This window comes from Anomaloglossus baeobatrachus, chromosome 5, assembly GCF_048569485.1.
Source record: "Anomaloglossus baeobatrachus isolate aAnoBae1 chromosome 5, aAnoBae1.hap1, whole genome shotgun sequence".
Lineage (NCBI taxonomy): Eukaryota > Metazoa > Chordata > Amphibia > Anura > Aromobatidae > Anomaloglossus > Anomaloglossus baeobatrachus.
In genome coordinates, this window is record NC_134357.1 from 90142045 (window position 1) to 90270860 (window position 128816).

The 128816-nt window shown below is 49.1% G+C and overlaps 1 protein-coding gene across 1 annotated transcript; it reads left to right on the forward strand.

Moving 5' to 3' along the window:
- Window positions 1-8601: 8601 nt before the first annotated feature.
- CCDC6 (coiled-coil domain containing 6) lies at window positions 8602-120175 on the forward strand. The gene is made up of 9 exons (XM_075352343.1): window positions 8602-8955; window positions 54424-54573; window positions 57935-58063; window positions 74353-74456; window positions 87554-87714; window positions 96394-96550; window positions 98499-98599; window positions 115448-115572; window positions 118632-120175. Exons 1-9 carry the CDS (start codon window positions 8701-8703, stop codon window positions 118818-118820), a joined length of 1371 nt encoding a protein of 456 aa, XP_075208458.1. The 5' UTR covers window positions 8602-8700; the 3' UTR covers window positions 118821-120175.
- Window positions 120176-128816: the final 8641 nt, after the last annotated feature.

Genomic DNA, 128816 nt, shown 5'->3' on the forward strand with positions numbered 1-128816 from the left:
AGTGCCCCAGATTTTCGTTGCGGGCTCTGTGAGGCAAGAGGAACTTCAGGAAACTGTCAACGGTGCAGGCTTCAAAGAAATGGAGCTCTGAGTTGGAGCATGCACAGATTGAGCTATCGGCTCAATGACAAGCCGAAATCTCATCTGCGCACATGCCACCTCTGGGTGCCATTTTCCTTAAGTCCGCTGCAGGGAGATCAATGGGCTGGAGGCAGCGAGTGCACGGGTGAGATCGTGAGCCGAGAGCTCCATCTGCACAGGCGCCGACTCCGGGTTATTTGAAGCCCGTACCGCCGACATTTCAAGATGGCAGCCCCTGCCTCACCACCCACAGGACAAGACAGCTCACAGCATGGTGCATCGCTTGTAGCATCGCCCCTACCTCCTGTGACCCCTCTCCAGCATGCCCTGGTAAGCTACATTCGGATTATAAAACGCACCCCCTCATTTTCTTCCCAAATTTTTGGGACGAAAAGTGCTTCTTATAATCTGAAAAATGCAGTATTTGGTTATTCATATGTGAAAATCACTGATGAAACACTGATGGTAAAAATGGACACATGGACCCTGATGAAGCGTGTACCATTTTTTTGAGGTCATAAACAAACCTGGATGTCTGAATAAAACTGTAGGTTAGGGTATATGCACACAACATCCTACACGGATTTCGCCTGGTACCTGTCTGAAAAAGCGGTAAATAAATGCCAAAAACAAGGAACATACATAATACAGGATTAGCAGCGTTTTGGACGCAGCATAAACTCTGCATTGTGCGGTACAAGCACAGTGGATGGGATTTATAGAAATCCCATGCTCATTGTGCTTCTATTGAACGCAGCGTAAACTCACCTTCGGCGCAGCAATGTGAGCCGCAGCATGTCAATTTATGCATGCGGAGATGCGAGTATTGTCAGTGAGAGAACACAACGAAAGTCTGCAGCACCCAGGACCCTGATAGTGGGCATGGATGCTGCGTTCCCCTGCGAAGAACACTCGCATCTACTCAGGAGGGATGACACTGCGTCTAAAAAGCAGTGTCATCCGGTTTGTGTAGCTGTACCCTTATAAAAAAAGACCAATATCGTAGAGGCCATATAGTGGTAGATACCAGTTCTACAGTAGTTATGTATAAAACCAAAGAAATGAGCTAGTGCATGGGCAAAGTGTAAGAGCATGTTCACACTGTGGCCATTTCAGACAAAACCCAAGGAAATAAAAAAATAAATAAATATGACCATATACTCTACAGCAAGTAAATATGTAAATAGTAATGGTACATGTAAATAACATGGGGTACTTAGGACCGACCCGGTGTGAACACTTTGTCGCGGTAGTATGGCTTTTTTTAATCAAAATAGCGTTAACTAAGTACAATGTGCTATTTACATGTGCTATTAATAGTTAGTTATTCACTTGCTGTAGGGCAGGGGTCTCAAACACGCAGCCCGTCAGGCTGCTTCATGCGGCCCCCAGGCCCGTGCCCCTGGTCACTATCGCGGCCGGTGCAGGGGCCGCAGCCACTGTCTGCACTTTAGATGAGTGTTTTGATGAGTGTTTTGCCGGCGCTGCGTTCTCAGAGGCAAGGACTGTCCGCGAACAGCGCCGGCAAAACAACCATCTGATCTGACATAAATCGCTGCCAGGGGCAGTCACTGGGGCACGGCCTGCAGACAGCAAGAAGCAGAGATGAGGAGCCGAGGGAACGCGGGACAGGTGAGAAGAATGGTGTTTTTTTATTTTTTGTGTATGTGAAGAACGGCACATTAACCCCTTAGCGACCTATGACATACTGGGTACATCATGGCTCCCTGGTACTTAAGGACCCATGACATACCCAGTATGTCATGGCGAGATCGTGGCCCCAGTGGCTGCGATCGCTGTTTGCATTGCAAATAGCAAATACCTTAGATTCGGGGAGGAGGGGACCTCAGGAGGGGTGGCGTCTCCTCCCCGGACCTACGGAGGCTGTGATTGGCTGTGCGGCGTTCATCAGCCAATCACAGCCACTGTAATGTTTCAGCCATTGAAAATGGCTGTAACATTGAAATCCAGCCCTGATCAGTGCAGCTGTGGCACCGATCATTGGCTGGAGCTGGGTGACCTCTGTTTCACCCGCCCCCAGCTCTGATTGGAGAGACCGGCCTTGTGACCGATCTGTCCAATCACTGTGGATCTGGGGCCAGAGACCGCCCCTTCAGCTTCACTCAGAAATCTGTGGGTGGAAGCCGAGAGCGATCGGTAAATTATCACCTTTCACCCGCCGCCACTGCCCCCCCCATTACTACAGGATGGGGACATTACTATAGAATAGGGACAAGGTGGGCACATGACTATAGAATAGGGACAAGGTGGGCACATGACTATAGGATGGGGACAAGTTGGGCACATGTCTATAGAATAGGGACAAGGTGGGCACATGTCTATAGAATAGGGACAAGGTGGGCACATGTCTATAGGATGGGAACAAGGTGGGCACATGACTATAGGATGGGGACAAGGTGGGAACATGTCTATAGGATGGGGACAAGGTGGGCACATGTCTATAGGATGGGGACAAGGTGGGCACACGTCTATAGGATGGGGACAAGGTGGGCACATTACTATAGGATGGGGACAAGGTGAACACATGACTATAGAATAGGGACAAGGTGGGCACATGTCTATAGAATAGGGACCAGGTGGGCACATGTCTATAGGATGGGGACAAGGTGGGCACATGTCTACAGAATAGGGACAAGGTGGGCACATGTCTATAGGATGTGGACAAGGTGGGCACATGTCTATAGGATGGAGACAAGGTGGGCACATGACTATAGGATGGGGGACAAGGTGGGCACATGACTATAGAATAGACACGGTGGATACATGACTATAGGATGGGGACATTACTAAAAGATGGGGACATTACAAGGATGGGCATAATACTATTGGATGGGGACATTACTATAGAATAGGGACAAGGCTGGGGTCATTACTATAGGATGGGGACAAGGTGGGCACATTACTATAGGATAGGGAACATTACTAAAAGATGTTGGTCAAAATTTCTATATAGTGATAATTGTAACACTATTAGTTACAAGAAAGGGATAAAATGTAAAAAAAAAAAAAATGCATGACTTTTTTTTAACATCAATTTTTTTTTTTTTAGATGTAACCAAAGAATGTGCACATTTGTTATAATAAACAAGTGAAAAATGTTGAAAATCAGTCATCCAAAGGTGTGTGAAAAATATATATATGGTACCAATAAAAATGTCACTTTGTCCTGCAAAGAATGCGGCCCCCCAAATTATTTTTTTCCTCTGTGCGGCCCATACACCCAGCCGAGTTTGAGACCCCTGCTGTATGGTATATGCTCACTTTGTTTTGCTTTTCTTGAGTAGTCATGTATAGTGACTTACTGTTGAAGTTCTTACTAATTGGAGTCATTCGCTTTTCCTGTATTTTCCTTGTGACCCAGATGACAAAGGCGACTTTTTGACGACTTGTATTTGCAGAATGTGGAAGGCAGTCACATTTTACTTTTCACATTTTCAGCTTTGTCCCCATCTATTCTCAACACAAACTCCCCCATTCTGCTGCCACCAGTAATTCTGTGGAAAATCAAAGCAGAAAGAAAAAATATGCTAGACACAAATATAATAAAAAGGTCTATACCGTACTTTAATAAGAACCATAATAAGTTAAAAATTGGAAAAAGAGACAGAGACATGATTATACAACAATACAAATGAGGAGGGGCTATAACTTTATGGAAGTTGTATCTTGACTGTGTGGTTTCAATAATGGAATGAAAAAATAGCTCAATCGCCATAGAAAAGGAAACACACAGGAAGAATATATATAACGGTCAAAAGTAAAGCCAGTCTACATAGAGTATCTATACCCATCTGCATGGGAGCACACACCCAACGCACGTTTCGCTGAGGCTTCACCTGGGGTGGGGGTACTGGAAGATAAGTATGCCTCTGTTGTTTTATTTCAGCATCACACAACCCCATTTAGAGGTTCACTGATGCAACGACTAACCTAAATATCTCAGAAAGGCCTATGATTGGCTGTAGTGGGTATGTGGACTTCCAAACGAAGCAAACATGATGTAACGCCAGCCTGGATCCACAGACTCAGACGGCTGTAATGGACAGACTAGAGGGAAACCACTTCACCAAGCAGGACCCCCAGAACCCTGAAACCCTTTAACCCCTATACAGGGATTTGGAATTACACAGGGCCCTGGAGATCACTACCTGTAGAAGGCTGCAGTCCGAGAGAGTAGTAGGCAGGGTCAAACCAGGTATTGCAGAATAGGGACAGAATCGGTAGGCAAGGACGTAATGAGAAACAAGCAGGGGTCAAAACCGGATCGGGCAGCGAGGTACAAAAATAGCAGGCAGAAGGGTAGTCAGGAAACAAGCAGAAGTCAGAACACCAGAATCACTAAACAGAACAGGGCGGAAAAGGAACCAGAATATCAGAACTCTCTCTGGCTGTGTTTAGCAGACAGGAGGGGGAATAAGAAGGGTGTGGTGTCTTCCCATTGGCTGTAGCTGAATGATGGTAACTTCAGCTGGAAGATACACGCCACCTACAGTCAGCCAATGGTACTGCAGATCCCAAGGAAACCCAGCCCAGTGGATGAGCGGAGCCTGCGCCCACCAGCGCCGCTGGCATCGACCCCTCTCCCATCACCAGCACCATCCACGGCAGGAACACGACGTCGCCTGGCGATCGGAGCAGAAGTCGCTGGAGCTGGCTTCGGTAGTGACGTAACACATTGCTTCCAAAGCTGGCAAAGACTTTTAGAGCAGCCTGCGCTGGGATGTTTAAGTGTGAGTGTCCTTCCAGGTATTATTTTAAAGCGACACGATGGACAGCCCCTTTAATAAATAACCCTCTTGCCACAAGTTGTGAAGACTTGCCCAGGTTGGCTTTTTCCACAGCCACCAAAACAATAGCTCCAAAATGGCAGAACAAGACAAATATATAAAATTACCAAGAGCAGCAATCAACCCCAACATTACGGTAACCTGCTTGATAAGAGGGTGACTGGAGCCCCTCACCCCTCTTACATCAATATAGATGTGTGTATCCTGCCATTGTAATCCTACCTATGATGATAATGAAGACAGAGATCTGTAAGGAATAGCAAATGTTGGCGTAATATGAGGCTCCGTGAGAAAGGTGTAAACTGCAAGATTTCAGGATTTATCTTAACCTCTGCTTAATACCTCCTGAAGGTGTAGATCTGTCACAGAGATGGTCTGGGTGTACAGAGAAGACTCACAAGATGGACCCAATCCACACAGGGCAGGTACTGGTTGTGTTCTTCTGCCATCACACGCATCTATCAGCAGTGATCGGAGCCAGCTCTAATCACTGTGGTGTAACCACCTAAATGCCGCTGTCAGTATCTGACAGCAGAATGTAAGCGCTGTGATCCTGTTCCATGGTGTCTGTTCTGGTGGCACCGATAGGCTGACATAGCAGGCATCGAGCCTGGTGAAGGCCTCGCCACTGCCATCTTTATGCTGCTGTGAACCCCAGCCACAGGCTGACCTTCATAGGAGACTGTGATTTTTACTGTATACTGTAATACTATCACACTGTAGTATAAAAAAAACCTAAAAAACAATTCAATAACCCCTTTTTCCCTAAAGCCTAATCTATCAAAATGGAGTAAAATAAAAGCCAGAATTGTCATTTACCAGTCACTGCACCGACCTCAAAAATGCAATAAAAAGCATTTGTATGAACCTCAATGTGGAACTGGTAAGAGCTCAAGCTCAGGGCTCGCTTACACTCAGGACTCACTCACACTTGGGTTCGCTGACACTCAGGGATCACTCACTCAAGGCTCGCTCACACTCAGGACTCACTCAGGGCTCGCTCACACCTAGGACTCACTCACACTTAGGGTTCGCTCACACTCAGGAATCACTTACTCAGAGATCACTCACAACACAGAGTTAGAGTGTGCCCACACTTCGGGTTCGTCCACCGTCAGGGCTCACTCACATTAAGTGATCACTCACACTAAGGGGTCGCTCACAATCAGGGCTTGCTCACAATCAGAGCTCATTCACACTTAGGGCTTGCTCACACTTAGAGCTTGCTCACACTCAGAGCGTGCCCATAGTTAGGTTTCGCTCAAACTTACATATAAATCAGACAAGTGCAATCTGATTAAAAAAAAAATAAAGGATTGCATTTGGATTTTCTCTCAGCTGTTATTCAGCATCACAAAAAAAAATCACAGTGTGGCGCCAAAATAGCAGGCGAGATGGCGTCAAAATGGCGGCAAATCAAAAGGACAGCCACAGCATAGTTTTGAACAGTTCTGAAAGGTGCACGTCACCCGGTTTAATGGGTCCAGTTCTTATCCTGTTCGTGACACCAGAAAGAATTAGAGGTGTGCCGCCCCAGCACAGACCGGGGTGCTCGGATCATGGCTCGAGGGGTCCGGACGCGGAATCGGCAGACACTCAGATCCTTGAAAGGGAATTATTTACAGGTTAGAAGTTTGTGACGCCACCTGCGGGTTGCGGTAATGGGAATACCACCGCTGCTGGAAGGAGTACCGGGGCAGATGGTGGGGAGCAGCAAGGTGTCAGTCCCTCCGCAGGTAGGGAAGGCCACGGCCTCTGGGGTTTTGGTCGGATATTTGGGAGCGCAGGGTGCAGGGGAGCCAGGTTACTCACTGGGGGTAGTCATGGTGCTGGATGAGGATTATAAAACAGACACTCACACTGAAGATAAACCAAAGACTCTGTGCATCACATTCTCTACAGGGGAGCCCGTCCAGGTGTCTGCTCCCACCGGTGTCACTGGGTAATCCGGAGCCGCCTCCATGCACGAGTTAATTCTCTGTGTGGCCCCTCGGCTTGAAGCTGTTAGGGCCCCACTCACTATGTTTTTAGTGTAGCTGTGCTCTTGATGGCTGGCACTGGGGATTTTAGTGGGACTCTTTACTGGAAAACCCTATCCCCCATGGTGTGCTGTTGCCTTCAATTACTGAGCTCCCAGAGAAGTTCATAAAGAGACTCTCCCTCCCAGGTTAATTATCAGGACGATGAACTGACTCCTGACCTAGGGTCCTGTACCCCGTCGTACTCGGTACTGGTCAGTTCTTTTGGATGTCAGATACCGACAGTCCTCCTAGACTATGTCCGTCGCACCCTTCCAATGTCCCTGCCACCGGTCCCCGACTCCTCTGGTCCCAGACTACCGTCTGCGACCCAACCTCGGTCTAGCTCCCCGGGAGTTACCACTCCCCAGCTCCTCACTCTTTGAGGGCTCTCACTCAATTCTGACTTCCTTCCCTCCCACCAATCTGCCTGACCCCTAGGTGGGTGGCCTTATTCCGCTTTACCAACCCACTGGTGTATCTGACAGGACATTATGTCAGGTGTGATTGGGATTTGTGCTGATGTTAGTGACACTGGTTTGTTAAGAACCTGGAACCATGGGGGATAGGTCCTGCACCCTGGGGGATGCAGTACCCTGTGGCACCCCGATATACTCAGGGGCGCCACAACAGCATGCTGCGATGACTCTGAAATCTGTACAGTGCGAGAAAAAAGTCAGATGCCATACAGACTATTAGTATCACATGTGATGTATACGGATACATTACAATTTGGTAAGATGGGAAACTGTAGAAAACGGATTTTGGATTTTATACAGACAGCACACGGATGACAAGAAAAAAATCATCCAACTTTTCTGGATGAGAATGGGAATGATTTTTTACACTCTCGTGTGGCCAAGGCCTCACAATGCTCCGCCCACCGAAAAATGAGTTATTTTTTACAAAATTAATTTTTTTTTTAAACCCTTTCATAACCAATGATATACCTATACGTCATTAGTCAGGCATGTCCCATTAATAAGGGCTCATGCTGCATTATTCCCCACACATGGGCTGATCTCATCAGCCGTCATGTGCAGCTAACAGGCGAGGGTGGATCAGAGATCCACCGGTGCCTGTTAACTACTTAGATTGCATTGTTAAACTCTGGCAGCGCGATCTAGTGCGCTATGGCGAGGATCGCTCCATTTTCAACAGCCATTAGTGGCCCTGTGACATAATCACGGAGCGCCGATGAGTTGTCATGACAGCCAGGTGTCAGCTGATGACGAAAAGTGACAAATGGAAAATTGCCTGGGGTGAAGGGGTTAATCATCAGTTTTTATCACACAGTGAACCCAATACCACACAATGGCAGCAGTGTGATCTTTCTTTCACCATTTCCATGCACCTGGATTTTCTCTCTCCTGTACATTTTATATGGTAGAGTAAATGCTGCTGCCAAAAACAGCCCTCAAATGGCTATTGAAAAAAGTTATGGCTCTTGGAAGGGGAGAGAAAGTGAGAACAGAAGAATAAGCACTGGTGCCGGCCTGAACGAGAGAAAAACTTACTAGAAATGGACAAAAATGGAGGAAACAACAGAATTTACAAGAGAGACAGCAGCAGACCCGGGCAGCTCGGCGCACGCGTCATACTCAGCCTGACCGGACGGTGGCGCTGTGGGGACGGCGCTCAGTCTGCGGCTCGCGGCCGCTCCGCCCGGCCCCGCGCTCTGTGGTGAGGCAGAGTGTGCGCAGTGCAGTGTGCGCTCATAGTGGGCGAGTGTCTGCTCCCCGCCGCCGCCACCACCTGTCCTGTGTCATCCCTCCTCCCAGAGATAAGCGGTGATGGCGGACAGCGCCAGCGAGAGTGACACAGACGGAGCGGGCAACAGCTCTGCCGCCATGCAGACGTCCTCAGCCTCATCCTCCGGGAAGTCGGGCATCGTCATCTCCCCATTCCGCCTTGAGGAGCTGACTAACCGCCTGGCCTCCCTGCAGCAGGAGAACAAAGTGCTGAAAATCGAGCTGGAGACCTACAAGCTGAAGTGCAAGGCCCTGCAGGAGGAGAACCGGGACCTGCGGAAAGCCAGCGTCACCATAGTGAGTAACAGCCCAGGGCGGCACCTGCCCTCACTGCCAGCACTGCACCCCCAGGCGGGGGACTACCCCCTCCCAGCACTGCACCCCCAGGCGGGGGACTACCCCCTCCCAGCACTGCACCCCCAGGCGGGGGTCTACCCCTCCCCAGCACTGCACCCCCAGGCGGGGGTCTACCCCTCCCAGCACTGCACCCCCAGGCGGGGGTCTACCCCTCCCAAGCACTGCACCCCCAGGCGGGGGTCTACCCCATCCCGAGCACTGCACCCCCAGGCGGGGGTCTACCCCTCCCCAGCACTGCACCCCCAGGCGGGGGTCTACCCCTCCCCAGCACTGCACCCCCAGGCGGGGGGCTGCCCCTCCCCAGCACTGCACCCCCAGGCGGGGGTCTACCCCTCCCCAGCACTGCACCCCCAGGCGGGGGTCTACCCCTCCCCAGCACTGCACCCCCAGGCGGGGGTCTACCCCTCCCAAGCACTGCACCCCCAGGCGGGGGTCTACCCCTCCCAGCTTGTATCTCCCTGCTGCACATCAGCTGGGGGACTACACCGAGCATGCATCCCCCCCCCCCCAGCCCCCTATCAGTCGTGGGACTACACCTCCTAGCATGCATGATCCTCTCATCTGGGGGACTACACTCTCCAGCATGCATCACCCCCTCCTCCTCAACCAGGGGCACTATGCCTCCCAGCATGCATTGATGTCCCCCCACCCTGATAAATCATTCTGGGGATTATGCCTCCCAGCATTCATCACCCCCTCCCCCTTATCAACCAGGGGACTACACCTCCAAGCATGTATCGCCCCCCCCACCTTAAGTTTGGGACTATACCTGCCAGTATGCACCACCCCCTCAGCAGCTGGGGGACTACACCACCTAATGTGCATATCCCCCCCCCCCCCCCCTTATGCATCCCACATTATATCAACCGGGGTACTACACCTCCCAGCATGCATTCCTCCCCCTGCTCTTCCCACATCCTCTTTATCAGCTGGGGGACTGCACCTCCTTGCATGCATCACCCCTCAGCCGGTAGACAACACCCTCCAGCATATATGGCCCCCCTCAGGCAGGACTACACCTTGCAGCCTGCCCCGCATAGGCATTACACATCCCACCGTGTCTCATATCCCCAGCTGGTGAACTATACCTGCCAGCCTTCTCCGACTTAATTTACTTTTAAACATTTAGTGGAATGCTGGTACATGTAGTGCCGCCAACACTGATACTCAAGGTGTTCTTACCCACTGATCCAGTCTGTAGTGTACAGCCCTTAGTCATATAAATAAGCAATTACTGCACTGACATGTCAATAATCCATGCCCTCTCCCCAGCGCCCCATGCCTTCCTTATGCCATAAATTGAGGGCACATGCAGCGCTTTATATTCATATGCAGTAGTGTATCCCCATGTGGCGGGAGGGGGCACCCCTTTTTGCAGCAATGTTTAGTGATGCCTAAGGAGGGACCCCATATTTCTAGAATAAGGACATATGGACAGTGTATGGGGGACTCTTCACTCTAATTGTGGAGAGCTGCTATAAACAGCAGCTCTTTTTCTAGTGGTCCTGGCCCGCCATTACATGGGTACAATGTAGGAATCAGTGGCTGGCTTTAAAGGGGTTGTCCATATTTATGATTTTACTGGTGGACATTCCAGGTATCGGACCCTCACCAATCAGATTGTATCTGCTCTGGTGCTGGCCGGGTGTAAACAGTGGATGGGGCTGCACAGCTGTGTAGACTAGTCACCGCTGCCCAGTACTGCACCTAGTCTCACACTCACTTGGATAGGAACTTATATGTAGTTCCTCGAGCGGACGCTGCTCTGTGCACAGATGTGCCAGCTCCGTAAACTGTTTACACTCTGCCCGCTCCAGAGAAGATATATTAAGGGGCTATGCTGTGGACAAATTATCGTTTAGTCCCAAACAACCCTGTTTAGGTGGCCGTTTAATATTAAAAATGCTGATCTGAAGTGTTTGGGGGGCTCTTTACTATACAGCTGTTAGGAATAGGATGGGATATCCATGGTTTGCAGGCTCTGTACAAGAAGAGGCTCCCACCCCTCAGCACAGCATGCATGTTTATGATGAAACCATGTAAGGGGTTATCAACCTAAAATTGATGAGTGATCTTTCAAAATGGATTTGTTTTGCACTAAGAGAAAAATATCACCATGGAGAATCAGCCTGTGATTACAATGTATTATTTTTAAGGCATCATTACTTGCATGGTGCTCTACAGAAGCTCAGCTGCAATTGTGTATTTGTAGCTAATAAATCACACTTAACACTCACTGCTACTTCAGGGTTTTTTGTGCTGAAACTGTTCCCGTTCTGGCAGGACGAATGTGGATTTTTCTAAAAAGATTAGGAATAATTTCTGGTCTAAAATCTCAGGGGCAGGTTTATGTATAATATCTCAGGGGCAGGTTTCTACAGTGTCACATCATTAATGCATCAAAATGTTGTTGCCTTGAGATGTAAACAGTTGCACACCTCATGGTAAACAGCTGGGATAAATCGGTCGCCACCTCAGTCTGTACATGAATTATACTACGGCTGGTATAAATGGAGCACAAGCTCTGTACATGCATTATACTACGGCTGGTATAAATGGAGCACAAGCTCTGTACATGCATTATCCTACGGCTGGTATAAATGGAGCACAAGCTCTGTACATGCATGATACTACGGCTGGTATAAATGGAGCACAAGCTCTGTACATGCATTATACTACGGCTGGTATAAATGGAGCACAAGCCCTGTACATGCTCTTATCCTACGGCTGGTATAAATGGAGCACAAGCTCTGTACATGCATTATCCTACGGCTGGTATAAATGGAGCACAAGCTCTGTACATGCATTATACTACGGCTGGTATAAATGGAGCACAAGCCCTGTACATGCATTATACTACGGCTGGTATAAATGGAGCACAAGCCCTGTACATGCATTATACTACGGCTGGTATAAATGGAGCACAAGCCCTGTACATGCATTATCCTACGGCTGGTATAAATGGAGCACAAGCTCTGTACATGCATTATCCTACGGCTGGTATAAATGGAGCACAAGCTCTGTACATGCTCTTATCCTACGGCTGGTATAAATGGAGCACAAGCTCTGTACATGCATTATACTACGGCTGGTATAAATGGAGCACAAGCTCTGTACATGCATTATCCTACGGCTGGTATAAATGGAGCACAAGCTCTGTACATGCATTATACTACGGCTGGTATAAATGGAGCACAAGCTCTGTACATGCATTATACTACGGCTGGTATAAATGGAGCACAAGCTCTGTACATGCATTATACTACGGCTGGTATAAATGGAGCACAAGCCCTGTACATGCATTATACTACGGCTGGTATAAATGGAGCACAAGCTCTGTACATGCATTATACTACGGCTGGTATAAATGGAGCACAAGCTCTGTACATGCATTATACTACGGCTGGTATAAATGGAGCACAAGCTCTGTACATGCATTATCCTACGGCTGGTATAAATGGAGCACAAGCTCTGTACATGCATTATCCTACGGCTGGTATAAATGGAGCACAAGCTCTGTACATGCATTATACTACGGCTGGTATAAATGGAGCACAAGCTCTGTACATGCATTATACTACGGCTGGTATAAATGGAGCACAAGCTCTGTACATGCATTATACTACGGCTGGTATAAATGGAGCACAAGCCCTGTACATGCTCTTATCCTACGGCTGGTATAAATGGAGCACAAGCTCTGTACATGCATTATACTACGGCTGATATAAATGGAGCACAAGCTCTGTACATGCATTATCCTACGGCTGGTATAAATGGAGCCCAAGCTCTGTACATGCATTATACTACGGCTGGTATAAATGGAGCACAAGCTCTGTACATGCATTATCCTACGGCTGGTATAAATGGAGCACAAGCTCTGTACATGCATTATACTACGGCTGGTATAAATGGAGCACAAGCTCTGTACATGCATTATACTACGGCTGGTATAAATGGAGCACAAGCCCTGTACATGCATTATCCTACGGCTGGTATAAATGGAGCACAAGCCCTGTACATGCTCTTATCCTACGGCTGGTATAAATGGAGCACAAGCCCTGTACATGCTCTTATCCTACGGCTGGTATCAATGGAGCACAAGCCCTGTACATGCTCTTATCCTACGGCTGGTATAAATGGAGCACAAGCTCTGTACATGCATTATACTACGGCTGGTATAAATGGAGCACAAGCCCTGTACATGCTCTTATCCTACGGCTGGTATAAATGGAGCACAAGCCCTGTACATGCTCTTATCCTACGGCTGGTATCAATGGAGCACAAGCCCTGTACATGCTCTTATCCTACGGCTGGTATAAATGGAGCACAAGCCCTGTACATGCATTATCCTACGGCTGGTATAAATGGAGCACAAGCTCTGTACATGCATTATACTACGGCTGATATAAATGGAGCACAAGCTCTGTACATGCATTATCCTACGGCTGGTATAAATGGAGCACAAGCTCTGTACATGCATTATACTACGGCTGGTATAAATGGAGCACAAGCTCTGTACATGCATTATACTACGGCTGGTATAAATGGAGCACAAGCTCTGTACATGCATTATACTACGGCTGGTATAAATGGAGCACAAGCTCTGTACATGCATTATCCTACGGCTGGTATAAATGGAGCACAAGCTCTGTACATGCATTATACTACGGCTGGTATAAATGGAGCACAAGCTCTGTACATGCATTATACTACGGCTGGTATAAATGGAGCACAAGCCCTGTACATGCATTATCCTACGGCTGGTATAAATGGAGCACAAGCCCTGTACATGCTCTTATCCTACGGCTGGTATAAATGGAGCACAAGCCCTGTACATGCTCTTATCCTACGGCTGGTATAAATGGAGCACAAGCCCTGTACATGCTCTTATCCTACGGCTGGTATAAATGGAGCACAAGCCCTGTACATGCTCTTATCCTACGGCTGGTGTAGATAGAGCACCAGTATTCTGCAGGTGGACGCTATTATACTTAATATGGCCTTTCGGGTGCCGTTTGCATCGTTTTGCAATGGTTCTGTTCTCTGCCTTTATTTTCTAGAACGGAGAACAGTGTTACTAAGCGCGTGTGTGAACAGAGTCTAGACTGCTTTGGAATCTGGAAAAAGCAGCAACCGTTGCCGCTGTAGTGACTCTATTGACTTTCAGCCACGTTTTCCTGAATGACAATAGCTGACACAGGCCGATCATGATCAATTCCTCCCAAACACATGTCCTGTACGGGGTGTATTGAGTGAACTGTGCGTTTTCTTTACCTTGTGAGAGGGATTGTTAAAGTCCAGAAAACCCCTTTTCTAACTGTAGAATGGAGGGGTTTAGTATGATGAGGGGGTTTGTTGAGGCTGTAAATGTTTAATCTGCACTTTGTATAAGTGACTTGTCTTCTGTGTCCCATCCTATACCATTACTCCAGTCCTGTGCATATGTTTTTCATTACGCTAAGTGGTATAATACATGTGCGTTCAGCAGCCAGCGGGGCTCTGCATTATTGAGAACTGCATTTAATTCATGAATCATTCCTACAAATCTACTATTAGCAGTAGGACTAGTATAACTAAACGAGGCAGAGACCGTGGATGCCACTTATTGCTTTCTTATAGACGGTCTTCACCTAAAAGGATTGGTTACATCACAACACGAATGTTAATGTAGCGCGCTCTGCATCAGCCGCCTCGTCTTCAGGAACTTTACTATGTTCTCTCTAAATGATTTACAGCGAGTTTAATGTCCTTGCCTCCGCTCCCACTTTTGGTGTTTCCTGCTCCTTGAGCTCTCGAAGTAGTTGAGTAAAGTTGGCTATAATGTTTCTATTATATGATGATTCTCTTTGCAACATTTCTTCTCTACTTGAGTTGAGCTGTTATTTAGAAGATAAAGATACAATGATCAGGTGCCACATTATGAGGTCCCGTATTCTTCAGACTTGAAGACGCACCGGATTATAAGACGCACCCTGGTTTTAGAGGAGGAAAACAAAATTTTAAGCAAAAAAATGTGGTCATGACAGTTATGGGGCGAGGATCTGCGGCTGACACTGTTATGGGGGGTAATGTCCCAAAACTCTCTAAGGTACCCCATCCTGGTAATGATCCTACTGCCTTGTATATTATCCCCATCCTTGTATTTATGTCCCCCCCCCATCCTGCTAAATGCCCTGCATCCTGTGGCACACAAAACAATAAATGTTTATACTCTCCTTTCCTCACTCCAGCAGCATCGCTCGTCTTCCTGTCTGTGCCAGCAGCAGCTCCGCTGACCTGTGTGGAGCCAGCCGGTCACCGGTTCCTGCAGCATCGCAATGTCCTTGTGTGTGTGTGTGTGTGTGTGTGTACAGCAGTGCACACAGGGATGACGTCTTCCCTGTGCACACCGCTCTCCACTGTGCACACCGCTCTCCACACACATCAGTTGGCCGGCAGACAGGAGGACATCGCGATGCTGCAAGGACCGGTGAGTATACCCTACTTATCCACTGCCCCCCGCACTGATGATGATGGGTAGTGAATATAGCCGCACATGATCACTCCAGGCTGTAGTTGCCAGGGGTGATCACGTGGGCCGGCTCCCCCGCCCACCTGTCAGCACCGGCTTCAGGGCTGAGAGATGATGTGCGGGATGATGGGTGTGCATATCAAATGAACGGGCCCACATGGTCACGGCAGGCGCTGCTACAACCTGTGCATGCTGCCTATGACCTGCTCCACCGCAGCACCCTCATTCCCCGCAGCCATGCCCTACATTCAGACTATAAGACGCACCCCGCACTTTCCCCCAACATTTGGGGGGGAAAAGTGCGTCTTATAGTCCGAAAAATACGGTATATTTATCAATGCGGTCTAATTCTTAGACATTGCAAACTTGGGGCTCATCTTTTAGGCTGATAAATGGGGGGGAACCGTTCTGAGGAACTGGTGTTACCGATTTGACCTGTCTAAAGTGGACAGCAATCACCCAGTGAAAAAGCTAAGAAAAAAAATCATTGTTCTCAGCACATCGACCTGTTTAATCGAGAGATGTTTGAGAACAATCTTATGGGCCCTTGGACTGGAAAGCGATCAAACGCACCAGAATTCCCCGTGATTCATACTGTTGGAGGCGTCTGGTGTACTGTAAGGCATACAGGTTTGGTGAGTTTCTCGGTATTTGTAAGACAAATCCAGAAGTGGGTAATAAATACAGAAGTATTGCTCATGTTTCTACTATGCGTGTTCTGTGATTTTTTTTTTTTTTTTTATTTATTTATTTATTTTTTTCCTTCCTTCCCACTCCTGGTTTTGGCTTCAAATACTGAAGGAGAAAACTCTGCAAGTACTCCGCGTGTCTTTAGGCTATGTGCGCACGTTGCGTACAGTTACTGCAGAAATTTCTTCAGCGATCTGAAGAGCACATGTGCGCTTTAAATCGCTGCAGAAATGTCCGTAGTGGAAAAAAAAAAAGCCGATTCCATGCGCTCTGCCTGCAGCTCCTCCCATAGACAGAGCAGGAGCTGCCGGCAAAGCGCACGGAAGAAGTGACATGTCACTTCTTTTTACGCAGCGCTTCGGCAGCAGCCGAAGCGCTGCGCTCTAAAACGCCACGTGCACACGGCCCCTGCACAATCTCCATAGACTGTGCAGGGGACGCAGGACACATGCAGCTACGCTGCGCTACAAAGCGCAGCGTAACTGCATGTATTTACGCAACGTGCGCACATAGCCTAAGCTTGCACCATTTTTTTTTTTGTTGCCTTACTTTGTGACAAAAATGTGCGGTAATTCTGGTTATTTTTGTATCGCATATTATATCATGTATTTCTTTGTCGCTCCATTGGGAGACCCAGACAATTGGGTGAATAGGCTATGCCTCCGGAGGCCGCACAAAGTATTACACTAAAAGTGTAAAGCCCCTCCCCTTCTGCCTATACACCCCCCGTGCTCCCACGGGCTCCTCAGTTTTTATGCTTTGTGCGAAGGAGGCAGACATGCACGCACAGCTCCACAGATTAGTCAGCAGCAGCTGCTGACTATGTCGGATGGAAGAAAAGTGGGCCCATATAGGGCCCCCAGCATGCTCCCTTCTCACCCCACTCTTGTCGGCGGTGTTGTTAAGGTTGAGGTATCCATTGCGGGTACGAAGGCTGGAGCCCACATGCTGTTTTCCTTCCCCATCCCCCTTAGGGCTCTGGGTGAAGTGGGATCCCATCGGTCTCCAGGCACTGAGACCGTGCTTCATCCACAACTCCTGAGGAGCCTGCTGGATAGGAGCCGGGTATCGTTCAGGGACATGGCCCTGCTACTTTAAGGTACTCTGTGTCCCCGTGGGGACCGCGCACAGCAACACTCCAGCATTGCTGGGTGTGCTAGTGCACCGGGGACCGCGGCGCTGACCGCGTTTGTGCCATTATACACTGCAGCGTCGCTGAGTGTGTTTGTGTATGGGGACTACCGCGCTGACCGCCGCTGCCATTGTTTTTACTGAAGCGCGGCTGGGACTGTTAGTGCGCCGGGGACTCTGCGCCGGCCGCGCTTATACGGCGGCCGCGCTTATAACCAGGGCTGTGGAGTCGGTAAGCCAAACCTTCGACTCCGACTCCGACTCCGACTCCTCAAATTCTCTTGCACCGACTCCGACTCCGACTCCGGCTCCGACTCCGACTCCTACATATATTGCTTATAGTTAGGTGAAAAATTTATTGTAGTACATGAATATGTGTATGTGAACATCAGACATTTAATAATTTTTATGATACAATAATCAAGATATTTGGATAGAACATAAAATATATTTATTGGAATACAACTTTAGAACACAAACTGTAATAAATTGTAAATATGTAATACACTATGTAATATACAGTAGATTACATATATATCTTGTGTGTGTATATACACTGTATATATATATATATATATATATATATATATATATATATTATATATATATATAATTTTACATATTTACAATTTATTAGTTTTTTGTGTTCTAAAGTTGTATTCCAATAAATATTTTATGTTCTATCCAAATATCTTGATTATTGTATCATAAAAACAATTAAATGTCTGATGTTCACATTGTACTACAATAAATTTTTCACTTAAATATAAGCATTATACTAAATGTTATTATTTAGTAAAATATTCAGCACATTCTGCATTGCACTCCTGTCCCCAATTTATTATATATTTTAGGAGTCTGAGTCGGTGCATTTTATACCGACTCCGACTCCGACTCCACCAAAATGAGCTCCGACTCCGACTCCGACTCCACGACTCCGACTCCGACTCCACAGCCCTGCTTATAACTCGAGTCCCCGGCTTTTGGGCCTAGTCTCCGTTTCTTCCCGCCCTCAGCCCTGCCAGTCAGGGGAAGGGCGGGACGCTGTACAGCACGGCAGCACTGAGGGCTGGAGCATGCTTTGCATACTCCACCCCCCTCACTGTGCACAGTGAGGCACCAGCTCCCGCACTTTCTGGGTCACGCCCACGGCTCCCTCCTCTCCTCAGGACGCCGGCAGCCATTCCTGTCAGCTCCTAGGACGCTGCAGAGGGGAGACAAACTCTGGGGGACCCAGGCAGGGATTCTGGTGGCCACACAACCGCTTTAAGCGGGCGGTAAGCAGCACCTGAGGTGCTGACCCCACTTGTGTAGAAGTGTGATTATAGTTTATATGTTTGCAGGCTATACTTTACACTGTATGGTGCACAGTTGATTTCTGGTTATATACCCTGTTGTGTTGCTCAAAGGACAAGGGTGCCAAAACACAGGCTTACTATGCTGCCTGCGCCGCATGTACAACCTCGCTACCGGCAGGTTCCACTGACCCTCATTGTGTGCACTGCTCGGCCCCTGTGGCACTTACTCAGCCGGAGCCTCTGCTAAGGGGGGCCCAGGGGGAACAACCAGCTAACACTGTCCAGGTGACAGGGACGGAGTTTGCAGTTTTTACTGACAGACTTTCTGAGACTATGGCTAAAATACTAGAAGCTTTGCAGTCCAGACCGGTATCTCAGATCATGGGCACTGTGGAATCACTGCCCCCTAGTTCCCCTCAGTTGGAACAACAATGTTCCCCCGGGGTGTCTCATAGATCCCAGGGTGAGGTCTCTGACACGGACCGCAGTCCCAGACCGCCTAAGCGAGCTCGCTTGGAAATCCCCTCGATCTCATCACATTGTTCAGGGTCTCAGAGAGATGACTCTCTGTATGATGATGCGGAGGTAGCTGATCAGGATTCTGATCCTGAGGCCGCTCTCAACCTTGATACCCCTGATGGGGACGCCATAGTGAATGATCTTATTGCGTCCATAAATATGATGCTGGATATTTCTCCCTCAGCTCCTCCAGCGGAGGAGTCAACCTCTCAGCAGGAGAAGTTCCGTTTCAGGTTCCCCAAGCGTACAGCGAGTATGTTTCTGGATCACTCCGACTTCAGAGAGGCAGTCCAGAAACACCGAGTTTGTCCAGATAAGCGTTTTTTCCAAGCGCCTTAAGGATACACGTTATCCCTTCCCCCCCTGACGTGGTCAAGGGCTGGACTCAGTGTCCCAAGGTGGACCCTCCAATCTCCAGACTGGCGGCTAGATCCATAGTTGCAGTTGAAGATGGGGCTTCACTCAAGGATGCCACTGACAGACAGATGGAGCTCTGGTTCAAATCCATCTATGAGGCTATCGGCGCGTCTTTCGCTCCAGCATTCGCAGCAGTATGGGCACTCCAAGCTATCTCAGCGGGTCAAGCCCAAATTGACGCACTCACACGTACGTCTGCGCCGCTAGTGGCTTCCATAACCTCTCAAACGTCGGCATTTGCGTCCTACGCTATTAATGCTATCCTGGACTCTGCGAGCCGTACGGCGGTTGCAGCCGACAATTCGGTGGCATTACGCAGGGCCTTGTGGCTACGGGAACCGCCGGAGGTGCCGCTACCAAGGCGGCTTCCTCATGACATACGGCAGCCTCACACCGCATCCTCGGTCGGTGGCAGGCTTTCCCTCTTCTGCGACACCTGGCTGCCACAGGTAAAAGACCGATGGGTGAGAGACATTCTGTATCACGGTTACAGGATAGAGTTCAGCTCTCGTCCTCTGACTCGATTCTTCAGAACATCTCCGCCCCCCGAAAGAGCCGATGCTCTTCTGCAGGCGGTGGGCACTCTGAAGGCAGAAGGAGTGGTGATCCCTGTTCCTCTTCAGCAACAGGGTCACGGTTTTTACTCCAACCTGTTTGTGGTTCCAAAGAATGACGGGTCTTTCCGTCCTGTCCTGGACCTACAACTGCTCAACAAACACGTAAAGACCAGGCGGTTCCGGATGGAATCCCTCCGCTCCGTCATCGCCTCAATGTCCCAAGGAGATTTCCTTGCATCGAGCGATATCAAAGATGCTTATCTTCACGTTCCGATTGCTCCAGAGCATCAGCGCTTCCTGCGCTTCGCCATAGGAGACGAACACCTCCAGTTCGTGGCACTGCCGTTCGGCCTGGCGACAGCCCCCCGGGTTTTCACCAAGGTCATGGCTACAGTAGTCGCGGTCCTCCACTGCCAGGGTCACTCGGTGATCCCTTACTTAGACGATCCGCTAGTCAAGGCTTCCAAGAGGCATGCCAGCACAGCCTCAACGCTACTCTGGAGACTCTCCAGAGTTTCGGGTGGATCATCAATTTTCCAAAGTCAAATCTGACACCGGCCCAATCGCTGACATATCTTGGCATGGAGTTTCATACCCTCTCAGCGATAGTGAAGCTTCCGCTGAACAAGCAGCGTTCACTACAGACGGGGGTGCAATCTCTCCTTCAAGGTCAGTCACTCCCCTTGAGGCGCCTCATGCACTTCCTCGGGAAGATGGTGGCAGCAATGGAGGCAGTCCCTTTCGCGCAGTTTCACCTGCGTCCTCTTCAATGGGACATCCTACGCAGGAAACCGACGTCCCTCGACAGGAACGTCTCCCTCTCTCAGGCAACCAAAGCTTCCCTTCGGTGGTGGCTTCTTCCCACTTCATTATCGAGGGGGAATTCCTTCCTACCCCCATCCTGGGCGGTGGTCACGACGGACGCGAGTCTGTCAGGGTGGGGAGCAGTTTTTCTCCACCACAGGGCTCAGGGTACGTGGACTCAGCAAGAGTCCTCGCTTCAGATCAATGTTCTGGAGATCAGGGCAGTGTATCTGGCCCTAAAAGCAGTGGCTGGAAGGCAAGCGGATCCGAATTCAGTCGGACAACTCCACAGCGGTGGCATACATCAACCACCAAGGCGGGACACGCAGTCGGCAAGCCTTCCAGGAAGTCCGGCGGATTCTACTGTGGGTGGAAGCCACAGCCTCCACCATATCCGCAGTTCACATCCCAGGCGTAGAAAACTGGGGAGCAGACTTTCTCAGTCGCCAGGGCATGGACGCAGGGGAATGGTCCCTTCACCAGGACGGGTTTCAGGAGATATGTTGCCGCTGGGGCATGCCGGACGTCGACCTAATGGCGTCCCGGCACAACAACAAGGTACCGACGTTCATGGCACGGTCTCAAGATCCCAGAGCTATGGCGGCAGACGCCTTAGTTCAGGACTGGTCGCAGTTTCAGCTCACTTACGTGTTCCCTCCGTTGGCACTGTTGCCCAGAGTGTTACGCAAGATCAGGGCCGACTGCCGCCGCGTCATCCTCGTCGCTCCAGACTGGCCGAGGAGGTCGTGGTACCCGGATCTGTGGCATCTCACGGTCGGCCAACCGTGGGCACTACCAGACCGACCAGACTTGCCGTCTCAAGGGCCGTTTTTCCCATCTGAATTCTGCGGCACTCAACCTGACTGTGTGGCCATTGAGTCCTGGATCCTAGCGTCTTCAGGATTATCTCAAGAGGTCATTGCCACTATGAGACAGGCTAGGAAACCAACGTCCGCCAAGATCTACCACAGGACGTGAAAAATTTTCCTGTCGTGGTGCTCTGCTCAGGGTTTTTTCTCCCTGGCCATTTGCCTTGCCCCCTTTTCTGTCCCTCCTTCAATTTGGACTGGAAAAGGGTTTGTCGCTCGGCTCCCTTAAGGGACAAGTCTCTGCGCTCTGTGTTTTTTCAGAAGCGCTTGGCCAGACTTCCACAGGTACGCACGTTCCTGCAGGGGGTTTGTCACATCGTTCCTCCTTACAAACGGCTGTTAGAACCCTGGGATCTGAACAGGGTGCTGCTGGTTCTTCAGAAACCACCATTCGAGCCTATGAGGGATATTTCTCTCTCACGCCTTTCGCAGAAAGTGGTTTTCCTAGTAGCAGTCACTTCAATTCGGAGAGTGTCTGAGCTAGCAGCGTTGTCGTGCAAAGCCCCTTTCCTGGTGTCTCACCAGGACAAGGTGGTTCTGCGTCCGGTTCCGGAATTTCTCCCTAAGGTGGTATCCCCCTTTCATCTCAATCAGGGTATCTCCTTACCCTCTTTTTGTCCTCATCCAGTTCACCAATGTGAAAAGGATTTGCACTTGATTAGATCTGGTGAGAGCACTCAGACTCTACATTTCTCGTACGGCGCCCCTGCGCCGCTCGGATGCACTCTTTGTCCTTGTCGCTGGCCAGCGTAAAGGGTCACAGGCTTCCAAATCAAGCCTGGCTCGGTGGATCAAGGAACCAATTCTCGAAGCTTACCGTTCTGCTGGGCTTCCGGTTCCCTCAGGGCTGAAGGCCCATTCTACCAGAGCCGTGGGTGCGTCCTGGGCTTTGAGGCACCAGGCTACGGCTCAGCAGGTGTGTCAGGCGGCTACCTGGTCGAGCCTGCACACTTTCACGAAACACTATCAGGTGCATACCTATGCTTCGGCGGATGCCAGCATAGGCAGACGAGTCCTTCAGGCGGCGGTTGCCCACCTGTAGGAAGGGGCCGTTTTACGGCTCTATTACGAGGTATTATTTTACCCACCCAGGGACTGCTTTTGGACGTCCCAATTGTCTGGGTCTCCCAATAGAGCGACAAAGAAAAAGGGAATTTTGTTTACTTACCGTAAATTCCTTTTCTTCTAGCTCCAATTGGGAGACCCAGCACCCGCCCCTGTTTTTTTGTGACACATGTTGTTCATGTTGAATGGTTTCAGTTCTCCGATATTCCTTCGGATTGAATTTACTTTAAACCAGTTTATAATTTTTTCCTCCTTCTTGCTTTTGCACCAAAACTGAGGAGCCCGTGGGAGCACGGGGGGTGTAAAGGCAGAAGGGGAGGGGCTTTACACTTTTAGTGTAATACTTTGTGCGGCCTCCGGAGGCATAGCCTATACACCCAATTGTCTGGGTCTCCCAATTGGAGCTAGAAGAAAAGGAATTTACGGTAAGTAAACAAAATTCCCTTCTTTCCTGATCCACACCTGTTCTCAGAACGATCATGTCTACAACTCATTGTAAATACTGTGCAAGAAATGAAAGACTGTTTTGCATTTAGCATAATAATAAATTTCCCCCATTATTTGCAGATGATCATGAGAACATAAATCCCAGAATTCGGATAGGTTGTTCTTAGAAATTTCCTTCTGGCACCGGCTTATTTTAGGTAACTTAGATTCCATTTAGACATGAGCAGATGATGATGATAATAATAATAATAATAATAAATTCATTTATATAGCGCTATTAATTCCACAGCACTTTACATACATTGGCAACACTGTCCCCATTGGGGCTCACAATCTAGAGTCCCTAACTGTATGTATGTCTTTGGAGTATGGGAGGAAACCCACGCAAACACGGGTAGAACGTACAAACTCCTTGCAGATGGTGTCCTTGGTAGGATTTGAACCCAGGACCCCAGCGCTGCAAGGCTGCAGTGCTAACCACTGAGTCACCGTGCCGATCAGGTCTTGTAATCAGGTCAATGCTTTCTGTCTTTGGCAAGGAGTGGGATCAATTTCCTAACTTTCCGGGATCCCTGTGCTGATGAGTTTTCACCTGTGTGCTGGCCGGAAAATCAGATGATGCACTGAGGAACCCGGAAGGTTAGAAAATTCGCAGAGCCCCTGTCCACGGTTAAAGAGCACTGACCTGGGCTGGGGTTGTGTGGAGTGATCCGGTCATCTTCCATTACTAGGCTCTGAGCAGAGTACAGTCGGCTTCCTCAGAGCTTCACAGCCTATGGGACATTTAGGTGTGAAAATACTTTGTCCAATGCATTACACTTGTGGAAAGAAATTCCCAATAGTGGATCTTAATGTAAAAATAGTAATGTAATTTTATATTTATATACCCCTTTTTCTGGATCTAGTCTTACAGTTGCTATTCTCTGGTTGCTTCAAGGAAAATGTACAGTAATTGTCCAGGAATTGTGTATTATCTGAACTTTTCTCATCTCCCTCATTAGTTTACAAAGTCTGAAAATCGGTGTGTGTGCGGTGCTGTGCCCTTCTGGCTCCTTACACATGAACGCCAAACAGCCGTGCTCTGTGTCCGACTAGGGCTTTGCTCACATGAGCGTATAAAAAAAATCGTTCCTTTTTTTTTTTTTTTTTTTGTTGGTCCTCAGCCACTCTTAAAGGGAACCTGTCACCACTTTTTTGGCCTATAAGCTGTGGCCAGCACCAGTGAGCTCTTATATACAGTATTCTAACATGCTGTATATATAAGAGCCCAGGCTGCTGTATAGAACATAAAAAAAACACTTTATAATACTCACCTAAACCGGTCGCTCCCGTGGATGTGGCTCAAATGGGCGTCTTCGTCCTCCGGTGCCGGCGCCTCCTCGTTCGGCCATCTTTGCCCTCCTTCTGAAGCCTGTGTGCATGACATGTCTACATCATACACACTTGCTGGTCCCACGCAGGTGCACTACAATACTTTAGATCAAAGTGCGCCCGCTCAAGACCTGAATGCCGGCGAGTGTGTATGACGTCGGACGCGTCATGCACCACGGCTTCAGAAGATGGAGGACAAAGATGGCCTAAAGAGGATGCGCTGGAACCAGAGGACGAAGATGCCCATTTGAGCCACATCCACCACAGCGACCGGTTTATGTAAGTGTTACAAGGGTTTTTTTTTGTGTGCTACACAGCGGCCTGAGCTCTTATATACAGCATTCTAACATGCTGTATATAAGAGATGGTGGCCGCAGCTTATACGACAAAAAGACAGATTCCCTTTAATCAATCATTTACAGGACCATTTACTGTGTCTTATCATCCATAATGGTAAAGTATCCATAAAAAAAAACTGCCACTAGGATGGTCCCTCTGTCGTCCGTTTCTTTCCGTCACCCATAGACTTAAATTGGCAAGTTTTGACTGATATATGCAGCCATACACCGCATGCTGCGATTTTAGTCAGGCCGGTTACAGCTGAGAAAAAAATCACATATCTCCACTGTCTCATAGAATAACATGGGTCCAATCCCCTATATACCAAACCCATGCAATCACAAGTCCCAGACAGCCCACTTTCTTGATTCTTTGGTATATATTCCAACAGTCAGGATTAGCAGTGTTTTCGACGCAGCATATTTCTGTTGCGTCCAAAACGCTGTGTTCTATAGTACAAGCACAGTGGATGGGATTTATAGAAATCTCATGCCCGCTATGCTTCTTTTCTGCACAGTGTAAACTGAGCCGCGGCGTGCTTTCCTGAACCGCGGCGTGTCAACTTATTGCGGCGTAGACACAATTGTTATCAGTGGGAGAACACAGCAAAAATAATCTGCTTCAAGGATCCTGATTGTGGGCTCGGACCGCTGCGTTATCTTGTGGAGAACATTTGCGTCTCCACTGGAGGGGAAGACATTGTGACTAGAACGTAGTGTCATCCTGATCGTGGAAGGAGCACTCTGACTCCTTCGGTCATAGCTAATATGGAATGTAAATAGTTCGAAACGTATATTCATATCATCGCTTTTCTGGAGAGCTACCCGCCTTCTCACTTAGTGTGATTGTGGCTCCAGTGCTGCCCCATTCTATGCCCTCTGATACTGCCAGCAGAGGCAGCTTTCCCTGGGGGATACAGAGGCACTGCGGCTGGTGTGATCCAGCAGCACTCGCAGATACTATAATCGAGCCTATAAATGGTGCACTCCTTGCCTAGGATACTGGCGTCTACTGATAAACTGCCGAGGTGGACAGTAACCAGGCCAAGTGCTGTAAACTATAGAAATAAAAATCCCTTCAGTATGGAGAAATGATAGGATTTTACGAATAAGTAAATTGCAAGATTTCTTGCTTTTAAGCGCTGCAGGTTTAGCCAATTAAAATGCTCAGAAAAGCCTTTAACGACTCTTTATCTCTGGGCATGGCCGCCAGAAGCTGGGAAGTTATCAGAGGAGTGGACTCTATCCCGGGGTTGTGTATCAGTAATTGCTTTGCTGCAGACCAGATCTTCATCATTTTCACCGTCAGAAGGGTGGACTTTAATCCGATTTGCTTACAGTTTCCATGTCGGCAGTGCGGGCCGATAGAATTAATGGTTAATCAGGTGCCATAACAATAAGTTGTATCTTTACTGGCCTCTGCTGCAGAGGCTGATCACAAACATGTGCTCTGTATACAGGAGTCTCTCCTAGTTGGCACAGTTTACCTTATTTTGCGCAAGGTCTTATTTAGGCAGCCACATGTGCTCCAGGGAAAGGCAGGACCTGTATGACCTCCTTTTTTTTGTGTTTCTACTGTTCTTTATAGTACATACTGCCAGCTATTATGTTGATTGGCAGGGTAAGGTAGATAACCTTTTACTGCTGTTTTAGAAATGTAATTAAAGGGCGTTGCTGAGGAAATCAGTGAGAAATGTCAGTAAAGGAATGCATAGCGTCCAGTCCACACGAAAGATGCTGTGTAATCTGGGTAGTCAAAGTGGAGGCCAACAGTTTTCTCGTGACTCCTCCACAGACAGGAATGCTCGGCTCAGCCCCTGTTAGACTTATTGTATGGCCGGTGTCCCACTTGCCGCGCGAGTTCCATCACCCATCACCCATCACCCATCACCCATCACCCATCACCCATCACCCATCACCCATCACCCATCACCCATCACCCATCACCCATCACCCATCACCCATCACCCATCACCCATCACCCATCACCCATCACCCATCACCCATCACCCATCACCCATCACCCAGGAGCGAGCCATTTGCATGTATCTCTATGCAGCCGACCCGCTCCTGTGAGCAGAGTGTGAGTCCGTGCCGGGTGATGTGCCGAGAGACTCGCGCGAGGCAATCACAAGTGGCGACATCAGCCGAACGGTTTGACTCAATGGAGAATGAAAAGATTGGGCTGCTGAAATTAAACAGGCCGGATCCTTCTCTCCCACTACGTCATGTGTTAGGGAAGAGCCAGGAGGCCACCATACGTGCAAAACTAGTGGATGATCCTGCCGATATCAGCAGGTGGGGATTACTTTTGTCTAATATGTATGAGGCCATTAAAGGGAACCTGTCACCAGATTTGGCGATTATAAGCTGCGGCTACCACCAGTGAGCTCTTATATACAGTATTCTAACGTGCTGTATATAAGAGCCCAGGCCGCTCTGTAGAACATAAAAATGACTTTATAATACTTAAACGGTCGGTGCAGTGCAGATGGGTGTCTCCGTTCTCTGGATGCGGCACCTCCTCTTTCGACCATCTTTGTCCTCCTTCTTCTGAAGCCGGGGTGCATGACACGTCCTACGTCATCCACACAGGTCGGCATTGAAGTCCTACACAGGTGCACTTTGATCTGTCCTGAGCAGGGCAGATCAAAGTATTGTAGTGCGCATGCGCAGGACCTCAGTGCCGGCCTGTGTGGATGGCGTAGGATGCGTCATGCACCCAGGCTTCAGAAGAAAGAGGCGGCGCCGCACCCGGACAATGAAGTCACCTATCTGACCCATCCGCACCGACTGTTAAGGTGAGTATTATAAAGTCATTTTGATGTTTTACACAGCGGCCTGCGCTCTTTTATACAGCATGTTAGAATACTGTAGATAAGAGCCCAGTGGTGGTGGCCGCAGCTTGTAGGCCTCAAATCTGGTGACAGGTTCCCTTTAACCCCTTCACCCCCGGCCACTAAAACACCCTAATGACCGGGCCATTTTTTGCAATTCTGACCAGTGTCACTTTGACAGGTTATAACTCTGGAACGCTTCAACAGATCCTGGCGATTCTGAGATTGTTTTTTCGTGACATATTGTACTTCATGTCAGTGGTAAATTTAGGCCGATATTTTTTGCGCTTATTTGTGAAAATTTTGGAAATTTCGCAATTTTCAAACTTTGAAAATTTATGCCCATAAATCTAAGATGTCACACAAAATAGTTACTAAATAAACTTTCCTACTTGTCTACTTTACATCAGCACAATTTTCGAAACAATTTTTTTTTCGTTAGGAAGTTAGAAGGGGTCAAAGTTCATCAGCAATTTCTCATTTTTCCAACAAAATAATTTTTTTAGTGATCACATTTGAAGTGACTTTGAGAGGCCGAGGTGACAGAAAATACCCAAGTGACCCCATTCTAAAAACTGCACCCCTCACACTGCTCAAAACCACATTCAAGAAGTTTATTAACCCTTTTAGGTGCTTCACAGGAACGAAAGCAATGTGGAAGGAAAAAATGAAAATTTTACTTAACACAAAAATGTTACTTTAGCCAAACAATTTTCATTTTTACAAGGGAGAAAGTGCACCATAAAATTTATTGTGCATTTTCTCCTGAGTACGCGGATACCCCATATGTGGTAAAAATCAATCGTTTGGGCGCACGGCAGAGCTCGGAAGGGAAGGAGCGCCATTTGAATTTTTGAACGCAAAATTAGCTGGACTCATTAGCGGACGCCATGTAGGGTTTGAAGACCCCCTGAGGTGCCTAAACAATGGAGCTCCCCCACAAGTGACCCCATTTTGGAAACTAAAGCCCTCAAATAATTTTTCTAGATGTTTGGTGAGCACTTTGAACCCCTGGGGGCTCCACAGAAGTTGATAATGTTGAGCCATGAATACACTTTTTTTTTTTTTTTTTTTTTTTAACCACAAACCTGTTACTTGAACCAGGTAGCTTTTTTTTTTTTCCACAAGGGTATCAGGGAAAAAATGCACCATAAAACGTATTGTGCAATTTCTCCTGAGTACGCAGATACCTCATATGTGCCAGAAGAACTGCAGGAGGAACAGAAGGCAAGTGAGATGGACAGCTTTACAGGAGCAGCAGGCAGGACGTTGGACAGCTCTGCAGAATACCCAGGAAGGACCCAGCGATGGAGGCAGATGTGATCGGGCCAGTGGAGACCTCGGAGGACCCGGTGAAGACAGGTAAGTGGACGTCGGGTGGGGAGAGCAGAGGGGGAGTGGGGAGAGCAGAGGGGGAGTGGGGAGAGGGATACCGGAGAAGGAGCTGCAGAAGCAGAATAGAGATCCTGCGGGGGGAGCAGATCGGGATGTCGGGGGGCAGAGGGGAGCGGGCAGGGGGCGTCACGGGAGCGCGCAGGGGCTGCAAGGTGAGCACAGTACTCACGTGGAGCAGGAGCAGAAGCGGTGACATCAGCGGCGGCAGCAGCGGTGGGGTGCTACCACAAGTACCAGCCAGTCCACGCTGCAGACATGTTGGGGGAGGGCTTCCCAGACCAGCACAGGCCTGTGGAGGGTGGCCACCTGCAGATCAGACCGCCCCACTGCACACTGATTGGAGCGATTGCGCGTCATTGCACGATCGCTCCAATCAGTGCTGCAGGGGCTGGGGGCGACATGTTTGAGATCCATCTATGATCAGCTGTAGCTGCTACGGCATCTCATAGCCGGATCTCACTGTATCGCACTAATTCAGGCATTATTTTTGCCGAATTTAGTGCGAACGATGTGGTTGGCGGTTCAGATTTGAACAGCCAATCACATCAATCGTCGATGGGGGGTGGCGATGCCACCCCCCCTGGGCTCAAGCAAAGGTCCCCTGCTCTAAGAAACAGCAGGGGACATCATTTGAAAGCCGTTGCTATGGCCACGGCAATCAAATGAACTTTAGGCAGTAAAGTTACGTCCCTGGTCGTTAAGTCACGTTAAAATAGGACGTAATTTTACTGCCCGCGGTCGTGAAGGGGTTAAGGGTGCACTCTATTAACTGAATAAAGGCTCCGAAATTAAGAATAGAAGATTCAGGGCCTACTATTCTTGGATGTTTCTTTCTATTAGACCCAAATTTTAGAAAACCAATCCCCGAGTACTACGTTTAAGTGCATCTGTCACCACATATAAGCCGCTTAAATTATTATTATATAGCTCTCTTGGACCTGATAAGCATGCTGTATTTACTTTGGCTGTCAACCTGTATAGTCATTTATGAAAGATCAACTAATTTATGCCCACCTAGCCTGATGAGCAACTTCACTACCGCTGAGCTCTTACACAGCCATTCTAATATTTGTTTTCAAAGAAAGTACACCAGCCAAATCCCTGCTAAGATCTATTTAATAATGTCTACAGTTTTTGATTCTGAAATCTGTTGACAAATCCACTTTAAGGCTATGTGCGCACTAGAAAAGTGATTTTTCTCAAGAAAATTTCTTGAGAAACTCTGGGAGTTGAAGATTACCGCTCCTGCGGTAAAAAAACGCAACAAAACGCATGCGTTTTTGCCGCGGTTTTTCCGCAGGTTGGTCCCTGCAGTTTTTTTATGCTGAACTGCAATAAATAATATAGATAATAGATAGATAATCGATAGACAGATAATGGATAGAGGGAAAGATGGATAGATGAAAAGATAGATAGATAATAGATGAGAAAGACCTATATAATGTTTCACCCCCCCCCCTGCATATTCTAAGCTGGCACCCTTTAGGGACTTTCATGTGGCACTAAAGGGTGCCTAGCCTTGTATTTAGCCAAAAAATTAAATAATTTTAAAAAAAAATGACGTGAGGTCCCCCCATCTTTTGTAGCCAGCTAGGGTAAAGCAGACGGCTGCAGCCTGCAGACCACAGCTGGCAGCTTCACCTTGGTTGGTAATCCAAAACAGAGGGAACCCCACACTGTTATTTTACATTAAATAATTTAAAACAAAAAACGTGGGGTCCCCCCATATTGGATCAGCAGCCAAGGTAAAGCGGACAGCTGGGGTCTGATATTCAGACTAGGGAGGTTATTGGACACTCCCCAGCCTAAAAATAGCAGGCCGCAGCCGCCCCAGAAGTGGCGCATCCATTAGACGTGCCAATCCTGGCGCTTCGCCCCAACTCATCCCGTTGCCCTGGTGCGGTGGCAAACGGGGTAATATATGGGGTTGATGCCAGATGTGTAATGTCACCTGGCATCAAGCCCTGGGGTTCGTGATGTCACGCGCCTAACAGATACCTGACATCACCAACCCTGTCAGTAAGAAATAAAAAATGGACAACAAAAAAAGTTTTATTTGAAAAAACACTCCCCACATTCCCTCTTTCACCAATTTATTGACAAGAACAATCAAATCCGGGTCCGGCGTAATCCAATAAGGGGGAAGGGGGTCCCACAGCGATCCATACCATAGTCACTGTCCCAGTCCATGAAGAACAGAATGTTCCCCATTGGCTGGGAGAGCAATGCAGTGACCTGAGCTAACATAAATAGGTCAGCCCAGGTCACTGCAGGGGATGCCGAGCGCTGCCATCAGGAGGTTAGATGAGATCATTACCTGCTATGATGATCTCCTGCAGTCCTGCCATCAGCGCTGTCATTGACTTCTATGCCCGCCGCGTTGTCAGCAGTATCGCGAGAGCCCGTGACGTCACCGCTAGTGACAGTCTCGGGCCGCGGGCATAGGCGGCAGTGACAGCGGTGACTTCAGGAGGCAGGAGATAGTCACCGCTGGTAATGATCTCATCTCACCTTCTGACAGCAGCGCTCGGCATCCCCGTGGCTGCACGCACTGCTGTGTGTCAGTGTCTGCCTGCGCTGCAGCGTGACAAGCTGCTGACACTGCAGGCAGACACTGCAGGGCAGGCAGCCGTGGAGCTGGAGCGGGACACTGCACGGGCACCTGGAGGTCACACGGAAGCGCTTCTGTGCGGCGTCCAGGGAGTGTGATATTTGTTTACTCTGCTCCGCTTCCTCTTCCTGGCATAATGACATCACTCCCTGCAAAACCGCAGGCAGCGATGAACATTACCGCAGGTAAATCGCGGCTATACCGAGGGTATTCCGCACATCATTTGCTGCCTGCGGTATACCCCCGGAATTTCGCGATTACATTAGTGAATGGAGTGAAATGCCGGGGTATACCGCAGGTACCTGTGGAAAAGAAGTGACATGCACATTTTCTCAAGAAAATCTTCACAAAGAATTTGAGGGGAAAAAAAACGCAGCGTGCGCACAGATATTTTTTTTTCCCCATAGGTTTTGCTGGGAAATGTCTGCAGAAAGACTTCAAATATTTCTCAAGAAATTTCTGCAGCAAAACCGCGGGTAAATCCGCTGGTAAAACGGCCTAGTGCGCACATAGCCTAATTCTTTGAGTCCATTGACTGCTCCCACAAATTTAATTTCTCACAGCTTTCCTAGGTCTTAAAGCCCCCATACACGTTAGTCTAATATTGCCTGAACCCGCCAATATCGACAAGTTCATCTGATACTCTGTATGAGGTCGCTGGCTAACTGGGTGAGATGTCATTTGGGCGTGCCCAATTTTGGATCACTGAGTGCATTGTTCTCCCAGAGATAAGCCGCCGGCAGAGGCATCAGTCAGAAACTTTCATAGAGAACCTGGGAGCACTCCTGTGTATGGAAGACACTGCACAATAGCTGCCAGCTAAACGATCAGCTATGTTTATGGCCGGCTTCAGGCTGGCATCCCATGGGCATGTGCTATTTGCAGCAAACAGCATCTCCTACTCATGATTGCTTAATTTTGCAGTTAGGCTTCATTCACACATCCTATGATGAACTATCCAGCTGCGGATCTCCTGACTTCAAGTTGACCGCTTCATAGGCTAATATGAGGCTGCTGTGTTCAGGCCAGGACACCCTTGGAGAGTCTGTACGTCACGGACTGTGCTCGGACTGCAACACACAGATGTGTGACTGTAGCCAATCACTGATGTGGTACCTACATATTAGTTTGCACCTGCAGGTGGTCAGCTTTTCTAAAGACCCCGTTACACATAACGAGATCGCTAGCGAGATCGCAGCTGAGTCACGGTTTCTGTGACGCAGTAGCGATCCCGTTAACGATCTTGTTATGTGTGACACCTACCAGCGATCAGGCCCCTGCTGTGAGATCTCTAGTCGTTGCAGAGTGGTCCGGACCATTTTCTTCAAAGGCGATGTCCTGCTGGGCAGGACCCATCGCTGTATTTGACGCTGTGTGACAGGGTCACAGTGACTGCTGAGATCGTTATACAGGTCGCTACTGTGACCTGTATCTTTACTGCGTAGTTGGTAAGGCCTGACTGTGTGACATCTCACCAGCGACCTCCCAGCGACTTACCTGCGATCCTTATCAGGACAAATCGTTGTTGGGATCACTGGTAAGTCGTTGTGTGTGACTGGGCCTTAATTGTTTAAAGGGGTTTTCCCCCTCCATCCCCCTTCTCTTTGAGGATAAGCAGTTATCAGTGAGTAGTTGCTAACTACCTACTTGTGCTACCCCGCATCAATCTCTTCCGGCTCAGTGTGGTCATGGATTGCTGCTCCTAGTGTGATGTCAGGCACTCCTCCTTTTTTTGCTCTGATCTGTTGATGGGCATCGCTGCTGATGTCATGCTGACTGACGGCTGGATCAGACCAACACAGCGGAGAACTGTCAGTCAGTCATATTAGAAGTCAACTGAGCAGAGCGAAAGCGGAGGCGTGCCCTGTTGATTTCATGTTACAGGAGTCGGGAGAATCACTGGCATTCGGCAGAGATCGTCACAGGGACCTTGGTAGTTAATAAGTGGTCAATCCCAATAAAGAAAATGAGTTTAAAATTTTTTTTTATATATAATATATATTTTTTTTTCATTCATAATCTTGTTTAAATCCTATTAATTCTGGGGGGGAAACTCCTACCTAAAACCTGCAGTGTTATTTAAAAAATAAAATAAATAAGCCAAAACGTGTTTAGGGTGTGATTGTCAGTGCAGATCTGTGCGTAGATCTGGTGTTTCTTGAAAGCAGAAGACTGACAGACATCAAATCAGAGACTTCTCTGACTCCTAAACTGAAGTGGTAGGTTTTATTTTGTTGCTATTTGCCTGGCGTTTTCTACAGTAAACTTCTATCACTTTCTAGGACTGGCTTGTAAATGTGAATTTCTGATCATTCTGTTCATCCGTGTTAGAGCCAGATAGCTGGAATTGTACTGCACTGCTGAAAATGCCTGTATAGGCACCCCCTACAGTGTTATGTGCTGTCCTCTGCAGGCTGCCACTTCCCACACCCCAGGGAGTAGTAATGAAACAATGCAGAAAGTTGCAGCTCCAGCATTTGTCAGTGTCTAGATGAGTAGTTGTTTCATTGTTTGTAAAGCTATGCTATTGTAATAGTGGATCAACCCCAAATATGTACATGGGGCTTCTGGGATTAAGAAGTTGCATCTACCTTAAATTTCCACTAAAATATTTTTGATTTATATGATTTAAAGAGAAATTGCCGGCACATTTTTACATATGGAACTACTGTAGTCTTATGTCTGAGTAGGTGCTTGTTTTCCAGTAAGAATGGTGCCATTATTGTAGAGATCAGATATGCCAGGCATGAGAAAACTAGCATAGAAGCAATATGCAGATCTGGCAGGAAGTGCACTGGGGGCGTGTCCATTCTTTTGAAGAAGCTAAGTGCATTGACACCCCCCCCCCAATGCACTTTCAGCTTGATTTGCATATGGTCTATACACTCAATTTTTCATGACTAGCACATCAGATAGCTATATAAAAAAAAAAATCAGGCTGATTCATGCTGCCCATGCTCTGTAGTATGTGAACCTGCTTTCAGAGATGACCGTACTATAGCAGCACCTGGAATATCACAAGGTTGGACTTTTCTAACACTAGTCAAAGCCTGACATATGAAAGAGTTAACTATTTTAGGAAGAAACACAAATCTGTGCGTGATTTATTCAGATCATTTCATAATCACAAAACACTAAAGTAAACACTGTCTTAATCTGTGGACCGGATGTCACCGCTGTTTACAGGCTGCGTCTGCCCGGGGCACCAGACTTTACAGCAGCGTGGTGCCAGGACTGTGCAGGGAGGGGGCTGTTAATCATTCACCGTTTAGCAGGTGTAGGCTGTTTGGATTCCTGTGTCCAGGATACATGAGGATAAAGGCGCCTTATATTGTACCTGCCATCAGTCAGGGAGGTGTCTTCTGGTAAATATAGACTGGCTCATCCACTGTACTATGGTGGGCACGGTAAGGCTATGTTCACACACTGCGTTTTTTACCTGCGTTTTTGGTCCGTTTTTGCTGCAGAAATTTCTTGAGAAATTCTTGTAACCTTTCTACAGACATTCCCCAGCAAAACCTATGGCAAAAAAATTAGCTGTGCGCACACTGCGTTTTTTTCTTAAGAAAATTCTTTCAGCAGATTTTCTTAAGAAAAAGAATGAGCATGTCACTTCTTTTCTGCAGCTAACTGCGTTATTTGCCATAGATAATTGGCACAATAACGCAGGGAACAACCAGCGGTAAAAACGCACCGAAAACGCGGCAAAAACGCAGGTGCGTTTTTGGTGCGTTTTTTAACGCAGGTGCACTAATCCTTCACTCTTAAGAAATTTCTTAAGAAAAATCATTTTTCTAGTGTGAACGTAGCCTAAATGAGTGCTCAAAAAGGTGGACAACTAAATGTGAAATGGTCAAAGGAGAAGCAAAAAGGTGCACCAGTGTAAGACGCTTCCAAAATATTCCTGAAAGATATGTCAATGACTTGTTCATCTTTCATCTACATGGTAAAAGTGACTATTAGTACAAGTACACTATCACTGTACACCTTTCACAGGTTCTTTTGAAATAGGCGCAAGATCAGATTGCAAGATCCTCGGACGAGGTGCTTACCTGGTCTGTGTATGGACCACGTGGGGTGAGCTGGCAACATGATGTATATATTTTGTTACTACTTTTAACCATTTCAGTGTTCGGAAACCATGAAGTGATTAAAAGAAATGACCTGTTCACGTTTGACTTGGCTTTGTTTGGAAGCTGTGCAAAGGACGCAGTTGGCGGCGAGATTGCTGAAAATGACCGCAGAGCTGACAGAATCCACATCGGGAATAAGTCAGTGTGTGAGAATCAAAATATATTTATTTAAATGAAAATTTTGTGGATCCATATTGAAATCTAATCCTGAAATCTTGCAGTCTTCATGTGGCCTCAGAACCTCACCATAGTATGAATGCTGTTCTGTAGAAATCACTTCTCGGCAGTCCTCACAGGCGGGATTGACCTGGACACTCTTCATAATCAATGGAGACTTTGCTCACTCCTGTGACATCTGCAATGGTCACAGAACATACCCACAATAATATCCTGTAAAGAGTCTTTCCATGTGCTAAAATATATATATATATATATATATATATTATATTATATTATATTATATTATATTATATTATATTATATTATATTATATTATATTATATTATATTATATTATATTATATTATATTATATTATATTTTTCTGCAGCCAAAATCTGCTCTTGGCAGTAAAAACACAGTTCAAATTAAAACTTGTTTTGCGGCTTGTTGGTTTTCTACAGTACAGGTCTAAAGTTTCAGTCCCCAAAACCATAATGAAAAATGCTGATTTTTTTTTTTTTTTTTTTTTTTTTCTCCAGCATTTTCTCACTTATTTTTACAGGTGAAAAAATGCTAAAAGAACTGATAAGTGACAGATTTAATTGCTGCAGTTTCAGGAAAAAAACAAACCTGTGCGTTACATTTCTGGAATCTCATAGCTTTTGCTGGCACCATAAAATGCAGCTTTTAATTTGCAGAAAAAGAAACAAACCCCACTACATGTGAGTATAGCCCAAGTCTCTCCTCTGCTGCGTACAGAGCAGTGCACTGTTTAATGGTTGAGTTGGGACAGTCGGCAGCCATATGCTAGGCACAGAAAACGAGGCTACGGCACGGCTGCTTTAGGGTGTTTCCATATCTTCCAGACTTAATTATTGCACTGCTACTGAGGCTATGTGCGCACGTTGCGTATTTGCATGCAGTTACGCTGCGATCTGCACCGCAGCGTAATTGCCTGCGTCCCCAGCATAATCTATGAAGATTGTGCAGGAGACGTGCGCACGTGGCGTATTAGAGCGCATCACTTCAGCTGGTGCCCGAAGCGCACGTTCTAAGAAGTGACATGTCACTTCTTCCGTGCGCTCTGCATGCAGTCCCCGCTCTGTCTATGGGAGGGGCTGCACTTAGAGCGCATGGAATCGGCTTTTTTTTTTCATTACGGACTTTCTGCAGTGATTTGAAGCGCACGTGTGCTGTTCAAATCGCTGCAGAAATTTCTACAGGGACAGAACGCTATGTGTGCACATAGCCTGATAGTGTTTCGCACTTTGGTAGATCACCAGGAAGTTTGGTAACATTTGCAAATTGTTTGACATGTAAACCATTTCCTCGTATCTAGTGTCGTCAGCTGTCCAGAGCTAATGGTTGGGGTCTTGATGAATGAGAATCTATGACACGCTTCCATCAACAGAAATGTGCCATTGAGTTGCATGGAACTGAATACAATAGGGTAACAGAAGCACAGTAGGCTCTTGATTAGATAAAACCCAATTAAGAACCAAATACCCCCCCCCTCCCCCCGCCCCTCCTGCAAAACAGGTTTCGGACACATGCTCCGTCGGGCCCCTTGACTATAATAGATCAGTCAGTGTGTGCTCTGTCTTGCACCATTTTCAGGTCTATACATTTTCTGCAGGCGGACATCCACGTTCGGGTGTCCGCCTGCAGAAAACCTGAAAATGGTGCAAGACAACGCACACGCCGACTCTGTCTGCTCCATTATGGTCAATGGCTCTGTCGGCGCATGCCTCTGAAACCCGTTTAGCAGGGAGGGGGGCAGTTCGGACGGATGCCCCGACAGGTCCAGTGAACGTAGGTAAAAATGCAATGTGAAAGTGGCCATAGGGTTGTACATGGAGATTAAGAGTTAAACCAGAAAACTTTGCTAAATCTGCGCTGCTGATGATCCGTGGAGCATTTCTCTCTGCACCATAGATTTAGCACACTTTTTCAGGTTTAATTGTCGCATAAATGTGTTGTATTAGATAAAGCTTTGGTCCCGCAGATACTGGGACACTAGAAGGTTAGATTGTTTTATGTTTTTGCCTTGATTGTATTCCATTAATGTCAGTGTGCGCCATTTATCTCCCAAAGCATTTACTGTGTTTTCTGCTGAAACCTATTGAGGCTTCATCTGGCAGCTCGATCCTGTATAATTACAAGGGATTATAATGAGGACTCATTATTCTAGTGATGATTGGATAAACACAAGTGTAGTCTAGAGATCTGTATCTGGGTATACAGGTGACTGATTCGGTACCGGACGGCTGGTGCGTGAATTGTTGTTGGCTTGCTTATCTTGGAATCAGTCTGCAAATGGCTCTGCCCAGCTGGAACTGAAAATAGACCTCCCTGTGCTATAGGACTAGACCTGATCCAGGCTAGAAGACCTCTGGAGCATTCAACGCAGAGACCTGGGCGCTGCAAGAAGAGGGGCTGCCTCCCGGGCATTGAAAATTAGTGCCTCGGGCATTAAAATATGGATTCTTCATACCTGCACCAATGAGATTGTAGTCCACCCCTTCTCTGATAAATATTCTGTATTACACCCTTATAATTGTGCTTTTACGCAACCGCATGTCACCGCATCTTGCCGTGATTCCATTGTAAATGGAATGGAACTGAAACTCATTTATGACGGATCCGGTTTTGTGGTAAAATACCGCTGATTTGAGCACTGCCTCAGTAGAGAGTTGCAGTATTCCAGACGAGAACTAATTAGAGTGACTAAGGGTTTTTGTAGAATAAAAGTGAGAAACTAATGAATTTTGATACATTTTTGAGGTACAGGTGACTAGGTTTCAAATATAACCCCAAGATGGTGTGCGTTCTTGGGAGTTATGGTGGAGCCACATACAGAAATGTCAATTTTGTGTTTTGGGTAGGCTAGTAGAGAGGGAAAACACAAGAAATTCAGTTTTTTTGAAAGATCCAGATTTAGATGAGGAGGACAAGTTACAATCACAGCTATTTTGTAGTAATGCCATTGTAATGTCAGGTGAAGAAATAACTGGGTGTCATCAGCGTAATGATGGTACTGGAAACCAAGTCTGCTGATGGTTTGTCAAGTATGAGTGGAGTATGGAGAAACTAGGACGGGATCTAAGACTCTTGGATCTAGGAGTCTTGAAAGAGGAAGATGAGACAGTAAATGATATAGTGAAGGAGAGGTCTGAGGATAACCAAGAGCGCGGTGTCCTTGAGCCCGATAGATATACAAAATTAGTTTGTGTCACCATACAATTTTGGGACGCTTGATTGCCTTTATTGCACTCTTGGAGGTGGTTGTATGACAGCTAAAAAGCCGTAATTTTGGCTACAGGTTTTATTTATTATTATTATTATTATTATTATTATTATTATTATTATTATTATTATTATTATTATTATTATTTTACATTTTAAATACTTTTTACATTTTTTTTTTTTTCTGTGACCTTCACCATGTGTGTTCATTTTATTTATGCCTTATACTTGGGCAACTGGTATAGGACATACCAGTGCCAAGAGGTTTTCCATTGAAAAATATTGTTGAAAAGGAACTTTTGAAAAGAAATGTTTGTCTGTAATATTTGTCCATCTTCAGTGGCAGATGCCCATACTAAGTAGCTATCTGCACTGTCTTGAGATGTGATCTTTAAGTCTGGGGGAGCAGATGAGAAGATAGCAGCTCGGAATACACTGCCCTCCTTCTGGGAGCAGATTCTGCTGCTTCTGGGTCACTGGGCAGCCCACCCACAGCCCACACAAAGTGAAGAGACCACAACTGCAGAGGATTGAGTGAAGAGGCTAAATGGGGCCACAATTACACTGGAGAGGGACATGTCTGCATTGATTTGGTTACAACATACAGACTTCTCTTTTTATTTGTGAACGTAAATATTGAAACCTTTCATAATAAACAGATTAAATAAGCGACCTTAGTGTGATCTTCTGCATTTATAGCTTCTCTTGTATTGTGCAAGTCACTGCTCAAACCAGAAGGCTATGTGCCCACGTGTGTGCGTTCTGCACCGCAGCGTAAAGTCACTGCATGTCCGCTTCAGGGCGCAGCTGAAAAGCTCCGTTCTTAAACTTTGGTGCCTGCAGAATTCGTGCGCTCTGGATGCTGCCTCTCCCTATAGACAGAATGGAGACAGCATGCAGAGCGCATCAAAGAAGTCACATGTTGCTTTTTAGAACGCAGTGATTTGGCAGCATGCAAATCACTGCATACTAAAACGCCACGTGCGCACGGATTATGCACAATCTTCATAGATTGTGCAGGGGACGCAGGACGCATGCAGTTACGCTGCATGCAATACGCACACGTGGGCACACAGCCTGCGAGCTGCCGCTGTTCTGTAATAAGTCTGTAATCCGAATACTATGGGGTCATGGAAGCTGATTGCCGCAGCAGCTCTCCTTTTTAAGGGTAATCTTTGCTGTGACAATATAGAATACAATCCAGCCCATCATCAATGTTCAAAGGAGGACTCCTTTTATTTGCTCACTCTACTGAAATGTATCCATTGCCTGAACTCCAAGATGTTGACGTATATGTTGGATGATTTCTTAAGCAGTTGCTATATAAATTATAAAGGTAGATGGCTGAAGACCAGGCGAGCTTTGGCTCCCTCCCCTCAAACATGAATCATTTCTCCTGGCAGAGGACGATGTTGGACGCATCAGGTCCATTAGTGCTACTCATCAAATTATACTGGGATTGGAATAGATGAAGCGCAGGCCTCAGTCTTTGCATAAAATGTGCACTTAATTGACAGATCACAGCTCTGCAAGGTACCAGAGCCACTGGATCCAAAGCTCTGCAAATTAAAGGCAACCTGACGGGTGATTAATGCTGCCCGAACCATGGGCTGTATAGGTCAGTCTATGTGCCTTCGGGGAAAGTGTACAGCAGATATATCCGCAGGAGCTCCCAAAAACCGGAGCACAACTTTGTTTCCATGCTTCCATGTGGTTTTATTGCGGATTGTCCTGTGGATATGCTGCGGTCATTCTGCATTGAGGATACAGTACCATGGCTTCGGCACTGCATCCTCAATGCAGAACAAGTGCTGCAGTGATCGGGGCGTTCATACTCCATCACACAGCACTGAACTCTCCGGCCGTGTCTCAGTGTCTGCACTTTGCAGGAGGTGGGCGGGCCTGAACTAGCTTTGGCTGTCACATGACCGGAGCTTGTGCAGGCCCCGCCCACTTCCTGCTTCCCGCTCTTGGCTCCACCGCGCTTCTCTGCACCGGAGGAAGTGACTCCGGTGTCTTCAGTCAAGGCATGTAAGTATGGGACCCTGTGGAGAAATATGCAGGAATAATTGACATGCTGCAGATTTTTCCGCAGGCAAATCTGCATTATTTTTGCTGCAGAAAAAAACGCATCATGGGCACAGCACTTCCCAAAAGCCATAGAAATGGCTGGGGACTCGCTGTACCACAGATTTTTGAAAAATCTGCGGAATTTCTTCGAAAAATTCGCAGCAAATTCCGCAAAGTTTCCGCAGCGTTGGCACAGCCTAACCGTACTGTTGTCTTGTGTGTTTTTTATGCTTTCTGTTAAGAAAGAGACTAGAGCGCTCCTGTGTAAAATCGTAAAGAATACAGCGATCAGGCAAGCAGAGACCGCAGCCACCTTAGGCAGTTGTGCACAACCCCGGTAATAGCGTGGAGGGGATATTGGGTCCAGGCTGGGGCTTACGATGTCCGCTCAGCGGTGAGAGGATTGAAGTGTCCTGAAAGCTGCTGCAGCTCCAACCTCTCCCTCAGCACAGGGAGTTGTGCCCAATAAATTTTGATATTTTTTATACATCTTGGCTCTGTTACTTGCGGCGCCCGTTATACCTCTAAAATATTTTTCCATGGATTACTCTGTGGCATTTTAGAAAAAGCATACATTAAAAAGCTTGTTGTAGACTATGCAGGTGACTAGAGGCAGGTCCCTGACTACGTTACACCCCATTTCCAAAAATACAGGACTCTACGTACGGGTGTATACAGGCAGAGATCTTTCAGCCTAGGGCAGCGTGGCAGAGAGACGTCGCTGGGGCCCTCCTTCATGCATAGTCCCTGCCACAACGTTTCAGAGTAAAGCAATAAGGCAATCAGTCTGATTCTGCTGACTTTAAATCTGATTAATGGTTCGGGCACTATTAATCTCTGGTCCGGGACTAGATTAACAGGACTAATACATGGTGCCACTGATCTGCCAATATGATGCCCACTGTTCTTTCCCTAAACCATGGCTGCTGCTTTCCCAGACTAGCCTGAGACACCTGTCCTCTTCTCGGACTGGATTGTGCTGCTTATGTTAACAATGTGCTTGGGTATACTATTGCTGGTCCTTGGCTTTTTGGATGGTTCACTGCTCTTGGCTGTAGACTTGTTTGTATGATCACTAAAAGCGACTTCTGCAGTGGTCAAACAGGCCCAAAATTGTATAGTGTTTAGTTCACTCCCTACTTATATGCTATATTACTAAATTACCTTAACTATGGTCTGTGTGCTGATTAATGTAATTAGTACAGCCCTTGACATGTATTTGTTAGCACCTTGCTATGGTTACATCTTATGATTGTTCTTCCTGCAGCTCTTTGCTTATGGCGGGGACTACAATTCCCTACGTGCCATTTGCTGATGTGTTTAGGTAGCAGAGATGTTGGCTTGTGTTCTGCTCGCACCTCTGCCCTGGCCCCGCTCTGGTCTCTGCCCTGGCCCCGCTCTGGTCTCTGCCCTGGCCCCGCTCTGGTCTCTGCCCTGGCCCCGCTCTGGTCTCTGCCCTGGCCCCTACTGCAGCCTGTGCCGACTGTATTGTTAGTCTAGCAAACTGTAATTTGCTGCCAGCTCCTGGCCTACTGTTTCTGAAGTAATGAAATTATGGATTTTAAGTTTTTTTTTTTTTTTTTTTTATCTTTGTTCTGTTATCTGGAAGGAATACTAAACCAAAGAAAATCTACTAATAAAATTAGATCTGGCTCACACTTAGTCTGCAGCATTTTGTGTCATTCTGAAATACCGTCAGGGCTAATATCTTGCTGATTGCTGATGAAGAGCAGGGTTTGGTCAGATAAAGGGGGTTAAGGCTACATGCGCACGCTGCTTCTTTTTCGTGTTCACAAACTGCAGCCAAAACTGCAGCCAAAACTGCACCTTGTCAGAGAGAGCCTGGAAATGTCACAAAAAATGTAGGTGCTTTTTTGGTGCGTTTTTGGCTGCAGTTTTGTCAACAATTGTTTCATGTATTTTTCAGTTTAAACAAGCCCATAAAGCTTGTTGAATTGAAAATAAAAAATTAGATATAAATAAATAATTAAAAAAAAACTGGCGTGCTGTCCACCCCCAATTTTAATGCCAGCCAGATAAAGCCATACGGCTGAAGGCTGGTATTCTCAGGATGGGGAGCTCCAGGTTATGGGGAGCCCCCCAGCCTAACAATATCAGCCAACAGCCGCCCAGAATTGTCGCATACATTATATGCGACATTTCTGGGACTGTACCCGGCTCTTCCCGATTTACCCTGGTGCATTGGCAAATCGGGGTAATAAGGAGTTATTGGCAGCCCATAGCTGCCAATAAGTCCTAGATTAATCATGTCAGGTGTCTCCCCGAGACACCCTCCATGATTAATCTTTAAATTACAGTAAATAAACACACACACCCGAAAAATCCTTTATTAGAAATAAAAAACACAAACACATTCCCTCATTACCAATTTATTAACCCCGACAAAGCCCTCCATGTCCGGCGTAATCCAGGATGGTCCAGCGCCGCATCCAGCTCTGCTGCATGGAGGTGACCGGAGCTGCAGCAGACACTGCCGCTCCTGTCACCTCCATGCAGCAAATGAAGACAGCCGTGCGATCAGCTGAGCTGTCACCGAGGTTACCTGCGGCCACCGCTGAATCCAGCGGTGGCCGCGAGTAACCTCAGTGACAGCTCAGCTGATCGCGCTACTGCGTGGAGGACGGGACTTGTGGCGGTGAGAGGGGTCCATCATCTCCCCTGTGCGGGGCCAGCGGTACTTCGGGGAACACGTGGAGGACGGGACTATCAGCGGCGGCAGCGAGAGGGGGATGGACATTGGCAGCTGAAAACATTGATTTTTCCCTCTCGCTGCCGCCGCTGCTGATAGTCCCGTCCTTCACATCATCTCCCCTGGGGACAGCGGTACTTCGGGGAACACATGGAGGACGGGACGGGACCACTTGCCTGTTACCTCACTTCCTGACAAATCACCTGCGTTTTTGGTACCAAAAACGCAGGTAAAAGGCAGGTAAAATGCACCACTTTTGATTAGCATGCATTTTTCCTGCGTTTTTGATGCCCTCATTGATTTCAATGGGTGACAAATATTGACAAAAACGCAGGAAGAATGAACATGCTGCATTTTTTTTGTCACAAACTTTTGACAAAAAAAACGCTGACAAATAAACTGCAATGTGCGCATGACAAATCTAACTTCTCATAGACTTTGCTGGGAAGTCAGATGTCAGAAAGTTCTGCTGACAAAACTGCAGCCAAAAAAGCAGCAAAAAAAAGCAGCGTGCGCATGTAGCCTAAGGGGAATCTGTCACAAGGTTTTACCTAATTTGAGAGAAATGTCAAGGGCAGAGATCCTGATTCCAGTGATTGTCTCTTAATGATGTAGTTTTTATAAAATTGCTGTTTTATCATCAGGATATTATCACTAGAGAACTAGTAAACCTTCTGACAGATAATACAGCCAACCCACCACCACCGATTGGCAGTTCTCTGCCTATGCACAGTGTACACCGAAAGCTGCCAATCAGTGTTGTGGGCAGGCTTATACAGGGCTCAGCATTTAGAAAACTGCTAGATCTGCCACAGAACTGATTTTATCAAAACTAGCAAGCAGCCCAGTAAGTGACACATCACTGGAATCGGGGTCCCCCCCCCCCCCCCACTATGCTGCTCTTACGTGGGGCTGCAAACACCTACTGACAATTTCCTATTAAAAGGGTGGTTCAATGCAAACCTATTCTCATCTGTCCTTAGAATAGATGAAAACTGGCTGATCTGTGGGACCAACTATAAAAGATGAGATCCACTGTGCTGTTCCATATTCTCGCACTACCTGTAATTGTGTGATTCAGGAACTGCTCTTGCTGTCCGTCCCCCCCTCACACCCTCTCTGGGAGGTTATATCACACATCAGGGGGCTTTACCTGTGGGTCCCGCTGATAATGTCTGCTTCCTCACTGTAGAACAGGGGACATGGTCAGGACCCCCCCCCCCCCTGCTTGGACTGAACAGAAGCAATTATCAGGGGGGCTGGCAGCTACTAACAGCACGGAGCAGGCCCCCCGATGTGTGATGTAACGTCCCAGAGAGGGGGAGCAGCAAAGAGCAGCTCCAGCGTCAAGCTAATTACAGGTAGTGTGAGGATATGGAACAGCACTATTGATCTCATCCTTTTAACTACTTTCACATCCTTAGGACTTGGTGTACAACTTATAGAGTGGTCAATGGCAAACCAGTCCTGCCCATCTGATGGCGTACCCACTGAGGCCTGGCTGAGACCCCTGATCTGGCCTCTCTACTCCTGAACTTTATATCTCGCTGCTGATTGTGAACTCTGTAACTTTGACCATCAGGAACTATTAAAACCACAAAGAACTTATAATAAAGATATTTAGAAACCTGTCAAGATCCTATCAATGTTTTTACTAAAGTTATAAAATCCCGAATATAAACAGTACTTTGTGCTTGCTAAAATTTGCATTCTCCTTTTATTAATATGAAAAGTGAAAGTCAGTTAAAAGTCAAACTGTCTGGTGTCTACTTGGTTTCATCATAGATGAATATCAATAAGCCGCTGCCGTCCTGTATTTTCTTGTAGCTGGAAGTGTCCTGTATATTGCCATTAGAATGCAGTCTGCTCCGCACCCTGCCGGTCTGCTCCGCACCCTGCCGGTCTGCTCCGCACCCTGCCGGTCTGCTCCGCACCCTGCCGGTCTGCTCCGCACCCTGCCGGTCTGCTCCGCACCCTGCCGGTCTGCTCCGCACCCTGCCGGTCTGCTCCGCACCCTGCCGGTCCTCTGTACGCATATGCGGTCATCCATGCTAATGTTACCGGAAGGCCATCGTCAATGGCAAAGCTGTGGAGTAAGGCCAAGATCACAAGATCACACAATAAGGACTAAGATGATGAAACAACCCCACAACACACACACACGCACACACACACACGCACACACACGTACACACACGTACACACACACACACACACGTACACACGTACACACGTTCAGGCTGGGTTTTTCTGACCTATATTCGGCACAGTTGTGTGAGCACCAATAGGCTTCATATGAAAGCTCCAGTAAGCATTGATGTGAGCTGTAGACCCAAAAGCACTTTTGATAGTAATCGATAATTGCTGTACATAAGACTCTTGATAGTGAAATGATGTGTTCCTTGTATAGACTAACACATGCCAGGACTGTACAGACATGTTCTCTGTAGTGGTGAACAGGGCTGTGGAGTCGGAGTCGGTATAAAATGCTCTGACTCCTAAAATATATAATAAATTGGGGACAGTAGTGCAATGCAGAATGTGCTGAATATTTTACTAAATAATATTTAGTATAATGCTTATATCTAAGTGAAAAATGTATTGTAGTACAATGTGAACATCAGACATTTACGGTAATTATTTTTATGATACAATAATCAAGATATTTGGATAGAACAAAATATATTTATTGGAATACAACTTTAGAACACAAACTGTAATAAATTGGAAATATGTAATACACTATGTAATACAGTAGATATATATATATATATATATATATATATATATCTACTGTATTACATAGTGTATTACATATTTCCAATTTATTACAGTTTGTGTTCTAAAGTTGTATTCCAATAAATATATTTTGTTCTATCCAAATATCTTGATTATTGTATCATAAAATTATTAAATGTCTGATGTTCACATACACGTTTATGTATTACAATACATTTTTCACCTAACTATAAGCAATATATGTCGGAGTCGGTGCAAGAGAAATTGAGGAGTGGAAGGTTTGGTTTACCGACTTCACAGCCCTGGTGGTGAATGTCCCCTCTTCCTCTCCTCCTTCCACTCCTGTTGATTCGGAGCTGAGCTCCTCTGGAGAGATCCTGTCCCTACAGATTTTCTGCAGTGTTTTGACTTTGTTTTTCCACACTAGCTTGTTCCAGATAATTAACCAGGTCACATGCGTTTACTTATATTACAAACCAACAAAACTGTGCTTTGGGAAGCAAAGTGTGTGACTCTGGGTGCTGGCTGGCCCCACCGGATTATAGATTTATTGCATCAACTCCACCCTCCTGGCACCTTCTCATGTGATCACAGTATCAAAACTGTTCCGCATCCGCAGAGGCAGCGGGTCCAGTGATGTGAGGTCTGGCTTGCAGTCTTGTTTTAGAAGCCAAGCCAGTCCACTTCTACCATCATGCCTAAAACCAGCCCTGCTCATACACCGCACTGGTCAGATGCCGAAGCAGGGAGGAAATTCTCTGTGCACGGATCAAGGCAGACGTAGACTGCTATTACTAGTGGGCCGACAGGTGCAGCCATTGGTGCTTTCACAAATAAAGGTTGTTTGATTAATTATATAAAAAGTGGGTTAAAATTATATCTGGAACACCCCTTTAATTTCCATAAAGCACAATATATCCTAGTTTGTGTCTGATGTAACAGCAGCTTTATACCTTGATGTTGCAGCTCGTTCTCTACACCTTTCCACTCCTATATCGGGTGAGCTCATGAATTGATATGGCAGACGCTCCACACCCTTCTGCTAAACAAAACTTGTGCTAACCATGTGTCTTAGAAACCCTCATGGCATTATGCAAGATGCCGGAGAAGGGTAGAAGGCTGGGCAGTCAGCTGTAAAGCCCGATAGGTGCCACCCGAACAATGGTTCAGCCAGCAACTCTCCCATACACAGGAGTGCTCCCTGAGAGCCGCTGACATCTCTGGCGGTGGCCTATCTCCTGGGGAACAAAAGGGTCTGCACTCTAAAATAATACATTCTGCATCCACAGGGCCCCTATACACAGTAGACCGATGGCTGAACCTGTCATTGGGTTCAACTGACATTATTTTACGGTGTATGGGGGGGGGGTTATGCCACATGACTGTGCGCAGCGGCCTCCAGGGCTCTTATCTGTGCACAAGTGTAATACTCTGCAGCCCTCTACCCTCATGTATGATGTGCCGCTGTTTATTAGTATACGACACTTGCGCAATCACTCTACTTTACTTTTTTTTTTTTTGCTGAGAATTGTGTTACAACTTGCCGCTATGTCTGTGAGACTTGCTTCAAACCTCTGTGAAACACAGGCCATGCTTTCATAGCAAGTCTCGCCACTGCCTGGTCTACTGATCCGAGCTACTGATCCCATATTTGCCTATGAGGTGGTAAGCTCAGGTCAGGAGACCCGGCAGTTGGACCAGGTAAAACCGGATGGCGTATAGCCTTTGTTTGTGGGTATTAAAATGGTTTTCACTATATATATATATATATATATATATATATATATATATATATATATATATATATATATATATATATATATATATATATATATATATATATATATATATATATATATATATATATATATATATATATATATTATATATATAATATATATATATATATTATATATTTTTTTTTTATATTCTAACCTGGATACATCATGATAGTGGGATAATGTTTTTTATCTGATGAGGTGATTTTTAGCTTGCAAGGTTTGTACGCTAATCTTCCCTAAAACCATAGGGTGTTAGCAGAGATTCTTTTCTGGAGGGTGTACTTTCCCTTTATGACGTTGCCCAATAATTAGCAAGCAGCATCATGCAGGGAAAAATTGCTCTACAGAAACTTAGGGCTGGCTTTCTCTGTCATATGGTAAGACTAAGGCTGCTTTCACACTACGTTTTTTTTTTAACATGCGTCATGAACGTTTTTTTTTTTTTTTTTTGCTGTAAAAGTGGATCCTGTTATTACAAAGAAAAACGCATGTGTTATTTTGCAGGATCCTGCCACTTGAAGTTTATGGGCGGGCATTGAAGTCATGTGATTGGGAGTGAGGGGAACTGAATGTGGTAGACTGGGAGCCAGCATCTGACAGCTGCAGACGCTGGTAACCAAGGTAAACATCGGGTAACTAAGCGAAGTGCTTTGCTTGAATACCCAATACTTACCTTGGTTACGAGCATCCTCCGCTCTCAGGCGGGGGAGAGAGGGTGGAGAGAGAGAGGGAGGGAGGGGGAGAGAGACTGATCGCACCAGGCTGGTTTCTGGGCATGCTCAGTAGAGCAACCAGGATCTTGTCTATCAGCATGCCAGTGTTCACATGCGTTTTTCGTGCAGTATAGTCAGGATCCAGTGAAAAACAGTATTTGGACGCAGCTCAAAAACGCTACAAGTAGCCTTTTTGAAAAAAGTTAAAAAACTGCAAGTCACTGGATCCTCACTATAACGCATGCAAACGCATGTTGACGCGAGTCCATTGCAAATGCATTGAAATGAAAATGCATTTGCAATGGATCCGTTTTTGCGTTAAAAAAAAAACGTTCATGACGCATGTTAAAAAATGTGTGAAAGCAGCCTACCAGATCACAGATCTCATGTCTGGCATCTACTGTTTTCATGTGCAGGGGGAGAGCAGAGCTGTTAGGCCTAAGCCACACGGCGAGAAAAACAGTGCGAGTGGAGTGCGATAAAACATCACATTCCCCTCGGACCAATTCTAGCCTGTGTCAGCACACGAGCGATTATTTTCTCAGCCCTAATCGGACTGAGAAAACAATCGCAGCATGCTGCGATTGTAATCCGAGACTCTTTCTCTCGCACCCATTCAAGTGACTGGGGCGAGAGAAAAATCGCACTGCACTCGCGGTACACCGGTATACTGCGAGTGCAGTGCGAGAAAGGCAATAGCCGGCTACACAGGAGAGAGGGAGAGAAATCCCTCCCTCCCCTCCTGAGAGCCGTCCCCGCCCCCCGCAGCTGAGGTCTGCTGGCACGAACGGACCTCAGTTGCAAGGACACACGCATGACTCTCTGCTCTGCTGTACTGCCAGCACGAGCCGAGTGTCATGCAAGTTGATCGCAGTAGTCCCCGTGTGGCCCCGGCCTTATATCGTGCACTTTTCTGCATGTCCTGTACTTGTAATCACAGATGATGCTGAGTGGTGTATGTAATAACGCACAGCTCTGCTCTCCTGCCTAGATCACACAAATCGCACTCCCAGCATCTACTGTGATTTACAAGTTCAGGAGAGGAGAGCAGTGTTGACAGTGCTGTGAGATGAGAGCTGCAGCGTGGTATAGGCAATGCTTGCATCACTCACAGGTGCTGGGGCGTTATACCCTGATGGTGGTAGATGTAGAGCAGTGTACATAATGACACAGCTCTGCTCTCCACCTCCTGCAAGTGTAAGAACAGTGCAGTAGATGCCGGCAGCGAGTTGAGACCTGGTTAATCACAGCAGTCTAAATCTGCCACTAACATCTGGTGGCGTCCTTTCTTGTGGAGAACGATGCAATCTGCATGCCGAAATGTTGTGTTTGAGGGCCTTTACCATATCACACAAAGAAAGCAAAGTATTAAGCTTCTCTGCTGGCATTAGGATTATTAGTATTCAATATTCTACAGGGGAAAAAGTAACCTCCCCCAGAGAAAAATCTTATACCTCCTTGGTTCAAAATAAATGAGCATATAAAGTTTACAAGATAATATCTCTGCAATGGAAAAATAAAAAAATGAAAAATGTAGTTATATTCAGATCTTCAGCCACTTTATCATTTTGTGACCAGTTTAACATGTAAAAAATGGTAAAAGATCCTCTTTAGCGCACCACTCCAGTGTGCGTTCATATTGCACTGCAAATCAATACAAGTCTGAGCTCCGCGTTCTGGCTCTTATAGACTTGGTTTGGGAGCTCGTGACGTAAGCTCTGACTACTGGCCAGCGAGACGTTTCGGGCACATTATGGCGCTGCGGACCGGAGCAGCATCACTAAGTGGTGAAGGCGGTGAAAGGAGAGTATGGAGAAGGGGACTTGGCTTAAAAACAGTGCTCCTGCCCAAAAAAAATGTATGCTTGAATGGTGCTTTTTAAGCTAATTTGATCCAGTTATTTTGTGATAAGTTTGTAGTCCTGAAGTATTTGCTGGTTGCCATTTGGAGAACTTTAAAGGGGTTATCCGGCTTCTTTTGACTTTTTTTTTTTTTTATTACCCTATTGGGCTACATTGGGGCAGGTAAGTAGATAGTGACCACTTACCTGCCCTTCTGCCAGCCCCTCTCCCCCGGCTCAGAGTGGTCATGTGACCGCTCCTGCCGCGATTTTGCTGCTTCCGGTCATTTCATGTCAACATGGGCGGGACCATGTTGACATGCAAATCTGGAACAGCATGTCTCCTCCCTGCTGGGCGGCTACAGTGCAATCAGCCCCGCCCCCTTCTCTGCACCCTTCCACACATTCCCCCGCACCCTTTACTCTCCCCGCAACCTCCCCCTGCATTGCTGTGGGGTCCGTGACCTGGGGGAGGGGCCTGGCGGCGGCTGCAGCAGTGTCAGCATCAGCATCGGGCCCCCTGCTCAGGATCACACATTCAAATGTACCGGCATCACAGATGTCGATATATTTGAAAGCGCTGATGAGAGGGAGCTCGGCGCTGCTTCTCGTCACTGTCCCGCTGTCTGTGCTCTCTTAAGCATAGCGGTGACGTCACTACTGTGCTGATCTGTCCAGAGCACAGACAGCGTGCGAACGTGCAGGAGTGGTGGGGACCGAGGACGGGTGAGTATGTACTCCCTACATGTGTTCCCTATGGTGGTAGGGGGGGGGGGGGCGTCGGTACAGAGCTGTGTGTGTGTGTGTGTGTGTGTGGCGCAGAGCCCTGTGTGTGTGTGGGGCTATTTGCAATGCTGTAGTGATAACAGGTCAGTGCTGGGGAAGAATACTGACAGGGAATGTGTGTGCAGGGGGCGAGGCTGGACACTGGGGAGGGGCTGGACACTGAGGTCGGGCGATGCCAGCTCTGACTGAGGTTTTGCACAGAAAGTGGTCAGTTTGCTTGTGCTGAATGTAAACAAAGAGCTGCAGAGAATAAAGGGTGAATTCAAGAGGAACAAAAGTTAGAAAACAAAAAATAACAATGTAGGGGTGTTTTATGACAATACAGCACAGATTAGCTTAACAAAAATTTTTGAGTTTGTCGGACAACCCCTTTAAGACCTCTTCCAACAAGCCTACAACCTACAATAGCCCTCAGTCCAGTACACCACTGCGCAACCAGTGCTCTGTCTGTCTAGCTCTGTCCTCACCTATTGTACCCATTTCCTGTAGACTGTGAGCCCTCACGGGCAGGGTCCTCTATCCTCCTGTATCCTCTCCTATCCCCTGTAGACTGTGAGCCCTCGCGGGCAGGGTCCTCTCTCCTCCTATACCAGTCTGTTTTGTATTGATGCTGATTGTTGTACGTATACCCTCTTTCACTTGAAAAGCGCCATGGAATAAATGGCGCTATAATAATAAATATATTAATGACCCACCTTTAGGCAGTGGCTACACAGGGACGCAGGTTGTGCAGCAGCAATTCGCAGACAGGTCTCGTGATGAAAAGCTTCTGTGCAACGTATTTCAGACCTGCTCTCAGACGACGATTTGTGATTTTTGCCTTAAATAAGAAGCAAAATCGCAGATAAGCGGAGTGCGAGTATAGTCGCATGCAACTTGTGATCTGCAATAGAAAGTCAAACACATGAGAGCATTTGCCACATTTTGTCTCAGGAGGTCAGAAGTCAAAATGCGACATCAAAGGAAATCCTAAAATGTGGTGCCTCACTGCAAAAAGGCAATATCTATGTTCCACAACTCGCGGCCGTGTTGCCCATGACCTTATATACTACCTATTCATTTTAGTGAAATGTCACTTTGCATCTCACTTAGGCTGCTTTCACACATCCGGTTTTTGCTGTCGGGCACAATCCGGCAAAATGCGGATAAAACTGATCCGGCGCTGGATCAGTTTTATTCCCCATTGACTTGTATTAGCGCTGGATGGCCTTGCGTTGCATGCAGCGTCCGGCGGATCCGGTGAAATTTCTTCGTCCTTTTCAGCAGCCAGATGCAGCATGCAGCGTTTTGTCTCCGGCAAAAAACCGCACCACGCCGTTCCGGCATGTTGTGTAATGGAGGCCTATGAGCGCGGGATCCGGCATATGACGGAATCCAATGACGGATCTGGTTTTTTTTAACTGAGCATGCTCAGTATCACAATAGATGTCAAAAAACAGAAGGAACGTATGGAAAAAACTGATGCGGCGACCCGTTTTTTTTTTTCGCCGGATCCATCGCATCAGTTTTTTAGCCGGATCGTGCCTGATGGCGAAAAAACAGATGTGTGAAACCAGCCTTATGTAGTCATGTGCAGAGACTTCCAGCACATATATAGGTAATCAGAGGTGGTGAATATGTAATGGTAGTAATACGTGTAGGCTACAAGTCGCTCCTACTGTTCATTCTCTGCATAGTAGTATTTGAAATGACTCTGATCGGATGCTTAGGTCATATGGTTAAAACAAGCTCCATTTGATTGTACTACTGCACCATGTCACCACTAACCTGAAAAACTGATTGTGGTGCCATACAACCAACACTCCTGTCCATAGTCCTCATCAACAAGACTGATATTGCCAATAAAGCCAAAGTTATCCCATTGTCCTTGAAGGGTTTTCCCACTGAATTCTGCTATCACCTATCCACATGATGGGCGATAGATGAGTGAATCACTTCTCATGACCCTGGGTAAGTGGCCACGTCAGTAGTCTGCAGACATCGGGTGCTCGTCCTCTGAACCTCCTCCTACCGGTTTGGATCCCCAGCACCTCTTGATGAGTAGTTGTGACATCATGTGTGCATCACAGTCAGTAAAATTAGTTTTTCATCTTCCCAGAGCTTTGCACGTCTTCTCCTGGCAGGTCTCTCCTAAGATGCGCCTGTCTCAATAGCTGTAATTGGGATATATCTCTGGGAACATTGCTGTTTATAAATTTAACACTTCGCTTTCTCACATCAAAGCTTTCCTGCAATCAATATTCAGTAGGTTTAGCGATGAAAGCACTTCGGAGGTACAATTCAGAATCGCACCTCGTGGATGTATATTGCAGTATGCTGTTATGTGCCGATAGCGTGCCCTTATTTCTCATATCTCTCTCCTCTTTACAGCAAGCGAGGGCTGAGCAAGAAGAAGAATTCATCAGCAACACATTGTTTAAGAAGATCCAAGCCTTGCAGAAGGAGAAGGAGACGCTCGCGGTGAACTACGAGAAAGAAGAGGAGTTCCTCACTAATGAACTGTCACGGAAGCTCATGCAGGTGATTAGAGCCTCAGACATCGCAGCAGCTTTCCCGGGATCAGGCGTTTTATGGCACAGTATTTTATATTTAACGATGCCCACTGGCTCCAGATGTTCACTTAATGCTATAATTGCTCATAGAGATGCATGCGAGTGCCATGGACTTTGCCATTTTGTGTGTGATTCTGAAAGAAGTAACCCTAAGGTGAAGGGTTTATTTGGCCCCTCTCATTGCGGAATACGGTGAATTAGTGGTCCCCAGCCTAAGTATAGACCGCTCTCGTACATGACCGGAAGGTATTGTACGCCTCACACTTTTAATCAAATTATGGCGATACTTGGCGAGCGGCTGTCGACACTTTGGTATAAATCTGCAGAATAGAAACTTATCGGAACACTTTTAGTATAGTTTAATGTCTTTCTGATTTTAATAACTTATTGGTAGGCCTTGTATTCTTTACAGTGACTAATACTAGCAGAGGATATCGCCCTGGGGAGCACACAGCTGGTCCCAGTATGGCAAGGCTGACCCATTCATTTCAGTGGCCGCTGTCAAATGCTGCTTTGGGGAATTTAATTTCTCATAGGTTTTCTTCTGCCACCATATACCGTATATACTCGAGTATAAGCCGAGGCCCCTAATTTCACCACAAAAAAACTGGGAAAACTTATTGACTCAAGTAGAAGTCTAGGGTGGGAAGTGCAGGACCTACTGGAAAATTTCAAAAATAAATAGATACCAATTCACCAATGCCCCATTCATGTCTCCTGTAGTAATGTGCCCCATTCATGTCTCCTGTAGGAATGTGCCCCATCCTTGTCTCCTGTAAGAATGTGCCCCATCCTTGTCTCCTGTAAGAATGTGCCCCATCCTTGTCTCCTGTAAGAATGTGCCCCATCCTTGTCTCCTGTAGGAATGTGCCCCATCCTTGTCTCCTGTAAGAATGTGCCCCATCCATGTCTCCTGTAAGAATGTGCCCCATCCATGTCTCCTGTAAGAATGTGCCCCATCCTTGTCTCCTGTAAGAATGTGCCCCATCCTTGTCTCCTGTAGGAATGTGCCCCATCCTTGTCTCCTGTAAGAATGTGCCCCATCCATGTCTCCTGTAAGAATGTGCCCCATCCATGTCTCCTGTAAGAATGTGCCCCATCCTTGTCTCCTGTAAGAATGTGCCCCATCCTTGTCTCCTGTAAGAATGTGCCCCATCCTTGTCTCCTGTAAGAATGTGCCCCACCCTTGTCTCCTGTAAGAATGTGCCCCATCCTTGTCTCCTGTAAGAATGTGCCCCATCCTTGTCTCCTGTAAGAATGTGCCCCATCCTTGTCTCCTGTAAGAATGTGCCCCATCCTTGTCTCCTGTAAGAATGTGCCCCATCCATGTCTCCTGTAAGAATGTGCCCCATCCATGTCTCCTGTAAGAATGTGCCCCATCCATGTCTCCTGTAAGAATGTGCCCCATCCTTGTCTCCTGTAAGAATGTGCCCCATCCTTGTCTCCTGTAAGAATGTGCCCCATCCTTGTCTCCTGTAAGAATGTGCCCCATCCTTGTCTCCTGTAGGAATGTGCCCCATCCTTTAGTAATAGAAGAAAGCAGTGGAAAAATCCAGCTGAACTCCAAAGGGATAAATAAAAATGCTTCTTTATTTATATCAACTCGATTAAAAATATATATCCATTTCTCAAGTAAAGACACCGGCTTGTTCACACTGATGCATGGCAGATGTATACTACTACGCGTTTCGGCGGAACGCCTTCCTCAGATCATAGTCAGTACAAGATTAAGAGGGTGTAATTTAAGGTTAGATAAATACTTCATGGTCTTTTTGTACTTTTCTCTTGTGAATTTGTGATTTTACCTGAGCAGCGTAAACTCCCCTATATAATTTGAGAATATGTGAGTTACTTCGCTGCTCAGGAAAAACATTTATAAATATCCTCTTAATCTTGTACTGACTATGACCTGAGGAAGGCGTTCCGCCGAAACGCGTAGTAGTATACATCTGCCATGCATCAGTGTGAACAAGCCGGTGTCTTTACTTGAGAAATGGATATATATTTTTAATCGAGTTGATATAAATAAAGAAGCATTTTTATTTATCCCTTTGGAGTCCAGCTGGATTTTTCCACTGCTTTCTTCTATTATCTTCTCGGCTTGCTGCCGTAATCCGTGCCGGACCAAAGGGGACTAACAGGAGGATATATTCAGGCTTGTCTCTGCAGTGGTGAGCGGTTTTGTTTCTTTTTTGTACTTATCCTTTAGTAATGTCCTCATTCTGGTCCCATTCTTGTACCCTCTTTTGCCATTGTTCACATACACACAAAAATATTCTCACCTGTCCTCCATTCTTGCGGTGTCCTCTTACCTGCTTCTTGCAGACCACAGGCACATAGACCCCTTGATGATCACGGCCGATGCACGGGGCCACCGCTGCTTTCATTGCTTTCCTTCAGTTGAATGCTTTGTGGCACCGTAAAGCATTTAACTGAAGTAAAGCGCTGACTGCAGACGGGGCTGCCGCAAAGCATTCAACTAAACTAAAGTGCTGACGGCAGTGGTGGCCCCATGCACCGGCCGCCATCCTCGAGGGGTCTATGTGCCTGCGGTCCGCAAGAAGTAGGTAAGAGGACACCGCAGGAATGGAGGACAGATAAGAATATTATTTTGTGGGAACCTCACTTGAGTATAAGCTGAGTGGGGATGTTTTCATCATGAAATAATGGGCTGAAAAACTCTGCCTATACTCCAGTATATACAGTAAGCTGATTTTGTGAGCTCCGAGCAGCAGAATTCCCTGCGATCAGCTCTTCGTTGGGAGACGTTTTCCACTAATGGGTTTGTCTGAACCAAGAAACCTTAGTAAGCATCCAGTGTGAAAACTGAGGTGTTGCCTACATGTAAGAGCGGAGCCTGGAAATGCAGAGTGATTTCCTCACTAGTTAATTGTATAATTGCATCCAAACAGAATAATGAAGTCTCATCCGTTCCATCGTCTTTTCTCTCATTCTGCTTCTTGCTGCAATCACTTCTGTAGATCTAGACTGTTTTTGTTCCATTTACCCCTGTACAGTAATCCTGTTCATGGCAGGATTGTAGAGGATCAGTCTGTTATGTAGACTGAATATGTCATGTCCTGACAGTCTTTCTATATGGTGTCATAGGTCATATAAATATCATATAGGCTCTAGCCCCGGCTGAATGTCTTATATGCTCTGGCTGAATCTTATAGGCTCTAGCGCCGGCTGAATGTCTTATAGGCTCTAGCACGGCCTGTGCCTGCATTATATACATGGCTATTTGCATGGTCTGCATATAATGATAGATGGACAGTAGATTTACAGTAATGACTATTTAACCCTTTCCCTCTTTGCCTTCTGTCTAGTTGCAGCACGAGAAGGCAGAGCTTGAACAGCACCTGGAACAAGAACAAGAGTTTCAAGTTAATAAATTAATGAAGAAAATAAAGAAACTGGAAAATGACACCATCTCCAAACAGCTAACACTAGAGCAGGTAATGCACGGTGCTGGCAGGGGCTAGAGCTGCAATACCGCACACATCCTGGGCAGCAGAGTGGCGCTGTGCTGGGGGAAAACAGCCGCTACAGTTACAATTAAAATCTGTCCTCATTACAAATTCAGTTTATTAGCAAAAATGTACAAACTTTCTTCTGTTTGCAATAAAACAAAAATTATGTAGATATCTCAACACGACAAGTATAACAAGTGATGTCTCCAAATTCAACACCCCTTACTGACTGCAGCAGTCTCCGAATTATTCACCTCCTTCATGACCATTGTCTTTAGTACTTAGTAGAGCCTCTCTAATGTTACAACCTGCGGCAAATGTAATTCATAACCATATACTTTTGGCAGCGTTCCTGAAGAATCTTTGCCCAATTCTCTTGGTCACTTTCCTCCAGTTCATTAATTTTCTTAGGTTTGTGTACAGTAATGGCCTTCTGTAAATGTCAGCAAAGATTTTCTATGAGGTTCAAATTTGGTAACTGTGACTGACTCTCCAGCATCTTTCATGACTTCTGAAACCAAGCCTTGTACTAAAGAGGTAAGCCTTGGATCATTTTTATGTTGGAAGGTCGAATGACGTCCAACCTCCACCTTCCTCACACACGTCTTGACATGTTCTTAGTATTTCCTTATACTTGATTGACTTCATATTTCCCTGTACATGCTGCAGGTTTTCCAGTTCCAGAGGAAGCAAAGCAGGCCTAAGGGATCACCGAGCCGCCGCCAGGCTTCGCTGGTGGCATCACCGAGCCGCCGCCAGGCTTCGCTGGCGGCATCACCGAGCCGCCGCCAGGCTTCGCTGGCGGCATCACCGAGCCGCCGCCAGGCTTCGCTGGCGGCATCACCGAGCCGCCGCCAGGCTTCGCTGGCGGCATCACCGAGCCGCCGCCAGGCTTCGCTGGCGGCATCACCGAGCCGCCGCCAGGCTTCGCTGGCGGCATCACCGAGCCGCCGCCAGGCTTCGCTGGCGGCATCACCGAGCCGCCGCCAGGCTTCGCTGGCGGCATCACCGAGCCGCCGCCAGGCTTCGCTGGCGGCATCACCGAGCCGCCGCCAGGCTTCGCTGGCGGCATCACCGAGCCGCCGCCAGGCTTCGCTGGCGGCATCACCGAGCCGCCGCCAGGCTTCGCTGGCGGCATCACCGAGCCGCCGCCAGGCTTCGCTGGCGGCATCACCGAGCCGCCGCCAGGCTTCGCTGGCGGCATCACCGAGCCGCCGCCAGGCTTCGCTGGCGGCATCACCGAGCCGCCGCCAGGCTTCGCTGGCGGCATCACCGAGCCGCCGCCAGGCTTCGCTGGCGGCATCACCGAGCCGCCGCCAGGCTTCGCTGGCGGCATCACCGAGCCGCCGCCAGGCTTCGCTGGCGGCATCACCGAGCCGCCGCCAGGCTTCGCTGGCGGCATCACCGAGCCGCCGCCAGGCTTCGCTGGCGGCATCACCGAGCCGCCGCCAGGCTTCGCTGGCGGCATCACCGAGCCGCCGCCAGGCTTCGCTGGCGGCATCACCGAGCCGCCGCCAGGCTTCACTGATTTGAGCATGTTGGAGAAGACTCTTCTTAGACTTTTAAGTCAGTAGTGGTGTGCCTCTTACGGACATGGAGACCTTCAACGCTTCATTATGTTCCTTACTGTACCTGCTGATGCCAAATTTTCCTGCAGGTCTCTTGCAGTCATTCAGATTTTTTTTTTTTTTTTTGTCCAGTCTCCCCTGGAATCTGATGGCAGCCGAAGAAAGCGTCCTCTTTTTGCATCGTCCAGGGAGTGTATACAGGGGTTCTTTAACTTAAGGGTGCGCTCAGACGAGTGTATTTCTCGCACTATTATCGGGTTGCATCACCCGACGCAGCCGCACACTCTCCGGATAGAAGTGGGTCGGCTGCATGTATTTCTATGCAGGTGACCTACTCCTGTCCGAAGAGTGTGCGGCCGCGCCGGGTGATGCAATCCGATAATCGTGAGAGTCATACACTCGTCTGAGCGCACCCTTAAAGTCATAATCTCTACTTCCAGTTGTTATCTCTAAAAATATTCAATGCGATTGATATCTTTAGTACTATTTTCATTATTTGTGTAAGACAAGGCCCTCTTCTCTTAACTTTTTTTTTTTATCCACTCTCTTCGCAACACAAGTATATTGAACTGTCATCGAGCCGCCAGAAGCTGGTATGTTTTTAAGCATTATATTTGCAGCAGGTCATAACAGCCAGAGACGCTCTACTAATGTTATAGACCCTTATAAAGGGGTGAATGATTCTTAAACTGCAGTACTCATTAAAAGTGGCATTTCTTTGTCGCTCCATTGGGAGACCCAGACAATTGGGTGTATAGCTTCTGCCTCCGGAGGCCACACAAAGTATTACACTTTAAAAAGTGTAACCCCTCCCCTCTGCTATACACCCTCCCGTGCATCACGGGCTCATCAGTTTTATGCTTTGTGTTGAAGGAGGCACACATGCACTCATGCTCCCATTTTAGTCAGCAGCAGCTGCTGATTTTATCGGATGGAAGAAAAGAGGGCCCCTCACAGGGCCCCCGGCATGCTCCCTTCTCACCCCACTGAGTCGGCGGTGTTGTTAAGGTTGAGGTACCCATTGCGGGTACACAGGCAGGAGCCACATGCCGTTTTCCTTCCCCATCCCTTAGGGGCTCTGGGAGAAGTGGGATCCTATCCGGTCATCCAGGCACTGGGACCGGGCTCCCTCCGCAGCCCCTGTGGGATTCTGACGGACAGGAGACTGAGTATCATCAGGGACAGGGCCCTGCATCTACAGGTACTCTGTGTCCCCTTGGGGACGGTGCATAGAGCACCTGGACCTCAGACGCTGTAGCGACTGCAGTGATTGGTATGACGCCGGGACTACCGCGCCGACCGCGCCTGCTTGTCGGCCGCGTTTTTAACTTTAGTCCCCGGCTTTTGCGGCCTAGTGCCTTAAACTCCCGCCCCCGGCCCTGCCAGTCAGGGGGTAGGGCGGGACGGTTGGTCTGACGCCGACAGTGAGGGCTGGAGCACACTTGGCTGTCCTCCGCCCCCCTCACTAATCACTCTATGGCACAGATCCCCGCACAGGTACTCAGTGTCCCCTTGGGGACGGTGCATGGAGCACCTTGGACTTAGACTTGGCAGCGATTGCGGGCGGGGTTGGTAGGGGACTACCGCGCCGACCGTGCCTACTGGCCGGCCGCGGTTTTTAACTTTAGCCCCCGGCTTTTGCGACCTAGTGCCTTAAACTCCCGCCCCCGGACCTGCCAGTCAGGGGGAAGGGCGGGACGGTCGGGCTGACGCCGACAGTGAGGGCTGGAGCAGACTGGGCTGTCCTCCGCCCCCCTCACTAATCACTCTACGGCACAGATCCCCGCACAGGTACTCAGTGTCCCCTTGGGGACGGTGCATGGAGCACCTTGGCCTCAGACTTGGCAGCGATTGCGGGGTTGGTACGGGACTACCGCGCCGACCGTGCCTGCTGGCCGGCCGCGGTTTTTAACTTTAGCCCCCGGCTTTTGCGGCCTAGTGCCTTAAACTCCCGCCCCCGGACCTGCCAGTCAGGGGGAAGGGCGGGACGGTCGGGCTGATGCCGACAGTGAGGGCTGGAGCACACTTGGCTGTCCTCCGCCCCCCTCACTTTTCACTCCGGGACTCCAGATTCCCACACTTTTGGGGTTACGCCCACGGCCCCCTCTTCCCCTGTAAACGCCGACAGCCATGTTTTTAAGCAGCACACCCTGCTTGAGCGGTCGGTAAGCCAGGTGGCTTCTTCCCATCGGGCTGGGCCACCTAGAGTGCTGAACTGTGTGTGTGTGTATATGTGTATATATGTATATATATATATATATATATATATATATATATATATATATATATATATATATATATATATATATATATATATTGTATGCATTTTCACAGTTCGGCGGTACATACTCAGTGATCACTGTGAGCATTGCTCGGACACTCGCTCAGCCGGAGCCTGGGGCACTGGTTGGACTCGGCCCGGGTAGAACCGCCGGCGTCCCCTGTCCAGACGGCAGGGACAGAGTTTGCAGCTTTTGCTGAAAAACTCGCTGAGTCACTTTCACAATCCAGGGCTCACTCTATGGACTTATGGTCTGCTAAGATACTAGAAGCTTGCAGCCCAGACCGGCCCCTTACACATGCCCCGAGCACTGCGGGATCGCTCACAGGCCCCGCTCGGTCCGCGACGCAGCGTGCTCCTGGGGGGGCCTCTAGTTATTACGTGGGGGACTCCGGCACGGACTGCAGTCCCAGATCGGCTAAGCGGGCTTGCTTCATCAAGGGTCTCAGCTTGAGGACTCTCTAGAGGATGAGGCGGAGGTCGCAGCCCAGGACTCTGTCCGGACGTGGCTCTCAATGCTTCAGAGATGCTGTCCAGAAGCACAGGGCTTTCCCGGACAAGCGTTTTACTAAACGCCTTAATAACACACGTTATCCCTTCCCCTCTGACGTGGTTAAGGGTTGGGCTTAGTGTTCCAAGGTGGCCCTCCAGTCTCTAGACGGGCGGCTAGATCCGTAGTAGCAGTGGCTGACGGTTCAACGCTCAAGAATGCCACGGACAGGCAGATAGAGCTCCTAATGAAATCCATCTATGAAGCCATAGGCGTGTCCGTTGCCCCAGCCTTTGCAGCAGTGTGGGCACTCCAGGCTATCTCAGCTGCTCTGTCTGAGATTAATGCGGTCATACTCTGCTCCGCAATTAGCGTCTTTGACGTCCCAGGCGTCGGTATTTTCATCCTACGCCATGAATGCTGTCCTGGACTCGGCTTGCCGTACAGCGGTAGCATCCGCCAATCCGGTGGCAGTCCGCAGGGCCATGTGGCTATGAGAATGGAAGGCAGTCTCTGCTTCCAAGAAGCTCTTGTCCGGTTTGCCATTTTATGGCGACCGATTGTTTGGCGCACAATTGGATGAATCGATTGAGCATTCCAAAGGAACGGACTCGTGCTTACCCAGCTCATACCAAAGAGACCTTGGCACCCTCAGCTAGGTCCCCATCCTCATCGTCCAACAGGCCACAGAAGAGCCAGTGAAACTCTTCTGCATGGCGGTCCAGGTCAGGGGAGCGGTCTCCACATGTCCAAGACCGTTGGATGAGAGACATTCTGTCTCACGGTTACAGGATAGAGCTCAGTTCTCGTCCTCCGACTCGTTTCTTCACAACATCTCTGCCCTCCGAGCGAGCTGATGCACGTTTTCAGGCGGTGAACACTCTGAAGGCAGGAGGAGTTGCGTTACCCGTTCCCCTTCAAGAACGTAGTCGCGGTTTTTACTCCAACTTGTTCGTGGTACCAAGAAAGGACGGATCATTCCGCCCCGTTCTGGACTACACACTGCTCAACAGACATGCGAGAACCTGACGGTTCCGGATGGAATCTCTCCGCTTTGTCATCGCCTCGATGGCACAAGGAGACTTCCTAGCATCAATCGACATCAGGGATGCTTATCTCCATGTGCCGATTGCACCAGAGCATCAACGCTTCCTGCGTTTCGCCATCGGGGACGAACACCTTCAGTTCGGGGCACTGCCTTCGGCCTGGAAACAGCCCCACGGGTCTTCACCAAGGTCATGGCAGCAGTGGTGGCGGTCCTACACTCTCAGGGCCACTCGGTGATCACTTACCTAGACGATCTTCTAGTCAAGACACCCTCCTGGGTGGCATGTCAACACAACCTGACCATTGCTCTGGAGACTCTCCAGGGGTTCGGGTGGATCATCAAATTTCCAAGGTCAAAACTGACACCGACCCAATCAATGACTTGCCTCGGGATGGAGTTTCATACACTCCCAGCGATAGTGAAGCTTCCGCTGCATAATCAGCGTTCACTACAGACAGGGGTGCACTCTCTCTCCTTCGGGCCCAGTCACACCCTTTGAGGCGCCTCATGCACTTTCTAAGGAAGATGGTGGCAGCAAGGGAGGCAGTTCCCTTGCGCAGTTTCGTCTGCGTCCGCTTCTATCGGACACCACAAATGGGACAGGAGGTCGACGTCCCTAGACAAGAACGTCTCTCTTTCCTTTGCAGCAAAACCTCTCTTCAGTGGTGTCTTCTTTCCACTTCCTGGGCGAAGGGAAAATCCTTCCGGCCCCCAGCCGGGGCTGTGGTCACGACGGACGCAAGTCGGTCTGGGTGGGGAGCGGTCTTCCTCCACCACTCGGCTCAGGGAACCTGGACTCCGACAGAGTCCTCCCTTCAGATCAATGTTCTGGAGATAAGGGCAGTGTATCTAGCCCTAAAGGCGTTCCAGCGGTGGCTGGAGGGCAGGCAGATCCGAATTCAGTCGGACAACGCCACGGCGGTTGCGTACATCAACCACCAGGGCGGCACACGCAGTCGTCAAGCCTTCCGAGAAGTTCGGCGGATTCTGCTGTGGGCGGAAGCCACAGCCTACACCATCTCCGCAGTTCACATCCCGCGCGTAGAAAACTGGGAAGCAGATTTTCTCAGTCGCCAGGGCATGAACGCAGGGGAATGGTCTCTTCACCCGGACGTGTTTCTAGAGATCTGTTGCCGCTGGGGAACGCCGGACGTCGATCTAATGGCGTCTCGGCACAACAACAAAGTCCCGGCATTCATGGCTCGGTCCAAGGATCACAGAGCTCTGGCGGCAGACGCGCTAGTTCAGGACTGGTCGCAGTTTCGACTGCCTTATGTATTTCCTCCTCTGGCACTACTGCCCAGAGTGTTACGCAAGATCAGGTCAGACTGTCGCCGCGCCCTCCTCGTCGCCCCAGACTGGCCGAGGTGATCGTGGTACCCGGATCTGTGGCACCTCACGGTGGGTCAACCGTGGGCACTCCCAGACCGACCAGACTTGCTGTCTCAAGGGCCATTTTTCCTTCTGAATTCTGCGGCCCTAAACCTGACTGTGTGGCCATTGAGTCCTGGCTCCTAGCGTCCTTAGGGATATCTCCAGACGTCATTGCCATCATGAGACAGGCCAGGAAACCAACGTCCGCCAAGATCTATCACAGGACTTGGAGGATCTTCTTATCCTGGTGCTCTGACTCAGGGTTTTACTCCCTGGCCGTTTGCCTTGCCCACTTTTCTTCTTTCCTTCAATCTGGAATGGACAAGGGCTTGTCTCTCGGCTCTCTCAAGGGACAAGTATCGGCGCTTTCCGTGTTTTTTCAAAAGCGTCTAGCCAGGCTTCCGCAGGTCCGCACGTTCCTGCAGGGGGTTGGCCACATAGTCTCACCTTACAAGCGTCCGTTAGCACCCTCGGATCTTAACAGGGTGCTGACGACTCTTCAGAAGTCACTTTTCGAGCCGATGCGGGATCTCTCTATCTCGCCTTTCGCAAAAGGTAGCCTTCCTAGTGGCACTCACATCACTCAAAAGAGTGTCTGAGCTAGCAGCGCTGTCAGGTAAAGCGCCCTTCCTGGTGTCTCACCAGGATAAGGTGGTTCTACGTCCGGTCCCGGACTTTCTCCCTAAGGTATCCCCGTTTCATCTCAATCAGGATATCTTCTTACTCTCTTTGGGTCCGCATCCAGTTCACCAATGTGAAAAGGATTTGCATTTATTAGATCTGGTAAAAGCACTCCGGCTCTACATTTCTCGCACGGCGCCCCTGCGCCGGTCCGATGCGCTCTTGTCCTTATCGCGGGCCAGAGTAAGGGATTTCAGGTTTTCAAGTCAACCTTGGCTCGGTGGATCAAGGAACCGATTCTTGAAGCCTACCGTTCTTTTGGGCTTCCGATTCCTTCAGGGCTGAAAGCCCATTCTACCAGAGCCGTCGGTGCTTCCTGGGCATTGCGACACCAGGCTACGGCTCACCAGGTGTGTTAGGCGGCTACCTGGTCGAGTCTGCACACTTTCACGAAACACTATCAGGTGCATGCCGATGATTCGGCAGATACCAGCCTAGGTAGGCGACTCCTTCAGGCGGCAGTTGCCCACCTGTAAGAGGGGGCCGTTTTTCGGCTCTTTTTATCGAGGTATTCTTTTACCCACCCAGGGATTGCTTTTGGACATCCCAATTGTCTGGGTCTCCCAATGGAGCGACAAAGAAGGGAATTTTGTTTACTTACCGTAAATTCCTTTTCTTCTAGCTCCTATTGGGAGACCCAGCACCCGCCCCTGTTCCCTTCGGGCTGTTGTTCTTTTGTGTACACATGTTGTTCATGTTGAATTGTTCTTTTAGGTCATGGTTTCAGTTCTCCGAACATCCTTCGGATTGAATTTACCTTAGACCAATTTATAAGTTTCCTCCTTCCTGCTTTGGCACCAAAACTGATGAGCCCGTGATGCACGGGAGGGTGTATAGCAGAGGGGAGGGGTTACACTTTTTAAAGTGTAATACTTTGTGTGGCCTCCGGAGGCAGAAGCTATACACCCAATTGTCTGGGTCTCACAATAGGAGCTAGAAGAAAAGGAATTTACGGTAAGTAAACAAAATTCCCTTCTTTGTGCAGAATTTGGAGAAACCACCTATTTGTCGTGTTGAGTTGTTACATTATTAGTTTGTAAATTTTGCTAATAAATCTAATTTTGTAATAGGGGTTGAATACTTTTGTTTGTAACGGTATGTTAATCTTATTTCTATCCATTTCATCCATCCTCTGTATGAGTAGCAGTCGGTCATTGAGTTCATTGCACCTTCTCTCCCGGTCTATCATTAATGTGGACCGTGTCGGGGTGTTGCAGTGTTTAATGTGGGAGAATAATTGACAGCTGGTTTTAGTCATTTAATTTTGAGCAAAAAGAAGAAACTTGGTGCACAGTTTAATGTTTTGAAGCTCTTGGATCACATAACTCCATTTTGCTGATCTCTCAGATTGTATCTACAGATTGATTGCTGCCGTTCCGTTCAGTAACTCCTGGTTGTGATTTACATGGATGACTTCAGTCACCGCGGGCTCTTCACTATTTTCTTTCCCTTTAATCGGTTACACTTGCATGCAAGGATTGTTGTAGGATATGCCTGAATTGCAGATGTACCAGATTAAATAGCACTCTGTATGCCTAGTTAAAGGGACAGAAAACAAAGGTTGGAGGATGACAGACGATACCTGTGAGAATGGAGATTAGCAATCAGCAGGTTTGCTGTAGTGAGAAGGCTGTAAATGTACAGTGGCCGTATTATAGTTGAGAAGTCCATCCATCTTATTTTTTTAAGTAGATTTTATCAACTCTATGGTGACATTTCTGTCTTGCCTGCAATCGAGTAGCATTGTCTATATAGGATTGTCTTTACCTGCAGCAATTAAAGGGTGCTTTACACGCTGCGACATCGCTAACGATATATCGCCGGGGTCACTGTGTTCGTGACTCATATCTGGCATCATTAGCGTCATTGCAGCGTGTGACAGCTAGGAGCGACTATCGCAAAAACGTCAAAAATCGTTGAAACGTTGCTCCTTTTCATAAAATAGTTGGTGGTGCATGCCACTGGTTGTTCGTCGTTTCTGCCGCAGAAAACATCGCTATGTGTGACACCGCAGGAACGACTAACATCTCCTTACCTGCCTCCACCGGCAATGATTAAGGATGGAGGTGGACGGGATATTCCACCCGCTCATCTCCGCCCCTCCGCTTCTATTGGACGGCTTCCGTGTGACGTCGCTGTGACGCCGAACGAACCGCCCCCTTAGAAAGGAGGCAGTTCGCCGGCCACAGCGATGTCGCAGGGAAGGTATGTATGTGTGACTGGTGTAAGCAATGTTGTGCGCCACGGGCAGCGATTTGCCCATGACGCACAAATGACGGGGGTGGGTACGCTCGCTAGCGAGATCGCAGCGTGTAAAGTGCCCTTTAGTCTTCCATATTTTATTTCTTCGGCGCTCTATTGGGAGACCCAGACGATTGGGTGTATAGCACTGCCTCCGGAGGCCACACAAAGCAATTACACTAAAAAGTGTAAGGCCCCTCCCCTTCTGGCTATACACCCCCAGTGGGATCACTGGCTCACCAGTTTTCTGCTTTGTGCGAAGGAGGTCAGACATCCACGCATAGCTCCACTGTTTGTAGTCAGCAGTAGCTGCTGGCTCTATCGGATGGAAGAAAAGAGGGCCCATATAGGGCCCCCAGCATGCTCCCTTCTCACCCGCGGTTGGTGCTTGTAAGGTTGAGGTACCTATTGCTGGTACGGAGGCTGGAGCCCACATGCTGTTTTCCTTCCACATCCCCTTAGGGCTCTGTGGAAGTGGGATCTTGCCGGCCCCCAAGCCCTGGGGCCGGGCTCCATCCACAGACCCATAGAACCTGCTGGATTGGGAGCGGGAGTGCCGTTCAGGGACAAGGCCCTGCAACTTTCAGGTACTCTGTGTCCCCGGCAGGCACGGACACTCTCAGGGCCTGCTGAGCGTTGTAGTGCGCCGGGGACAGTGGCGATGTACGCTGGGGGTTAGGTCACTGCAGCTTTGCTGGGTGACGTTGTGTATTGGGAACTACTGCGCCGACCGCTCCTGGAGCGGCGGCGCAGCTGCGACTTATGGTGCGCCGGGGGCTTTGCGCCGACCGCGCTTTTACGGCGGCGGCGCTTCTAACTTTAGCCCCCGGCTTCTGCGGCCTAGCGCCGCTTCGTTCCCGCCCCCACCCTGTCAATCAGGGTAGGGGAGAGACGCTGCTCAATAGGCAGCGCCGAGGGCTGGAGCTTTATTTACATGCTCCAGCCCTCTCACTAGGCACAAGGGGAAGCAGACTTCCCGCTCTTCGTCGGTGTACGCCCAGGGCCCGCCCCCCCTCTCCACAAGGACGCCGGCAGCCATTACACATGCGATCTGGCTGGGGAGAGGCAGCAGGCTCTGGGGGACCCAGACTAGAGGGATTTCTGGCGACCACACACCGCTCCTAAGCGGGCGGTAAGCTGCACAGTAGTGCTGGCCCCTCTAGTGCCTCAGTGACATATTAGTGTACTTTTTTCTTGGTACCATATATATATATATATATAGTTGCACTGTAGGTCGCTTCTTGGCTGGACACCCTGTACTGCTCTGAGGAGGCAGCAACATGTCATCCGCAAAACGCAAGGCTGCCAAGGCACGGGCTGTGTGCACTGTTTGTACTGCATGTGGGGCTGATCTACCGGCAGGCTCCAATGATTCACATTGTGTGCAATGTTCAGTCCCAGTGGCACTTCGTCAGCCAGAGCCTATTGTGGTGGTAGCCCAGGCAGCGACGCCTGTGAACCCTGCCCCGGTGACGGGGACAGACTTTGCAGTGTTTGCTGATAAGATGTCTGAGGCCATGACAAAAATCCTGGAGACCTTGCAGGCCAGGCCAGTTCCTCAGACCATGGACACTGCTGTGGCTATGCTCTCTGGTCCCCCTCAGTTGGAACTAATCCGTACTTCAAGGGGGTCTCAGGCATCACAAGCTGAAGTCTCTGACTCAGATGACAGTCCCAGGCAGCCTAAGCGAGCTCGCTGGGAAAGACCCTCCACGTCATCACACTGCTCAGGGTCTCAGCGAGAAGAATCTCTCTGTGATGAGACTGAGGACGGGGATCAGGATTCTAATCCTGAGGCCCCTCTCAATCTGGATGCCCCTGATGGTGACGCCATGGTTAATGACCTTATATCGGCAATTAATAGACTGTTGGATATTTCTCCCCCAGCTCCTTCAGCAGAGGAGGCAGCTGCACAGCAGGAGAAGTTCCATTTCCTGTATCCCAAGCGTAAATTAAGTGCTTTTTTGGACCACTCTGACTTCAGAGAATCAATCCAGAAGCACGACGCTCATCCAGACAAGCGTTTCTCTAAACGTTCTAAGGATACCCGTTATCCTTTTCCCTCTGAAGTAGCCAAACGCTGGACCCAGTGCCCAAAGGTGGATCCCCCAATTTCCAAGCTTGCGGCTAGATCCATAGTCGCAGTAGAGGATGGCGCTTCACTTAAAGATGCCAACGACAGACAGATGGACCTTTGGTTGAAATCTGTCTATGAAGCTATCGGCGCGTCGTTTGCTCCAGCATTCGCGGCCGTGTGGGCACTCCAAGCTATTTCAGCTGGTCTGGCACAGGTGGATGCTATCATGCATCCAGCAGTACCGCAGGTGGCGTCCCTAACTTCGCAAATGTCTGCGTTTGCGACCTATGCTATCAATGCTGTCCTAGAATCTACGAGCCGTACCTCTATGGCGGCCGCCAATTCTGTGGTTTTGCGCAGAGCCTTATGGTTAAAGGACTGGAAAGCAGATGCTGGTTCCAAAAAATGTTTAACCAGCTTGCCATTATCTAGAGACAGACTGTTTGGTGAGCCATTGGCTGAAATCATAAAACAGTCCAAGGGCAAGGACTCTTCCTTGCCACAGCCCAGAGCAAGTAAACCTCAACAGAAAAAGTGGCAGTCGAGGTTTCGGTCCTTTCGAGGCTCGGGCAAGCCCCAATTCTCCTCGTCCAAAGGGACTCAGAAAGGACAAGGGAGCTCAGATTCCTGGCGGGCTCACTCACGCCCCAGGAAAGCAAATGGAGGAACCGCTTCCAAGGCGGCTACCTCATGACTTTCGGCCTCCGCCCTCCGCATCCTCGGTCGGTGGCAGGCTCTCCCGCTTTTGCGACATTTGGCTGTCACAGGTCAAAGACCGGTGGGTAACAGACATTTTGTCTCGCGGGTACAGAATCGAGTTCAGTTCTCGGCCTCCACTTCGGTTCTTCAGAACCTCCCCACACCCCAACCGAGCAGATGCCCTGCTGCAGGCGGTGGACTCTCTAAGAGCAGAAGGAGTCGTGATCCCTGTCCCCCCTCTGGAAAGGGGGGCGAGGATTTTACTCCAATCTCTTTGTGGTTCCAAAAAAGGACGGCTCCTTCCGTCCTGTTCTGGACCTAAAACTGCTCAACAAGCATGTGAACGCCAGGCGGTTCCGGATGGAATCCCTCCGCTCAGTCATTGCCTCAATGTCCCAAGGAGATTTCCTAGCATCAATAGACATCAAAGATGCTTATCTCCACGTGCCGATTGCTACAGAGCACCAACGCTTTCTACGCTTCGTGATAGGAGACGAACATCTTCAGTTCGTGGCTCTGCCATTTGGTCTGGCGACAGTCCCCCGGGTGTTCACCAAGATCATGGCAGCAGTGGTAGCAGTCTTGCACTCTCACGGACACTCTGTGATCCCTTACTTGGACGATCTACTGGTCAAGGCACCCTCTCAGGAGGCATGCCAACTCAGCCTGAATTTTGCACTGGAGACTCTCCAGGCGTTCGGGTGGATCATCAACTTCCCAAAGTCAAATCTGTCACCGACCCAATCACTAACGTATCTTGGCATGGAGTTTCATACTCTCTCAGCGATAGTGAAGCTTCCGCTGAGCAAGCAGCGGTCACTACAGACAGGGGTGCAGGCTCTCCTTCAAAGTCAGTCGCACTCCTTAAGACGCCTCATGCACTTCCTCGGGAAGATGGTGGCGGCAATAGAGGCGGTTCCATTTGCGCAGTTTCATCTGCGTCCACTTCAATGGGACATTCTCCGCCAATGGGACGGGAAGTCGACATCCCTGGACAGGAAAGTCTCCCTTTCCCAGACGGCCAAGGACTCTCTGCAGTGGTGGCTCCTGTCCACCTCATTATCACAGGGAAGATCCTTCCTACCACCGTCCTGGGCGGTGGTCACGACAGACGCGAGTCTGTCAGGGTGGGGAGCAGTTTTTCTCCACCACAGGGCTCAGGGTACGTGGACTCAGCAGGAGTCCACCCTTCAGATCAATGTTCTGGAGATCAGGGCAGTGTATCTTGCCCTACTGGCCTTCCAGCAGTGGCTGGAAGGGAAGCAGATCCGAATTCAATCGGACAACTCCACAGCGGTGGCATACATCAATCACCAAGGAGGGACTCGCAGTCGGCAAGCCTTCCAGGAGGTCCGGCGCATTATGATGTGGGTGGAAGCCACGGCCTCCACCATATCCGCAGTTCACATCCCCGGCGTAGAAAACTGGGAAGCAGACTTCCTCAGTCGCCAGGGCATGGACGCAGGGGAATGGTCCCTTCACCCGGACGTGTTTCAGGAAATCTGTCGCCGATGGGGAAGGCCGGACGTCGACCTAATGGCGTCCCGGCACAACAACAAGGTCCCAACATTCATGGCACGGTCTCGCGATCAAAGAGCTCTAGCAGCAGACGCCCTAGTGCAAGATTGGTCGCAGTTCCGGCTCCCTTATGTGTTTCCACCTCTGGCACTCTTGCCCAGAGTGCTACGCAAGATCAGATCCGACTGCAGCCGCGTCATACTCGTCGCTCCAGACTGGCCGAGGAGGGCGTGGTATCCGGATCTGTGGCATCTCACGGTCGGCCAACCGTGGGCACTACCAGACCGACCAGACTTACTGTCCCAAGGGCCGTTTTTCCATCGGAATTCTGCGGCCCTCAACCTGACTGCGTGGCCATTGAGTCCTGGATCCTAGCGTCTTCAGGCTTATCCCAAGGGGTCGTTGCCACCATGAGACAGGCTAGAAAGCCCACGTCTGCTAAGATCTACCACAGAACGTGGAGGATATTCTTATCCTGGTGCTCTGCTCAGGGAGTGTCTCCCTGGCCATTTGCATTACCTACCCTTCTTTCTTTCCTGCAATCGGGGTTAGAAAAGGGTTTGTCGCTCGGCTCCCTTAAAGGACAGGTCTCGGCGCTATCCGTCTTTTTTCAGAAGCGTCTAGCACGACTTTCTAAGGTGCGCACGTTCCTACAGGGGGTTTGCCATATCGTTCCCCCGTACAAGCGGCCGTTAGATCCATGGGATCTGAACAGGGTACTAGTTGCCCTCCAGAAGCCGCCCTTCGAGCCTCTGAAGGAGGTTTCACTTTCTAGACTTTCACAGAAAGTGGCTTTTCTGGTAGCGATCACATCTCTTCGGAGAGTGTCTGAGCTAGCAGCGCTGTCTTCCAAGGCTCCCTTCCTGGTCTTCCACCAGGACAAGGTAGTGCTGCGCCCCATTCAGGAGTTTCTCCCGAAGGTGGTATCCTCTTTTCATCTTAATCAGGATATTTTTTTGCCTTCGTTTTGTCCTCATGCAGTTCATCGGTATGAGAAGGATTTACATTTGTTAGATCTGGTGAGAGCACTCAGAATCTACATTTCCCGCACAGCGCCCCTGCGCCGTTCGGATGCACTCTTTGTCCTTGTCGCTGGTCAGCGCAAAGGGTCGCAGGCTTCTAAGGCCACCCTGGCTCGATGGATCAAAGAACCAATTCTTGAAGCCTACTGTTCTGCTGGGCTTCAGGTTCCATCAGGGCTGAAGGCCCATTCTACCAGAGCCGTGGGTGCGTCCTGGGCATTGCGACACCAGGCTACGGCTCAACAGGTGTGCCAGGCAGCTACCTGGTCGAGTCTGCACACTTTCACCAAACATTATCAGGTGCATACCTATGCTTCGGCGGACGCCAGCCTAGGTAGAAGAGTCCTGCAGGCGGCAGTTGCCTCCCCGTAGGGGAGGGCTGTCTTGCAGCTCTAACATGAGGTATTTCTTTACCCACCCAGGGACAGCTTTTGGACGTCCCAATCGTCTGGGTCTCCCAATAGAGCGCCGAAGAAGAAGGGAATTTTGTTACTTACCGTAAATTCCTTTTCTTCTAGCTCTTATTGGGAGACCCAGCACCCGCCCTGTTGTCCTTCGGGATTGTTGGTTTGTTTGCGGGTACACATGTTGTTCATGTTGAACGGTTTTCAGTTCTCCGATGTTACTCGGAGTGAATTTGTTTAAACCAGTTATTGGCTTTCCTCCTTCTTGCTTTTGCACTAAAACTGGTGAGCCAGTGATCCCACTGGGGGTGTATAGCCAGAAGGGGAGGGGCCTTACACTTTTTAGTGTAATTGCTTTGTGTGGCCTCCGGAGGCAGTGCTATACACCCAATCGTCTGGGTCTCCCAATAAGAGCTAGAAGAAAAGGAATTTACGGTAAGTAACAAAATTCCCTTCTTTAGTATGTAAATTGGAGGTTTTTTTTTTTTTTTTTTTCTCTTCATCTGGTTTGCCTAATGCATTATAGGCTGTGTCCACTAGATGGCACTAGACTAGTGTCTTTTAGCATACTGTACGCTGTAGAAGTGTCTGCGCAGAGCCAGGTAACTGCAGGTTACAGGCTGCCTCGGAGATATACAAAAAAAGTGCGCTAATTAGATTCTAGTTGTCAATTTTCTATTCATCTGCTTCTGAGCCTTTTTGGATAACTCAGTACATGGTTCCAGGCCATATTCTTTGCAGCTTAAGGCACGTCCGTCACTTATTAGATAAAATATGAAGTCAAATGACTCTCTTTATTTGGCATCTTGAATAAAGGATCAGTTTTCTTCTGCATACGTTCATTTTCTAACAATTATTTTTATGCATTCAGCTAAGACGCGAAAAGATTGACCTCGAAAACACCCTGGAACAAGAGCAAGAAGCACTAGTCAATCGTCTATGGAAGAGGATGGACAAACTTGAAGCCGAGAAAAGGTTGGTGTTTTATGCACTGGCTTAATGGGTAGCTACTAATAATGCCATATGACAAAAACTGTTAAGATGTCCGATGTAGCTTTTGATGAGGTGACAATTGGACGACTCCCCAACCCTCTATCTGCTTCCCACCCGCTACAGACCCACAGGCAATGAATAAAGCGGAGGTTGAACAAGCACACCTCTGCTCAATTCAATATGGGGCTGCACAGCCCACACTCTACATGGATGGGGGGTCTCAGCAGTAAGTTATTTACAGAAAAATCCTTTGCTTTTTCTGCCTGCTATTAATGATTTTTATTCTTGACTGCCAGCTAGACAGTAATTTCTTCATCGTTCCTTATGGGAGACCCAGACCATGGGTGTATAGCTTCTGCCTCCGGAGGACACACAAAGTACTACACTAAAAAGTGTAGCTCCTCCCTCCGAGCATATACACCCCCTGGATGACCATATCCAGCCAGTTTAATGCTTTGTGTTTCAGGAGGTCACACACACATGCATTCTCATCTGATTTTTGATTTTTCATTTTAAAGAATTGGAAGAAAAGCGGGTCCAAGCTGGACTCCCGGCATGTCCCTTCTCACCCCACTGTGTCGGCGGTGCTGTTAAGGTTGATTTCACAAGGCTGGAGCCTTACATGCCGCGCTCCTTCACCATCCCATCGGGCTCTGGCTTGAAGTGGGAGCCATCACGGTTCTCACTGCTTTGCAGGAGACAGGTCTCCATCCGCAGCCCTTTTAGGTCCCTGCCTGGACGGAGCGCTCATCCCTCAGGGACCTGACCCTGCGTCTCATAAGCTAAGTATTGAGACGTTATTCAGGGGTCCCTTGTACATTTATTGTGGGGAGAGTGTGTTTTTTAACTTGTATGTGGTTTTCGGCCGGTTCTCTGGTTTTTTCCTGAGAACCGCGCCGAGGGTGCCTGCTTGTCGGCCGCATGTAAAAATTTAGGCCCCGGCTTCGGCTGCGGCCTACTTTCGGTTTCACTGCCCCTGCATGTCAGTCATGCAGGGGAACAGTGCGGCGCCGCCCACCGGCCGTTCAGCATAGGGGAGGACACTCCTCCCTGAGGAGATGTTTCCCTCCCCTGTATCTCTCCTTGGCCCTCCGGTTCCCGCTCTTGGACCTAGCCCCACCCCCCCTCCTCACTCCGGCGCCATTTTCTCAGCGTTCACATGCTGATCGGCGCTGGCTGCAGCAGCTCTGCAAACTGTCTGGGGGTCCAAGCTGTGGAACCGGAGGGCACACTAAACGGTCTGGTAAGCCACAACCTCTGGTTGTGGACTTTCTTATACACTCTCTGGGGGTAATTCTGAAGGAGTGTGTACGTTACTGCAGAGTTTCCACCTCAGCAGCATGTCTGTCACTAGGAGCAAGTCTGCTAAGCTATATGCTATATGCACTCCATGTAAGCTCATACTGCTTGAACCGAGCACATATCCACATTGTGATGCCTGCTCTAACATGGTGGTGCCTCAGCCTAGAGTCTCCCCAGTGGTCCCTCCGGCTGCTCCGGCCCCGGTGGCTGAACCCCCGGCTTGGGTAGCATCGTTTTCTAATGCGATCTCCCAGTCCTTTGCCGACTCCATGGGACAGCTATCCCGGACTCTGCTGACCATGCATCAGCCCCCTTCTCAGGGCGCCTCTGCTGCTCCGACTCGCTCTGCAGAGCTCACAGAGGATTTTTCCTCTGTTCCCAGACCCCGTCCTCCTAAACGGAGACGCAGGGACTCTTCTCCTTCCTCGTACCACGGCTCTGATTCACGAGCTGAATCGCAGGGCGAGGAGGATGCCTTTACTGTGGGCTCGGACGCTACCTCTATGTACCCCATTGATCTAACCGAAGGTGATGCGGATGTTAGTGATTTAATTGCGTCCATTAATTCCGTACTGAACCTCAATCCACCAGTGTCAGAGGAACAAGCCTCTCTGGTAGAAAAACACCAGTTTACCTCACCTAAGAGAGCAAGGAGTGTTTTGTAACCACTCCAGTTTTCAGGCCACTGTGACCAAACCCAGGGCCTGTCCTGACAAACGCTTTCCAAAGCGTAGTTCTGATGACAGTTTTCCCTTTCCACCAGAGGTGGTCAAGGAGTGGGCTCATTCACCTAAGGTGGATCCTCCGGTGTCTAGAATCTCAGCCCGGACAGTTGTATCTGTGGCGGGTGGCACCTCACTTAAGGATTCCACTGACCACCAGGTTGACCTGCTGGCCAAATCTGTATATGAAGCGGCAGGGGCCTCGTTCCCCCCGTCTTTTGCAGCAGTGTGGGCTCTTAAGGCCGTCTCTGCTTCTCTGGCGGAGATGCATTCCCTCACCAGGGACTCTCTGCCCGAAATGGTTGCCTTAACTTCCCAGGCTTCGGCCTTTTCATCCTATGCCATGTCTGCCATTCTGGAGGCCTCTCACCGCACGGCGGTGGCTTCCGCTAATTCCCTCGCGATCCGCAGGATCTTGTGGCTTCGAGAGTGGAAAGCAGACGCTTCTTCCAAGAAGTACCTTGCTGAGCTCCCTTTTGCTGGGTCCCGGCTGTTCGGTGAACAACTGGATGAAATTATTAAGGAAGCTACTGGCGGGAAGAGTACTTCCTTGCCACAAACTAAAACCAGGAAACCTGTACAGGGCAGGAACCAGTCGAGGTTTCGTTCCTTTCGTTCCTCTAACTGGTCATCCTCTAAGCCCTCTGCCTCGTCCACTAACTCAGCCAAGGATCGAAAAACCAGCTGGCGCACGAGGCCGCGTCCCCAGAAGAACGGAGGAGCCGCTGCCACTAAGGCAGCCTCCTCTTGACTATCTGGCCGCGCCAGCAACGTCCTTAGTCGGTGGCAGGCTCTCCCACTTTGGCGACGTGTGGTTTCAACACGTCTCCGATCAGTGAGTGCGGGATATCATCTCCCACGGCTACAGGATAGAATTCTCTTCCAGCCCGCCAAACAGATTTTTTCTGTCCACTCCCCCCTGCTCCAAGGCTGCCGCCTTCTCCCAGGCCGTGGCATCCTTGCAGGCCAACGGAGTAATTGTACCGGTTCCCGCCCGGGAACGGTTCAGAGGTTTCTACTCAAATCTCTTCCTAGTCCCCAAAAAGGACGGTTCCTTCCGGCCCATCCTGGATCTCAAGCTTCTCAACAAGCATGTTCAGGTGTGGCACTTTCGCATGGAATCTCTGCGATCAGTCATTGCCTCAATGACCCAAGGAGATTTTCTAGCATCCATCGACATCAGAGATGCCTATTTGCATGTGCCAATTGCGTTTTCACACCAGCGTTTTGCAATCGGAGAGGAACATTTCCAATTCGTGGCTCTCCCCTTCGGGTTAGCCACGGCCCCTCGAGTATTCACCAAGGTCATGGCAGCAGTGGTTGCGGTTCTGCACCTCCAGGGGTTGGCAGTGATTCCTTACCTGGACGACCTTCTAGTCAAGGCTTCATCTAGTGCAGACTGTCAGCGGAGTGTCTCGCTCACTCTCACCACGCTTGTTCAATTCGGGTGGCTTGTCAATCTGCCCAAGTCCACTCTGACCCCGACACAGAAACTTACGTACCTAGGGATGCAATTCGAGACTCTGCCGGCACTTGTGAAGCTGCCCTTAGTCAAACAGCAGTCCCTCCATCTGGCGGTGCGCTCTCTGTTGAGGCCCCGCCGTCATTCCATCAGGCACCTCCTGCAGGTGCTGGGTCAGATGGTGGCGTCAATGGAAGCGGTTCCCTTTGCCCAGTTCCATCTGCGTCCCCTGCAGCTGGACATTCTCCGCTGTTGGGACAAGCGGACTTCTTCCTTGCACAGGTTGGTGGCTCTGTCGCCACAGACCAGGAGCTCTCTTCAGTGGTGGCTTCGGCCCCTCTCTCTGTCTCAGGGACGCTCCTTCCTGATCCCGTCCTGGGTGATTCTCACCACGGATGCCAGCCTATCCGGCTGGGGAGCAGTATTTCTCCACCACCGAGCACAGGGCACTTGGACTCCGTCCGAATCAGCCCTCTCGATCAATGTGCTGGAAATCAGAGCTGTGCTCCTAGCTCTCGTAGCCTTTCACCACCTGTTGGCGGGCAAGCACATTCGAGTCCAGTCAGACAACGCGACAGCAGTTGCCTACATCAATCACCAGGGCGGGACTCGCAGCCGCCTGGCAATGTTGGAGGTTCAACGCATCCTTCAGTGGACGGAGGACTCCAAGTCCACCATATCCGCAGTCCACATCCCAGGCGTAGAAAACTGGGAGGCAGATTATCTCAGCCGTCAAACCGTGGACAGCGGCGAGTGGGCCCTGCATCCGGCAGTGTTCAGGTCAATCTGCCGCAAGTGGGGCACTCCGCAAGTGGACCTAATGGCATCCCGGCACAACAACAAGGTCCCGGTTTACGTGGCTCGCTTCCACGATCCTCAGGCCTTGGCAGCGGACGCGCTGGTTCAGGATTGGTCCCAGTTCCGTCTGGCTTACGTGTTTCCCCCTCTAGCTCTCTTGCCCAGAGTCCTGCGCAAGATCAGGATGGAGGGCAGTCGGGTCATAATCATTGCTCTAGACTGGCCCAGGCGAGCTTGGTACCCAGACCTGCTCCATCTGTCCGTAGAGGTGCCGTGGCATCTCCCGGAACGCCCAGACCTTCTCTCTCAAGGTCCGTTTTTCCGCCAGAATTCTGCGGCTCTCAGATTGACGGCGTGGCTCTTGAGTCCTGGATCCTGACGGCTTCCGGCTATGACTCAGGCTCGGAAGTCTTCCTCGGCCAAGATTTACCACAGGACTTGGAGGATTTTCCTGTCCTGGTGTCGCTCTTCCGGCCATGCTCCTTGGCCTTTTTCCTTGCCGACCATCCTGTCTTTTCTACAGTCCGGTCTGCAGCTAGGACTATCCCTCAATTCCCTCAAGGGACAGGTCTCGGCTCTGTCAGTGTTGTTCCAGCGGCGTATCGCCCGACTGGCCAAGGTGCGCACCTTCATGCAGGGCGCATCTCACATCATTCCTCCATACCGGCGGCCTTTGGATCCCTGGGACCTTAATCTGGTCCTCACTGCCTTACAGAAACCCCCCTTTGAACCTCTTAGGGAGGTTCCTTTGTTTCGCCTCTCACAGAAAGTGGTCTTTCTGGTGGCCATAACTTCTCTCAGGAGAGTTTCTGATTTGGCTGCGCTCTCTTCGGAGTCACCCTTTTTGGTTTTTCACCAAGACAAGGTGGTCCTCCGTCCGACTCCGGACTCTCCCTAAGGTGGTGTCTCCTTTCCACCTTAACCAGGACATTTCATTGCCTTCCCTTTGTCCGGCCCCTGTGCATCGCTTTGAGAAAGCGTTGCATACTTTAGATTTGGTGCGGGCGCTCCGGATCTATGTGTCACGCACCGCTGCTCTCAGGCGGTGCACCTCTTTTTGTGCTGACCACAGGTCAGCGCAAGGGTCTTTCGGCTTCGAAACCGACCCTAGCTCGTTGGATTAGGTCGGCCATCTCCGATGCCTACCAATGTACTCGGGTGTCTCCCCCATCGGGGATTAAGGCGCATTCGACCAGAGCTGTCGGTGCCTCTTGGGCTTTCAGGCACCAGGCTACGGCTCAGCAAGTCTGTCAGGCTGCCACTTGGTCTAGTCTGCACACCTTTTCGAAGCACTATCAAGTGCATGCTCATGCTTCGGCAGATGCGAGCTTGGGCAGACGCATCCTTCAGGCGGCTGTCGCCCATTTGTGAAGTTAGGTTTTGCCTACTTCGCAGTTCTGTTTATTACCCACCCATGGACTGCTTTGAGACGTCCCATGGTCTGGGTCTCCCATAAGGACCGATGAAGAAAAAGAGAATTTTGTTTACTTACCGTAAATTCTTTTTCTTATAGTTCCGACATGGGAGACCCAGCACCCTCCCTGTTGCCTGTTGGCAGTTTTTGTTCCGTGTGTTTTCACTGGCTGTTGTTGTAGACAGAGGTTCCGGTTGTTCCGGGTTTTACTCTATCTCTACTTGTGGGTGGATGTCCTCCTTCAGCTTTTGCACTAAACTGGCTGGATATGGTCATCCAGGGGGTGTATATGCTCAGAGGGAGGAGCTACACTTTTTAGTGTAGTACTTTGTGTGTCCTCCGGAGGCAGAAGCTATACACCCATGGTCTGGGTCTCCCAATACTGAACTATAAGAAAAAGAATTTACGGTAAGTAAACAAAATTCTCTTTTTTGCACCCACAAGAGAAGGCAGATACTGTATTTTCCTGTGTCTGCATTTGTGATCTTCCTGTACGCACAGCACTGCATCAGCGCTCACAATAGAGGCAGCGGTGCTGGAGTTTATTCAAGGCAGGTCTAGTCATGGGCAACACATGTAAAAACAAAAAATAAAAACCCTTTTTTTTGGGGTACAAATTCTTATAAAAAAAATGCGGAGACTAAACACAATAAAGATATAAACCCTTGTGGTTAAAATACAATAAAGATACTGTATTTGTCAGGGGACAAAAGACCCCCCCCCCCCGCCCCTTCCCCACTCCCCCATGAAAAAAAAGAAGAAAAAAAAATCTGTTTCTTCGGCGCTCTATTGGGAGACCCAGACGATTGGGTGTATAGCACTGCCTCCGGAGGCCACACAAAGCAATTACACTAAAAAGTGTAAGGCCCCTCCCCTTCTGGCTATACACCCCCAGTGGGATCACTGGCTCACCAGTTTTCTGCTTTGTGCGAAGGAGGTCAGACATCCACGCATAGCTCCACTGTTTGTAGTCAGCAGTAGCTGCTGGCTCTATTGGATGGAAGAAAAGAGGGCCCATATAGGGCCCCCAGCATGCTCCCTTCTCACCCGCGGTGGTGCTTGTAAGGTTGAGGTACCTATTGCTGGTACAGAGGCTGGAGCCCACATGCTGCTTTCCTTCCACATCCCCTGGAGGGCTCTGTGGAAGTGGGATCTTACCGGCCCCCAAGCCCTGGGGCCGGGCTCCATCCACAGACCCAGAGAACCTGCTGGATTTGGAGCGGGAGTGCCGTTCAGGGACAAGGCCCTGCAACTTTCAGGTACTCTGTGTCCCCGGCAGGCACGGACACTCTCAAGGCTTGCTGAGCGTTATAGTGCGCCGGGGACAGTAGCGCTGTACGCTGGGGTTAGGTCACTGCAGCTTTGCTGAGTGACGTTACATGTTGGGAACTACTGCGCCGACCGCTCCTGGAGCGGCGGCGCAGCTGCGACTTGTGGTGCGCCGGGGACTTTGCGCCGACCGCGCTTTTACGGCGGCGGCGCTTCTAACTTTAGCCCCCGGCTTCTGCGGCCTAGCGCCGCTTCGTTCCCGCCCCCACCCTGTCAATCAGGGTAGGGGAGAGATGCTGCTCAATTGGCAGCGCCGAGGGCTGGAGCTTTATTTACATGCTCCAGCCCTCTCACTAGGCACAGGGGGAAGCAGACTTCCCGCTCTTCGTCGGTGTACGCCCAGGGCCCGCCCCCCCTCTCCACAAGGACGCCGGCAGCCATTACACATGCGATCTGGCTGGGGAAAGGCAGCAGGCTCTGGGAGACCCAGACTAGAGGGATTTCTGGCGACCACACACCGCTCCTAAGCGGGCGGTAAGCAGCACAGTAGTGCTGGCCCCACTAGTGCCTCAGTGATATATTAGTGTACTTCTTTCTTGGTAATATATATATATATATATATAGTGCACTGTAAGGTCGCTTCTTGGCTGGACACCCTGTACTGCTCTGAGGAGGCAGCAACATGTCATCCGCAAAACGCAAGGCTGCCAAGGCACGGGCTGTGTACACTGTTTGTACTGCATGTGGGGCTGATCTACCGGCAGGCTCCAATGACTCACATTGTGTGCAATGTTCAGTCCCAGTGGCACTTCGTCAGCCAGAGCCTATTGTGGTGGTAGCCCAGGCAGAGACGCCTGTGAACCCTGCCCCGGTGACGGGGACAGACTTTGCAGTGTTTGCTGATAAAATGTCTGAGACTATGACAAAAATCCTGGAGACCTTGCAGGCCAGGCCAGTTCCTCAGACCATGGACACTGCTGTGTCTATGCTCTCCGGTCCCCCTCAGTTGGAACTAATCCGTACTTCAAGGGGGTCTCAAGCATCACAAGCTGAAGTCTCTGACTCAGATGACAGTCCCAGGCAGCCTAAGCGAGCTCGCTGGGAAAGACCCTCGACGTCATCACACTGCTCAGGGTCTCAGCGAGAAGAGTCTCTCTGTGATGAGACTGAGGACGGTGATCAGGATTCTAATCCTGAGGCCCCTCTCAATCTGGATGCCCCTGATGGTGACGCCATGGTTAATGACCTTATATCGGCGATTAATAGACTGTTGGATATTTCTCCCCCAGCTCCTTCAGCAGAGGAGGCAGCTGCACAGCAGGAGAAGTTCCATTTCCTGTATCCCAAGCGTAAATTAAGTGCTTTTTTGGACCACTCTGACTTCAGAGAATCAATCCAGAAGCACGACGCTCATCCAGACAAGCGTTTCTCTAAACGTTCTAAGGATACCCGTTATCCTTTTCCCTCTGAAGTGGCCAAACGCTGGACCCAGTGCCCAAAGGTGGATCCCCCAATTTCCAAGCTTGCGGCTAGATCCATAGTCGCAGTAGAGGATGGCGCTTCACTTAAAGATGCCAACGACAGACAGATGGACCTTTGGTTAAAATCTGTCTATGAAGCTATCGGCGCGTCGTTTGCTCCAGCATTCGCGGCCGTGTGGGCACTACAAGCTATTTCAGCTGGTTTAGCACAGGTGGATGCTATCATGCATCCAGCAGTACCGCAGGTGGCGTCCCTAACTTCGCAAATGTCTGCGTTTGCGACCTATGCTATCAATGCTGTCCTAGAATCTACGAGCCGTACCTCTATGGCGGCCGCCAATTCTGTGGTTTTGCGCAGAGCCTTATGGTTAAAGGACTGGAAAGCAGATGCTGGTTCCAAAAAATGCTTAACCAGCTTGCCATTATCTAGAGACAGACTGTTTGGTGAGCCATTGGCTGAAATCATAAAACAGTCCAAGGGTAAGGACTCTTCCTTGCCACAGCCCAGAGCAAGTAAACCTCAACAGAAAAAGTGGCAGTCGAGGTTTCGGTCCTTTCGAGGCTCGGGCAAGGCCCAATTCTCCTCGTCCAAAACGACTCAGAAAGGACAAGGGAGCTCAGATTCCTGGCGGGCTCATTCACGCCCCAGGAAAGCAAATGGAGGAACCGCTTCCAAGGCGGCTACCTCATGACTTTCGGCCGCCTCCCTCCGCATCCTCGGTCGGTGGCAGGCTCTCCCGCTTTTGCGACATTTGGCTGTCACAGGTCAAAGACCGGTGGGTAACAGACATTTTGTCTCGCGGGTACAGAATCGAGTTCAGTTCTCGGCCTCCACTTCGGTTCTTCAGAACCTCCCCACACCCCAACCGAGCAGATGCCCTGCTGCAGGCGGTGGACTCTCTAAGAGCAGAAGGAGTCGTGATCCCTGTCCCCCCTCAGGAACGGGGGCGAGGATTTTACTCCAATCTCTTTGTGGTTCCAAAAAAGGACGGCTCCTTCCGTCCTGTTCTGGACCTAAAACTGCTCAACAAGCATGTGAACGCCAGGCGGTTCCGGATGGAATCCCTCCGCTCAGTCATTGCCTCAATGTCCCAAGGAGATTTCCTAGCATCAATAGACATCAAAGATGCTTATCTCCACGTGCCGATTGCTACGGAGCACCAACGCTTTCTGCGCTTCGTGATAGGAGACGACCATCTTCAGTTCGTGGCTCTGCCATTTGGTCTGGCGACAGCCCCTCGGGTGTTCACCAAGATCATGGCAGCAGTGGTAGCAGTCTTGCACTCTCACGGACACTCTGTGATCCCTTACTTGGACGATCTACTGGTCAAGGCACCCTCTCAGGAGGCATGCCAACTCAGCCTGAATTTTGCACTGGAGACTCTCCAGGCGTTCGGGTGGATCATCAACTTCCCAAAGTCAAATCTGTCACCGACCCAATCACTAACGTATCTTGGCATGGAGTTTCATACTCTCTCAGCGATAGTGAAGCTTCCGCTGGACAAGCAGCGGTCTCTACAGACGGGGGTGCAGGCTCTCCTTCAAAGTCAGTCACACTCCTTAAGACGCCTCATGCACTTCCTCGGGAAGATGGTGGCGGCAATAGAGGCGGTTCCGTTTGCGCAGTTTCATCTGCGTCCACTTCAATGGGACATTCTCCGCCAATGGGACGGGAAGTCGACATCCCTGGACAGGAAAGTCTCCCTTTCCCAGACGGCCAAGGACTCTCTGCAGTGGTGGCTCCTTTCCACCTCATTATTACAGGGAAGATCCTTCCTACCACCGTCCTGGGCGGTGGTCACGACAGACGCGAGTCTGTCAGGGTGGGGAGCAGTTTTTCTCCACCACAGGGCTCAGGGTACGTGGACTCAGCAGGAGTCCATCCTTCAGATCAATGTTCTGGAAATCAGAGCAGTGTTTCTTGCCCTACTAGCCTTCCAGCAGTGGCTGGAAGGGAAGCCGATCCGAATTCAATCGGACAACTCCACAGCGGTGGCATACATCAATCACCAAGGGGGGACTCGCAGTCGGCAAGCCTTCCAGGAAGTCCGGCGCATTATGATGTGGGTGGAAGCCACGGCCTCCACCATATCCGCAGTTCACATCCCCGGCGTAGAAAACTGGGAAGCAGACTTCCTCAGTCGCCAGGGCATGGACGCAGGGGAATGGTCCCTTCACCCGGACGTGTTTCAGGAAATCTGTCGCCGATGGGGAAGGCCGGACGTCGACCTAATGGCGTCCCGGCACAACAACAAGGTCCCAACCTTCATGGCACGGTCTCGCGATCAAAGAGCTCTAGCAGCAGACGCCCTAGTGCAAGATTGGTCGCAGTTCCGGCTCCCTTATGTGTTTCCACCTCTGGCACTCTTGCCCAGAGTGCTACGCAAGATCAGATCCGACTGCAGCCGCGTCATACTCGTCGCTCCAGACTGGCCGAGGAGGGCGTGGTATCCGGATCTGTGGCATCTCACGGTCGGCCAACCGTGGGCACTACCAGACCGACCAGACTTACTGTCCCAAGGGCCGTTTTTCCATCGGAATTCTGCGGCCCTCAACCTGACTGCGTGGCCATTGAGTCCTGGATCCTAGCGTCTTCAGGCTTATCCCAAGGGGTCGTTGCCACCATGAGACAGGCTAGGAAGCCCACGTCTGCTAAGATCTACCACAGAACGTGGAGGATATTCTTATCCTGGTGCTCTGCTCAGGGAGTGTCTCCCTGGCCATTTGCATTACCTACCCTTCTTTCTTTCCTGCAATCTGGGTTAGAAAAAGGTTTGTCGCTCGGCTCCCTTAAAGGACAAGTCTCGGCGCTATCCGTCTTTTTTCAGAAGCGTCTAGCACGACTTTCTAAGGTGCGCACGTTCCTACAGGGGGTTTGCCATATCGTTCCCCCGTACAAGCGGCCGTTAGATCCATGGGATCTGAACAGGGTACTAGTTGCCCTCCAGAAGCCGCCCTTCGAGCCTCTGAAGGAGGTTTCACTTTCTAGACTATCACAGAAAGTGGCTTTTCTGGTAGCGATCACATCTCTTCGGAGAGTGTCTGAGCTAGCAGCGCTGTCTTCCAAGGCTCCCTTCCTGGTCTTCCACCAGGACAAGGTAGTGCTGCGCCCCATTCAGGAGTTTCTCCCGAAGGTGGTATCCTCTTTTCATCTTAATCAGGATATCTCTTTGCCTTCGTTTTGTCCTCATGCAGTTCATCGGTATGAGAAGGATTTACATTTGTTAGATCTGGTGAGAGCACTCAGAATCTACATTTCCCGCACGGCGCCCCTGCGCCGTTCGGATGCACTCTTTGTCCTTGTCGCTGGTAAGCGCAAAGGGTCGCAGGCTTCCAAAGCCACCCTGGCTCGATGGATCAAAGAACCAATTCTTGAAGCCTACCGTTCTGCGGGGCTTCCGGTTCCATCAGGGCTGAAGGCCCATTCTACCAGAGCCGTGGGTGCGTCCTGGGCATTGCGACACCAGGCTACGGCTCAACAGGTGTGCCAGGCAGCTACCTGGTCGAGTCTGCACACTTTCACCAAACATTATCAGGTGCATACCTATGCTTCGGCGGACGCCAGCCTAGGTAGAAGAGTCCTGCAGGCGGCAGTTGCCTCCCCGTAGGGGAGGGCTGTCTTTGCAGCTCTAACATGAGGTATTTCTTTACCCACCCAGGGACAGCTTTTGGACGTCCCAATCGTCTGGGTCTCCCAATAGAGCGCCGAAGAAGAAGGGAATTTTGTTATTTACCGTAAATTCCTTTTCTTCTAGCTCTTATTGGGAGACCCAGCACCCGCCCTGTTGTCCTTCGGGATTTTTGGTTTGTTTGCGGGTACACATGTTGTTCATGTTGAACGGTTTTCAGTTCTCCGATGTTACTCGGAGTGAATTTGTTTAAACCAGTTATTGGCTTTCCTCCTTCTTGCTTTTGCACTAAAACTGGTGAGCCAGTGATCCCACTGGGGGTGTATAGCCAGAAGGGGAGGGGCCTTACACTTTTTAGTGTAATTGCTTTGTGTGGCCTCCGGAGGCAGTGCTATACACCCAATCGTCTGGGTCTCCCAATAAGAGCTAGAAGAAAAGGAATTTACGGTAAGTAACAAAATTCCCTTCTTGACCAGCAAACGCAAAACTTTGGAAAACTTGTACCGGTCATCCTCACAAGAAACAATCTGTTGAACACATCACTTCTTATGTGTATGGAGGTTTCCTGACCGTCCCTCTCCTCTCCCAACAAGACATGCTTGAGGAGAGAATTTTGGTCAGTTGAATTTAACATGTCAAAACCTCATTTCCACAAGAACTATTTCTAGAGATTTCATAGCTGGCGTACGTGTCCATAGTAGAGTCTAGAGAAAAAGCTGAATAAGCTGTGTTATGTATGCGACTTCCCCAACACCCCCCCCTCCCCCCTGAATGGAACCTGCAGCTGCACCTCCCTCCTCTACCCCTTTTTTTTTTTTTTTGTGTGCATATAGTCTGCATTCAGGGAATGTGGGGGAGAACTACAAACTTTAGGCTTTATGTTGATTTAGTTTTAATGTATTATGGATTCATTGTAGCTAAGCCTGATCTCACTTTTTTATTGTGCACCTATTAGATGCTATGTTTCTAATGTCCAAAGCCTTTTAACTGTATGTTCTCTAGAATTTTGCAGGAAAAATTAGACCAACCAGTGTCTGCTCCACCATCACCTCGAGACATATCGATGGAGATCGACTCTCCAGAAAACATGATGAGACACATACGTTTTCTTAAGAATGAAGTAGAAAGATTAAAGAAGCAGCTGAGAGCCGCACAGCTACAGCGTAAGTAGCCCTGGAATCAGGCCATCTGACTCCCTCCAGCCTCATCACCTATCTGTGCCTCCTGCAGTTGTGTTATGGGGGTTATGCCCACATGGGACAGAGACACAAATTGAAAATTTGCATATTACAATATTGCTGAGTGGATGAACTTATACAAAATCTCACATGATGCAGAGAAAATCTGCAGCCTAAATTGATCATCTGGCGCAGCACGTTTCAGTCAGTCTTTTTTGCAGTGCTACGGTAACATTTTTATTACGTCCTCAGCATTTCTACAGCAAAATTCTTCATAAAAAGCCACTTTATTACCACATACTATTGTCTTCTCATGCTGATCCTGAATTGCAGAATGTATTGTTCCCCAGTGCTGAATTCAGTTCTGCAGAGATCTGTCAGGATTTTTAGATTTCTCTGATGATTTCTGACTGTTAGTGACAAACTTGTCAGCTGCTTATAATGATTAGATGTGTTATAACTAGTGATAGATGAGCAAGCGTGCTTGCCACAGTGCGTTACTCGATTGAGCTGCTCAAGCTTCCCATTGACTTCCATTATACTCGTTACTTTAGTGTTGGAGCACCCCAATGTTCGATTAAGTAAGAGTAACTAGCAGTGGGAGTATGCTCGCCCATCGCTAGTTATGTGTTCTGCAACTCTAATTTCAGTGTAATGCAAAGTATTTATAAAGCAAAGACTTCATCCACCCTGATTTATTTTACCCATATGTCAGTTTGTGTCCAGACACAGTACTAGGACCACCCGCCGCTCTATAGCACAAAACTTATCACCCCAATTCCCATGGTGCTTTATGTGCAGACTAAACATGCAAATATATCACACTAGTGTGTGAAGTATTTGACTTTCGCCTTCTTCATGAACTTATCCACTTTGCTTAAAGCGCACCATTCAAAAGGATTTTCATATATAAGCTAAAGCCAGTGCTATACTGGCACTATCAGGCTGATTCTATACATACTTTTAGTTGTCAGCTAGGATGTATAGGTTTTGAAACACAAGCAAGTAAAGTTTGTAAAATGAGCAGGTTCCTGAGTGGCAGCAGCTGCCAATCAGCTGATAGCTGGGGTGGGTATTCATAGTGATTCCCGCCCCCTTGCCTGACCGTCCTTTCCCTGGTATTTATGCTAATTCTATTATAGATTCATTTTAGTAAGTAACTAGAAGGACCTGTGCTGATGTCATACCCATGTGACCAGAAGGGGTGGGGCCTCAGCCAACAGAAAAATAATGTTGCTTCCTGGTATCAACTATGTTGATCCTGCACCTTCTAGTCACTTACGTTTGACATCAGCAAGGTCCTTCTAGTCACAAAGTAAAACGATTCTAGAATAGAATTAGCATAAATAACGGGCAGGACTGACAGGCTGGGCAGCTGACAACCTAAAGGTATATTCCGTTGCACCTCACGTCGAATAACAGTGTATTTCACAAACTTTACTTGCCTGTATTTTAGAAAGTATACATCTAATCTCACAACTAAAGATATATATACTATCACCATGATAGCGTGAGTATAGCACTGGCTTTAGGTTATATATGAAAATCCTGGTGATCGGTGTGCTTTTAACGAAGTGTATGTTTGTTTTTTGACAAGGGGCAAGCCATTAGCCAATAATAAGGGTGTATCTACACACATGAAGAATTTGCTATTGAAATTTCCCAGCAAAACCTCAGCAGCAATGTGCACATTTGAAGGGGCTTTCTGGTTACAGAAATCCTTTCTTCGGCGCTCCATTGGGAGACCCAGACGATTGACGATTGGGTGTATAGCTACTGCCTCCGGAGGCCACACAAAGTATTACACTAAAAAGTGTAAGGCCCCTCCCCTTCTGCAAATACACCCCCCGTGGGATCACGGGCTCCTCAGTTTTATGCTTTGTGCGAAGGAGGTCAGACATCCACGCATAGCTCCACTGTTTAGTCAGCAGCAGCTGCTGACTATGTCGGATGGAAGAAAAGAGGGCCCATACTAGGGCCCCTAGCATGCTCCCTTCTCACCCCACTTTTGTCGGCGGTGTTTGTTAAGGTTGAGGTACCCATTGCGGGTACGGAGGCTGGAGCCCACATGCTGCTTTCCTTCCCCATCCCCCTGAGGGCTCTGGGTGAAGTGGGATCTTACCGGCCTCCAGGCTCTGAGGCCGGGCTCCATCCACAGACCCGGAGATCCTGCTGGAATGGAGCTGAGTATCGTCAGGGACAAGGCCCTGCAACGTTAAGGTACTCTGTGTCCCCGTACAGACCACGCACACACACACCAGCATGCTGGGTGTGTTAGTGCGCCGGGGACAACAGCGCTGCGCGCTGGGGCTATACTCACTGCAGCTTAGCTGAGTGAGTTAATGTGTGGGAAACTGCCGCGCCGGCCGCTGCTAGAAGCTGCGGCGCGGATGAGACTTGTGGTGCGCCGGGGACTTCCGCGCTGACCGTGCTTTTACGACGGCAGCGCTTATAAATCGAGTCCCCGGCTTTTGCGGCCTAGTTTCGTTTCCTTCCCGCTCCCGGGCCTGCCAGTCAGGGAAGGGGCGGGACGCTGTACAATGGTCAGCACCGAGGGCTGGAGTCTTATTTACATACTCCAGCCCCCTCACTGGGCACAGTGGGACGCCAGTTTCCCGCTCGTTGTCTGGGGCACGCCCACGGCCCGCCCCTCTTCACAGGACGCCGGCAGCCATTCCTGCATGCAGTCTAAGCTGGAGAACGGACACAGGCTCTGGGAGACCCGGTCAAGGGATTCTGGCGACCACACACCCGCTTAAGCGGGCGGTAAGCAGCACCTTGGTGCTGACCCCACTAGTGCCACAGTGTTTTGTGTACTTTATGCTTGTACCTATATTTGCACTGTACGGTCGCTTCTTGGCTAGATACCCCTGGATTGCTCTGAGGAGACAACAGCATGTCGTCCGCAGAAAAGCAAGGGTGCCAAGGCACAGGCTTTCTATGCTGTCTGTACCGCATGTGAGGCTGTGTTACCGGCAGGTTACACTAACCCCCATTGGGTAGAGTCTCTGCTAGTGGTGGCCCAGAGAGAGCCACCTGTGAAACGGTCCAGAGGACAGAGTTTGCAGTTTTTTGCGGATAAAATGTCTGGGACTATGACCAAGATTCTAGAAACTTGCAGTCCAGGCCGGTGACTCAGACAATGGGCACTGTTGAACAATGCCCCCCGGTCTCCCTCAGTTGGAACTAATACGTGCTCCAAGGGGGTCCCATACATCCCAGGCTGAAGGCTCTGCACGGACGACAGTCCCAGTCAGCCTAAGCGAGCTCGCTGGGAGAGACCCTCGACTTCACACACTAGTCAGGGTCTCAGCGAGAGGATTCTCTGTATGATGAGGCAGAGGTAGCTGATCAGGATTCTGATCCTGAGATCGCTTTCAATCTGGATGCTCCTAATAGTGACGCCATGGTGAACGATCTCATAGCGTCCATCAATAGACTGGTGGATATTTCTCCCTCAGCCCCTCCAGTGGAGGAGTCAGCTTCGCAGCAGGAGAAATTCCATTTCAGGTATCCCAAGCGTAAATTCAGTACTTTTTTGGGCCACTCTGACTTCAGAGAAGCAGTCCAGAAACACCACGCTTATCCAGACAAGCGTTTCTCCACACGTCTTAAGGATACACGTTATCCCTTTCCCCCTGACGTGGTCAAGCGCTGGACCCAGTGTCCAAAGGTGGATCCCCCAATCTCCAGGCTTGCGGCTAGATCCATAGTTGCAGTGGAAGATGGGACTTCACTTAAAGATGCCATTGTCAGACAGATGGACCTCTGGTTGAAATCTGTCTATGAAGCTATCGGCGTGTCGTTTGCTCCGGCATTCGCAGCCGTATGGGCGCTCCAAGCTATTTCAGCTGGTCTTGCGCAGGTGGACACTGGCACACGTATATCTGTGCCGCAGATGGCGTCCTTAACCTCGCATATGTTTGCATTGCGACTTACGCTATTAATGCTGTCCTGGACTCTACGAGCCGTACGTTAGTGGCGTCCGCCAACTCCGTGGTTTTTACGCAGAGCCTTGTGGTTAAGGGAATGGAAGGCAGATTCTGCTTCCAAAAAGTGTTTAACCAGTTTGCCATTATCTGGTGTCAGACTGTTTGGTGAGCGATTGGATGAAATCATTAAACAGTCCAAGGGTAAGGATTCTTCCTTACACCAGCCCAGATCAAACAAAACCCAACAGAGGAAAGGACAGTCGAGGTTTCGATCCTTTCCAGGCTCGGGCAGGTCCCAGTTTTCCTCGTCCATAAGGACTCAAAAGGCTCAGAGGGGCTCAGATTCCTGGCGGGCTCAATCACGCCCAAAGAAGGCAGCCGGAGGAACCGCTACCAAGGCGGTTTCCTCATGACTTTCAGCCCTCTCTCTCCGCATCTGCGGTCGGTGGCAGACTCTCCCGCTTTGGCGACATTTAGCTGCCACAGGTCAAAAACCGGTGGGTGAGAGACATTTTGTCTCACGTGTACAGGATAGAGTTCTGTTCTCGTCCTCCGGCTCGATTCTTCAGAACTTCCCCACCTCCCGACCGAGCCGATGCTCTTCTGCAGGCAGAAGGAGTGGTAATCCCTGTTCCTCTGCAGGAACAAGGTCACGGTTTTTACTCCAATCTGGTTGTGGTGCCAAAAAAGGACGGCTCTTTCCGTTCCGTTCTGGACCTATAACTGCTCAACACATGAAAACCAGGCGGTTCCGGATGGAATCCCTCCGCTCCGTCATTGCCTCAATGTCTCAAGGAAATTTCCTAGCATCAATAGACATCAGGATGCTTATCTCCACGTGCCGATTGCTCCAGAGCACCAGTGTTTGCTACGATTCGTTATAGAAGACGAGCATCTTCAGTTCGTAGCCCTGCCCTTCGGTCTGGCGACAGCCCCACGGGTTTTCACCAAGGTCATGGCAGCAGTGGTAGCAGTCCTGCACTCTCAGGGTCACTCTGTGATCCCTTACTTGGTCGATCTACTTGTCAAGGCACCCTCTCAAGAGGCATGCCAACACAGCCTGAACGTTGCGCTGAAGACTCTCCAGAGTTTCGGGTGCATCATCAACTTTTCAAAGTTAATTCTGACCCCGACCCAATCGCTGAGATATCTTGGCATGGAGTTTCATACTCTCTCAGCGATAGTGAAGCTTCCGCTGGACAAACAGCGTTCACTACAGACGGGGGTGCAGTCTCTCCTTCAAGGCCAGTCACACCCCTTAAGACGCCTCATGCACTTCTTAGCGAAGATGGTAGCAGCAATGGAGGCAGTCCCTTTCGCGCAGTTTCATCTGCGTCCACTGCAATGGGACATTCTCCGCCAATGGGATGGGAAGTCGACGTCCCTAGACAGGAACGTCTCCCTTTCTCAGACGGTCAAGGACTCTCTTCAGTGGTGACTTCTTCCCACCTCATTGTCAAAAGGAAAGTCCTTCCTACCCCCATCCTGGGCGGTGGTCACGACAGACGCGAGTCTGTCAGGGTGGGGAGCAGTCTTTCTCCACCACAGGGCTCAGGGTACGTGGACTCAGCAAGAGTCCACCCTTCAGATCAATGTTCTGGAAATCTGGGCAGTGTATCTTGCCCTGCAACCCTTCCAGCAGTGGCTGGAAGGCAAACGGATCCGAATTCAGTCGGACAACTCCACAGCGGTGGCATACATCAACCACCAAGGCGGAACACGCAGTCGGCAAGCCTCCCAGGCAGTCCGGCGGATTCGGATGTGGGTGGAAGACAGAGCATCCACCATATCCGCAGTTCACATCCCGGGCGTAGAAAACTGGGAAGCAGACTTCTTCAGTCGCCAGGGTATGGACGCAGGGGAATGGTCTCTGCACCCGGACGTGTTTCAGGAAATCTGTAGCCGCTGGGGGATGCCGGACGTCGACCTAATGGCGTCTCGGCACAACAACAAGGTCCCGATTTTCATGGCGCGGTCTCACGATCAAAGAGCTCTGGCGGCAGGCGCCTTAGTTCAGGATGGGTCGCAGTTCCAGCTACCCTATGTGTTTCCCCCTCTGGCACTGTTGCCCAGAGTGCTACGCAAGATCAGCTCCGATTGCCGCCGCGCCATCCTCGTCGCCCCAGACTGGCCGAGGAGGTCGTGGTACCCGGATCTGTGGCATCTCACGGTCGGCCAACCGTGGGCACTACCAGACCGGCCAGACTTACTGTCCCAAGGGCCGTTTTTTTCTGTCTGAATTTTACGGCCCTGAACCTGACTGTGTGGCCATTGAGTCCTGGATCCTAGCGTCTTCAGGATTATCTCAAGACGTCATTGCCACCATGAGACGGGCTAGGAAGCCGACGTCTGCCAAGATCTACCACAGGACGTGGAAGATATTCTTATCTTAGTGCTCTGCTCAGGGAGTGTCTCCCTGGCCATTTGCATTGCCTACTTTTCTTTCCTTCCTGCTCTGGTTTGGAAAAAGGTTTGTCGCTCGGCTCCCTTAAAGGACAAGTCCCAGCGCTGTCTGTATTCTTTCAGAAGCGCCTAGCACGACTTCCTCAGGTACGCACGTTCCTGCAGGGGTTTTGTCACATTGTCCCTCCGTACAAGAGGCCGTTAGACCCATGGGATCTGAACAGGGTACTAATTGCTCTCCAGAAGCCGTCCTTCGAGCCTCTGAGGGATGTTTCACTTTCTCGACTTTCACAGAAAGTGGCCTTTCTGGTAGCGGTCACATCTCTTCGGAGAGTGTCCGAACTAGCAGCGCGGTCAGCCAAAGCTCCCTTCCTGGTGTTTCACCAAGACAAGGTAGTGCTGCGCCTGATTCCGGAGTTTCTCCCTAAGGTGGTATCCCCCTTTCTTCTCAATCAGGATATCTCCTTACCTTCCTTTTGTCCTCATCCAGTTCATCGATATGAAATGGATTTGCATTTGTTGGATCTGGTGAGAGCACTCAGAATCTACATTTCCCGCACGGCTCCCCTGCGCCGCTCGGATGCGCTCTTTGTACTTGACTCTGGTCAGCGTAAAGGGTCGCAGGCTTCCAAATCCACCCTGGCTCGATGGATCAAGGAACCAATTCTTGAAGCCTACCGTTCTGCTGGGCTTCCGGTTCCATCAGGGCTGAAGGCCCATTCTACCAGAGCCGTGGGTGCGTCCTGGGCATTACGGCACCAGGCTACGGCTCAGCAGGTGTGCCAGGCAGCTACCTGGTCGAGTCTGCACACTTTCCCAAGCATTATCAGGTGCATACCTACGCTTAGGCGGATGCCAGCCTAGGTAGAAGAGTCCTGCAGGCGGCGGTTGCCTCCATGTAGGGAAGGGCTGTTTTACGGCCCTAACTTGAGGTATTAATTTACCCACCCAGGGACTGCTTTTGGACGTCCCAATCGTCTGGGTCTCCCAATGGAGCGCCGAAGAAGGGAATTTTGTTACTTACCGTAAATTCCTTTTCTTCTAGCTCCAATTGGGAGACCCAGCACCCGCCCTGTTTCCTTCGGGATTTTTGTTTTTTTCGGGTACACATGTTGTTCATGTTGAATGGTTTCAGTTCTCCGATGTTCCTTCGGATTGAATTTGTTTAACCAGTTATTGGCTTTCCTCCTTCTTGCTTTTGCACTAAAACTGAGGAGCCCGTGATCCCACGGGGGGTGTATATGCAGAAGGGGAGGGGCCTTACACTTTTTAGTGTAATACTTTGTGTGGCCTCTGGAGGCAGTAGCTATACACCCAATCGTCAATCGTCTGGGTCTCCCAATTGGAGCTAGAAGAAAAGGAATTTACGGTAAGTAACAAAATTCCCTTCTTCTTACGGCTGAAGTTTGTTACGGTTCTCAACCGGAGACAGCGCTGGAGTTGCCAGTCACTGCTCCCGGATGCTTATTGTCTGCAGCGTTATCACATTCACAAGCGCTTCAGCTAATCTGTGATCTTGGCCTCTGGTCAGGTCTACTTCAGCTGAGCTCAGTTATTGGGTGCATAACTTTTTTCAGACTTTTGGTTTATTTTTTGGGGAATTTGTGCATTTTCAAAACACAGCATGCTCTGGATGAGGCTGTTTCCTATAGACTTTTCTATACTACAGGAAAATGCACCCAATTTTTTTTTTTTTTATATAAGATTATTATATTTTTTATTTTTTTTTTATGAAGAAAAAAAAATCCATGGCCATCAAAAATAAACTGTGTGAAGGAGGCACTAAGTCTTCAGTGCTGTTCAGGCATGGATGATTAATGAAGCGGAGGATGATCTGTGACACTTGCTCTTGGTTTCGTCCTTGAATACTTTGTTTACTTGGTATTTTCAGATGATAACAGGTTACTCTCTTTGGTGCTTATCAGATTGTGTCATCTGCTTTTATCTGATGATGGGTTTCATGAAGCGGTGGAAGTGAATCAGCCGCTTTATAGATGGCCGACCTCTAGATCAAATAGATTTAGTCTTGCAAGTTTTAAATGTAGCTAAACTATAGGGCCTGGCGTGAACTTGACCACATCTAAAATGTCAGTCACTGGTAACCTCTGCCCACACCATGAAAGTATAGAGTTCTGCATTTCTACATTGCGGCTGTCACTCACACAGGCATTGCTGTTTCCCGGGTGTTTAACTCCATAAACAGATGTTTCCTTTTGTGCCAGAAAGATCACCTTGATCCAGTTTGCGGCTTTGTGTGTGTTATAATAAAATTTGTTGTTGTTTTTTAATTAGTTTAACATTTTGATTTAATTACTTTTATCTGATGCAGACACTGAGAAAATGGCCCAGTACTTGGAGGAGGAACGCCACATGAGGGAAGAAAACTTAAGGCTTCAAAGAAAACTGCAGCGGGAAATGGAAAGACGGGAGGCCCTGTGCAGGCAGCTGTCCGAGAGCGAATCCAGCTTAGAGATGGATGACGAGAGGTTGGGTATCTTAGTCCATTATGATGCATAGTAGTACTGAGCCGTCATTATTCATCCCCTTCATCACAGCCATCACCCACTTGTCATGCTCGTGCTTTGTGGGGAAAAAAATATAACCTTCTGATGAGCTATAATTTTGTACTGGTGGATAAAAATGTAAGGGTTAATAATGGACGAGTAGTAATAATTAGGGATGATCGAGTACCTCAAATATTTGGCTTCACGAATATTTTCCGACTAGGTCGCCGCTATTCAACTATTCGCGAATAGTCGATGCGCAATGTAAGTCTATGAGAAACCCGAATAACAACTATTCGGAACTATTCAGGCTTCCCATAGACTTGCATTGCGCATCGAATATTCTAATAGCGGCGACTATTATTTGGCGAAGCCGAATATTTGAGGTATTCGATCATCCCTAGTAATAATGAATGAACTTGAGCACGTCGGACACTTTAAAAGGGCTCAACTCGAGTAACAGGTATATTGTAAGTCAATAATTGGGCCTCTGCCCCCATACAGCCATAAACTGAGCATTTCCAGGGGAGGGCAGGGTTTTTTTTTTTTTTTCCTTTTCATACTACATTTGATATTGTTTTTACCCCCAGTGAGAGCCTTTCGGACTGCAAATGGCTCACTGGGGTGCCGGCTCCCATCATTCAGTGAAGCGAGCCTGCACTTTGTGTTCAATGTTCTTGAACAACACATTTGAGCACCTGTGAAACACCCTCGAGCATTCCCGAGCACCCCATGCTTGATCCAGTACCCAGCAGTGCTGAGTACACTTACCCATAATTAGCAAGAGTGAAGAGTAACCATTTGGATGAAAATATTCTTTAAGGGCAAATGATTCACACATAGATGTTTCCATCTTAATTTTCAAAGTGTACCCTATTCTTCAGTTTGCTTTGTCTAAGGCCCCCTTCACACGTCCGTGAAAAAAACGATCAGTTTTTTCACGTATGTGTTAAAGGGGTGGTTAGCTCCCCGTGTGCCGTGTTTGTGGCACATTCCTGTTCACCGTGTGTTATACGTAATAACACACGGAGAACGGAAAGCCCCGCCTACCTGCATAATCCGGCGCTGTCTGTGGTGCTGAATGACAGCGTCTGGCACAGGCCACGCCCCACTGATGCTGCTGGGGGTCGGATGCAGGGGACAGCCGCGGCAGAGACTGCAGGACTCGTGGAGGTGAGTGTTTTGTTTTTTTTTTGTTTTTTTTTTTTTTTTTTTTTTTTTTTTTTTTTTACAATTCCACGTGTGTTTCGCCGGCGCGAGTCACGTGCACCCGCATCCACACTACTTCCGTGTGGTACGTGTGCGGGACCATGCTGCCGGAAAAACACTGACATGCATCCGTGTGGAGCACACGGCACACGTCTGCTCCACACGGAGGCACGGGCCACTGGCAGAACACGTGCGTGCACATATACCCATTGATTTTAATGGGTATACGTGTGCCCGTGTCTCTGGTACATACGGGCACGGACCTAGCACGTACCGGAGACATGGACGTGTGAAGGGGGCCTAAGGTTGCGTTGACCGACTGTTTATTTGGTCAATAGCTATATTCTCCGATTCCCTATAGACAGAAAAATCCACTGGGACAAGCCCAATCTCTATAGGAAGACCTGTATCTGGCAATATGTATCTCCCAGGGAAAAAAAGAATTGGCCTTGTTGAACGCTACTCCAGATTCTATTGCCCCATGTCAAACTCTATAATTGCATCATTAGCAAAGTTTTACTACCATATCCCTGATCATTTTCATTAGGGATCATAAAATAGCTCTGATTGTTAATGATGGTCATGTCCAAGTCCAACCACCCTGTGCCGTCCATGAAATCATCACAATAGTGTATTGGATTGCTGCCGGTGGCATAGCTGTCTTGTCTTCTTATAATGTGCAGCACAACATTACAGCCGATATTAAACTTTCTTTATTTAGGTATTTTAATGAAATGTCTGCACAAGGATTAAGGCCACGCACTGTGTCCAGCCCAATACCCTACACACCATCCCCAAGTTCCAGCAGACCCATTTCTCCTGGTAAGTTGTTAGATTAATAATTAGAAACATTTATCGCTGTCAATGAGCGCTGCATCATGTCTTTTATTGTAGACCTGTGATAGAAAATTGACCTTTTTTTATTTTTTTTTTCTGCATATGTTTATCCCAAGTAAATAGGTTCAGTAACATTTGCCACCCAATTCTGAAAGGTTACTAATACCGCAATCTGCTGTAGTTTTTTTGTAGAAATGGCAACAAGGATTTAAAAACTGCATGACTTCCCTCTGATGACTAAATTATGTATTTTAGCATTTGTATTATGGTTATAAGTTGCCACCTGAATGTTGGGTTTATGACCTTGACTTAAAGAGAACCTGTTACCATATTTGGGGCCTATAAGCTGCAGAGACCACAAGTGAGCTCTTGTATAGAGTATTTTAACATGCTGTATAGAAGAGCCCAGGCCGCTGTGTAGAACGTAAAAATCACTTTATAATACTTACTACACGGTCACTGTGGTGGAGTTGGGGTCATATGGGTGTCTCCGGTGCCTCTTGTTTCAGCCATCTTCTCCTTCTGAAGACTGTGTGCATGACGTGTCCTACGTTATACACACTTGCCGGTCCCGTGCAGACGCACTACAATACTTTGATCTGCCCTGCTCAGGGCAGGACCTCAATGCCGGTGAGTGTGGATGACATAGGACTCGTCATGTACCCCGGCTTTAGAAGAAGGACGACAAAGATGGCCGAAAGAGGAGGTGCCGGCACTGGAGAACGAAGACGCCCATATAGCCCAACTCTACCGCAGCAACCATTTAGTAAGTATTATAAAATTATTTTTACATTCTACACAGCTGCCTGGGCTTTTATATACAGCATGTTAGAATGCTGTATATAAGAGCCCACTGGTGGTAGCCGCAGATAATTGGCCCCAAACCTGATGCCAAGTTCCCTTTAAGTATCTTGTGTTAAGCCCAGAAATAATCCCAAGGAGACCAAATGATTTCAAAGCTATCCTCCCTTGCATTCATTAAAGGGAACTTGTCACTGTTTTTTCGGCCTATAAGCTGCGGCAACCACCAGTGAGCTCTTATATACAGTATTCTAACATGCTGTACATAAGAGCCCAGGCTGCTGTGTAGAACGTAAAAATCACTTTATAATACTTAAACGGTTGCTGCGGTGGATGTGGCTCAGATAGGAGTGTTCGCCCTCCGGTGCTGGCAACGCATCTTTCGGCCATCTTTGTCACCGCCTCTGTCGTTTTTCTGAAGCTGCGTCCGTCGTCATACACAGTTGCTGGCATTCGGGTCCTGAGTAGGGCAGATCAAAGTATTGTAGTGCGCATGCGCGGGACCGGCGAGTGTGTATGACGTAGACGCATCATGCACACAGGCTTCAGAAGGAGGATTAAGATGGCTGAAAGAGTAGGCACTGGAGGACGAAGACGCTTATCTGAGCAGCGTCCACCGCAGCGACTGATTTTAGGTAAGTATTATAAAGTGTTTCTTTGTCGCTCTATTGGGAGACCCAGACAATTGAGACAATTGGGGTGTATAGGCTATGCCTCCGGAGGCCGCACAAAGTATTACACTCAAAAGTGTTAAGCCCCTCCCCTTCTGCCTATACACCCCCCGTGCTCCCACGGGCTCCTCAGTTTTTTGCTTTGTGCGAAGGAGGTCAGACACGCACGCACAGCTCCACAAATTAGTCAGCAGCAGCTGCTGACTATGTCGGTTGGAAGAAAAGTGGGCCCATATAGGGCCCCCAGCATGCTCCCTTCTCACCCCACTCTTGTCGGCGGTGTTGTTAAGGTTGAGGTATCCATTGCGGGTACGGAGGCTGGAGCCCACATGCTGCTTTCCTTCCCCATCCCCCTCAGGGCTCTGGGTGAAGTGGGATCCTATCGGTCTCCAGGCACTGAGACCGTGCTTCATCCACAACTCCTGTGGAGACTGCTGGATAGGAGCCGGGTACCGTTCAGGGACATGGCCCTGCTACGTGAAGGTACTCTGTATCCCTGTGGGGACCGCGCACGGCAACACCTCAGCTTTGCTGGGTGTGCTAGTGCACCGGGGGACCGGGTTAAACTGTGCCATTACACACTCAGCGTCGCTGAGTGTGTTTTATATGTAGGGGCTACCGCGCTAACCGCCGCTGCCATGGGAAACTGCGGCGCGGCTGGGACTTGTAGTTCGCCGGGGACTTCGGCGTTGGCCGCGCTTTTACGGCGGCCACGCTTATACTCGAGTCCCCGGCTTGGCTTGCGGCCTAGTTTCCCTTTCTCCCGCCCTCAGCCCTGACAGGCAGGGGAAGGGCGGGACGCTGCATGGAAGAGCAGCACTGAGGGCTGGAGTATGATTTCCATACTCCAACCCCCTCACTGTGCACAGTGTGAGCACCTCTGCTACGCCCACGGCTCCCTCCTCTCGTCAGGACGCCGCAGCCATTTCCTGTCAGCTCCTACGACGCTGCAGAGAGGGACAAACCCTGAGAGACCCAGACACGGTCTCTGGTGGCCTCATAACCGCTTTAGGCGGATGGTAAGCAGCACCTGTGGTGCTAGCCTCATGGTGCTGTAGTGTACTGATACATTATTTGTTTTTAGTATATATTTTACACTGTATGAGCACAGTTCATTCTGGCTATATACCCTAGTGTGTTACTCAGGGAAAACAATAGCATGGCGCCCACAAAAGGCAGGGGTGCCAAAAACACAGGCTTATTATGCTGCCTGCGGCGCTTGTACGACCCAGCTGCCGGCAGGTTCCATTAACCCTCATTGTGTGCATGTTCGGCCCCGGTGACACTTCTTTAGCCAGGGCCTCTGCTAAGAGGGGCCCAGGGGGAGCCACCTGTTGACACTGTCCTAGTGACGGGGACGGAGTTTGCAAAACTCTCTGAGACTATGGCTAAGATACTAGAAGCCTTGCAGTCCAGGCCGGTATCTCAGCAAAGGGACTCTGTTGAATCATTGTTCCCTGGCCCCCCTCAGTTGGACCAACAATGTCCTCCCGGGGTATCTCATACATCCCAGGCTGAGGGTTCTGACTTAAACCCCAGCCCCAGACCGACTAAGCGGGCTCGCTTAGAATTTCCCTCGACATCATATTGTTCAGGGTCTCAGCGGGGGGAATCTCTGGTGATAATGCGGAGACAGCTGATCAGGATTCTGATCCTGAGGGCGCTCTCAATCTTAATACTCCAGACGGGGACGCCATACTGAATGTTCTTATTGCGTCCATCGATCAAATGCTGGATATTTCTCCCTCAGCTCCTCCGGCGGAGGAGTCAGCTTCTCTTACACCGAGTATGTTTCTAGACCACTCTGATTTCAGAGAGGCAGTCCAGAATCATCATGCTTGTCCAGATAAGCGTTTTTTCTAAGCGCCTTAAGGATACACGTTATCCCTTTCCCCCTGACGTGGTTAAAGGTTGGACTCAGTGTCCCAAAGTGGATCCTCCAATCTCCAAGATCCATTCTTGCAGTGGATGAGGGGGCCTCGCTCAAGGATGCCACTGACAGGCAGATGGAGCTCTGGTTGAAATCCATCTATGAAGCTATCGGAGCTTCTTTTGCCCCAGCATCCGCAGCTGTATGGGCGCTACAAGCTATCTCAGCAGGTCAAGCACAAATTGAAGCAGCCACATGCACGGCCGCGCCACAAGTGGCATCCATTACCACCCAGACCTCGGCAATTGCGTCTTACGCTATTATTGCTGTCCTGGACTCTGCGAGCCGTACGGCGGTCGCGGCCGCCAATTCGATGGTACTCCGCAGGGCCTTGTGGCTACGGGAATGGAAGGCAGATTCTGCTTCCAAAAAGCGCTTAACCAGTTTGCCAATTTCTGGCGACAGGCTGTTTGGCGAGCGTCTGGATGAAATCATCAAACAATCCAAGGGAAAGGATACATCCTTACCCCAGTCCAAACAGGACATACTCCAACGGAGGAGAGGGCAGTCGAGGTTTCGGTCCTTTCAGGGCGCGGGCAGGTCCCAATTCTCCTCGTCCAAAAGGTCTCAAAGTACAAAGGAACTCTGATGCATGGCGGTCTAAGTCACGTCCTTAAAAGGCCACCGGAGGCGCCGCTAACAAAGCGGCTTCCTCATGACTTTCGACCTCCTCTAGTAGCATCCGCGGTCGGTGGCAGGCTTTCCCGCTTTTGCGACACCTGGCTGCCACAAATAAAAGACCGCTGGGTGAGAGACATTCTGTCTCACGGTTACAAGATAGAGTTCATCTCTCGTCCCCCGACTCGATTCTTCAGGTCATCCCCGCCTCACTAGCGAGCCGAGGCTCTTCTGCAGGCGCTGCGCACTCTGAAGGCAGAAGGAGTGGTGATCCCGGTTCCTCTTCAGCAACTGAGCCACGGTTTTTTCTCCAACTTGTTTGTGGTCCCAAAGGAGGACGGGTCTTTCCGCCCGGTCCTGGACCTGAAACTGCTCAACAAACATGTAAAAAACCAGACTGTTCAGGATGGAATCCCCCCGCTCCGTCATCGCCTCAATGTCCCAAGGAGATTTCCTTGCGTCGATCGATATCAAAGATGCTTATCTCCACGTACCGATTGCTCCAGAGCACCAGCGCTTCTTGCGCTTCGCCATAGGAAATGAACACCTGCAGCTCATGGCACTGCCGTTCGGCCTGGCAACAGCCCCACGGGTTTTTACCAAGGTTATGGCTACTGTAGTAGCGGTCCTCCACTCTCAGGGTCACTCGGTGATCCCGTACTTGGATACTGATCAAGGCACCCTCTCAAGAGGCATGCCAACGCAGCCTCGACGCTTCCCTGGAGACTCTCCAGGGTGTCGGGTGGATCATCAATTTTACAAAGTCAAATCTGACACCGGCCCAATCGCTGACATATCTTGGCATGGAGTTTCATACGCTCTCAGCGATAGTGAAGCTTCCGCTGATCAAGCAGTAGTCACTACAGAAAGGGGTACAATCTCTCCTTCAAGGCCAGTCACACTCCTTGAGGCGCCTCATGCACTTCCTGGGGAAGATGGTGGCAGCAATGGAGGCAGTCCCTTTCGCGCAGTTTCACCTGTGTCCCCTTCAATGGGACATCCTACGCAAATGGGACAGGAAGCCGACGTCCCTCGACAGGACAGTCTCCCTCTCTCAGGCGACCAAAGCTTCCCTTCGGTGGTGGCTCCTTCCCACTTCATTATCAAAGGGGATATCCTTCCTACCCCCATCCTGGGAAGTAGTCACGACAGACGCGAGTCTGTCAGGGTGGGGAGCGGTTTTTCTCCACCACAGGGCTCAGGGTACGTGGACCCAGCAAGAGTCCTCGCTTCAGATCAACGTGCTGGACATACGGGCAGTGTATCTTGCCCAGAAAGCGTTCCAGCAATGGCTGGAGGGCAAGCAGATCCGAATTCAGTCGGACAATTCCACAGCGGTGGCATACTTCAACCACCAAGGCGACACACGCAGCCGGCAAGCCTTCCAGGAAGTCCGGCGGATTTTGATGTGGGTGGAAGCCACGGCATCCACCATATCCGCAGTTCACATCCCAGGCGTGGAAAACTGGGAAGCAGATTATTTCAGTTGCCAGGGCATGGACGCAGGGGAATGGTCCCTTCACCCGGACGTGTTTCAGGAGATCCGTTTCTGCTGGGGGGTGCCGGACGTCGACCTCATGGCGTCCCGGCACAACAACAAGGTACCAATGTTCATGGCACTGTCTCAAGATCCCAGAGCTCTGGCGGCAGACGCCTTAGTTCAGGTTGGTCGCAGTTTCAGCTCCCTTATGTGTTTCCTCCGCTGGCACTGTTGCCCAGAGTGTTACGCAAGATCAGGACCGACTGCCGCCGCGCCATCCTAGTCGCTCCAGACTGGCCAAGGTGGTCGTGGTACCCGGATCTGTGGCATCTCACGGTCGGCCGACCGTGGACACTACCAGACCAAACAGACTTGCTATCTCGAGGGCCGTTTTTTCCATCTGAATCCTGCGGCCCTCAACCTGACTGTGTGGCCATTGAGTCCTGGACCCTAGCGTCTTCAGGGTTATCTCAAGACGTCTTTGCCACTGAGACAGGCTAGGAAACCAACGTCCGCCAAGATCTACCACAGGACGTGGAAAATTTTCCTGTCATGGTGCTCTGCTCAGGGTTTTTTCTCCCTGGCCTTTTGCCTTGCCCACTTTTCTGTCCTTCTTTCAATATGGACTGGAAAAGGGTTTGTCGCTCGGCTCCCTTAAGGGACAAGTCTCAGCGCTCTGTGTTTTTCCAGAAGCGCCTAGCCAGGCTTCCACAGGTACGCACGTTCCTGCAGGGGGTTTGTCACATCGTTCCACCTTACAAGAGGCTGTTAGAACCCTGGGATCTAAACAGGGTTCTGATGGTTCTTCAGAAACCACCATTCGAGCCAATGAGAGATATTTCCCTCTCACAACTTTCGCAGAAAGTGGTTTTTTCTAGTAGCAGTCACTTCTCTTCGGAGAGTGTCTGAGCTAGCAGCATTGTCGTGCAAAGCCCCTTTCCTGGTGTTTCACCAGGACAAGGTGGTTCTACGTCCGGTTCCGGATTTTCTCCCTAAGGTGGTATCCTCCTTTCATCTCAATCAGGATATCTCCTTACCTTCTTTTTATCCTCATCCAGTTCACCAATGTGAAAAGGATTTGCACTTGTTAGATTTGGTGAGAGCACTCAGACTCTACATTTCTCGTACGGCGCCCTTGCGCCGCTCGGATGCACTCTTTGTCCTTGTCGCTGGCCAGCGTAAAGGGTCACAGGTTTCCAAATCAACCCTGGCTCGGTGGATCAAGGAGCCAATTATCGAAGCTTACCGTTCGGCTGGGCTTCCGGTTCCATCAGGGCTGAGGGCCCATTCTACCAGAGCCGTGGGCGCGTCCTGGGCTTTGAGGCACCAGGCTACGGCTCAGCAGGTGTGTCAGGCGGCTACCTGGTCGAGCCTGCACACTTTCACGAAACACTATCAGGTGCATACCTATGCTTCGGCGGATGCCAGCCTAGGTAGACGAGTCCTTCAGGCGGCGGTTGCCCACCTGTAGGAAAGGGCCGTTTTACGGCTCTCTTACGAGGTATTATTTTACCCACCCAGGGACTGCTTTTGGACGTCCCAATTGTCTGGGTCTCCCAATAGAGCGACAAAGAAGAAGGGAATTTTGTTTACTTACCGTAAATTCCTTTTCTTCTAGCTCTAATTGGGAGACCCAGCACCCGCCCCTGTTTTTTTGTGTACACATGTTGTTCATGTTGAATGGTTTCAGTTCTCCGATATTCCTTCGGATTGAAGTTACTTTAAACCAGTTTATAATTCTTTTTCCTCCTTCTTGCTTTTGCACCAAAACTGAGGAGCCCGTGGGAGCACGGGGGGTGTATAGGCAGAAGGGGAGGGGCTTAACACTTTTGAGTGTAATACTTTGTGCGGCCTCCGGAGGCATAGCCTATACACCCCAATTGTCTCAATTGTCTGGGTCTCCCAATTAGAGCTAGAAGAAAAGGAATTTACGGTAAGTAAACAAAATTCCCTTTATGTTCTACACAGCGGTCTGGGCTCTTTTATACAGCATTCTAACATGCCGTATATAAGAGCCCACTGATGGTTGCTGCAGCTTATAGGCCGAAAAACCAGTGACAGGTTCCCTTTAAAGCTGTCATGTACGCCACTCTGCGGATGTCAGAGATCCTGCTCAGCAGGTCCTGGTAGGAGGGTGGTTTAGCCATTTTCCCTGGAGAGCAATCAACCTGGCCTCAGTTATGCAGTAATAGTTTTGTTGAATTCTTTTCCACACATCCTATGGGTGACGTTGAGAAGATGGAGTGCAAGGTCCAGCCCTACCTCCACATAGAGTACTTCTTAAATTAAGGATTTCACTGAATCCCAAAATCCAGTCACCCCATTGAAAGTCCAAAAACATGATATTGAGACCTGGTTGCACCTCCAGCAGACATCCGGGAACTGAGGATTACATTTATGTGAAAGTTCTGGGGTATGGTACCAGAACATCAAGATCTTATATTGATTCTCCTTATACACAGTGCATGTGGCTGATTTAGTCACCTCTCCCCAAATTTGCCGCCAGCACTGGAGAGACAGCTCTCTTCCAAGGAGAGACTCCCTTTTAACCACGTACGAGTGCTTTCTCAGGGGTCCACTCTGAGGGGAGTTTATTATATTCTAGATATCAGCTCCCTAGTTGACGGGCCCATTCTACATAGCTGCCTGAGTATGAGAAGTTGAGAGCCCATTGAACCGTATTGCAAAAACGCTAAGTGTTTAATCTGCAGAATTTGCAAAAATTCTTGGTTCTGGAGAAGTTTGTTTTGATGTAGTGAAATGAGTGTAGTTGTGGGGAGTCCCTGTTTGGAAATCTGATGTAAGGCTCTGTGCGCACTGGGAAATGGAATTTTCTTGTGAAAATTCCGCATGTCCTCAAAGATTACCGCACCCACGGTAAAAAACTGCGGGAAACCGCATCCGAAAACCGCATGCGGTTTGCCGCGGTTTTACCGCGGTATTATTCGCGGTTTTGCCGCGTGCGGGTTGGAATGTGCTTTATTGCATTCAATGCAATAAAGCACATTGAAGAAAAAAAAAAAAAGTCCTTTAATTCTGAGATAGTAGATAGACAGAAGAATAGATAGAGGGATAGATAGACAGACAGAGGGATAGATAGAAGGATAGATAGATAGACAGATCGCTGCATTTCCCACGGTCGGCAGTGAGTTCACATTACCGGCCGTGGGAAATGACCGGTAATTACCTCTGCTGTCTGCTGCATTCAGCCTGTCTGTGACAGTCGCGGCTGGATGTCAGCAGTGCAGGACGCCGGAGCCGGAGCTGTGGATTATGTCGGAGCTTTGGTACGGGGGGGGTTAATAAAAGGGTGAACGAGGCTTGTTTGTTTTATTTAAAATAAAGGATTTCTTTGTCGCTCCATTGGGAGACCCAGACAATTAGGTGTATAGGCTATGCCTCCGGAGGCCGCACAAAGTATTACACTAAAAGTGTAAAGCCCCTCCCCTATACACCCCCAGTGCTCCCACGGGCTCCTCAGTTTTTTGCTTTGTGCGAAGGAGGCAGACATGCACGCAAGCTCCACAGCTTAGTCAGCAGCAGCTGCTGACTATGTCGGATGGAAGAAAAGAGGGCCCTTAACAGGGCCCCCAGCATGCTCCCTTCTCACCCCACTCTTGTCGGCGGTGTTGTTAAGGTTGAGGTATCCATTGCGGGTACGGAGGCTGGAGCCCACATGCTGTTTTCCTTCCCCATCCCCCTTAGGGCTCTGGGTGAAGTGGGATCCTAATCGGTCTCCAGGCACTGAGACCGTGCTCCATCCACAGCTCCTGAGGACTCTGCTGGATAGGAGCCGAGTATCGTTCAGGGACATGGCCCTGCTACTTTGAGGTACTCTGTGTCCCCGTGGGGACCGCGCACAGCAACACTCCAGCATTGCTGGGTGTGCTAGTGCACCGGGGTCCGCGGCACTGACCGCGTTTGTGCCATTACACACTGCAGCGTCGCTGAGTGTGTTAGTGTATGGGGACTGCCGCGCTGACCGCCGCTGCCATGGTTATCACTGCGGCGCGGCTGGGACTGTTAGTGCGCCGGGGACTTCCGCGCCGACCGCGCTTATACGGCGGCCACGCTTATAACTCGAGTCCCCGGCTTTTGCGGCCTAGTCTTTTTTTCTTCCCGCCCCCAGCCCTGCCAGTCAGGGGAAGGGCGGGACGCTGTACAGGACGGCAGCACTGAGGGCTGGAGCATGCTTTGCATACTCCACCCCCCTCACTGTGCACAGTGGGGCACCAGTTCCCGCACTTTCTGGGTCACGCCCACGGCTCCCTCCTCTCCTCAGGACGCCGGCAGCCATTCCTGTCAGCTCCTCTGACGCTGCAGAGGGGAGACAAGCTCTGGGGGACCCAGGCAGGGATTCTGGTGGCCACACAACCGCTTTAAGCGGGCGGTAAGCAGCACCTCAGGTGCTGGCCCCACTTGTGCAGAAGTGTAATTATAGATTATATGTTTATAGGCTATACTTTACACTGTATGGTGCACGGTTGATTTCTGGCTATATACCCTATTGTGTTGCTCAGGGGAGACAACAGCATGGCGCCCACAAGAGGCAGGGGTGCCAAAACACAGGCTTACTATGCTGCCTGCGCCGCATGTACGACCTCGCTACCGGCAGGTTCCACTGACCCTCATTGTGTGCACTGCTCGGCCCCTGTGGCACTTGCTCAGCCGGAGCCTCTGCTAAGGGGGGCCCAGGGGGAACCACCAGCTAACACTGTCCAGGTGACAGGGACGGAGTTTGCAGTTTTTACTGACAGACTTTCTGAGACTATGGCTAAGATTCTAGAAGCTTTGAAGTCCAGACCGGTATCTCAGACCATGGGCACTGTGGAATCATTGCCCCCTGGTTCCCCTCAGTTGGAACAACAATGTTCCCCCGGGGTGTCTCATAGATCCCAGGGTGAGGTCTCTGACACGGACCGCAGCCCCAGACCGCCTAAGCGAGCTCGCTGGGAAATCCCCTCGACCTCATCACATTGTACAGGGTCTCAGAGGGAGGACTCTCTGTATGATGAAGCGGAGGTAGCTGATCAGGATTCTGATCCTGAGGCCGCTCTCAACCTTGATACTCCTGATGGTGACGCCATAGTGAATGATCTTATCGCGTCCATACATCAAATGTTGGATATTTCTCCCTCGGCTCCTCCAGTGGAGGAGTCAGCCTCTCAGCAGGAGAAATTCAGTTTCAGGTTCCCCAAGCGTACAACGAGTATGTTTCTGGATCACTCCGACTTCAGAGAGGCAGTCCAGAAACACCGAGTTTGTCCAGATAAGCGTTTTTCCAAGCGCCTTAAGGATACACGTTATCCCTTCCCCCCTGACGTGGTCAAGGGCTGGACTCAGTGTCCCAAGGTGGATCCTCCAATCTCCAGACTGGCGGCTAGATCCATAGTTGCAGTTGAAGATGGGGCTTCGCTCAAGGATGCCACTGACAGACAGATGGAGCTCTGGTTGAAATCCATCTATGAAGCTATCGGCGCGTCTTTTGCTCCAGCATTCGCAGCCGTATGGGCACTCCAAGCTATTGCAGCGGGTCAAGCGCAAATTGACGCACTCACACGTACGTCTGCGCCGCAAGTGGCGTCCATAACTTCTCAAACGTCGGCATTTGCGTCCTACCCTATTAATGCTGTCCTGGACTCTGCGAGCCGTACGGCGGTTGCAGCCGACAATTCGGTGGCAATACGCAGGGCCTTGTGGCTACGGGAATGGAAGGCAGATTCGGCTTCCAAAAAGTGCTTAACCGGTTTGCCATTTTCTGGCGACCGTTTGTTTGGTGAGAGGCTGGATGAAATCATCAAACAATCCAAGGGAAAGGAAACAACCTTACCCCAGGCCAAACCAAAATTACCCCAACAGAGGAGGGGACAGTCGAGGTTTCGGTCCTTTCGGGGTGCGGGCAGGTCCCAATTCTCCTCGTACAAAAGGCCTCAGAAGGATCAGAGGAACTCCGATCCATGGCGGTCTAAGTCACGCCCTAAAAAGACCGCCGGAGGTGCCGCTACCAAGGCGGCTTCCTCATGACTTACGGCCTCCTCACACCGCATCCTCGGTCGGTGGCAGGCTCTCCCGCTTTTCCGACATTTGGCTGCCACAGGTAAAAGACCGTTGGGTGAGAGACATTCTGTCTCACGGTTACAGGATAGAGTTCAGCTCTCGTCCTCCGACTCGATTTTTCAGAACATCTCCGCCTCCCGAGCGAGCCGATGCTCTTCTGCAGGCGCTGGGCACTCTGAAGACAGAAGGAGTGGTGGTCCCTGTTCCTCTTCAGCAACAGGGTCACGGTTTTTACTCCAACCTGTTTGTGGTTCCAAAGAAGGACGGGTCTTTCCGTCCTGTCCTGGACCTAAAACTGCTCAACAAACACGTAAAGGCCAGGCGGTTCCGGATGGAATCCCTCCGCTCCGTCATCGCCTCAATGTCCCAAGGAGATTTCCTTGCATCGATCGATATCAAAGATGCTTATCTCCACGTACCGATTGCTCCAGAGCATCAGCGCTTCCTGCGCTTCGCCATAGGAGACGAACACCTTCAGTTCGTGGCACTGCCGTTCGGCCTGGCGACAGCCCCACGGGTCTTCACCAAGGTCATGGCTGCAGTAGTTGCGGTCCTCCACTCTCAGGGTCACTCGGTGATCCCTTACTTAGACGACCTGCTGGTCAAGGCTCCCTCTCAAGAGGCATGCCAGCACAGCCTCACCGCTACTCTGGAGACTCTCCAGAGTTTCGGGTGGATCATCAATTTTCCAAAGTCAAATCTGACACCGGCCCAATCGCTGACATATCTTGGCATGGAGTTTCATACCCTCTCAGCGATAGTGAAGCTTCCGCTGAACAAGCAGCGTTCACTACAGACGGGGGTGCAATCTCTCCTTCAAGGTCAGTCACACCCCTTGAGGCGCCTCATGCACTTCCTGGGGAAGATGGTGGCAGCAATGGAGGCAGTCCCTTTCGCGCAGTTTCACCTGCGTCCTCTTCAATGGGACATCCTACGCAAATGGGACAGGAAGCCGACGTCCCTCGACAGGAACGTCTCCCTCTCTCAGGCAACCAAAGCTTCCCTTCGGTGGTGGCTTCATCCCACTTCATTATCGAAGGGGAAATCCTTCCTACCCCCATCCTGGGCGGTGGTCACGACGGACGCGAGTCTGTCAGGGTGGGGAGCAGATTTTCTCCACCACAGGGCTCAGGGTACGTGGACTCGGCAGGAGTCCTCACTTCAGATCAATGTTCTGGAGATCAGGGCAGTGTATCTAGCCCTAAAAGCGTTCCAGCAGTGGCTGGAAGGCAAGCAGATCCGAATTCAGTCGGACAACTCCACAGCGGTGGCTTACATCAACCACCAAGGAGGAACACGCAGTCGGCAAGCCTTCCAGGAAGTCCGGCGGATTTTGATGTGGGTGGAAGCCACGGCCTCCACCATCTCCGCAGTTCACATCCCGGGCGTGGAAAACTGGGAAGCAGATTTTCTCAGTCGCCAGGGCATGGACGCAGGGGAATGGTCCCTTCACCCGGACGTGTTTCAGGAGATCTGTTGCCGCTGGGGGATGCCGGACGTCGACCTAATGGCGTCCCGGCACAACAACAAGGTCACGGCATTCATGGCACGTTCTCACGATCACAGAGCTCTGGCGGCAGACTCCTTAGTTCAGGATTGGTCGCAGTTTCAACTCCCTTATGTGTTTCCTCCGCTGGCATTGTTGCCCAGAGTGTTACGCAAGATCAGGGCCGACTGCCGCCGCGCCATCCTCGTCGCTCCAGACTGGCCGAGGAGGTCGTGGTACCCGGATCTGTGGCATCTCACGGTCGGCCAACCGTGGGCACTACCAGACCGACCAGACTTGCTGTCTCAAGGGCCGTTTTTCCATCTGAATTCTGCGGCCCTCAACCTGACTGTGTGGCCATTGAGTCATGGATCTTAGCGTCTTCAGGATTATCTCAAGAGGTCATTGCCACTATGAGACAGGCTAGGAAACCAACGTCCGCCAAGATCTACCACAGGACGTGGAAAATATTCCTGTCATGGTGCTCTGATCAGGGTTTTTCTCCCTGGCCATTTGCCTTGCCCACTTTTCTGTCCTTTCTTCAGTCCGGATTGGAAAAGGGTTTGTCGCTTGGCTCCCTTAAGGGACAAGTCTCTGCGCTCTCTGTGTTTTTTCAGAAGCGCTTGGCCAGACTTCCACAGGTACGCACGTTCCTGCAGGGGGTTTGTCACATCGTCCCTCCTTACAAACGTTCGTTGGAACCCTGGGATCTGAACAGGGTGCTGATGGTTCTTCAGAAACCACCGTTCGATTCGAGCCAATGAGGGATATTTCTCTCGCACGCCTTTCGCAGAAAGTGGTTTTCCTAGTAGCAGTCACTTCACTTCGGAGAGTGTCTGAGCTAGCAGCATTGTCATGCAAAGCCCCTTTCCTGGTGTTTCACCAGGACAAGGTGGTTCTGCGTCCGGTTCCGGAATTTCTACCTAAGGTGGTATCCCCTTTTCATCTCAATCAGGATATCTCCTTACCCTCTTTTTGCCCTCATCCAATTCACCAATGTGAAAAGGATTTGCACTTGTTAGATCTGGTGAGAGCACTCAGACTCTACATTTCTCGTACGGCGCCCCTGCGCCGCTCGGATGCACTCTTTGTCCTTGTCGCTGGCCAGCGTAAAGGGTCACAGGCTTCCAAATCAACCCTGGCTCGGTGGATCAAGGAACCAATTCTCGAAGCCTACCGTTCTGCTGGGCTTCCGGTTCCCTCAGGGCTGAAGGCCCATTCTACCAGAGCCGTGGGTGCGTCCTGGGCTTTGAGGCACCAGGCTACGGCTCAGCAGGTGTGTCAGGCGGCTACCTGGTCGAGCCTGCACACTTTCACGAAACACTATCAGGTGCATACCTATGCTTCGGCGGATGCCAGCCTAGGTAGGCGAGTCCTTCAGGCGGCGGTTGCCCACCTGTAGGACAGAGCCGTTACGGCTCTATTATGAGGTATTATTTACCCACCCAGGGACTGCTTTTGGACGTCCCAATTGTCTGGGTCTCCCAATGGAGCGACAAAGAAGGGAATTTTGTTTACTTACCGTAAATTCCTTTTCTTCTAGCTCCAATTGGGAGACCCAGCACCCGCCCCTGTTTTTTTTGTGACACATGTTGTTCATGTTGAATGGTTTCAGTTCTCCGATATTCCTTCGGATTGAATTTACTTTAAACCAGTTTATAATTTTTTTCCTCCTTCTTGCTTTGGCACCAAAACTGAGGAGCCCGTGGGAGCACGGGGGGTGTATAGGCAGAAGGGGAGGGGCTTTACACTTTTAGTGTAATACTTTGTGCGGCCTCCGGAGGCATAGCCTATACACCCAATTGTCTGGGTCTCCCAATTGGAGCTAGAAGAAAAGGAATTTACGGTAAGTAAACAAAATTCCCTTCTTTTCTGTGTGTGTGTTTTATTCACTTTACTTATGGGTTGATCATGTCAGCTGTCACATAGACGCTGCCATGATCAAGCCTGGGGTTAATGGCGGTGGTCCCCCATCACCATTAACCCCTTGTATTACCTTGCCACCACTGCTACACGGTGGCAAGAAGAGCCGAGGACACGCCGGTATTGTCGCATAATACATGCGACAGTCCCGGGGCAGCTGCGGCTGATATTCTCGGCTGCGGGAGGGGGAGTGAGGCGGGGGACATTATCCCTGCCCCTCTCCCTCCCCAGCCTGAGAATACCGGGCCGCCGCTGTGTGCTTACCTCGGCTGGAAGGTAAATATGCAGCGGAGCCCACGTTCTTTTTTTTTTTTTTTTTTTTTTTTTTTTTTTTTTTTTTTTTTTTTTCTATATTTCCGTTTTCTTTCTATGTGTGTTCTATGTGTGTGTGATGTGTTCTGTGTGTGTGATGTCTGTGTGTGTGTGATCTGTGTTTGTGTTTACTCTCTGCACGGCTTCCTGTAATGACATCACTTCCCTGCAAAACCGCAAGCAAGTGATGCACATTACCGGAGGTAAACCGCGAAATACCGCAGGGAATAACGCAGGAAAACGCAGTGAACCGCACAGAATTTGCTGCCTGCGTTATTCCCTGCGGGATTTCATGATTAACATTGAGTCAATGGAGGGAAATCCCGCAGCGATGTGCGGAAAAGAAGTGACATGCACTTGTTTTTGCTGCGGGATTCCCGCAGCAAAACATGCAGCTGTCAAATTCCGCCCAGTGCGCACAGGATTTTTTTTCTCCATAGGATTTGCTGGTGATTCACTGCAGAGATGTTATGAACATTTTCTGCAGCGAAACATGCAGCAAATCCGCGAAAAATCCGCGGCAAAATCCGGTAAGTGCGCACATAGCCTAATTGTGCAGATATTGCCAGAGTTGTGAGTCAAGTTGTCTGCAAAGGTGAAATATCCGCAGCATAACTTATCACTTCCGGTCGATGAGGATGAGATTACATGAGGTCTCAGCCACAACGCCTGTACTATAATATGCAGTGGATTTTCAGATATTAAATCCACCTCTTAATCGCTTATACAATACATTCACACAGAGCTGATATCTCCCCCACGTGAATATGGAATTTGGTAAAATATCACACCCATGACCCTTGTTCTTGTAATTTGAGCACAGTAGAGCAGCGCCCTTTCCCCTTGGGTTATGTTGGGGTATCACAGACAATCTGTGTATGGGCAGCCTTACTTTGAATTCATTTAATAAGTTCTACTTACAGCAAGATGGGCTGAAGCGTGTATATTGCCCAGGCCAAAAACTAGTACTCTACTAGGATACAGCTAAACCCCCACTAACGTGGAGGAATCACAGGTGCAGGAGGAGCAAATCACACACCCCTCCATGGAATGTATACCAACAAAAGCCTCATATTTTTTGTACAGGATACAGCCAGGCCCCTTTCTGTTGGGCCTTGCACTGTAGAGTGTCTGTCCGTGCATGATACACAGTGGGGTACGGCTTGGCAGCCCGCCTGATCTAAAAGTATGTGCGTCACCTAATAGGCTGCGGGTTTGTGACTGTGTTATCTGCATGTGTGAACAGCGCTCTATGCAAGCCACTAGTGTGCAGTTTTATCATCTAGCAATCGCCCTCCTCCATTCCATGGAGGTGTGTGTGTGTGTGTGTGTGTGTGATTTGATCCTCCTGCACCTGTGATGCTTCCACTTTAGTGGGGGTTTAGCTGTAGAATTAGTTTTTGTCCTGGGCGATGTACACACTGCAGCCCATCTTGCTGTAAGTAATAATTTTTGGAGGATATTTTCCTCTTTTTGTTGCTATTTTTACATTGAATAAGTTCTGGTGAAAGTCTGTGCTGTTCAACCTTGTGATGTGACATTTGTTTTGTTTTAGGCTTGTCCTATGCAAGTCACAATGTTGGCTTCACCCCTCCAACCTCCCTCACTAGAGCTGGAATGTCTTATTTCAATTCTCCAGGTTTACACGTGCAGCACATGGGGTCATCCCATGGTATTACAGTAAGTAAAACTTAAAAGGGTGTTAATTATTACTTTTTAAAATACTAACAAAAAAATTGTAGAAAGCAAAGCCAGCTTACCGTTGTAATATGTGCCTGGAATAGTAGCCTCTTATCTGTGTGGACCGCACGGTCAAGGGTGGGAACTGACTCTGATTCCAATATTCATTAAAAAATAAACTTTTACTCCATATAATAACATTCAGGAAACAATAAAAATTGTCAGTATATTAACCAGTTACATTGAACGACTACACATTTTGGTGGTTAAGCCTTACCCTGAAAACGTAGTTGTACTATGTGACTAATATACTGCCAATTTTTGTTTCCTGGATTTTCTTATTATATGAAGTAAAAGTTATTAGTGAATATTGGAACCTCGGAGCCTTCGCTGGACACCATTTCCTTTCCATTTTAAAATACTAATCTCAAAAAAAAAAACTGGTGGTCCTTTTAATTTCCTTTTTTATACATTTGTTCTCCATGTAAAAAAAAATGACCAGCCTAAAGACTAAGCTTTACTGTCATATTAAAGAGGACAAACCACCAGGATTTTCATAGGTAACCTAAAGCCAGTGCTATACTGGCGCTATCATGCTGATTGTATGCATACCTTTAGTTGTGAGATCAGATGTATACTTTCTGATATATAGGCAAGTAAAGCTTGTGAAATGCAGTTGTTTGATGAGAGGTGCAACAGAATATCTAATAGGTGGGTCAGGTTTTGCTAGTTATTCCCACCCCCATCTGCCTTCCTGTCCTTTTCTCCCCCGTCTTCTTTTATTACAGGGGAGGAAGGACAGGCAGACAGGCGGGAATAACTAGCAAAACCCAACCTACCTATTAGATATTCCATTGCATCTCTTATCAAATAACAGTGCATTTCACAATCTTGCCTATATTTCAGAAAGTATACATCAGATCTCACAGCTAAAGGTATGTATAAAATCAGCATGATAGCGCCAGTATAGCACTGGCTTTAGATTATGAAAATCCTGGTGGCTGGTTCTTTCATCCCTACATATTCCCATTATTCCTTTTTGAAATTTATGAATTAACAACTTTGTTGGCATTTTGACCCTGTCAGTAGGGAGCATCTTTTGACACTTTGCACTGTGACCCTGATTTAGGATAGGAGCTGTGCCTGTGCCATCAGTAGCTCATTCCAGCTCTAATATACACCCAACATCCCCAAGTTGGTTTTGGGGAGAACTATGAACCTGGCCTATTATTATTATTATTATTATTATTATTATTATTATTATTATTATTATTATAATAATAATATTTATTCCAGGGGTATGCATATTAGGGACAAGTACAATAATCATAAACCATACAAAGCAGAGAGAAGTACAGGAGGAGAGGTCCCTGCCCGCGAGGGATAAGTGAGGATACAGTAGGTGAGGTTAGAGCTGTTCGTGCGTCGCTATATCAGACTGAGGGTTACGGCAGGTTGTAGGCTTGTCGGGAGAGGTGGGTCTTCAGGTTCCTTTTGAAGCTTGTCCGGGTAGGAGAGAGTCATATAACATCTTAGATGCATCTAGGAGGTCAGACACATAGGTCACATTAGAATTCACATAGCAGCTTGGGCGGTCATATGGAGAAATATAAAAACGCAATGACTCGTGAATGAGGCCATAATGTGCTAAAATTGTGGCCATAATGTGCTAAAATTGTGGACAATGAATAAAACAAGAAATCTTTATTTGTGGTAATGCTGTTTTTTTCCAATTACACCTCTACAAAGAAGATGCAAAGGTAATGATTTAATCAGCAACCTATGTTCTCAAAAATTGTCTTACAAAAACCCAACTCCTAGTGTAAAAAACAAGCTGTCATAGACTTCTATATAGATCATACAAGAGGAGCCGATCCATTGGAGTACAAAAGGTCAAGTTGAATTCCATTATTCCCAATTTCTGTGTGCCCCTTCAGCAGACGCCTAAAGAATGTTCTGCTGCCCAGTAACACATTAGATCACTATTCCCTATTAGTTTTGGGCAATTGTTTAGAAGAATCAGTTGTGAATGCCTATAAGAATATTTACAGACGGGGATAGGGTTATGGCCTTAAAAAGGGGTGTACATTTCATGGTTAAAGGGAACCAATCACTGGGATTTTCCTATAATAAGCTAAAGCCAGTGCTATACTAGCACTATCAGGCTGATTCTCTACATACCTGTAGTGGGCAGCTTGGATGTTTAGGTTTTGAACTCCAAAAAAGTCAATTTAGGTGCTTGTTGAGTGACAGCAGAAGATAATATATTCATAGTATCCCCTCTGTTAGAATTAGCAAAAGTATTATACAAACGATTCACGTTGTCTGTTGCAGGACCTGTGTGAGGTCATATCCATGTGACCAGAAGGAGTGGGGCCTCAGCAAACAAAATTGTATACCAGGTCACATGGGTATGACCTCACACAGGTCCTGCAAGTGCAACACAGTGAATCGTTTGTATAATACTTAGCTAATTCTAACAGGGAGAGGTGAGAACTATGAATATATTATCTGATCCTCAGCTGCTGTCACTCAACAAGCAGCTAATTTTATGAACTTTACTTTCTTGGATTTCAAAACCTAAACATCCGAGCTGACCACTACAGGTATGTATAGAATCAGCCTGATAGTGCCAGTATAGCACTGGCTTTAGCTTATATCGAAAAATCCTGGTGATTTGTTCCCTTTTAAAGAAATTTGTCAAAGACAACAGTTGGGGACCAAACCCAGCTCATCTGCAAAATGAAGGGGCTGTGGCACTTGCTAAAAGTAATTAGTGCTTGAGGTTATAACTCTCCATAATTATTCATGTCAGTCAGTTTCTATTTTATGTCTAATAAATTATGCAAAATATATATATATATATATATATATATATATATATATATATATATATATATATATATATATATATATATATATATATATATATATATATATATATATATATATATATATATATATATATATATATATATATATATATATATATATATATATATATATATATATATATAATTTTATTTTTTTTCAATTTTTTTTTTTTTTTATCTCCCCAGAGACCATCCCCTCGAAGGAGCAACAGCCCTGACAAGTTTAAGCGTCCCACTCCACCGCCATCCCCGAACACCCAGACTCCGGTGCAGCCTCCTCCCCCTCCACCTCCTCCGGCACAACCCGTGGTCCAGTCAGCTGCCTCCCAGTCCGCCACTTCCCACAACTCAGCGCATCCTCCTCCTCAGCCCTAGTGCATGTCCTCCGCAGTCTCTGCATCTTGAGTCGGACTCATAACATGGAACAGTTTACTCAGAGCCAAAGGCTTACTTGTCATATTCGGATTTGACTTTATTTGCACTGAGGTTACATAGGCTTCACTGTCTAATTGTGTTGTAAATGTCTGTCTCCAGAAATCAGCCAGTGTTGTGGGTCTGACAGCGTCACCGTTCCCACACGTTTCCCGTTCCATGTACGTTAGTACCCTGGCTGGGACATTGCACCTCTCTGAGGACAACCTTACTCAATGTTATATCATGCTGCTCAAATGCTTTTTCTTTAAGGCTTTTAGGTTTATATAATAAAAGGGATACCTTTTTTAATTTTTTTTTTTTTTTCCCCTCATGGATTTTGCATAGGCGTTCTGAAGCATGATGGTTTTATTTTTTTTTTATTTTTTTTTTTTGAGATTTTGATTTTTAGAAAGTATCCCGTATATACCATAAATCACTACATGCAAGTAGTCTTAGACTGCAGCTGCTGAGATCTGCACATCTGACGCCCACGCACAGTGGACACTAGTAACTCAAAGCCAGTCTTGCTGTCTGATAGCAGAGCAGTGATCTGATATAACAGCATGTTTCTGTTTATGTTGCAAAAAATAAACTTATAAAGGCCTATAAAAGCACAGTGTTAAATGTACAAATCATGTGCTAGTAAGGATGTGTTTATGGCTTTACGGAGGTAGGTTCAAGTTATCCAGTGCCTGTAACTCACATACATCTTCTAGCTAGCTATACATAAACCAGACACGGCGGCGTCCATCGCGCACAAACCATAACTGATGCAACAATCACAAAACCAAATCCTCATCTATTAATGACATGGTAGTAAAATGTGGGAATCCTTGTTTAACTATGTGGAATGTATTGTAAATGGATCTTAAGATTTAATTGTATCAGTTTTAGGTGAATCTTTATCCTGTAAGCTGTCCGCAAATCCATTTCTATGACTCACAGTATTTAGCCTTTTTTTTTTTTTTTCCTTTTTAATATGTATACACTTAGCTGTACAAGCTATGAGAAATATATCTTGGCAGTTTTTTTCTTTTCTTTAATTACAAAAAGTATTTTTAATAATTCACGTAAAAATCAACCTTGAAAAATAAAATACCCTTGAGATTGAAATTTTAGCAATGTACTTGGCAGCACAGCCAGTCATTTTGTATTGCTTTATAGAAGCAGGACAGATTACCTATTGAAGTAGCACAGCTTGGAACTAATGAATGCTTATTCAGCAGAATGATGTTAGCCGGTACAATGTATAAAGAATTATTTTGAGTACAATTTTTTTTTATTTTTTTTTTCATTTAGCACAAATAAATTGTTTGGGTTTCACTTTGCAGTGAATTATTGTGTGTTTTTATTATTGCCTCTTCTTAATTGGACATGAGCAGATGAGAACTCAATTTTATGCTTAAAGGGAATCTGTCAGCAGCTTTTTGCGATGTAAGCTGAAGCTAACATGCAGCAAGGGTTAATGCAGAGAATTCAGGTATGCCTGTCTTGTCACAGTCCGATCTGTTAATTTTCTGTTTTAGCAGCTGGACCCTTATCATTGCTTGGACTAAAATGTCACACGCACGGCAGTTCTATACACCCCCTCTGACACCTCACTGTCAATGTACAATCTATAGCGTGTGGTGTGGGCGGGGGCAGCTCTCTATGCTCTGCTACATGACTAAATCTAAAAATTGTGAAGGTGTCAGATGCTGCAGCACCACCTGGATCAGCACAAACGATTGGACTGTTCAGTCCCTCTAGGGGTACTAGCAAAATCAATAAAGTACAAAAAAAAGTTCAAATCACCCCCCTTTCGCCCCATTGATATAAAACCATAAAAAATATACACATTTGGTATTTCTTTGTCGCTCCATTGGGAGACCCAGACAATTGGGTGTATAGCTACTGCCTCCGGAGGCCACACAAAGTATTACACTTTAAAAAGTGTAACCCCTCCCCTCTGCCTATACACCCTCCCGTGCATCACGGGCCCATCAGTTTTTATGCTTTGTGTTGAAGGAGGCACACATTCACGCAAGCTCCACATTTTAGTCAGCAGCAGCTGCTGATTGTATCGGATGGAAGAAAAGAGGGCCCCCCACAGGGCCCCCGGCATGCTCCCTTCTCACCCCACTAATGTCGGCGGTGCTGTTAAGGTTGAGGTACCCATTGCGGGTACAAAGACTGGAGCCACATGCCGTTTTCCTTCCCCATCCCTTAGAGGCTCTGGGAGAAGTGGGATCCTAACCGGTCACCATTCACTGGGACCGGGCTCCCTCCGCAGCCCCTGGGGGAATCTGACGGACAGGAGACTGGGTATCATCAGGGACAGGCCCTGCATCTAAGAGGTACTCTGTGTCCCCTTGGGGACGGTGCATGGAGCGCCTGTGTAACAGACGCTGCAGCGGCTGCTGTGTTTTGTGTGACGCCGGGACTACCGCGCCGACCGCGCCTGTTTGCCGGCCGCGTTATTAAATTTAGTCCCCGGCTTCTGCGGCCTAGTACCATAACTCCCGCCCCCGGGCCTGCCAGTCAGGGGTAAGGGCGGGACGGTCGACTGGACGTCGGCAGTGAGGGCTGGAGCATACTTAGGTGTCCTCCTCCCCCCTCACTGAGCACTGTGGGGCACCAGATTCCCGCACTTTATTAGTCACGCCCATGGCTCCCTCCTCCCCTGAGAACGCTGGCAGCCATTGTTATAATCACTTCTGCCGGTGGAGGATTTCAGAACGAGCTCTGCAGCTATATATATATTTGTATACATTTTCTCTGTTCGGCCGCATTATTTGCTTTTGGCTATATACCCTCACTGATCACTCTAAGAGGAGACAACAGCATGTCGTCCGCAAAGAGCAAGGGTGCCAAGGCACAGGCTTATTTTGCAACCTGTACCTCTTGTGTGGCTGTTACCTGCAGGTTCCACCTACCCTCATTGTGTGCAATGCTCGGCCCCTGTGGCACTCACTCAGCCGGAGCCTCGGGCACTGGTGGGACCCTCGGCTCAGGTAGAACCGCCGGCTTCCACTGTCCAGGTGACAGGGACAGAGTTTGCAGTTTTGGCTGAGAAACTCTGAGTCGCTTTCACAATCCATGGCTCAGTCTATGGATAGATGGTCTGCTAAGATACTAGAAGCCTTGCAGTCCAGACCGGTAACACAGGCTCAGGGCACTGTGAGTTCATCGCCCCCAGGCCCCTCTCGGTCGGCGCAGCAAAGTGCTCCTGGGGTGACACCTAAGTCCCACGGCGAGGACTCCGACACGGACCGCAGTCCCAGACCGGCTAAACGGGCTCGCTGGGAATCTTCCCCGACTTCATCACGCTGCTCAGGGTCTCAGCATGAGGACTCTCTGGAGGATGAAGCGGAGGTCGCAGCTCAGGGCTCTGACCCTGACGTTGCTCTCAATCTTGATACACCTGAAGGGGACGCGATAGTAAATGACCTTATAGCGTCCATCAACCAGGTGCTAGATCTTTCTCCCCCAACTCCACCTATAGAGGAGTCGGCTTCGCAGCAGGAGAAACACCAGTTTAGGTTTCCCAAACGTACACGGAGTGCGTTTTTCAATCACTCTAACTTCAGAGATGCTGTCCAGAAGCACAGAGCATTTCCGGACAAGCGCTTTACTAAGCGCCTTAATGACACACGTTACCCCTTCCCCTCTGACGTAGTTAAGGGTTGGGTTCAGTGTCCCAAGGTAGATCCTCCAGTCTCTAGACTGGCGGCTAGATCCGTAGTAGCAGTGGCAGATGGTTCATCGCTCAAGGATGCCACTGACAGGCAAATAGAGCTCCTGATGAAATCCATCTATGAAGCCATAGGCGCGTCTTTTGCTCCGGCCTTTGCAGCCGTGTGGGCATTCCAAGCAATCTCAGCCGGTCTGTCTGAGATTAATGCGGTCACACGTACCTCTGCTCCGCAAGTTGTGTCGTTGACTTCTCAGGTGTCGGCCTTCTCGTCCTACGCCATGAACGCCGTCCTGGACTCCGAGCCGTACAGCGGTAGCATCCGCCAATTCAGTGGCAGTCCGCAGGGCCATGTGGCTACGCGAATGGAAGGCAGACTCTGCTTCCAAGAAGTTCTTAACCGGTTTGCCATTTTCTGGCGACCGTTTGTTTGGCGAGCAATTAGACGAAATTATTAAACAATCCAAGGGAAAGGACTCGTCCTTACCCCAGTCCAAACCAAACAGACCTCAGCAACGAAAAATACAATCGAGGTTTCGGTCCTTTCGGCCCTCAGCCAAGTCCCGTTCCTCCACGTCCAACAGGTCAGAGAAGGGCCAGAAGAACTCTTCTGCATGGCAGTCTAAGTCACGTCCTACAAAGACCGCCGGAGGAACCGCCTCCAAGGCGGCCTCCTCATGACTTTCGGCATCACCAAACCGCATCCTCGGTCGGTGGCAGGCTCTCCCGCTTTTGCGACGCCTGGGGGCCACATGTCCAAGACCGATGGGTGAGAGACATTTTGTCTCACGGTTACAGGATAGAGCTCAGTTCTCGTCCTCCGACTCGTTTCTTCAGATCATCTCCGCCCCACGAGCGAGCCGACGCACTTTTTCAGGCGGCGAACACTCTGAAGGCAGAAGGAGTTGTGATCCCCGTTCCCCTTCAAGAACGTGGTCGCGGTGTTTACTCCAACTTGTTCGGGGTGCCTAAAAAGGACGGATCATTCCGTCCCGTTCTGGACCTCAAACTGCTCAGCGGACACGTCAGAACCAGACTGTTCCGGATGGAATCTCTCCGCTCTGTCATCGTCTCGATGTCCCAAGGAGACTTCATAGCATCAATCTACATCAGGGATGCTTATCTCAATGTGCCGATTGCACCAGAGCATCAACGCTTCCTGCGTTTCGCCATCTGGGACGAACACCTTCAGTTCGTGGCACTGTCTTTCGGCCTGGCGACGGCCCCACGGGTCTTCACCAAGGTGACGGCATCAGTGGTGGCGGTCCTACACTCTCAGGGCCACTCGGTGATCTCTTACTTAGGCGATCTCCTAGTCAAGGCATCCTCCCGGGTGGCATGTCAACACAGCCTGACCATTGCTCTGGAGACTCTCCAGAGGTTCGGGTGGATCATCAATTTCCCAAAGTCAAAATTGACACCGACCCAATCACTGACTTACCTCGGGATGGAGTTTCATACTCTCTCAGCGATAGTGAAGCTTCCGCTGGACAAACAGCGTTCGCTGCAGACAGGGGTGCACTCTCTCATTCGGGTCCAGTCACACCCCTTGAGACGTCTCATGCACTTCCTAGGGAAGATGGTGGCAGCAATGGAGGCAGTTCCCTTTGCGCAGTTTCATCTGCGTCCAATTCAATGGGACATTCTCCGCAAATGGGACAGGAGGTCGACGTCCCTAGACAGGAACGTCTCTCTTTCACTGGCAGCCAAAACCTCTCTTCAGTGGTGGCTTCTTCCCACTTCTTTGTCGAAGGGAAAATCCGTCCGGCCCCCATCCTGGGCGGTGATCACGACGGACGTGAGTCTGTCAGGGTGGGGAGCGGTCTTCCTCCACCACAGGGCTCAGAGAACCTGGACTCCGACAGAGTCCTCCCTTCAGATCAATGTTCTGGAGATGAGGGCAGTGTATCTAGCCCTAAAGGCGTTCCAGAGGTGGCTGTAGGGCAGGCAGATCCGAATACAGTCGGACAACGCCACGGCGGTCGCGTACATCAACCACCAGCACAGAGCGCTGGCGGCGGACGCATTAGTTCAGGACTGGTCGCAGTTTCGACTGCCTTATGTATTTCCTCCTCTGGCACTGCTGCCCAGAGTGTTACGCAAGATCAGGTCCGTCTGCCGCCGCGCCATCCTCGTCGCTCCGGACTGGCCGAGGAGGTCGTGGTACCCGGATATGTGGCACCTCACGGTGGGTCAACCGTGGGCACTCCCAGACCGACCAGACTTGCTGTCTCAAGGGCCATTTTTCCATCTGAATTCTGCGGCCCTCAACCTAACTGTGTGGCCATTGAGTCCTGGCTCTTAGCGTCCTCAGGGTTATCTCTATCACGCCTTTCGCAGAAGGTGGCCTTCCTAGTGGCAGTCACATCACTTCGGAGAGTGTCTGAGCTAGCAGCACTGTCATGCAAAGCCCCCTTCCTGGTGTTTCACCAGGATAAGGTGGTTCTGCGTCCGGTCTCGGAATTTCTACCTAAGGTGGTATCTCATTTTCATCTCAATCAGGATATCTCTTTACCTTCTTTTGACCCTCATCCAGTTCACCAATGTGAAAAGGATTTGCACTTGTTAGATCTCGTGAGAGCACTCCGGCTCTACATTTCGCGCACTGCGCCCCTGCGCCGTTCTGATGCACTCTTTGTCCTTGTCGCTGGCCAGCGTAAGGGGTCGCAGGCTTCCAAGTCAACCTTGCCTCGGTGGATCAAGGAACTGATTCTTGAAGCCTACCGCTCTTCTGGACTTCCGATTCCTTAGGGCTTAAAGCCCATTCTACCAGAGCCGTAGGTACATCCTGGGCATTGCGGCACCAGGCTACGGCTCAGCAGGTGTGTCAGGCGGCTACCTGGTCGAGTCTGCACACTTTCACGAAACACTATCAGGTGCATGCCTATGCTGCGGCAGATGCCAGCCTAGGTAGGCGAGTCCTTCAGGCGGCGGTTGCCCACCTGTAAGAGGGGGCCGTTTTTCGGCTCTTTTTATCGAGGTATTCTTTTACCCACCCAGGGACTGCTTTTGGACATCCCAATTGTCGGTCTCCCAATGGAGCGACAAAGAAGGGAATTTTGTTTACCGTAAATTCCTTTTCTTCTAGCTCCTATTGGGAGACCCAGCACCCGCCCCTGTTCCCTTCGGGCTAGTTGTTCTTTTGTGTACACATGTTGTTCATGTTGAATTGTTCTTTTGGTTCATGGTTTCAGTTCTCCGAACATCCTTCGGATTGAATTTACCTTAGACCAATTTATATAGTTTCCTCCTTCCTGCTTTGGCACCAAAACTGATGGACCCGTGATGCACGGGAGGGTGTATAGGCAGAGGGGAGGGGTTACACTTTTTAAAGTGTAATACTTTGTGTGGCCTCCGGAGGCAGTAGCTATACACCCAATTGTCTGGGTCTCCCAATAGGAGCTAGAGAAAAGGAATTTACGGTAAGTAAACAAAATTCCCTTCTTCTGCGTTCAGAAATGCCTGATTTAGCAACATATAAAATCAGTTAATCTAATCGGTAAACTGCGTAGCGAGATAAAAATTCCAAACGCCAACATTTTTTTTTTTTTTTGGTCTTCGCAACATTGCATTAAAATGCAATAACAGGCAATCAAAATGTTGCATCTACATAAAAATTATATAATCAAAGACAGCTCAAGACGCAAAAAATATGCCATGACTGAGCCCCAGATCCCAAAAAATGAGAATGCTACGTCTCCGAAAATGGCAACAAAAGTGCTATTCCTTTTTTTTTTTTTTTTTTTTTTTAACCTCTTAGATCAGTGGTCGAGAACTTCCAGCCAAAGCGGTAGTTTTCTGTGGCCCCCTGGAAGGTTCCTGGAAAAATGGGGGAGCTCCATTTTTAAGCACCTCAGGAGGTCTCCAAATGCGACATCGTGTTCGCTAATGATGCCGTCTAATTTTGCTTTAAAAAATTCAAATGGCGCTCCTTCCCTTCTAAGCCCTGCCGTGCACTGAAACAATTTGATTTCCACCACATATGAGGTACTGGCGTACTCAGGAAAAAATGCACCATAAAATTTATGGTGCAATTTCTCCTGATACCATTGTGAAAAAAGCTACCTGGTTAAAGCAACAATTTTTTGGTAAAAAAATTTCATGGCTCAACGTTATAAACTTCTGTGAAGCCCCCAGGGGTTCAAGGTGCTCACCAAACATCTAGATAAATTCCTTGAGGCATACATTTCCAAATTGGGGTCAATTGTGGGGGAGCTCCATTGTTTAGGCACCTCAGGGGGGTCTCCAAACGCGGCATGGCATTTGCTAATGATTCCAGCTAATTTTGCTTTCAAAAATTTGAATGGTGCTCCTTCTCCTCTCAGTCCTGCCGTGCTCCCAAACAGTTGATTTCCACCACATATAAGGTATCAGGTACTCAGGAGAAACTGCACAATAAATTTAATGGTACTTTTTTCCTGATACCCTTGTGAAAATGCAATATTTTATGGCTAAAGCAACATTTCTTTGTCGCTCCATTGGGAGACCCAGACAATTGGGTGTATATCTTCTGCCTCCGGACGCCACACAAAGTATTACACTTTAAAAAGTGTAACCCCTCCCCTCTGCCTATACACCCTCCCGTGCATCACGGGCTCCTCAGTTTTATGCTTTGTGTGGAAGGAGGCACACATCCACTCATGCATTCTCACTTTTCTTTCATTCCTTCAATCCGGAATGGACAAGGGTTTGTCTCTCGGCTCTCTCAAGGGACAAGTATCGGCGCTATCCGTATTTTTTCAAAAGCGTCTAGCCAGGCTTCCGCAGGTCTGCACGTTCCTGCAGGGAGTTTGCCACATAGTCCCACCTTACAAGTGTCCGCTGGAACCCTGGGACCTTAACAGGGTGCTAACGGCTCTTCAGAAACCACCTTTCGAGCCGCTGCGGGATGTCTCTTTATCACGTCTTTCGCAGAAGGTGGCATTTCTAGTGGCAGTTACATCGCTCCGTAGAGTGTCGGAGCTGGCAGCGCTGTCATGCAAAGCCCCCTTCCTGGTTTTTCTCCGGCTCTACGTATCTCGCACGGCGCCCCTGCGCCGTTCAGATGCGCTCTTTGTCCTTGTCGCTGGCTAGCGTAAGGGTTCGCAGGCTTCCAAGTCAACCTTGGCTCGGTGGATCAAGGAACCGATTCTTGAAGCCTACCATTCTTCTGGGCTTCCGCTTCCTTTGGGGCTGAAAGCCCATTCTACCAGAGCCAGAGCCGTGGGTGCGTCCTGGGCATTGCGTCACCGGGCTACGGCTCAGCAGGTGTGTCAGGCAGCTACCTGGTCTAGTCTGCACACCTTCACGAAACACTATCAGGTGCATACCTATGCTTCGGCAGACGCCAGTCTAGGTAGGCGAGTCCTTCAGGCGGCGGTTGCCCACCTGTAAGAGGGGGTCGTCTTCGGCTCTTTTTTATTGAGGTATTCTTTTACCCACCCAGGGACTGCTTTTGGACGTCCCAATTGTCTGGGTCTCCCAATGGAGCGACAAAGAAGGGAATTTTGTTTACTTACCGTAAATTCCTTTTCTTCTAGCTCCTATTGGGAGACCCAGCACCCGCCCCTGTTCCCTTCGGGCTGTTTGTTCTTTTGTGTACACATGTTGTTCATGTTGAATTGTTCTTTTGGTTCATGGTTTCAGTTCTCCGAACATCCTTCGGATTGAATTTACCTTAGACCAATTTAAGTTTACCTCCTTCCTGCTTTTGCACCAAAACTGAGGAGCCCGTGATGCACGGGAGGGTGTATAGGCAGAGGGGAGGGGTTACACTTTTTAAAGTGTAATACTTTGTGTGGCCTCCGGAGGCAGAAGCTATACACCCAATTGTCTGGGTCTCCCAATAGGAGCTAGAAGAAAAGGAATTTACGGTAAGTAAACAAAATTCCCTTTTGTGTAAAGTAAACTTCTTGGATGTGGTTTTGAGCAGTTTGAGGGGTGCAGATTTTAGAATGGTGTCACTTTTGGGTATTTCTTTGTCGCTCCATTGGGAGACCCAGACAATTGGGTGTATAGCTTCTGCCTCCGGAGGCCACACAAAGTATTACACTTTAAAAAGTGTAACCCCTCCCCTCTGCCTATACACCCTCCCGTGCATCACGGGCTCCTCAGTTTTTATGCTTTGTGTGGAAGGAGGCACACATCCACTCATGCATTCTCATTTTAGTATATCGGTTGGAAGAAAAGTGGGCCCCCACGGGGCCCCCGGCATGCTCCCTTCTCACCCCACTACGTCGGCGGTGCTGTTAAGGTTGAGGTACCCATTGTGGGTACAAAGGCCGGAGCCTCATGCCGTCTCCTTC

What these genes read in the sequence shown, in the direction of transcription:
- CCDC6 (XM_075352343.1), top strand. Translation starts at nt 8,701, where the DNA reads ATGGCGGACAGCGCCAGCGAGAGTGACACAGACGGAGCGGGCAACAGC. An exon ending in GGAAAGCCAGCGTCACCATA is followed by an intron (nt 8,956 to 54,423) that starts GTGAGTAACAGC and finishes TCCTCTTTACAG; the next exon opens with CAAGCGAGGGCTGAGCAAGA. An exon ending in CAGCAGACCCATTTCTCCTG is followed by an intron (nt 98,600 to 115,447) that starts GTAAGTTGTTAG and finishes GTTTTGTTTTAG; the next exon opens with GCTTGTCCTATGCAAGTCAC.